We start from the raw sequence: 144,179 nt of genomic DNA, 5'->3' as shown, positions 1-144,179 counted from the left end.
TGGAATTATTATGATAAATGTCAAAGATTCTCAAACATATACCTAAGAACTTGAAGATTCGTCTTTATGGGGTATTTTTGAAGTGGTTCTGACAGTGAATAAAGTCATGTATATGATGTAATTGGATAAGTTAGACATAAGGACGGTCTGAAGATGGACATGTAGCATCTGTCCCTCTTTTTGCTAGCATGTGAACATGAAATTGGTTTGGTATGATTATATAAATCTAACGTCATTTTTCAACACAGGATATTCCGTACATAGAGGCCAGGATATTTGGATGACGAAGAAAACGGGAAAACCCCAGGAAGAACCCCCACAGGACACACTGGAAACTACTTGTGAGCCTTCTCACATACCTAGGTTGGCCGAGCCGAGATTCGAACCCACGTGGACAGGGGTGAGGTATCGGTGATCTGTGTTCTACTCGGCCGTCCGGAGCTCCAGACATGAATTTAAATTATATCAGTCCTTTGTACTTGTAAATATCTACAATGAAGAGAAATCTGTGATAAACTATTTGGTGTAAAGAATTGTGTTTAATCTTTGTAACCATTTACCAGACATTCATTAGATTACACTGTGCTAAAATGTCTCACATACATACATACATACATACATACATACATACATAACTAAAAAGAAAAGGAGCAACAGCCAATCAAAATAAAGAGTAAAAATTGGTAAATGTCAGGTAATAGCAAATATAATTAAATTTTTTGAGGCAAGTCCGAGACAGTCCAAAAACATATTGGGATGGGGACTAGATAAAAATGAGAAAGAGAGTTTAGTGACTGAGTCATGAAATGCATATTGTACATAATCTGGAAATTGGAAAATATACGTTTACCTGAATGCCGAGGGGGCACGATAGGCCATCACCTGTAAACCTCCTCAGGTGATACTTTTTATGTCTGTATTGACAACTAAGGGGCACCGCTGACAAGAGTCCTGTAAATGGACAAATGTTTTCGTTATTTGTTTTCAGAAATAACCTTACAGCAAAAGAATAGCTTCCGAGCATACATGATTATACGCGAATGTAGTTCGAGTCAGATTGCATCACTGCATGTGACAGACAATATGTCAGTCGGTCATCACTGCAGCGGAGAAACACGTGTCATCTGTCATCTCACTCTGAAGTACAATGAGATTATTCAAGATCGAGGTTTTGTTTTACATATTCGTTCTTCCATTCGTCTATTCATATTTCTTATAATGCTTTTTTAAAAGACAAAATAAATCATAATACCACAGTGGATGGTACACGCAAAACATCCATCAATCTATTAATTCATTGATGTATTAAAACACCCACCCCCATCTCTCCAACCATCGGTTTATTCATGTACATGTTCATTACTCCACCAAATAATGCATCCCTTTCCCCCTCCATCAATATGTCTATCGATTTATCTATTTATCATCATTACCCTACCAATCGACCATTCCAGAAACCCATTTTCCTTCCAAACTGCATAAATAGCTATATATCATTTCGTTAACACACACACATACATGTATGTATGTATGTATGTATGCATGTATGTATGTATGTATGCATGTACTCAGGTTGTATGTTTGAAGGAAATTACATGCCACGGTATTCTATATCGATATACTGTATTCGTATCCCAAGGATGAGTGCCCAATTATATATATTAAGTTATAGAAAAGATTGAGAAACATCAAGCTTTGTAAAATTCAACATACGGTATTGCGAATTAAATCCTATATAATCTTACAATTTCTAACACAAGTCCTAATAATTAAAGTTCTGAACAAATATTAGTGTTATTCCAAATAAATCCTACGCTGGAAGTGTTGATGTGACTGTGATGCCTTGTGTCATAGTGATCTGCCAACAGTCTTTGACTGAATCACAATAATACAATCCAAGAATATATCTTTATCTGAATTTCACTATAAATCCAAATCTCTATTTCTGAGAATGCTAGTTTCTAGCACTTTGTATTTCTAGAGAAGAATACCCTGAACTAATTAATTTGAATAATAAATTCCAGCCATAATTAAATGCTGGACACATTAATTCTACAACTAATTCTACTTAGATTTTACAGCACGAATTAGTAATTTCTACATAACCAAGATTATACTGTCTCTCTACTTGACGTCAGTCACAATAAGCATTTTCTAACAAACACTTATTACCTAATAAAAAAATTTATTCTCGAAGATTCCCAAAGTTCACAAGATAAAAGCATAGTTATAATTAGAAAGTATGTTAATATAAAATTATAATATTAAATGTGGCAAACATTAGGTACACCCGGCATTTCATCGAGGATTTCCAATAATCTGGACTCAGATTGAGTTAAATATTTTGTTTACAAAACCAAAAGCAATGAATCAGGTCATTTAGAAAATAAACTTGATTTTGGACAAGGTCAAATGGAAAATACAATGGATAAAAAACAAACGAACAAGAATTGCAAATTAAATATACATAACAGCCGTATGTATGTATGTATGTATGTATGTATGTATGTATGTGTGTGTGTATATGTGTGTGTATGTGTGTGTGTGTATGTATGTATGTATGTATAGCTCTTTGATTGCAGATTATATTCTAAATATGTTTAGTGTATATGTTAGCAATCTAGAGTTTTGATGTAATGCTTTCATTTTAATTTAGTGCTTTGCAAAATACAGTACTCTGAATACAGTTCACTTTTCATTTAGTGCTTTGCAAAATACAGTACTCTAAACACAGTTCACTTTTCATTTAGTGCTTTGCAAAATACAGTACTCTAAACACAGTTCACTTTTCATTTAGTGCTTTGCAAACATAAACTACTATAAGGTACATACTCTTCCTTGTCAGGTAATAAATAGGTAATAGCAACAATATTTTAGGATGTGGCAACAGATTTTTAGATTAACCACAAAAATATGAACAATCAGTTTATTTCACAATACAATTTCCTGGCATGAGAATTGATTAAGCTTTCCTTTCTTATGATACATGTGATATAGCATCTATGAATTATGTCAACACATCCATGCGTCGGTTAATTTATAGAAGAAAAAAAAACAACTTTCATTCAACTGGAAATCAGTAATGTACCCATACTTGAGGTAATTATACTTTAAAAGTATTTGGTTACAACATTACTTTCAACGTATAATATACTTACCTGAAAAACTTACATCATGATGATGCGAACGCACTAAGAGGAATAGATTTTGTACATAGTACAATTTAAAACAGTCTTGAATTAACATACTTATTTTGTGATGCCGTCAGATTTTTTGCATATCGCGCAGAGAACCAGAATGTTATATATATATATATATATATATATATATATATATATATATATATACGCTCGCTAGTCTGTGATTTTTCCGGGTTCTTCCTCCACCAGACAAACTTGCCGCCATGTATAGCTTGTCGTGTGCTGACAAATGACCTTAAGTTTACATTATCAACAACAACAACACCACCCTCAGCTCCATTCAATGAACTATATTGCCTTGAAAGTGTATCGCTTTTGACCTAATAATGAACCTGCCTCTTTGCAAGTTCAACCGTAATCGTTAAATGCAATTTTCAAACTAACCAATATGTACTTAAATTTATGTACTCGTACAAAACGCGTAGTGTATTACTGTTTTTAATTTTGTAAGTATCGATTGAATTTATTATTATTGTTGCAATTACTGCCCAACCTCTGCGTAGTCTTGCCTTCGAAAATGGTGATAACCGTCTTAAAGTTCCCTTATATCATGAATGCGCATTGCCTTAAAAGAAGTTAAAGTTTCAAGGTCTTATTTTATTCACTCAAGGTTATATTTTATCGGCTTTCGTTTCGCATATTTAATTATTCTTCGATGTCATTTGCACATGAAATCAGCTGGCATGGATGAGGTTTGACATCTTTACATTTACACAGAAATTTTTGCATAAAATAGCTCTTTGCCCCCGATAAGGTTATAACGATGAACTGTTGGCCTGCCTTTAGTATCGTGTGCATGATTTAGTGCGCCGCCTGTCTGTAAATCAACTTTTAGCCTTTTCTACCTGACTTGACCAATCTATTCAAGCATATAACGATGTGAGATACAATGGTCAGATTGAAGACATACACCGTTTTATTCCGATTAGACAGCTATATCCTCAATGTCAACATTTGCTCTGGTGTATAATAATAATCGCATCCATAACCAATGAAATAAACATTTATGGATATGTCATCTACAGGTGTTGAGAGGGTTCTGAAGAACTACATATAGCCAACATTTGAGAGATGTTGATGCATGTGGGTGATTTCAGAATGACTAAATGATAATAAACAAGCACGTTGATTAAATCAGTCTTCACGAATCTTTCAGATGCGAGTATAAAATTTATAATTGCAAAGAATACAGCTTTCAATATTTTCATATAGTTGTTGAAATGATTTTGCTGTCCTTGTTAGGGATTAAAATTAAATTTGATGAATCCGTTATATAGAAAAATGATTAAAATTAAATTAAGGCAGCTCTGTTATTGGCTGTCAAAAAATTCCACCTTTTTTCTCTCTTTCTAGCTCTAAAGAACCCGTTTTAAAGAAAAAAACTTACAATTTAATTAATGCAGCTCTGTTGTTGGTTGTTTATAACATTTCACATCCATTTCTCTCTTTCTCTTAGAAATTTACCTATTTAGAAGCCATTTTCTACCTGACCATTTTTGGAGTAAGATCAAATTCTAAAGGGCAAATTCCATTCTCCAGTCAGCTCATCATGCCTATGGCAAGCTGACTTTTATTAAATTTGTAAATCCGTGTGTGTGAGAGTGGGACTCTGTGAGTGTGTATATATATATATATATATATATATATATATATATATATATATATATATATATATATATATATGAAACGTTGCTTCATAACGATTTCTTTCAACTCCATGGTAAATTACAAGCATTTTTTTCGAGAATGCACGCAAAAATTTTGGTATGACTCATATCTGCATTTTCTCTTCGTATGAGGACCTAAGCATAAAGTTCGAATATGTCTAATACCTTTCCTTAACATTAGGCCATGACAAGGGTTTATAAGTATGAAGGTGTGGAGCTTTGCTACGTCAGGAATAAGAAAAATATATATCCATCAATGTAGGGGTTTCCTTATGTGGATTTACGAATCTAAATGCGTGCATGAGTCATAACTCTTTTTGTGCCCAAGAATATCATCCAGGAATCGTCTCATAGATCTGAGGAAAATTTTATATTTCTATATACGTAAAACATACTAGCATGAAATATATGAAAATATTAATCTTCTTTCGCTTTAACCCGTTATATGGGTGATTTTGTTTGTTTGACTATCTTAGGTAGACGCGAGTTTTAATTTGAGCTGGATAAAATCGAACAAAATTAAAAACCTCTAAGCATGGATAACCTGTTCGTCTCAATCAGCAGTTTTGTTTAGTCGTGTATTATTTCTACATAAATCTTTTCCATTTGTCATTAATAATAATAATAATAATAATAATAAAATCAAGAGATATTACATTCAAGTCCTGGTTTAAGCTAGAAAGGGCATGCTATTGTGGGAACAATTTGAAAGTTCTGAGAGAAAATAAAGCCCAAGGATAGTTATGCGTTGTTACACAAGATTATTGTAATTAAAATGGATGATTAGACATAATATATTCATAATCCTAATTAGGAATTTAAACTTTTAACTAAATCCGACGTTCAGTTGACTATCAATCTAAGTCTCACTCACCAGCTACTTTCTGCACAAATGTTCAAAGGAGCAGTGTGAATGGCGAGTTGATTTTAATATTATCTGTTTGGACTAACATAACAGAAAATTAATTAAAACTACTCGCAAGGCTATTTTGAAATTGGCACATGCTTAAGACAATGAATGTATAAGGCGATCTAGCATTCAATAAACTAACATAAGTCACATGTCATTTCTAAGTAGCTAAAGCATTCAATAAAATAATCTAAGTTTCAGATGTTTTGTCATTTCTAAGACGATACAGTATTGAGTAAAATAGTTTAATTCACGTGCATCGTGCGCTGGTTTTTTTTTTCTTTCTAGGGCGATACAGAACTAAAAAATTAATATAAGCCATAGATGTTTTGTCACTTCTAAGCAATAAAACAGTAGGAAACTAATATAAACCATATGTGTGTTGACATTTTTTCAGGTGATACAACATTAAAAAAATTAATCTAAGCCACTCACGGGTGTATTGCCATTTCTAAGGCGATACAGTATTATAAGTTACTCTGAGCCACATGTGTGTTGCCATTTCTAAGGCGATACAGTATTATAAGCTACTCTGAGGCACATGTGTGTTGCCATTTCTAAGACGATACAATATTAAATAAGCTACTCTGAGCCACATGTGTATTGCCATTTCTAAGACGATACAATATTAAATAAGCTACTCTGAGCCACATGTGTATTGCCATTTCTAAGACGATACAGTATTATAAGCTACTCTGAGCCACATGTGTGTTGCCATTTCTAAGACGATACAATATTAAATAAGCTACTCTGAGGCACATGTGTGTTGCCATTTCTAAGGAGATACACCATTAATCAACTAATTTAAGCCACGGGTGTGTTATCGTTTCAATGGCGATAAAGCATTACATAAACTAAGGAAAGCCACAGGTGTGTTGCCATCTCTAAGCTTATGCAGTTTAAGTTAAGTAATCTAAGTCAATGGTGTGTTGTCATTTCTAAGGCGATACAACATCAAACACACTCATCTAAAATGCAGGTGTGTTGTCATTTCTATGGCGACGAAGCATTAATAAACTATTCTAAGTCACAGGGGTATTGTCAGTTGCACGTATACCTCAACTGATAGAAGTTGCACAGGAAATGTATCCAATCCAGCTATTAATCACACAAGATTTTCCACAAAAATAAACAAAATTCGGAAAAGGCTAATGTCGATATAGGTTTATTAATCGTCAGCCACACGTTTCTTCACTGACGAAAAGACTTCCCATCCACCATACCATCCTCAAAGTGAAACGTTTCCACGTTTTAAATATTTGCTTGTTTCCGCTTTCCAAATCGGAACACTTTTTCAAGTGGTCATAGCATGGACAAATGCTGTTGTTTTTTTTTTTTTTTTCTTTCCCCTTTTTCCTGGCATGATATTTAACGCAGTATGTCTAAAAATGCATTCTGGGACATGGTTTTCTATATACAAGAGAGCAAACCGTATCCAAAGACAGCAACCGAGAACTAAGTAGCAATCAGTAATCAAGATACGTTTATTATTAAGAAATAAACTTAGGATATTTGAGTCTCAGTGCCAATGCAGTTAGCTATAGGCCGCTTCGAGAAACAGAATTATTTTGTTGTTGTTGTTGTTCATTTTAATTTCTGTATATTTCAGGTGTTTCTTTGTTTGACTGAGACTGTCTTTATCCGCTTGACCGAGACTGTCTTTAACCGTTTGACTGAGGCTGTATTTAACCGTTGACAATAATCACATTTAAGACCTAAGTTTGCAATGCAGACCATGTCATGCGTCAGACTCCTGTGCTTAACAATTAAAACGTATACAAATGTCTTCCATTCCAAAATATATATGTATCAACATAAATTATAATAGAAACTGTTATGTAATCAAAAGTCGTTTCGATTCACGTAGTCTTTACAAAACGTATGATTCGTTCTGTATTCTAGTAGTTAGATTTCTGCTTCATAATGAATTATTAATTCACGTGGGTAATGTACATGACGTCTGTCAAACACGATCACCATACCGTCATCAGTTATATTTTATCGGTCATATCAAGTAAAACAAAAGCAACGTCGCCCCTTTGTCAATACTCGTGAACCATACATTTACAGCACATACATGTCGAACTGATCATACATATACGTGTAAGGAAAACTAGCCCCATATAAGCAGATGCATATAACTGGTGACAGCGGGCACCATGGTGTACACCTATGCAGTACTAGATTCATTATACAACTTCGCATATAAATCATGTGGACAGGCACCAGTCAAATTATCTTTATTATTGCATGGGATTTTGATGCTATTTCATGTCCAAAGATGATACGTGCGCGTGCGTTGAATATTGAATGTAATCATTGTCATGCAATTTATGGAATTCTTGTCAAGTGTCCAAATTAACGTCAATATTCCTAAAGGAACTGGAATTGATGTACACTTACATATTCTTTATTATTCCTTCAAGATAGAGATAGTTTTGTTTTTTATATATAAAAAATGAAATATATGTCCATAGAGCATAACAATCTCTTAACAAGAGCCCAGCAGATATATATATATATATATATATATATATATATATATATATATATATATATATATATATATATATATATACACATGTGTGTGCGTGTGTGTGTATATATGTGTGTGTGTCACAAAGTTCACTACACTTTGAACATAGCATTTATTTCACTCGGTATACATGTTAGACACTCTTGGAAGACATTATAAAATGGTTTGTTTCTAAAAAAAGATATTATATTGTACTGTATAAAAGATGTTATATTGTACTGTATAAAAGATATTATAGTGTACTGTATAAAAGATGGTATCTTGTACTGTATAAAAATTGTTATATTGTACTGTATAAAAGATATTATATTGTACTGTATAAAAGATGTTATCTTGTACTATATAAAATACATTATATTGTGATCTATAAAAGATATTATAAGATATTATGTTGTACTGTATAAAATATATTTTATTGTGATGCATGAAAGATAGCATGTTCTACTGTATAAAAGATATTATATTGTACTGAATAAAATATATTATTATGTACTATATAAAAGATATTATATTGTGATGTATAAAAGATATTATATTGTGATATATAACATATATTACAGTGTGATGTATAAAAGATATTATATTGTGATGTATAAAAAAATGAGAAAGGTGACATAAGATTATATTGCAATTGTTCTCGACATAGTCATCACTATTAGCACATACAACCCCACAATAATTTCACACAGATATTTAATTAAAATATAAAAGGAAAAGAAATTACATAGTTGTCTTAGATGATTAAATATACAATTGTAATTAGTAAATGGGGATACCCTACGTACAATGGGAATTAGCATTACAAACCACCCTGGGACACTCTACGTACAATGGGAATTTAACATGGCGAAAAATCGTGGGACACTCTACGTACAAGGGGAATTTAACATGGCGAAAAATCGTGTGGCACTCTACGTACAAGGGGAATTTAACATGGGGAATAGATCGTGGGACTGTCTAGGGACAATGGGAAATTTAACATTACGGAAACACCTGGGGGATATAGCCTCAAGGGAATTTAACATATGGAAATTGAACATGGTGGATCTGTATAGAGTCAAGGGGAATTGAACATGGTGGGACTATCTAGGGACAATGATGGTAGAGGGTCAAACACAACAGAGACAGAAACATACATACACTACTACAAGCGTGGGATTTATATATAAAGCATTATGAAGACCTGAAATCTTGCTGGGGTGTTCAAAAATTTGCATAATTGTAATGATGCTATAAATAGCTATAATCAAGGAAATGCTCAACGACAAAATGGATGTGACTAAAAGTAACGTTCAAATGACGAAATTGTCCCAGAATTTAAAGGAAAATAAACATATCCCCGAAAATTAAGTTACAATGGTTTAGACTAAAATGGATAAAATTAGTAACTACTTACAATATCAACTTCTGTGACGATCGTGGATAAATACCTATGTATCTATAATCAGCTGAAATTCCTATGAAATCCCACTATCTATTTATAGCTCCAACTTGTGGGTTTTTCCTTTGGAAAATCCCACTATCTTTTTATAGCCTCAGCTTGAGTGACGTTCCTGTTTATGAATTCTAGTATATATGTATAGCTACAAAATGTGGAAATCCCCAAGTCGATATTTATAGTCTCAAAATTTCCAGCGTCAGTGACGTCACTGTACTGAACACTAGGGGATAAATGGCAACAGTGTTGCAAGTGGCTGACCTGAATACGCGCTACTGTAGGTAGGTAGGTAGAGTGTATCTGATAGGGATAAAGTGAGTTTTATAGGGACAAACAGAGACCAATACACACACACACACACAATATACGCGCGCAGACACACACACACACACACACACACACACACACACACAGGGAAGAGGAAAAAACAAGCCCCAAAATATACTATCCACACTCGGGAGGAAGAAAACTAAAACAACCAAATAAACAATCTACACAACGTACGCGAACAAACACACACACACACACACACAACATACGCGCGCAGACTCACATACACACACACACACACACAGAGGGAAGAGGAAAAAACAAACCCCAAATATACTATCCACACTCGGGAGGAAGAAAAAAAACAACCAGATATACGATCTACACAACGTACGAGAACAAACAAACACACACACACACACACACACACACACACACACACACACAACATACGCGCGCAGACTCACACACACACACACACAAACACAGAGGGAAGAGGAAAAAACAAACCCCAAATATACTATCCACACTCGGGAGGAAGAAAAAAAAACCAACCAAATATACGATCTACACAACGTACGCGAACACACACACATACACACACACACACACACACACACACACACACAGAGGGAAGAGGAAAAAACAAACCCCAAATATACTATCAACACAGAAGGGAGATAATACAAACCCCAAATAAACTATCCACACAAACGTACGCGAACGCATACAAACCCGAAATATACTATCAACACAGAAGGGAGATAATACAAACCCCAAATAAACTATCCACACAAACGTACGCGAACGCATACAAACCCCAAATATACTATCAACACAGAAGGAGATAATACAAACCCCAAATAAACTATCCACACAAACGTACGCGAACGCATACAAACCCAAAATATACTATCCACACAACGTTGCTAACGCATACAAACTCCAAATATGCTATCCACACTCGGGAGGAAGAAGAAAAAACAACCAAATATACGATCTACACAACGTACGCGAACACACACACACACACACACACACACACACACACAGAGGGAAGAGGAAAAAACAAATCCCAAATATACTATCAACACAGAAGGGAGATAATACAAACCCCAAATAAACTATCCACACAAACGTACGCGAACGCATACAAACCCCAAATACACTATCAACACAGAAGGGAGATAATACAAACCCCAAATAAACTATCCACACAAACGTACGCGAAAGCATACAAACCCCAAATATACTATCCACACAACGTCGCTAACGCATACAAACCGCAAATATACTATCCACACTCGGGAGGAAGAAGAAGAAAAACAACCAAATATGCGATCTACACAACGTACGCGAACACACACACACACACACACACACACACACACACACACACGCACACCACAGAGGGAAGAAAAAGAAAACCATTATACACTATCCACACGCAGTGAAGAAATAACCCTTTATATATATACTATCAACAGAGAGTGAAGAAAATAACCCATTATATTCCATCAACACAGAGTGAAGAAGAAAGTTTTTTGAAAGCACCTAAGCCCTCACCTGCAATGACCAACTCTGCCAAACACCTACACCCCACCCACCCCCACTCCCAACACTACAAAACCCATTTAACCCGTTATTTTATGGCATCAGTGTGTGATTTAGGAAACATCAAGACACAAAATGATGGACGAATAGACTTACTATTGTTTACGGACTTGCATGCCTAAAGAGCGTGCGTGAAGGAAAACATCCTTCCATTTCAATTCTAACTAAAACATGATCCAGAGAGATAGAGAGAGGTGAAAGAGCACAATTTCATAAAGTGTGAGTAAAAACAAAACACGCCATCCTTATTATACAATGTCAAGACCAAGAGACACTTACGTTTTCTTTCTGGTCTATTCTCTTTTAGAAGGTAGTATGAAATTTCACATCAGGGCCAACACATCGGCTCACATTGTCAATTTTTCCATTTCCGTGTTTTTACTGGCACAAGTTCTTCATCATCTTCAATTTCTTCTTCTTCTGAATCCCTCTTCTCTGTTTCGTCTTGTTTTTGTTTCTTCTCTTTTCTCGTAGGGCACTCTGAATTCCAGTGTCCTTTCTCCTGACAACGATATTAGGTATCTTGACTTTTGTCTCTCTTTCTTAGACGAAGCAGGTATTCTGGAGACAAATACCCATTTACCTTTGCAGATATAGCAAACTTCATTAGCACTTACACACTTTCGTATGACTCTCATCAAATCAACGACCAGAAGAGTAAGTTTTGTTGCCACTTTCGCATGTGAATTATGCTTTCGTATGACTTTTAGCAAATATTTGACCAGCAGGTCGATCTGTGCTGACTCTTCCATCTTCTTGATCGTTTGAGAGCGGAATGAATACTCTGACGCTAAGACACTCTCCTTATATACAGGGACCTGCTGCGTATGAAACCTAGTCAAATGTAATTTTGCAATAAGATGAAACGATTTCATTGAGGAAGTAAAAAGCAATGATGTACCGTATCGCCTCACACAAAACCTGAAGTTTTAGTTCAAATCCGTGTCAGCGATTTCGAAGACGACATAACTGAGCTTTAATCAATGCTCTCCAATTATGCCACAAAACCACGAGTCCTGATTCACGCCAAAAGAAATTTCGTTCGGTCCATAAAAAATAGTATCACATTTGAGAAACGCAAAAACGAACTTCCAGAAAACTGAGAACGACGGCTTAGACCTACAACGTAAATGTGTGAGTTCAAGTAGTGCGTAAAACTTAGTCAAATTAGATTTTTATAGTCAAGACGAAACGATCTCTTTTCGAACAAGAAAGCAGACACCAAGCGACAATGGCGATCCGTGTCACACAACGCTTTTCAAAATGTATATTATCAGAGGTTTGTTCTAGCGATCTGCACGGTTAAATTAAATGTTGATGTATTTTGCAATAAGACGGACACAATTTCCATGGGATCGCCCATGGTACGATTGTTCGTGCATTAGTTTAATTTTTAAAAATATTTTTTTTTATATAAATCGCCTATAGGATAGACCCAGTAAAGCATGGCCATTCTCGTCACTGTATGAATAGCTACTCAAGTCAATTCGAAGCGAACGCGGTAAGAAAATAAGTATAGTCAATGAAATGGCTTACAAAGGGTGATGCATTGTTTTGTTCTAGGGCTGTGTGGCATAATAATCCCTATGTTCTTGCGTTGTTACCATTACAGTGCAGACAGACTGAAATGTGAACTTACAAGCCCTCTTTGTGTGTGTTGTACCATTTCCTCTTACCACATCAAAATACTGAGTGTCACAGTATTGGTTCGCGTTTTCAAGCTGACCATTTTTTATATCTCACTTAAACATTTTGACATAAACACTCACATCGGTAGAGTCAGAACAGACGTGTTACAGTATTGAGGGGCATGTTATCTTTTCTTTTTCAAACTAATAAATTTGGGGCTTGTATGAAGTAAAGAACCGAAAGTACAGTGAAACTCAAGGATGATGACCCAATCTGTCTGTCTATTGATGCGTGTATTTACTGAAGAAGAAATATGACCTCTAAAACACAAAGAGATACGGCAAGCATGATTAGATTAAACACAACGATGTTTTCCTTCACGCCCGTGTAATTTAGAGTTTCAATCGTCTTTGAAGACAAACTTGGTCTCCTTTTGTAGGGCTTGAAATAATAAAAAAACTGAAAAATCTTAAGCACTTTGCTATAGATAATTTCATCAACAGACCAAACAACATAAATACCGTTACAACAATAGAAAGCCTTAAATCTTCTATCAAAACGAAATGCATGAAAAAAATTAAAGATTAACGATAACTAACCAATGAAACCGAATTTAACAAAGGCAATGACATGTGAAGAAATGCCTCTCACTTTGGAAAGGTAGGCGAATGTACTCTGTCATGCACCGTCAACTTGAAAAAAATTATAAACAGAGAGAAACCTGAATTCAAAATTCAGTTGTTTCTTTTTCTTCAAAATTATTTCGTTTCTTTTTTCTTTTTTTTTGGGAACAAATCTAAGCACTAATATAGAGTGGAAAAGGGAAAATGCACATACAAGCTTTGATATTTCTGAAAAAAGGAGGGGATATTCCTAACGTTCATAACCACCTATATATGCTTGGACTTGTCTGTGACTTATCCACAAAACAAGATATACATATTTCTAGTCAAGCTGCAAGTGTGTGCGTGTTTTTGAAAATGGTAAAAATTGGATATACAATTTTCTCGTGACATTTATAAAGTGAAGAGTCTGTGCAAGTGTCAAAAGCCAAAGTCATATAAGTTTTGTATTTTGTACGGCTTGTAAAGATTTCTACTTTAGAAAATGTGAAGTATCACAAGTTGTTATCACAAACAGAAGTGGAACATAGGGGCTTGCAAGAAAGAAAATAACCCAGACAGTTGGTGTCATCAAGAGTGCTAGAGACGGTACCCGAAATTGCTTGCCTGCTTACTTGAATTAAAGTGATTTTCGCTCTAATGGAGCATGTATCACTGGTTTAATAACGCACCGCGTGATTTTTAATTACTCCTGGGGAAGGAAAGAGAGCCTCATTCCCCAGGCTTTTATGTACTCACAGACTATTTTTAAATTTAGCCACTCAGGTGTAGGACTAACTAGTCCTTAACAACCTGACTGAAAGACTTTAAACATGAGTGGGAATTGTCTCACCACACACTCATTTTTCTGTCCGAGCGTGGTAAAGGAGGAAAAAGGTGCTCAGCAAGACAGCCATGGATGTTAAGTACTCACCAAAACGCTAGCCCGTACTTATTTCAAATCAAGTCCCGTTTTTGCTAATGGACAATAAAAGGTACCAATAATGTGTTAACCACCTGTGCAATTAGTTCAAATCTAACGAGTCTGTTAAATTTCCTACTTCCTAACATATCTGTCTAATATTAGTACTTAGTGTACATAAAAATAGCCATACTGATCTTATTTTAAATTATTATGTCTAAGCGACATATACCAGTTTGGTCACTGTTAGGTTTAAAAAGTTAAGTTTGTTGTGGTGTTCCAATGGGTCAAGTTTGTTTCGAGAATAGTTTAGTCAAGGAGGGATACCAAGCCAAATATGGTTCCCTATTTAATAAAAAGCAATCTTTTGGAGCCCTAAAAAAAAGTCTGTTTTTCTGTTAGAAGGTAACACGTCTCTCTTTTGCTTTCACGTTCTTTCCCGCACTCCTAGTCTCATGATTCTTGATATCAGGAAATGCGTAGCCATGATGGGCGGTAATGTAAGCAGTGGTTTCTACCAGTTGACTGAGGGGGTATCCAGTGTAGGCTCGTCTGTAGAATTGGGGAAGAACTCTGACCCCTAATCCCCATTGAGAAGGTCTTGGTTTAAAGGTGTCTAGAGATTTGTAGGCAACGTATTGTATGGCTGTAATAAACTGCCCTGCTATGTTGACGTCATACAATGCTTGATCTAGCCCCATTTCGGTGTACTTCTCAACGAGGGTCAGCGTCCCCCTCCTCCTCAACCGCCTCAATTTCCTCTTCTGGTTCTGATACTAATTCTTCAGTTGAGGTAGATAGTTTCAAATCCGCTGCTATGGTGTCTGTCGCTGTTATTGTTGTTGTGGTTGTTCTTTCAGCTGAGATTGCCTGTAGTATCGGAGTGAGAAAAGAACGTAGTGCCTCCGATAATTACATTTGAGTTTGCCATACCGTTTGTGTAACATAATTGGACCTTTGTTTTGCCACCACTCTTTCCGGGACGGGTTGTTTGTTAGGTATAGTCGGCTGTTGACTAGCTGTTATTTGTGTTCTCGAGGTGGGTGGAGTGCTAACTGGCTAGGTCTGCATTTCTTGCTCCCGCTGCTGTTGCGTATATTTCTTCCCTCCACACCGAGTTCTGGACCTAATTCTTTAAATTTCGTTGTACCCGAACTTACATTATCCATATTATCACCAACAAAAGAAAACAAAACGCACAGACCTAAAAGAAACACTCATTCACTTTTTACAGAACATTACTATTTTTAAAATTTTGATAAGCGACGGAAACGAACAACTTAGAGTCACACTTTCTAACCAAGATAAAGAAATCATGTGCTGATAGACTCACTTCTGTATTTTTTCTTCTAACTGACTAACGTATCATAGGCAATGGAATGTGATTTCTTTTCGAGAGTATGGGGTAGCCCTGAAATTTTTTTGGGAAGTTGAAGCTATGGCGATCGCTTAGGTTATAAGATGACGGCCTCCTCTGACGACAGGCTTTCTCACAGGATAAGGTCTGCTTCTTCGGAAAGAGAAGAAGAACTCTTTGGTGTCGATAAAACTGTTAACAAAGCCTCTGCCAGGTTCATGCTGCTGCTGCTGTTGCTGCTCTCTCTGCTGTTTATGAAGTCTGTACTTCTCCGTCCATTCTTCTTTCTCCTTCTTGAATTCCTCCTTGAAGAGCTCTTCTTTCAGGTCTTCAGTGACTTTCAACATTATGATATTGTCAATCTCTTCAGGTCTCGGTATCAGACTTGTCATGACCCTATGCAAATTCACATAGGCTTCGTTCAACTTGGCTTATCTTGAGCACATCTTCGTAGGAAGATGAGTCGACAATGGATGGACAGACTGGAGACACAACACAACACAACAATTTTGAATAGTTTGGGGTTTGTATTATCTCCCTTCTGTGTTGATAGTATATTTCGGGTTTGTATGCGTTCGCGTACGTTTGTGTGGATAGTTTATTTGGGGTTTGTATTATCTCCCTTCTGTGTTGATAGTATATTTGGGGTTTGTATGCGTTCGCGTACGTTTGTGTGGATAGTTTATTTGGGGTTTGTATTATCTCCCTTCTGTGTTGATAGTATATTTGGGGTTTGGTTTTTCCTCTTCCCTCTGTGTGTGTGTGTGTGTGTGTGTGTGTGTTCGCGTACGTTGTGTAGATCGTATATTTGGTTGGCTTTTTTTTTCTTCCTCCCGAGTGTGGATAGTATATTTGGGGTTTGTTTTTTCCTCTTCCCTCTGTGTGTGTGTGTGTGTGTGTGTGTGTGTGTGTGTGTGTGTGTGTGAGTCTGCGCGCGTATGTTGTGTGTGTGTGTGTGTGTGTGTGTGTGTGTGTGTTTGTTCGCGTACGTTGTGTAGATCGTATATTTGGTTGTTTTTATTCTTCCTCCCGAGTGTGGATAGTATATTTGGGGTTTGTTTTTTCCTCTTCCCTCTGTGTGTGTGTGTGTGTGTGTGTGTGTGTGTGTGTGTGTGTGTGTGTGTGTGTGTGTGTGTATGTGAGTCTGCGCGCGTATGTTGTGTGTGTGTGTGTGTGTGTGTGTTTGTTCGCGTACGTTGTGTAGATCGTATATTTGGTTGTTTTAGTTTTCTGCCTCCCGAGTGTGGATAGTATATTTTGGGGCTTGTTTTTTCCTCTTCCCTCTGTGTGTGTGTGTGTGTGTGTGTGTGTGTGTGTGTGTGTCTGCGCGCGTATATTGTGTGTGTGTGTGTGTGTGTATTGGTCTCTGTTTGTCCCTATAAAACTCACTTTATCCCTATCAGATACACTCTACCTACCTACCTACAGTAGCGCGTATTCAGGTCAGCCACTTGCAACACTGTTGCCATTTATCCCCTAGTGTTCAGTACAGTGACGTCACTGACGCTGGAAATTTTGAGACTATAAATATCGACTTGGGGATTTCCACATTTTGTAGCTATACATATATACTAGAATTCATAAACAGGAACGTCACTCAAGCTGAGGCTATAAAAAGATAGTGGGATTTTCCAAAGGAAAAACCCACAAGTTGGAGCTATAAATAGATAGTGGGATTTCATAGGAATTTCAGCTGATTATAGATACATAGGTATTTATCCACGATCGTCACAGAAGTTGATATTGTAAGTAGTTACTAATTTTATCCATTTTAGTCTAAACCATTGTAACTTAATTTTCGGGGATATGTTTATTTTCCTTTAAATTCTGGGACAATTTCGTCATTTGAACGTTACTTTTAGTCACATCCATTTTGTCGTTGAGCATTTCCTTGATTATAGCTATTTATAGCATCATTACAATTATGCAAATTTTTGAACACCCCAGCAAGATTTCAGGTCTTCATAATGCTTTATATATAAATCCCACGCTTGTAGTAGTGTATGTATGTTTCTGTCTCTGTTGTGTTTGACCCTCTACCATCATTGTCCCTAGATAGTCCCACCATGTTCAATTCCCCTTGACGCTATACAGATCCACCATGTTCAATTTCCATATGTTAAATTCCCTTGAGGCTATATCCCCCAGGGGTTTCCGTAATGTTAAATTTCCCATTGTCCCTAGACAGTCCCACGATCTATTCCCCATGTTAAATTCCCCTTGTACGTAGAGTGCCACACGATTTTTCGCCATGTTAAATTCCCCTTGTACGTAGAGTGTCCCACGATTTTTCGCCATGTTAAATTCCCATTGTACGTAGAGTGTCCCAGGGTGGTTTGTAATGCTAATTCCCATTGTACGTAGGGTATCCCCATTTACTACTATTGTAATTGGGACTATACTTCGAGAAAGCATCTCTCTCTCTCTCTCTCTCTCTCTCTCTCTCTTAAGTTTATTATTTGTTTTATCATTTGACTTAAGCAGGTGTGGAATTATTTTAATGTGGGATGTTTCCTTCTGACTCTTGTTCCTGTAATTTAATCCAGTTTTGACTTGTCCGTAACATTTTAATTTTTGTGAGACAGCATTGACAGCTGTTTGGAAATGAAAGGTACTAAATACTAACGATTAACCACCAGGATTTCATTGAAAGCGCGACAAGAAACTGAAAATATAACACCCAATGCAGTGCATGTTATATTATGTTTCTGAGGTAAATAACATATGCCGATACGTAAATTTACTGCTCGGCAAACAATTATATGGACAAAAGTAAGTGATGTCAATCTTAAAATTCGGCTTATCAAATAGTTTGATGCAGGTGGAAGATTTCAAATTATTAAATAATAATAATAGTGAAGTTGGTTGATGAAATCAGTGTTCACAAGTCGTTTAAATGCGAGTATAAAATTGATCATTACAAAGAGTCCAACTTTCATTATAGTAGTAAATGGGGCCACCCTAGGGACAATGGGAATTAGCATTAAAAACACCCCTGGGCCACTCTAGGGACAATGGAAATTTAACATGGAGAAAAACGCTGGGCCACTCTAGGGACAATGGGAATTTAACATAGAGTTTGGGCTTGTCTAGGGACAAGGGGAATTGAACATGGGAATAGAGTTTGGGTTTGTCTAGGGACAAGGGGAATTGAATATGGGATTTTTTTTTTTTTAAAGTTTTTTTAAATTTAAATTTAAATTTAAATTTAAAAAAGGGTAGGCAATGGAAAGGCTATCTCTTTTCGAGAAATATGGCTGGCCCTGAAAAGGGCCTTTGGGTTTATGTTAATGTATCCATTAACATAAAGGGTACCGCATTGGTCTTCTTCTTGTCCTTAGGCTACGTTTCACTGTAGGACCGTAAATCAGGACTCTTTTCAGGCATCCTTGTCTTTCAACGTAGATCCTACGTATCCACAGACTGGTGTTTGTCCTGTGGACAACGGTCCACTTGGATCGGACATACATGGGTATGTCCGTCCGGAACATCATGGAAGACACAAGCGTAGAAGATTGCACATCGGTCCACATCTTGAAGCGACGAGAACAGGTGAATCAATGCACTGAACTGCGCTTATTTATAGGTAGAGGTAGGATTGAAACGGATTGAGTTCATTCTCCAATCCAAACACGCGTTACAAAATTCAGTCAGCCCGCATCCAATCCGAAGAGATTAGTCTGTGACGTCAGTTGGTCTATATAGATTCGCTAGCGCTTGTGTGCAGTCAATCTATGCGACAGTGATTCAACATGACGGAAATTCAGAAAACGATCCATTGGGGTGCACCAGCAGGGGAGACTGCCCAAGGGAACCCGGACTTACTTTCAGAAGAGGTACATTGGGATTTTGTGGATTTTCTTACCTCGCAAGAATTTGTTCCGGAACCTTCGTCATTACCGCAAGTGGAGAATTTTAGACAGAGACAGAAAGAAGAATTGGAGAAATTTATGCAACGACAAAAGGAAGCGGAACAAGCTTTTCTCCTACAGCAACAGCAACAGCAACAAGAAGAGGTAAGAAAAAAACAACAGTAACAACAGCAAGAAGAAGTAGCAGCAAAGAAACAAGAGGGTGAAAATCAAACGGTCACGGTACTGTTGGACATTTTAGCGGAGTTAAGAAGTCTGAAACAAATGTATCAGACTTCTTTATCACGACCGAAGAGAATACGACCTTCCCGAGCTAAACACGCCAACCCTGTGACTAAGCCTGTCGTACCACCCTTAGTGATTTCAACCCAATCATCAGAAGTAGGCCTTGGCCGTGGCAAAGGCTTAAGGCAGTTAAAGTTGATTGGTTAAACTCACTCCTACACCATAAAGAAAAAAGGCCCTTTTCAGGGCCACCCACATTTCTCGAAAAGAAATACAATTTCAATTTGCCAATAACTCAAAAAAAAAAAAAAAAAAAACCACCCATTTTACCCTTATAGTACGTGTCTGTGTATGAGTGCGTGAGTGTAGCTTCTTATTTTAAAATCAAAACTCAAAGACACTTACCTTATATCATTCATGTATTCTTTTATCCATTTTTTACAATCCAATTCACAATTCACCACAGAACACTTTAAAAAGTTCGTACACTTCTTCTTTCTCATTATTTAGTCTCTCTGTTTTTTGAAAATCTTCACCGTTTTTTCCTCATTTTCTTCCCTTCTTCTTTTCTTCTCCTGTTTCTTTGCCTCTTTTAAATAGAATTGTCTTCTTTCTTCCTCTTCTTCCTCTGAAGAATCCCTCTCTTCTTTCGAAGAATCCCTCTCTTCTTCCGAAGAATCCCTCTCTTCTTCTGAAGAATCCTTCTTTTCTTCTGACTCCTCTTGGTTCTTTTTTGGGCAATCTGGAGACCAATGTCCTTTTTCTTTACAATAATAACAGGTATCTTGACTTTTGTCTTTTTTAGCCCCTGTTTTTTTTCTTTTTTGACGGTCTGGACACTCTGAAGACCAATGCCCTTTCTTCTGACAGATATAGCAAGTATCCTGACTTTTATCTCGAAAGGAAGGAGAGTAGTCCGTAGGCTGGTCTGAAGAGAATTTTCTAATGACCCCTCGCAAAGCTCTGACGAAACGTTCCATCTGGGTAGTCTCTTCCATCGTTGTGCTCGGTTTGAGAGTGAAATGAATAGTGAAAGGACAAGACACACACCCTTTTATATACGCTGGTTTGTCATGACTATAAATTAGTCTATGGTGTTTAAACTTGAGTAATTTGACGTTTTGCACTCAAGATGAAACGATCCTATTCATTCGAGAAGAAAGAAGAAGAAGAAGAAAGTAAGAGGCAGAAACGTGATCTATCGCATCGTACCAGGGATGAAATCTTGGCACAAATTCATGCCAGTGATTTTGAAGAGGACATGAGTGAACCAGAATCCGAACCCTCTAAACAAAATTCACCACCCTTAGTCAACCCTGAAAAGTACTATTGAATTCGAGAGACGGAAAAGCGCTCCTCTAGAAAATTTAGAACCACGGCTTACACCTACACGGTGAAGTTTAAAGATTTCAATGCCGACGTACCCTTGGAGAAAGCAGAAGGGTTTATCACCGAGATGTGGGATTCTTTGCTCACCTCACTCAAGCGACAATGTCAACCCAAAGAAGACGATCGCTTGACACTATCCATAGATCACGACGGTTTGAAATCCCCTGTTTGGATCGAGTTTAGCAGACCCGCAGAACTAACCCCTTCCAAAGTCATGGACAAGATTCAACACGTACAACAATCTAATGACCAGTTTGACATCACCGATGGTAAAGCCACACTGAAAATGGCTCACGTCTCTCTTCCTCAAGGGACAGGACGCAAAAAGATGTTATTGGTGGACGACCTTCGCAACACCAAAACAAGTCTCGTCCGAATTAACAACCCTCAAGACCAGATGTGCTTAGCCCGTGCCATCGTGGTGGGACGAACCTATGCCAACAAGAACGACACGGTAGAATGGAAAAGAACCTGGGAGAACATTCGAAAATCGAACCGAACCAAACAACGAAACGAAGCAGAACTCCTGTTGCAACAAGCTGGCCTGTCCAAAGACACACCCTGTGGCATTCCTGAGATGCAAAAATTGCAAGATGCCCTAGCTCCACGCTACACCTTGAAAGCGCACCCTCAAGAAATGCGCGGACCTCTGTTGTTTCGAGGCCAAGACTTTAAGGACGGAAAATACATTCATGTTTATCATCACGATGACCATTTCGATACCATTACCAGTATCACCGGATTCCTGTGATACAGATATTACTGTGAGAAATGTGACTATGGTTATAATAATCGAGAGCAACACAAGCATTGTGGATGGAAATGCCCAGGATGTTTGGCCTCTCCACCCTGTCTGAGCGAAGAACCAGTGCCTTGTTCGACTTGTCTGCGCACGTTTGTCAGCCCTACCTGTTACCAACAACATTTGAAAACACAAGGTTCACAGAAGAAATGTGCTTGTCAACTCCTGAGATTGTGCCCTACGTGTAGACAAGGCATACGTACCAACAGTACCAAGGCACACGTATGTCGAGGAAAGAAAAAATGTCACATTTGTCACCACATCGTGGACTTAGAACACGAATACTACGTGCAAAAATACCAACTCCCACCAGAGAAAGAGGACGGTCACAAGAAGAAAGGCAATTTCATCTTTTTCGATTTCGAATGCATGCAAGAGACCGGCATTCACATTCCTAATTTCTGCGTGGCTCATCGAGCGTGCGAGAAGTGCATTCAAGAACCTATCTTCAGTCATTGCCCTCACTGCAGCAAGATTCCTGGAGGACGTGAAAAAATCTTTCGGGGACCGAACACGTTAGCCGATTTTGCCCAATGGGTCTTAGACCCCATCGACAAGACGTGGAGCCAAGAGGACATCGAACGTTACGGAGATTGTCATCGTCATGCCACAGTGATGGCTCACAATTTCTCCGGATACGATGGACAGTTTCTTTTGAGATACTATACGGAACAAGGCACCGAACGTCCTAAAGTGACTTTGAACGGAGCCAAAATCATTTTCATGCAAGTGGGACAAGTACAGTTTAAAGATTCGATGAGCTACTTGGCCATGCCTTTGAGCCGAATGCCTAAAACGTTTGGAATGACAGAAATGGCTAAAGGGTACTTTCCACACTTTTTCAATACGGAAGCCAATCAACACGCCGTTCTACCCCATTTGCCTGAGGCTCACTATTACGACCCCGACAACATGCGTACCGAACAACGAGAAGCTTTCTACGCTTGGTACCAGGCTCACGCCTCGGACCCTTTCGACTTTCAGGAAGAAATGCTAAACTATTGTCGTTCCGACGTGGACATTTTACGGCGTTGCTGTGGAAAATTTCGAGAACTGTTCATGGAACACGGAGGGGTCGATCCTTTGAAAGAAGCTTGCACCATTGCCAAAGCGTGTTCCTTAGTGTATCGACAACGATTCATGCCTGAAAACACCGTAGCTGTCATCAGCCCTCAAACGACCCACTATGTCAAGCGTCAATACTCGGTCAAAGCCCTACGCTGGTTACATTACTTGTGCGACAAGGAAGACAAATGGATTCAGCATGCCCGCAACGGAGGGGGTGAAAAGACCATCGGAACGTATTCGGTCGATGGCTGGGACTTAGAAAACCCCAAGATCGTGTACGAGTTTAACGGTTGCTTATTTCACGGATGTCCCGTCTGTTACCATGACCGTAGCACTAAAAATCAGTTTTTACAATGAACCATGGAAGACTTGTACCAGGACACTTGTCAGCGGCGCCTAAAGTTAGAACAGCAAGGATACCAAGTGGTGGAAATGTGGGAACACGAGTACGATCACCGTATGAAAACCGATCCCGAGTTTAAACGCCTCGTGGAAAGTTACCAGTTCATGGACCCGTTGAACCCGAGGGATAGTTTGTACGGAGGAAGGACCAATGCCACCTGTTTGCTGTACCAAGCCGACGAAGAGAAAGGAGAAGAAATCAAATACTTGGATGTGTGTTCGCTGTATCCCTACGTGTGCAAATATTGTCGCTTTCCTGTAGGGCACCCGCGATTGCTGACGGAACACATCGACCTGAAAAACATTCGACAATACGAAGGCTTGATCAAGTGTAAAGTTTTGCCTCCCACGAACCTATACCATCTCGTCTTACCTCACCATTGTCAAGGCAAACTGATGTTTCCCTTGTGCCGTACTTGTGCCGAAACGTGCAACCAGGACCAACCTTGCCATCACAGCCAGGAAGAACGTGCCTTGACGGGAACCTGGGTCAGAGTGGAATTGTTCAAAGCTCTGGACATGGGATACCAACTGTTAGAAGTGTACGAAATTTGCCACTTTCCCAAGAAACAACAGTACCACAAGGGTGACCCTACTCAGAAAGGCATTTTCGCCGACTACGTGGATGCCTTTTTGAAACTGAAACAAGAAGCCAGCGGCTATCCTTCCTGGTGTCACACTCCCGAAGACCAAATACAATTCAAAGAGAAATACTACGAACAAGAATGCATCTCTTTAGACCACATCGAAAAAAGCGAAGGCAGGCGATCGTTTGCCAAAGTGATGTTAAATTGCTTGTGGGGTAAAATGGCACAACGACCGTGTTTACCCAAGACGGAATATTTGACAGAACCTTCCCGCTACTTCCAGATGATTCACGATAAAACCAAATACATGAAACACGTGGACGTCGTTCGAGAGGATTTGATCTTGGTCAATTACGAAGAAGATCTGGACTTTGTACAAGACGACCCTTTTGGAAATGTCATCATTGCGGCTTACGTGACAGCTCATGCTCGCTTAAAATTGTACGAAGCTTTAGAACTGTTAGAAGAACGCGTCCTGTACTTTGACACGGACAGTTGCATTTACATCCATCACCCGATTCAACATCACCCTGACATCGAAGAAGACCGTTTAGGAGCCTGGACAGACGAGCATCCCGACGACAAGATTCTAAGTTTCGTCAGTGGCGGCCCCAAAAATTACGGCTATGAATACCGGGACAAACAAGGAGAAGTGCACACGACGTGCAAAGTGAAAGGACTGACTCTGAATCATCGTACCATTCGAGTGGTCAACTTTGGGGTATTGAAAGAAGCCTTGCAATCGGGAGAGGATGGAAACTTTAAAGTGACCACCTATCAACCGAACAAGATTGTACGTTTACCCACTCACCACATCGTCAGTCGACCCTTGGAAAAAATCTATCAAATTGTATACCAGAAGCGAGTGCGACTTCCCAATCACTTTACGTTGCCGTACGGTCACGTCGGTATTGGTCTGTATATAAAAAGTAACCCTAGGCAAGATCGATAGTTCATTGTTCATTGAAGTAACTTACCATGTCGTTGACGAAGAAGAAACCAGATTGGTTAGGAGTCAAATGTTGGACATCACCGAGACCAGGGTTTTGAGGCTTGGACACAAGAGGTGGCCCAGTATGCACGAGAGTTATTCAAGGAAAAAAGTTACTTTTCAACCCGTGTTAGTGACGGTGCCAGAAGAACCCGTCACCCAGGACAGGACTGTCGTGGACAGGCCTGAAAGACCCTTTCGGGAGGACACTTGTGTGACCTTACCCCCTACTATAGAACTGGTTAGAACTTTACCCAAAACATGTGGTTGTTGTACAGACACTTGTTTTTATTCCACGTTCATGGTTATCATGTGCCTTTTATTCTTGTACTTAAGCCTTTGGCTTTTATGTATTTTTGTCTTTCGTATTCATGTTTGAAACATTCAATAAACGTGTTCTGAAAAAGTATATAAACTCTTGTCTTGTTTGTTTTCGTGTCACAAGTGACATTTCTCACACCATGGCTACCTCTGCTGTCTCTGCTCCCTCTTCCTCTACTGTCAAAGTCATCGACGAACACTTAGATCGTGCCAGTTGGGAGGCTTTGTATCTTCGCCATCCCTTTAACATGCTCATTGCTGGACCTAGCGGTTCAGGCAAAACCGAATTCGTCAAACGTTTGATCGAACATAAACATCATTTGATCGATCGGCCACCTCAACGGATCGTGTGGTGTTACAAAGAGTGGCAATCGGCGTACAGCCTCTTGCGAGAAAGTCAAGGCGATTCCATCGTGTTTGTGGAAGGCATTCCTAAAGAAGACGACGGTATCGTCTCTGACTCCCGTCAAACCCATTTGGTCATTTTTGACGACATGTTAGGAGAAGACGAAGAAGAAATTAAACTGTGGTTTACGCGCAAAGGGCATCACCGTAATGCCAGTGTCGTTTACATCACCCAAAATTTGTTTCAACAAAGTAAAGCCCATCGCACCATCAGTCTCAATGCGCATTACGTGGTCTTGTTTAAAAGCCCTCGAGATAAATCGCAAGTGCAAGTCTTAGCCAAACAGTTAGGAACGCCTTGGCTGACTTAGGCGTACGACGATGCCACTCAAACGCCACACGCCTATTTACTCGTCGATTTGAAACCTACGACTCCCGAGGATTTGCGATTTCGTACCCACTTGTTTCACCACTGGTGCCAAGACGGAGGGCCTGTCCCGTACACGTCTCCGTCCTCGACTTCATTTCACTCCCCATAAAAAATCTATAAAAAACCTCAGACCCTTTTCGTCTGTCTCACACAGTGTGAACATGACGTCCCTTCAGTCGCATCTTCCCGTCAAATTGATTCATGCCTTGTATGGCATCAGTCGAGAAAAAGATCCACAAACACGAGCTCGTGTCTTAGAAGCTAGTCTCAAAGAAGTCTTACGATGGTTCACGGTGACGGCACGTCAATTACTCCAAGGAATCATTCAGATTATTCATCAAACCAAACGCTTTTTTGATCGAAACAAAGTCGCTTTGGTCCAACTGGCCGATCCCCGCATCGACACTCAAGCCAAAAAACAAATCATTTTGAAACCTGGAGGGAGCGGTACTCTAGGAGGGGTCATCATTCGCTCTCTCTTAAGATGGGATCCTAATGCCCCCAAAGTTATCCCCAAGACAAAAGTCCAACGAAGCCCCAAGAAGAAAAAGACCAGGTCCCCAAGGAGAACTTCTCCAGTGGCAGGACCCTCCTCTGACCAGACACCACCACCCCGGAAAAAGAAAAGAAGCCCCCAGAAAAAGAAACAGAGAAAAAGTTCCCAGAAAAAGAAAAGTCCACAGAAGAAAACTAGTCGCAAGAGAGGCACTTCGGCCAGGACGCAACCTTACACTCGCAAACCACGATCTGCCACGGCAGTGACTGCGTCTCCGGCATCCTCACGTTTATCCACTTCTCCGTTGATGACACCAGGAACTGAAGAGTACTTGGAGACGTTGATCACACCAAAAACTTCTCCGTTAATGACCCCCAAAAGAACTTCCCCAGTGGCAGGACCCTCCAATTTAGTGGCAGTGGCTGCTGCTCACAAAGTACCATCTCCCAAAATCAAAGTCCATGAAAGATCGGGCATGTTACAAAGTTTACTGGATTTGTCCAAGCAAGAACTGGCTCGATTTAGTCCGTTGCGTACCCCTGCACGACGTGTCATGCCTGTCCTCAAACTGATACGACGTAAAGACAATCAGTGGCGACGCGTTCCAGTATAAAAAAGACCTGTGACCAAGTAGGGTATCAGTGTTTTTTTGGTGCTCCTGAAGACTCAAAGATGTCACCCTCCAGAAAACCCCAAGGAAAGAAAAGGAAAGGACTGCCACCACGTTTAGCCAAACATGGGGACATGTTATCTGTCCTGTCCAAAGCTTCTCCACCCCTACGAAAAAAACTCATTCAATCAGCCTCCAAAGAGATCATCGATACCGTGTGCGAATGTTGTTTGAACGTTTTGAAAGGCACGATCCCTTTGTCCAAACATCAGAAACAATGCTTAAGCAAGCATCGTCACGTTCTTCGCCAAATGGTTCGAAAGAAAATTCCCATTCGTCAAAAAAAGAAGATGTTGGTCCAACGTGGAGGCATTTTGCCTCTCTTGTTAGGTCCCATACTGAATGGAGTCTTGGGAACCATGTTGGGAGGACTGGTGGGAGCAAGATAAAAAGGCCTCGGAAGTCCCAAGATCTCAGAATCGACCCCTGACAACCCCATGGAAGGACGAAAACTAGCTTTAGTGCCTTACAAACGATGGATGGAATACCATCGGTGGCAAGAACAACGCACCCCGCATTTACCTCCCAATCCCAATTTGAGCGAGATGTCCCAGTTACAACACGAATTGCAGTCCTTGATGGATCGCCAAGATTTGTCCGAAACAGAAAAATCGCAAAAGTACGGTCAACTCTTGCAACGACTGCAACTCTTTCACCAGAAAGCTTTAGACGAAACAGCTCTACCCACTCTGAAAGATTTTAAGACCTTGATGAAAAGTCCAGCACCATCACCAGTACCAGTACCAGTACCACCAGTACCAGTGACCAAGACAGAAAAAGGAGAAGAAGAAGAGGAAGGGTTTCAAACTCCACCAGAAAAAGTACGCAAGTTAACAACACCACCTATCTCCAGAATTGGATGGATTAAAAAGATGATGGCCACCCCTTCTTCATCACAAAAGAAAAGAAAGTGAAGACAGAAGTGAAGACAGAAGTGAAACAAGAACCGATATCCCCCGCTCAGACATCCTTCTCTTCGACACCTATTGCCGGCCGCACACGCAAAGCATTGCAATCCAAGAAAGTACCCCAAGAGAAAAAGAGTATCATCCTCCAAGAGTGGGTGTCTTATTAACACAAAAAATAAAAATGGAAAAAGTCTTAGCCAGCATTTACTACGATCCCTCCCATCCTGCAGGTTACGCAGGAGTTCAAAAATTGTATCGTGCTGCCAAAACTCGACTGAAAAGTCTCCGTTTACCTCAAGTGCAACGATGGTTACAAGAACAAACTACCTACACTTTACACAAACCCATTCGACGCAAGTTTGCCAGAAGTCGCACCCGAGTGGAAGGCATCGATCATCAATGGCAAGCCGATTTAGCCGATGTCTCTCATTTCGCCAGCTACAATCGTGGCTACAAATATTTGTTTTGTGTCATCGACGTCTTTTCCAAATTTGCCTGGGTCGTGCCCTTGACTTCCAAATCGAGCAGCGAGTTAGTGCGAGCCCTGCAACGGGTGTTGAAACAAAGCGGTCGTCACCCTCTTCGATGGCAAACGGACAAAGGTACCGAATTTCTGAACCAAGCTTTCCAAAAAGAATTAAAGAAACGTGACATTCATTTTTTTACCACAGAGAATCCCGAAACCAAAGCCAGCATCGTGGAACGTTTTCAACGCACTTTGAAAGAACGCATGTGGAAATATTTTACGCATCACCACACTCTGAAGTACATCGACATCTTACCGCACCTGGTGCAAGCGTACAACCAATCTTACCATCGAAGCGTCGGACGTTCCCCGCAAGACGTGACTCCCGACAACGAAGTGTTGGTGTTTGAGCGTCTGTTTGGTACGTCCCCGACGAGGGCTGTCCCCGAGAAAAGTGGAATGTTGGCCGTAGGAGATTGGGTGCGCATTGGCAAAACCAAACGCACTTTCGACAAAGGTTACTTACCTAACTGGACGACCGAATTGTTTCGCGTCACTGGACGAGTGCATGGCCGTCATCCTGCCGTTTATAAATTGGAAGACATGAACGGAGAAGTGCTCAAAGGAACGTTTTATTTGCCCGAGTTACAACGTGTCACCAGAAAGGAAGACGACGTGTACGACATCGAAAGCATTCTCGAACGCAGAACCCGTAAAGTGGGCAAACGACGTGTCAAAGAAGTCAAAGTACGTTGGAAAGGATATCCACCCAGTTTTGATTCTTGGATCGACGCTTCGCAAGTCATCGACTATAAAAAGAAGTGACCATCATGCCCTTTCACACAGCAGACGCAGCTACGTCGACCACTCCTCCTTCACCTAGTTCTTCTGTGCAAGATTTACAAAAACAACCCTTGTGGGTGTGGTGTGGAGAACGTGTGCCTAAAACGCAAATCGTCTTTTTCTGCCAAATCTTCGTGGTGTATTGTGTCATCGGGGCAGCCATCGCCAATTTGAGTTTGCAACAAGGAGACAAACAATTGTGGACCATTTTATTGAGCAGTTGCATCGGTTACCTGCTTCCTAATCCCTCCCTGAAATTCACCTCGAACGGGAACCCCGGGAACCTTGTGTCCAGTGCCAGTGCCAGTCACCACTTCAACCACAACCAGAACCCCATTTTAGACGGAGACACGCCTCTGACGTTCAGTAAACCCTCGGACAGCCACAGAACTCTGGAATTATGAGTCACCAAAACCAATTTTACTTAACTTTACCCAGTGACAGTTCCATGGAGGTGTTTCCCAAGAACACGTTGTGCTGTTACACGGCCAAATTACCTCAGGCCATCCAGTTAGATCACGAAGCCCATTGGGAAGTGGCTTTAGTAGAAATGATTCACCCGACCCAAGTCCTCAATGTCCTTCCCAATCAAATTTTTTTTGATGTGGAAGTTCATGACGAGCAAATGCAACAGTGGATGGATAGCAATGTCAAATATGACAAGAAAACCCGTACACAAAATCAAAAGTACACCACCTATCACTTGTTCATTCCCCCAGGCTATTATTTTAGTGGTCAACATTTGGTCAGCACCATAGCCTCCAGGTTTAATGTCGTGTTTCTGAAAGCTTTGGAGCATGTCAACAAAAGTGTCACCATGGAGTACCACAAAGCAGCTCGTCGCTTCTTGATGAAATTTGAACGAAGTAAAATCGTGTCCATTTTATTTTGTCCTGAATTGTTTGACATGTTGGGCGGAGACATGGACATGAGAAAGGCCATGCTCAAGAAAAACGAATTACCCATCGTTTACGACAACGAGTCTTTTAGCAAGTTATTTCGTGCCCCGGTAGAACTGAACCAAGGACTGAATTTGATGTTCGTGTATTCCGATGTGGTGGAGTACAATGTGGTGGGACACACCTCCGTACCGTTACTGCGTGTCATTCCTTTCAAAGTAGATTCTGCCACGGGCGCTGACGAGGAAGGTGGAAACACTTACCACGTCCACCGCGAATTTGTCCATCCTCACTATTTGCCTGTCAGCAAGTCGTATTTGGACACGGTCAACATTGCTATAAAAGGAGATCTGGGACAAAATATTCCATTCACCAAAGGAAAAGTCACGGTGAAACTCCATTTTCGAAAACGGTTCTCTCACGACTCGTAAGTAAGTCATGTATCCAGTGTACCGAGGGGTTGCTCGACAGCGAGGACACGGCTTAGGAGACATGTTAAAATCGGCCTTTCGTTCGGTGGCCCCAGTGTTGAAACCGATGGTGACACGCGGATTGCACGCCTTTTAAAGATGCGGCACTGACGCAAGGCAAAGAATTTCTCCAAAATGTCATCATCGACAAACAAAACCCTAAAGAAGCCTCCATGAGGGCAGGCAAAAATGTCTTGCTGCAAACGGGCAAAGACATTTTAGGCCAACGAGAAACACCTATAAATGCCCTGCACGCTACCGAGTCAGGCATTCAGCAAGGACAAGGCAGAAAGAGACGACGAAGAAAACACCCTTTCACCAGACTTCAAGCGAGAAAGGCCAAGAAAAGAAGAACCGTTCGAGACTTAGACGTTTTCGATTATTGAGAAAAGAGACAAAAAAATGATGCACCGAGAATCTTGCGCTTGTTCCAAGACGGAACTGGATCTGTTTGTCATGCCCCCCACGATGATGACGATGCAAGAATCCCAGTGGGTGGAATTTCACCCCGTCTCCTCACTGACCGATTCCGCTCCCATCGAGTTTGAAGTCAAAGGACAGCCCGAAGATTACATCGATCTGAATAGCAGTTACTTGTACCTGAAAGTCAAAATTCTAGATAAGACTGGAGGTGCTATAGACGATGAAGCAGTAGCTCCCGTCAACAAGTTCATGCATTCCTTGTTCAGTGGAGTGGACTTGTACTTGAATAACAAACTGGTCAGTAGCAGCATGGATACTTACCCTTATCGTGCCTACCTGGAAAATCTCTTGACGTACGGAATAGATGCCAAGAACACTCATCTCAATGCCTGTGTGGTATGGGAAGTTGACGAACCTACCAAGTTTGAAATATTGGAAACTGATGAAAAGAAAGACAACAATGATGGATTTCTAGAACGAAGAAAGAGAATCACGGGAGCCGACACAAGTTTAGAACTGATGGATCGTTTGCATTTGGACATGTGGTTGCAAGAAAAGTATTTGCTGAACGGGGTGGATGTCCGCCTGAGACTGAATCGTAGCAGTGCCGCTTTCCATTTGATGGCTGATAGTGACGGTTACAAAACCAAAATCCTAGAAGCCAGACTCTACGTACGCCGTGTGGAAGTGTTACCTAAAGTGGGAAACGACATCAGTCAGACGTTGAGCAGAACGACCGCCAAGTATCCCATACGACGCGTGGAAGTGAAAACCTTCACCATTCCCAAGGGACAGCGATCCATGATCGAAGATCATCTGTTCCAAGGACAGTTACCCAAACGTTTGATCGTTGGTATCGTCGAGAATACAGCCTTCAACGGAGCTGCCGAAAAAAATCCTTTCTACTTTCAACACTTTGGCGAGGCCAAAATCGAAGTCAGTCGCGATGGCAAGACCTTGTGTACCCGACCTTTCGAACCTGACTTTACCAAGAAGAATTACTTGAGATCGTACTTGTCCCTGTACGAAGCCACCGGACAGTTAGGAACCAATACCAGTCACGGTATTACGTACGAGGATTATGCAGGAGGCTACGCTTTGTGGGCTTTCGATTTCACTCCAGACCAAGGCAGCGACGAGGGACATTTCCACCCTATAAAATCCGGCCAGATTCGTGTGGAAATTCAGTTTAAAGACCGAGACCCTGATGAAACGGTGAACGTCATCCTGTATGCAGAATTCGATAATACCATAGAAATCAACAGTTTGAGAGAAGTCATCCTAGATTACTAGAAACCATGGAAGACTGTTATCCCTCTTTACCTAGTGGAGAAACTTTTAGCGTTGGATTAATGTTAAAAAATGTTAGAGTTGTTGTTGTTTAGTGTTAAGTGATTTTTGAATAAAAAATGTTGTGTTTTGAAAAAATTGTTTGATGTTATATTGTTGGATTATTGTTAAAAATGTTAGAGTTGTTGTTTAGTGTTAAGTGATTTTTGAATAAAAAATGTTGTGTTTTGAAAAAAATGCCTTTGTCTTTTGTTTAGCTATAAGAATGTTGGATTGATGCTCTTTCATTTCTTACTATCCCTCTCATGACACTCACTAAACGTTGCGACTCAAAAACCGTGTGGGGGATGTTTTCCTTCACGTCCGCGCTTTAACTTTAAGAACCGGGTTGTTTCCAGTCTAACCATCCATTGTCGACTCATCCTCCTAAGAAGATGTGTTCCAAACTAGCTAAGCTCAACGAAGCCTACGTGAATTTGCATAGGGTCAGACACAGTCTGATACCGAAGCCAGAAGAAATAGAGAATGTGAGAATGTTAAAAATCACTGAAGACCTGATAGAAGAGCTTTTCAGAGAAGAAATGAACAGGGAAAAAGAAGAATGGACATAGAAGTACAGACTTCAGAGACAGCAGCAACAGCAGCAACAACAACAACAGCAGCAACAAGAACCTGAAGCTGACAGAGGCTTTGTCGATTGTCGTATCGACACCAAAGAGTTCTTCTTCTCTTTCCGAAGAAGCAGACCTATCGCCAGAAAGTCTATCCTCAGAGGACATCGCATTCTTAGAAACTAAAAGATTGCCATAGCAAACAAAAAAACAGCCCTTTTCAGGGCTACCCAATACTCTAGAAAAGAAATAACAATCCATTTGCCAATGTGTGTAGGTAGAGTAGTGTGAAAATAAACACTAACTCTTTTTTTAAAAAATGTGAGGGTATGTGTTTGTGTTTGTAAGTGGTTAAGTAAGTTGGTATGGATAGTAGATTAAAATGATGTCTTTTTTTGGTGTTTGAGGTGTAAATTTGGGGTTAGATTGGATTGCTTTGCGTATGTGGATAGTCTATTGAAGTGATTTATAAAAAAATTTTTAAAATAGTGATGGGTAGCATAAAAAAGTGAGTGAGTGTTTCTTTTAGGTCCGCGCGTTGTTGTTTTTTGGTCATGATCTAGGTAAGATCAATTTTATGTTTTAGGGGGATGTTTTCCATCACGTCCGCGCTTTCACTATAAATTGAAACTCGCTGGGCAGTCTAGCTACCCTTGTTGATTGATCAACACAAGAATGAATAGCAGAATAAGCAAACTTCTTGAACTCCAGATATATCTGGAATATGTCAGGCGCCTGTTAAATGAACTGGCCGCGGAGGCTATAGTAGAAGAGGAAAGAATGAAGAACGAAGAGGAGTAGAGAAGACAGAGGGAAGAGGAGGAAAAGAAACTAGAAGAGAGGATGTCGTACAATATTCCCGAGACAGAGGATTGGGGTGTTGAAGCGAATCATCCTCCCTCTGCGCTCCCCAGAAGAAAGGTGAAAGGAGACTGGGGAAGAAGATGCGTGTGTGGCGCCAGGCCAGGAAGGTGCAACCATTAGATAGGTGCATCTGGAGTTCAAAAAAAACCAGCCCTTTTAAGGGCTACCCAATACTCTAGAAAAGAAATAACTATCGATTTGCCAATGTGTGTGTGTGTGTGTGTGTGTAGGTAGAGTAGTGTGATTATAAACACTAACTCTTTTTTCATAGTGCGAGGGTATGTGTTTGTGTGTTTGTGTTTGTAACTGCTCACGTACTATTGTGTGGATAGTAGATTATGGATTTTGTTTATTGTTTCTTAGCGTATGTGGAGAGTATAGTTTGGGTTTTGTAACCGCTCACGTACGATTGTGTGGATAGTAGATTATGGATTTTGTTTATTGTTTCTTAGCGTATGTGGAGAGTATAGTTTGGGTTTTGTAACAGATCACGTACGATTGTGTGGATAGTAGATTATGGATTTTGTTTATTGTTTCTTAGCGTATGTGGAGAGTATAGTTTGGGTTTTGTAACCGCTCACGTACGATTGTGTGGATAGTAGATTATGGATTTTGTTTATTGTTTCTTAGCGTATGTGGAGAGTATAGTTTGGGTTTTGTAACAGATCACGTACGATTGTGTGGATAGTAGATTATGGATTTTGTTTATTGTTTCTTAGCGTATGTGGAGAGTATAGTTTGGGTTTTGTAACAGATCACGTACGATTGTGTGGATAGTAGATTATGGATTTTGTTTATTGTTTCTTAGCGTATGTGGAGAGTATAGTTTGGGTTTTGTAACCGATCACGTACGATTGTGTGGATAGTAGATTATGGATTTTGTTTATTGTTTCTTAGCGTATGTGGAGAGTATAGTTTGGGTTTTGTAACCGATCACGTACGATTGTGTGGATAGTAGATTATGGATTTTGTTTATTGTTTCTTAGCGTATGTGGAGAGTATAATTTGGGTTTTGTAACCGATCACGTACGATTGTGTGGATAGTAGATTATGGATTTTGTTTATTGTTTCTTAGCGTATGTGGAGAGTATAGTTTGGGTTTTATTATATGAAATGAGAAAAGTAGGGGGATGTTTTCCTTCACGTCCGCGCTTTCACTATAAGAACCCATAGTATTCGTCGTTCAAACCATTCTACAAAGAAGATGGCTTCTAACCAAATGGACAAAATACAAACATTGCAAGACGTTTTAGACAACTTAGGAATGATGGAACAGATGTTAATAAGACTCGTTGAAGACCATTATTCCTATAGTCCCCATCGTGTAAAGATGGAAATTAATAACTTGAGAAAGGTAAAGGACAAGATAATGAAAGAGATAAAGGAGGAGAAGGAGGATGAAGAGGAAAGGATAAGGATGAGAGCATGGAATGAAAAAATTGAAAAAGAAGAAGAAAATGAAAAGAGGAAGAAAGAAGAGGAGGAAGAGAAGAAGAAAGAAGAGGAGGAGAAAAAAAAGAAAGAAAAGAAGAGAAAGAGAGTTGGAGATAAAATAAGAAGTTGGTGGAGAAAAAGAAGAAATTAGAATCAGAAGAAGAAGAAAACCCAAAGGCCCTTTTCAGGGCCAGCCATATTTCTCGAAAAGAGATAGCCTTTCCATTGCCTACCCTTTTTTAAATTTAAATTTAAATTTAAATTTAAAAAAACTTTTTTAAAAAAGAAAAAAACAAAATCCCATATTCAATTCCCCTTGTCCCTAGACAAACCCAAACTCTATTCCCATGTTCAATTCCCCTTGTCCCTAGACAAGCCCAAACTCTATGTTAAATTCCCATTGTCCCTAGAGTAGCCCAGCGTTTTTCTCCATGTTAAATTTCCATTGTCCCTAGAGTGGCCCAGGGGTGTTTTTAATGCAAATTCCCATTGTCCCTAGGGTGGCCCCATTTACTACTCATTATGTTGATGTAGTTGATGAAATGACTCTGCTATTATTTTTAGCCAAGAAAATGAAACCTAACAAAATTTCTCGCTCAAATGAACCGTTTTAGATAAAAAATCATTAAAATTGAATTAATGCAGCTCTGTTATTGGTTGTTTAAAAATGTTCCCCTGTTTATCTCTTTCTCTAAGAAATATAGCTATTTTGAAGACATTTTTGGACTTATTATTTTTGGAGTAATTCAAGTTCTCAAGGTATGCTCTATTTTCCAGTCAGCTCAGTTTGCCAGCGGCAAGCTGATTGTTATAAAATGTGTAAATCCGTGTGTGTGTGTGTGTGTGTGTGTGTGTGTACACACACACACACACACACACAGATTAGACAGAGAGATTAGAAAACGTCATTATTCGGAATCCCCAGGTGACAGTCAAGTAGAATTACTAACTGATGAATGATATCACTAAGATCTGTGCAGTTTTTTGGTTGGTTTACTTTGTCAATTTTGCTCCGAATCATCGGTCATTTATAATTGCGTTTGAAGTTAATTGTTCCTTATTTGGCCATTACTGAGTTTCGGATTTAGATTTCAATCTGGACAAAAGCATATCCATTCCGTATCTTAGTGGGAAAGACGCTTGTTATGATCTATGACCATTTGTACGCGTTTTGTCGATTGTGTACGTCCGCGAACATTTAAACAGTGTGATAGAAAGTTACGTGAAATGATGGATGCTTTAAATTTAAACGTGTTAAAGGAATATATGCCTTCTGCAGTGGTGACACTGTTATTCCTTGGTCTGGTACCATGGGGTAGATCGGCTTGGCTTAAAGCTGAGTTGGCTATAACCGTTTTATTTGCAGGTGTTTGCATTTTCATTCCTGACACGTTTCTGAAAATTCAGGTGCGCAGATACATTTAATGTTGGTTATTGTCAACAAAATTTGCATGCATGTACCTATTGCTTCGTGATATATTAATTACTTCTCTAATTTGATTTCTTGTTTTCTCTAGAGAACTTTTCATTAGTTAGGGATAACGGGACATATTTAAAATGTTATCTCGGGTTCATCAGTATCGTATTTTTGTGAAGGTCAGATAATCAGAAATAATAAATTAGCAAATGAATTGTACTCCTTTTCATGGTTTTTGCTCATAACAAGTGCAAACAACTTATTTTGTTGCCTGCCCAAAATTTTGTACCAATATATATATATATATAGTAAGTTTCGTTTGACATGTCTATAAAGTAGTGTAGGGGTTAGTGCGGGCTTTGTCGCCAAATATATTTTTTAAACCATTAAGACAAAAACGCCAGATTAAAGCAAAATATTTCCCTAATTTTGAAAGTATAAACATTGTAGAAAAACTAGTAGAAAGTAATAGTAGATGTTTTGTAGTTGAGCAGTGTAGAACAGAACAATTTCCCTGAGTGGTCTAAAGCACTCACCGTTCTGGATCACTGCCATATCACCTCTGTCTGCATGTGTTCGAGTCCAAGGTTCGGCTAGCGTGGGTATGTGGGAAAGCCTGTCAGTAGCTTCTCGTGGGTCGGTGGTTCTTCCCTGGGTTTTCCAGGGTTCTTCCTCCACCAGTCATACTGGCTGCCATGCTGTGTGTGCTGAAAAATGGCATTAAACCCTAGAACAACAACAACATAACAATTTAGAAATTCTTTCTTCATAAAAACAATTGTGGACTGGAATCATCTGAGTGGCTGTTGTGTGTGTGCAATGAGTGAAAAGCTTCAAGACAGCTCTTGAACAGTACTATTAACTTTCTAGCTGGCTCTCTCTTCCAGTGCAAATTTGTGCCTTAACTGGCCATGCACTGTACAGATTCAGGTTTAGTCCTACAATGTAAGACATAGATCATGTTTTTGTTTTAGGGCAATGTCTTACTAGCCAAATAATGGCCTTGTATAGCGTGTTCCGATGTTGGTTGATATCCAATATAGTCAAAGTTTCAGGAATATGTCACACACTTGGCAGCCTATATTGAGACACTTCCACTAATTTATGTGTAATTAATATGCTTACTGTGCTGTCTTTATCCTGGTGTAATGAAAATATGACACTAGCAGATGGATGCATTTTCATGTTCTGTTGACATGCATTTTAATGCGTAAGTAGGTTCATGTGGGGGATATGTTTCTTGAACGAATTATTGCTTACAGTTCCAGTAGTTATAATATATTTTTATTAATTTGGTTAAAGAATAATATTTGACTTAACCCGATTTCAGCTTTCCCGGCTTTTTTTGCTTTCCAACCAACTGAAATGTAGGCCAATGAAACTTGAAAACAGGTCCATTTCTTTTGTGAAAATTTGAATTTATTAGATCTGACAAAAACATTATAACTTTACTTTGTAGAAAAGTGTCGTTATTGGTTGCCAATTGTGTGTGATATTCCTGAAAATGTGACTTCTGTTACACTGTTAGTTGATATCAAAACATGCTACACAACGCTGTTGGACAGTAAGACCCATCACCCCCCAGAACAAAAATATCGGGTGATGTGTCTTATGTTGTAGGACTAATGCAGATTCAGAAAGTGAGCATTTTTTGTACAGTGTAAATATTAAATACAAATCCAGTAATGGGATGTTTTTGGGGTTAATTCTTGAAACAGTCACTGGAAAATATAACCAGACAGTTCTTGAGGTGTAATTTACAAATGTTTGTGGTATATAAAAGAATTTTTTAAAAATCTGTTGGCCAATCTACAATTTGTAGTTTTTAATTGCTCAAAATTTGCAATTATGAATATATCCAATCCAAAAATTAAATTATTTGAAATGCTATGATTTATTCATTTTTTATTCACTTGAAAGTGAAAAACAAAAGGGAATGGTAACATCTACCTCCTTGCTTTTCAAATAAATCTATAAGGACAATGTAATAGGACAATCCAGGTATTTATTCCTTACCAATGCCTACCTGTATGATACATTTTTTAAGACTAATTCATCTAAAACTTGTTTTTATGAATGCAGGTTTACATAAAATATATATTTTTCTGTAATATTTCCTATGAAAAGTTAAATACAGTACTGTATACACCTTTTTTTTTTTGCTTTCTTGTATTATGCTGATATTTTTTGTCATAATATTAACTTATATTTTAAACTGTATAATAATGATAAAATCACAGACAAATGAAGATGGTTATGCAAGGGGGATGGATGTTACAACAGCCTGAGATGTGAGAAGCCTTAAAAACTGTAAAAGTTTTTTAAAACATTACAGGGGGAGGGGGTCTTATTCTTTTAACAGAAAATGATCACATCTGCAGAAGATATGAAAAAAAATTACATTAATCGTTTTAACTACTAAAAATAATTTCATGCCCAAATGTATCAAGCAAGTTTGATACTGTATTGTAGCAGTAATAATAAAACTGTGCTGGTTACTGGTAGCAATAGCAACGTTATTTATATTCCTTATATTATATTTTTATAGTTGCTACCAAAGGAGTCTGATGTTTTATCACTAAAGTAGTTTATGATAAGTCACCTTTTCTGAACTATAAATATAGGTATATTTATTGTACTGAAAAGGTGGTTTTATATTTTCATGGATTTCATTGTACTTTATCAATAAAACTTCAGACTGTGGTTGCTACCTCTACCAGCTGCTCAAGGGAGAGAACTGACATATATTTCCAGTTAAAGATGAGACGAGGGGTGTATTTTATAATAGCTCTATTCCCACGAAATGAAGATAAGTACTAAAAAGTTTTGAACACATTCCATATTCAGATACATAAATAAAGCCTCTCCTGCATGAAACCCTCATTGATCCACACATTTTGTGGATTTTTCAGGAAATTTTTATCTGAGCCATATAAAATTATTACCTTTGCGCAGGTTATGACATAACATTTTCCAGCTATTCATGAAATTATCCAATTAGAGTTAAAAGAACGGGAGCGTCATAAGAAGGGTACCCTCTCTGTAAAAAAATATTAACATGGTGGCACTCGGCTCAACTGAAGACCCTCCAAGTTATCTTGTTATCACTACATCAGTTTGGGTACTGTCATTGATGGATGATTTACCTCTTGTGGCGCTTGAATGTAACTTGTATTGCTCAGCGATACAAGGAAACTTATAATTCTAAATTGCATGAAAATCAGATAACGCCTTCAGTAAAGTTTGTTCTAAGTACTCATCCCTTTATTTAGACCAAGTAGATCTCCAGTTTCTTTTCTGACATTATTGGTAGCAGAAAGACCAAATGGGCCAGGCTGTATTTCATACAGAAGCTTTTACCCTTCAGTTAGTTCTGCTGGATGCTCTCAGTAGTAATTAATACATTTTTTTCAAGTGACCTTTGTATGCAGATGGTAAGTAAATCTCTCTTCTTTCTACCCATATCATTAAATCCTTAAGAACAATCATATTTATTTTAATTATTTCTGTCAGAACACTACACCAGTGAATCCGTCATTTACTAACCTTTTCTTAAATTGCTGATGCATGCATGGAAAACAGCATCACCCCAAGGCAAGAGTAATGCTTATAACTTTCTAGTGAGGACTATACAAACTAATAGCTGAGTCCAAGGCTCGGCTAGCGTGGGTACGTGGGAAAGCCTGCCAGTAGCTTCTCGTGGGTCAGTGGTTCTTCCCTGGGTTTTTCAGGGTTCTTCCTCCACCATTAATACTGGCCGCCATGTATAGCCTATCGTGTCCTGAAAAATGGCGTTAAACACTACAACAACAACAAAACTAATAGCTGAGTAATGCTTGCAAAAGAACTGCAGTTAAGTCCATTACTCTTACCTAGGTGCTGATGTTGCCTTCTACACATGCATCAGAAATTTTAAAAAAAGGTCAGTAAATGATGTGTAAACAGGTGTTCTGTTCCAACAGGGATTGATACTGAAAAGTTAGTGCTCTAAAGGATTTAATTTCTTGGGTCAGTAGAAGAGGGATTTTACTTACCATCCATATACAAAGGTCAGATATTAAAATAAATTTATTACTTGCTTGCAAGGATTTGATTGAATTTATTTGAGGGTGAAATCATTCATTATGAAATATGGCCTGGCCCAGTTGGTCTCCACTACCATTAATGTTAGAAAGAAAACAAAAGCGGAGATCTACTTGTTGTTCTATATTTAGCCTACAGTGTAGGATGCCAACCCTGATATTTATGTTGTTTGGGTCTGCCTAAGCAAATGGACTCGTGTAGTGTGTTCCCCGGTCAACTAACAGAGGAATGAAAGGCCAAATTTTCAGGAATTTATCACACACTTGGCAGCCCATGTCAGCACTTTTCCACAAATTAATGTCTATTCCCTTCTGTTGGACTATGCTTATTCTGATGTCATTTTCTTGATGGATTAAAATTTAGACAGAAGCAAATGCCCTTTCAAGTACTGTTGACATATATTTCAGTTGACTGGAATGCCGTGGAAATGGGAATGCCAAAATTGGTTCAAACGATGATAAGTATCTTTAGTGAAACAAAGCTATCTAATCACATTCATCAATATTACAGAGGTCTCACTAGGATTTTAAAACTAGGAGTCCAGGACTCCTGTTTTGGGAAAAATAAGAGTCCCACCAGCAAATGTTGCAGTCCCCTTCCAGAAGCATATTGGGCATACCTGAAGTGGCTAAATTTCCAGACAAGAAGAACACGGTGATTGCCATTGAATTTAATTTTCTAAATTATTTACACCACTGACATATAGCTCTTGTTTGTCCATTAGAGTGAAACTGAATAATGTCAGGCCAAGGAAAGAACCTATTCCATGCACTAAGCTAGGCATCACATACTTTCTTATATCTGGCTACTGTTCCATGCGAAGTATTGGTTCTAGCAACTTTAGCACTCTCTGAATCTCATTACAGTCTTCATCAATTTGTTGTTTAACCCCAAAATACTTAATAATATCCATATTTGCAATGGCATTTTGTCTAAGTCTCAATGTATCTTGATTTCTACACTGACAACATGTATATCTAGGGATCTTTCAGCCACTCATTTCTCTCATTGTAAATATCAGTACAGCTAAAATGATCAATTGATCAACATAATTTCTGACTCAGCAGGTGGTTGAAGCAGAACTGGCAATTCTTTGAATTTGCTGTCCAGCTATTGCATGCATACAGAGGACTCTTGCATACGTGATTTCTGCATCCCCGTCCAAATACGTGTGATTAAGCATTTCCGAGACCTCTATATTAGTATATTTTTTATTTGTTTCATTAAAGAAACATACTTATATTATGGTTTTTAGATAATAAAATGTTAGATAAGCCAACAGAAAATATCCTGTGAAGAATAGTAATGCTGTTTACTCCCTTTTTTGCAGTGACATTTGGCATTACTAGTATTAAATAAGAAGACTAATTGATTTGTTGAAGGATATGCATTATCTTCAAACATTCTGACAATATGCTGAAAAGCACTAGGTGTGAATCTCACCAGGTTGCTTCAGTGATACATATAAAAACATTTTAGCACCCAGTCCACAGACTCTTCCTACCAGTATTATTGCACCCCATGTGAGCTTGATACTAAAGCAAGCTGAAGCACAAGCCATGAAATTATATTCTGAAAGAATATGGCATGTTTAAAACCCTTTTATGACCTAACCCTTTAGATAAATATAAGATTTGTGACTTTAGAAGTTGTAGTTTTACACCTAATAAAAAATTATATACACTTTTTAGTGATATAAATATCATTATAATGTGAAGAAGTTTTGCTTTTCAGCTAGCTTTCGTGCAGCTTATAAATTATGTATGTGGTAAGTTAAGAGTCAGGATCTTGCTCTTTTTTGTCTGGGCAAATTGTGTTAACAGGGAATTACAAATTCTATACAAAAATTGGCTTGTCCTGGAAAATTGAACTTGTTTTTAGGAAATATGAACTTGCCCCAAACATAATTCCTAGCATAATTAAAAAAAACAATACAATTTGGGATATTTTAAGGAAATTGTTATATTTTTATTAAGATGTTAACTTTTGTTTCTTTTATTTTTGTTGGCTCCTTAAAACCATAAAATGGTAGTTATTGTTATAAAAATATATATGTAAATAATCCATGTGTAAATAATTAATACATATGAGGATGAGAAATTGTTAGAATGCATACATAGTTTAAAGAACAAAACAGACACTTTACGTATATATAGTGTTACAACTCAATGGTCTTAAACAAAGAAAAAGATGAAAACCAAAAAGTTTAGTAGAATTTAAAAAAATGTTTTCCCCTGAGTACAAATTGAAAATTTGAAAGCAACTTGCAGTATTGTGAATTAGATCTCAGATAGTCGCAAAAGTTCTACCACAAGCCCAAAACAATAGAATATTCTGAATGAATTCTAGTGGTGTTCTGAATGAATTCCAATCTTGAATGTGCCGATGTGCCAGTAACCTTAAATGTGCTAATGTGCCAAGAGTCTTGAAATTTTAGTGGCATAATCCAGAATGTCCTTTAAATGAATTCACAATATTTGCAGGAGTTATTTAGTCCTAAATTCAGTCAGCAATGTGTACTTTCAGTGAATAATTTAAATAAATCTTCTAAAATTATACCTTGACATAAATAAAAAGAATGGTTCCACTAGACAGATGTTAAAATAGGAATGAATAAACCTAATACACAATAAAAGGACCAGGATGAGGGTCAAAAGTTTGTTTCCAGAACATTCTAAGTTGTAAACAAAGTCAGGCTTGGTACTTACAAGTACATGTATATAGACAGATTAAAGGATTATTATTAAAATGGCACAGTATATCTCCAGTAATACGTGGACCAACACATAACCAGCCAAATGGTTTTTGGGCTGAATCTTCCTAGGTCAGACTGGTTCTTGGTCAAAATGACTTTGGGAGTTAGCAAAGGATTTTTGCATTGTCAGTTCATTTAAATTACCCGTTTATTCCAACTTGAAACCATCATGTTAAAAATATCATATCTTATTTTATTCATTAATTGACATTTCTCCAGAATTACATATTTATTACAACTTGCATTGTATGACCTGATCACAGACAGTGTGTGAAGGGAGATAACACCAGGATTGGTATTTGTGTAACAGACTGACCAGTACTGCAGATACATGAATGCATTAAGCCATTGATTTAGACAATGATGGCTTGCAGCTGCTGCAGTATTTAACCACATTTTATTAAGTGTTATGTTAGGAAGGCATTCATGTAATTTATTGTAGGTATGTGATGCTAAAAAGTAGTCAGGACTTAATAAAAGTTAAATGGGGTCTTTGCTCCCAACATTAGTGTGTGTGTTTGTGTGCATATATATGTATGTGTGCACATTTCTAGTAGGACTTGTTCAATGAAAAAATAGCAATATTCTCTTATTCAATAAAGAGAAATGCTGTTCTGCACTGATTCCAGTCAGTGATTGCAATTTTTTGTTGTTGATTACCATTGTTGCCAGTTGCCATCTTGAGTTGGCAAGTTACTTTTCAACCCCTTATATTGAACATGTAGATCAGTGTTTTGCAAATTTATAATATTTGCAAACCCCTTTTGGGATGTGGGTCTTATTGGCACACCCCTTATCCCAGCGCCAGTGTTTTTTCATGTATAAATTTTGGAGATTTATTTTCTGCCATGTATCCCCTGAAACAGTTTTGCATACCTCTGAGGGTATGAATACCACTTTCAGAAACAATGATGTAGATGAAACTACATGTATATGGAGAAATGATAAATGAAATTCTGAAATCTGACAGAAAAATTTATTTATTAATGTAACCAAGTGCTGCTAAGAAAAATATGTACAGTTTTAACATTCATTGTTTGATTAAAATGAAATGTTGGAACTGTGGTGCCTAAAGACTTGACCTAGCATAGTAGTCAGTAGTCTATGACCCAGGGACCTAGCATAGTAGTCAGTAGTCTTTGACCCAGGGACCTAGAATAGTAGTCAGTAGTCTTTGACCTAGCATAGTCTATAACACAGGGATCAGAAATAAAATACTGAGCGATTGATTGTACCTTAGGAGTGATTCATTGCTTTACCTAGGAGTAATAATGTGCCATAGATAGACAGCTGAGGTAAATGGTATACATTTGCTTTTAATCAGGTGCTTGTATTAGCACAATATAAAAAGGACTAGTTTTTGCAATTCAGCATGTGAAACTGCTGTAACTAGGGATTCATGACAGGCAGTTTAGTTTGGTATGTGATCAGAGAATTCTGGAATGACTCATCATGGGGCTTTTAACGGTTTATGAAAAGCTCCACAAGTAAAGATTAGTGTACAGATGCAGTGGCAAAAAGTCTTAATAGTGACAGATCCTGTTAGCAGCTGGGCAAAGAAAGTTTATTTGAAAAAAAAGAAAAACACAAAAATGAATCTTCCACTAGAAAGAAAAATGGCCCTCAATTGAATATGACTTGGAAAAATATTAGATGTTCTTTAAATTTTGTTGAAAGTTTCCTCACCCGACTGATTACCTGTTTCCTTTAATACTTAAAATTTCAGAGTCAGTTTGAAGGACCATCAACTGTCTTGTTTGAAAACAAATAAATCGTTCAACTATCTCAGATGAATTAAGTGAGGATATGACTGAACATTTGTCGAAAGATTCACGTCTTTGATGGGATGAGACTTTTCCTAAGTTTGGTATTTAAATGAAAGGTATCTGCACTTGATCTCAATAAAGTAAAATTTATCCCATTTTCCGGATTGTTCAGTTACAATACTTTTACCTGCACAAGTCAAAATACACATTTCAGAACATGCATAAATAACACCAATTACATGCTGGTACTTACACCTTCATTTAAAAAAGTTACCTGGACCCACTCAGCCACACTGAGGTCAGAACCAGCCATAATTTCATCCCGAAATCCCAGGACCATGACAATAGACAAAATGCACGCACACCTGTGTGTGTGTGTGTATATTTTATATATATATATATATATATATATATATATATATATATATATATATATATATATATATATATATACAAACACACACAAAAACAATGCCAAATGTAAAACACTTAAGCATTGACCCTGAGTCTTGGGAAGATCTCGTACAGGATCACATCACCTGGTTGAGTACAGGAGCTACAGATTTTAGTGGAGGAGAACTACAGAGGCATTGCAAATGTGTGAGCAGCATTAATCTCAGAAAAGCAGCACATCCTTTATTGATCAAGAAAACCTTAGTGACATCTGTCAAGCTTGCCACATACAGTTCAGAGCACAAATTGGCATGATCAGGCTACTCAGGTACTTACAGAAACCAAGCCAGTCAGAGATGCCATGGCCATCTTTGAACTAGAAGGATGAACTATAAATAAAACCTTTCTTGAGAGATCACCCTTTTCTGTGCCAAAAATGTAGTCCTTCATGACAGGTGGTCCCCTATAACAGGTCTTTGCAAGGACTAGTTTTCAGTGTGAAAATTCAGCTGGTTAAAGTGGGAGGAGAATACTCATGATTACTTCATAGTCCTGATTAAAATATTACATGCATGGAGTTCAATATAATTCTAAGTAGGAATAGAGAAATACATCTATCATACACTATTATCATTTATAACTGAAGTTTAATTTTGCATTTGAATTGCAAAATTTAATCAAGGTACCAATGAATTAAAAAGTTAACTATTATAACAATTACTCATCTCATTATATCAACTGCTAAGTTATTCATGATAAAAACTTGTTTGTACTTTCCATAAATTTCAAGGTTATTTTACATGTACATGTATATTGGAATATCAATTGCAAAGTTAGCACTTTTAGTATACTAACATATTCTGATCAATACTTGAATAAATATATAAAATAAGATAAATTTATTTAGAGACAAAAGCCACTATGGTTGCAACATTAGCCAAACTTTTTAAATATGTAGTACACATTATTCGATTACTGAAATGATGACATTCTTCATTCGGCATGTTCAGCATTAAGCTTACATCTGACAGCTATGTATATGTAAAACATTGGCAATGTGCATGCAACACCTTGTCCAACATATATTTTTCCTATTACATGTATTATCATACAATTCAATCTGTATTGTTGTTGAATGTATCTGACCATTTGGGTAATAACATCCTTTGGATGATCTTAATTACATTTTGTACTTCCACATGTATCTATTAATCAATAACACAGTGATATTCATTGCCTGAACAGATCTACAATGACTAAGAAACACTGCATTTGCTAATGGCTTAAAATGTAGTTTTAAAACATTTTTTTTAGCATCATCAGCAAAGTTTTTGTTTTTAGCTTTATCAGCAAACCTAATCTATCCTATATGGCAACGTTTCCCAAAGTGTTGTAGTCGTACCGCCATTGGTACACAAAACTGTTTAAGCAGGTACACAGCAGAAAAATAAATCCCTAAAATTTGCACGTGAAAAAACACTGACACTGGGAGGAGGGGTGTGCTGATAAGACTAATGCCCCAAAAGGGATATGCAGATTTATATGTTTGGGAAACACTGCTGTATGGTACAACAAATTCTCATCCAATTGTGCCACTTTTGACATAAAAATCAATAATACTTGAAGCAGAAGATGAATTATTAAAAAAATTGTACTGAAAAGTCCTTTTAAGCAGAAATGCGGAAGTATAATTTCATTTTGTTGGAAAGTTCTTTCGTCTCTGACAGCCACTGAACCCTGTTATAATGCCATTTTGATATCGTGAATTTGGCTATGATACTGTGGCAACATGGATGATTCGTTGTCTTAGACGTTCCTTTTTTCCTGGCACTACTCCAAGCATCAATCAAGCTGACAAACAGATACAAACAATTTGGTTAAATCTGCCACTGCATAATAACAAGATTTTTGCTGTCAGTTTTATGTGTGCAATAACATTTTTATCTTTATATTATGATCAACTTGTTTCTTTTCAGATATGGGGTGAACTGGATGCTGTCCACATTCACATGTACAGGTGTTTTGGGATTCTTCTTCTGGGATCCAGCCTGAATTTTCTCTTTACGTTCAGGTCGCCTGATCCTGGCGTCACCACCACATACCTCTGGGCCAGAGTTATTGTAAGAATAAGAATACCGAACTTTAAAAATATCGAAATAAGCCTCCAGCAGTATACAAAATATTTTAATACTCTGTTATAAAGTCCTATAGTCTTCTTGCAAAAACTGGACATTTTTGTTCATTTCTGCTGTGAATTAACATGTAAAAGTCAGCATTTGTCCATCCATGCACAAACTTGAAAACACTAGCATCTTCACTTCTTTTTTTTTTTCTGTTATTCAGGTTTGCTGTGAAGTTTTGTTGGACTTGTAGTCAGATTGGTTAAATGATAAGCACATTTGGGTCATAATTCTAATTACAGGTGTTGCTCTTAATCAGCCTAGAATAAGAATGATTATGGCTTGTGAACATTGGAGCATGCTTGTTTTATTTTTGATTCCGAACAGATTTTCAGTGATATTTCTTATTAACACTTTCAGCTAAATAGGGTCTTCAGTAAGTTCAATGATGATGATATTTTATTATCCTTGAATAACTTAAAATAGGCATGCCACTGACTTGTGAACAATTTGTTAGAACAGTCATCTTATTTAATTCATTTTAGGCTGAAATTCTCATCAGCATCTTTGATGAATTCATGGATGACTGGCTTTTAATATTATAATCTTTTATGGAGTTATGGCCTCTGATGGCATTTCATTGATTCTGAACATCAGCATGCTCATATTTTTCTTTATTTTGATCAAATTTCCTTAAAACCATCACCACAGCTATTTCATTGATGAATTTAATGCTGCAGTTTCTTTAAAACTACTACCTCAACCAGATCTTTGACAAATTTGATGCACTTTTCATCTTGTGCATATTTTACACTATTATAGCCCTTGATTTTACCTAAAATATCTTATTGGTGTATAAATCTCTAGCATTGTCATTTTTTATTTTAGTCATATTTGCTTTGATGTAACATGTTAGCAAGAACTTGGACCCATAATGTTTGTCTCCAGGACACTTCTTACTCCCAATCCCCAACTTATCCTACTTTTTGCAAAGGTTCATTTCTCTCTGTGCAGTTCAGACCAGTCTGCCTTAGACCACAGGCCAAAAAGTCTAAAATCTGGACACAAAACCAGATTCTGACAATGGGCAAATTTTTGGTATAAAAAAATCGGGTCGCAAAAACTAGGTTTCTCCCTCTGCATTTTGTAAAGCAAGTAGAGCTACATCTGTCTGCTTTTCTTTAATACCACCCAATTTCATATATCTAAAATGACCTTGATGCTACAGAGCTCAAAAGTAGGGTACAACCTCATCACACCTACAGGCAGGATTGGGGTTGAATGAATTAATTGATGCAGTGCATTTTCATAATGTACCCAGTTCTGAATAAATTGTGTGGCAGGGTAAAGTTGCTATGTAAGTAATGACTTTTGATATAGACAGTATCTCACTAAGAAATGTGTATGTAGAAATAAAAGGTATGTATGTAGATAAGAATTTAATCAGCAGCCATGGTAGCTTGGCTGATAGCGCTTCAGATTCAATACAGATATCCTCGATTTGATACCTGCCCAAGTCAGCTCCAAATTATCTACCTCCAAATGTTCTTGGTAAAGATACCTTTTGCCATTTTCTCAGCATGATACAGGCAGTGATGTTTTAAAAGTACCATTAAAACAAATAAGAATTTAATTAATTAAGCTATAGTTTGAGGTAATTAAAATAAATGATTTCTTAAGATTTATTCAGTTGCAGGAATACAATTAAAAGTTGATCATTGAAATGTCATTAATTTCAGCAGCTATTGTTTTCAAAGGATTTATTCTTCACTTGTCTAGCTGGTTGTTCATCCATCAAGTATCAAGTTAGGAAGTATCACTTGATTACCTTTGAGGTTCTCTCTGAGTTGAAGGCCTGTGTAATCTTTATCCATCTGGCGGAGAAGGGCTCTATAATCTTTATCAATCTGATGGAGAAGGCTCAATAATCTCTATCCATCTGATGGAGAAGGGCTCTATAATCTTTATCCATCTGATGGAGAAGGGCTCTATAATTTGTATCTGCTGATGGAGAAGGGCTGTGTAATCTTTATCCATCTGATGGAGAAGGGCTCTATAATTTGTATCCACCTGATGGAGACGGGCTCTATAATCTGTATCACCTGATGGAGAAGGGCTGTATAATCTTTATCCATCTGATGGAGAAAGGGCTCTATAATCTGTATCCACCTGATGGAGAAGGGCTCTATAATCTGTATCCACCTGATGGAGAAGGGCTCTATAATCTTTATCCATCTGATTGAGAAATAGCTCTGTATCCACCTGATGGAGAAGAGCTCTATAATCTTTATCCACTTGATGGAGAAGGGCTCTATAATCTTTATCCACCTGATGGAGAAAGGGCTCTATAATCTGTATCCACCTGATGGAGAATGGCTCTATAATCTTTATCCATCTGACGGAGAAGGGCTCTATAATCTTTATCCATCTAATGGAGAAAGGGCTGTATAATCTTTATCCATCTGATGGAGAAGGGCTCTATAATCTGTATCCACCTTATGGAGAAAGGGCTCTATAATCTGTATCCACCTGATGGAGAATGGCTCTATAATCTTTATCCATCTGATGGAGAAAGGGCTCTATAATCTTTATCCATCTGATGGAGAAGGGCTCTATAATCTGTATCCACCTGATGGAGAAGGGCTCTATAATCTTTATCCACCTGATGGAGAAGGGCTCTATAATCTTTATCCATCTGATGGAGAAGGGCTCTATAATCTTTATCCACAGAAGGGTTGCGTAATCTCTACTCACGTGATGTTGAAGGTTTGTATAATATTTATTCACATGATGGGAAAGGATTACATATTTTTCCACTTGAAGGAGAAGGGTTGATAGTCTTTATCCACCAAATACAGAAGGGTTGTATAATCTTTACACACCTGATGTCGAAAGATTATATATACTTCATCCACCTGATGGAGAAGGGTTGTATTATCATTACCTGATGGAGAGGGGTTGTATAACCTTTACCTGATGGAGAAGGGTTGTATAACCTTTACCTGATGGAGAAGGGTTGTATAATCTTCACATGATGGAGAAGGCATGTATAATCTTTACCTGATGTAGAAGGTTTGAATAATCTTTACCTGATGGAGAAAGGTTGTATAATCTTTACCAGCTGGATAAGGGTTGTATAATCTTTACCAGATGGATAAGGGTTGTATAATCTTTACCAGCTGGATAAGGGTTGTATAATCTTTACCAGATGGATAAGGGTTGTATAATCTTTACCAGATGCATAAGGGTTGTGTAATCTTACCAGATGCATAAGGGTTGTATAATCTTTACCTGAGGAGAAGGGTTGTATAATCTTTACCTGAGGAGAAGGTTGTATAAGATTTAACAAATGGTGAAGGGTTGTATAACCTTTACGTGATGAAGAAGGGTTGTATAATCTTCACCAGGTAGAGGAGGGTTGTATAAATCACCAAATACAGAAGGGTTGTATAATCTTTACACACCTGACGTCAAAAGATTATATATACTTCATCCACCTGATGGAGAAGGGTTGTATTATCATTACCTGATGGAGACGGGTTGTATAATCTTTACCAGTTAGAGAAGGGTTATATTATCTTTACCTGGTGGAGAAAGTTTGTATAATCTTTACCTCATGGGAAGGGTTATTATATAGTAATTGTTGAATATGAATGGGCACAAAAATAGTAAAGGTAAACAAGAAAAAATTGATGCCATTCTGCAGATTTCTAATATTCGTTTGTTTTGATTCTTTCAGGTATTGTCGTCCTATGTGATGAGTAGATGCTACACATACAATTATTTTTCAAAGTCACTTCCCATATGGAATGATCAGGTGATTATTACAGTGAAAGAATCTGTAATCCAAATGATTGAACCAGTGTTTGTTTACATTATAGTTTGTTTTATGTGTTGTCAGTTGTTTGTCTCTATTTGTTCAGCATTCCCTAAATTTTCAAAGTTTTAAGATTTAAAAGACATGATGGAATCTGAGTTGATGTTAATATGCACTGTTGTACCCAATCTGCACTGCTTTAAATCCATGTTAATTGTTTTTATATAAAGGTTAAACATGTCAAGTCTGACTTTTATATCCAGCTATTAATCTAGGGCTTTGAATATAATTTTATTTCTTGAAATATATATGATCTTATCATGTATTCTTATTTGCATGCCATGTGTTGCAATTTCAACTTCTTGTTTAATTTGTTGATTATATATTTTCAGAGTCTTTACTTTGGGATCTATGGAGACTGTTTGTGGTTGTTAGGCAACCTAATTTATGCACTAAAGAGTACAGATTGGGGAGGAGAGACAGAAAAGAGTTCTGTAACCACTCTTTTTCTACGTTTGGATTTCCTAGCAGTCCTGACATTTGGAATTCTCTGGTATTGTCTGCCAGAATGGCTTTTGCTGTTTCAGGTAAATGATCAATTTTAGTTTATCACATTCATAAGCCGAATAAGTCCCAGGTCAACAGGTCAGGGTCTTAGTGATAGGTCTTGCTGTTGTATATTTACTATACTCGTGTTTTAACATTTTTTTTAAAAGTACTGTATCTTCCATATCATCATTTGCTGAAATTCTGGTGGTGTAATCGGAGTATAATATTAAAGCTTGTGTGTCTACTGCAGAAATATATGTCATAATAATGTCATTCAAAGACAGACCCCCAAATTCCATGGAACTCTTGTTAGCTCACCTTGTTGTAATGCCAAGTAGTGCACCTGTGGAATGGCTCTGTACCTATTGTCTGTTGTCCAGCTGCCTCATTGTGGCCTTGGGATAGGCACCATTGCCTCAGTATTTTGTAGGCAACAGTTTTAAAAGTGCTATTAAAACCAACTATGTCTAAAATTTAAACATTTGACATAATTTGCTTACTACTACTCTAGAGGACATGTTTTGAACCAGTTATTGGTCAGACTTTGTTCATATTATCAGCATCTTGGACTAGTTCAACAAACGCAAGATCTATGTGTAACAAATAAGATTTTAGATGCATACAGTTATGAACAGGACTTATGTGTATTAACTCAAAACTTTGACATGGATACAATTATGAGCAAAAAGTATGTGTATTAACTCATAAAGCTTTTCCATGGATACAGTTATGAGCAAGGTCTATGTGTGTTAACTCATGAAGCTTTTACATGGATACAGTTATGAGCAAGGTCTATGTGTATTAACTCATAAAGCTTTTACATGGATACAGTTATGAGCAAGGTCTATGTGTATTAACTCATAAAGCTTTTAGATGGATACAATTATTAGCAAGGTCTGTGTGTATTAGGTCATAAAGCTTTTAGATGGATACAATTATGAGCAAGGTCTGTGTGTATTAAGTCATAAAGCTTTTAGATGGATACAATTATTAGCAAGGTCTATGTGTATTAACTCATAAAGCTTTTAGATGGATACAATTATTAGCAAGGTCTATGTGTATTAGGTCATAAAGCTTTTAGATGGATACAATTATTAGCAAGGTCTGTGTGTATTAGGTCATAAAGCTTTTAGATGGACACAATTATGAGCAAAAACTATGTGTATTAACTCATAAAGCTTTTCCATGGATACGGTTATGAGCAAGGTCTATGTGTATTAACTCATGAAGCTTTTACATGGATACAATTATGAGCAAGGTCTATGTGTATTAACTCATAAAGCTTTTAGATGGATACAATTATTAGCAAGGTCTGTGTGTATTAGGTCATAAAGCTTTTAGATGGATACAATTATGAGCAAGGTCTGTGTGTATTAAGTCATAAAGCTTTTAGATGGATACAATTATTAGCAAGGTCTATGTGTATTAACTCATAAAGCTTTTAGATGGATACAATTATTAGCAAGGTCTATGTGTATTAGGTCATAAAGCTTTTAGATGGATACAATTATTAGCAAGGTCTATGTGTATTAAGTCATAAAGCTTTTAGATGGATACAATTATTAGCAAGGTCTATGTGTATTAAGTCATAAAGCTTTTAGATGGATACAGTTATTAGCAAGGTCTATGTTATTAACTCTTAAAGCCTTTAGATGGATACAATTATGAACTGGATCTATTTGTATTAACATTTGTATTAAGTCATAAAGCTTTTAGACGAGCAAGATCCAAGCATATTGATGAGTTGATTAGTGATTGTTTCTGATCAGATTTTGAACAAATTTAGTATCTTGGTTTATATCTTGAATATATCCAGCATATTTTTTATGAACAAAATCTATGCAAATTAATGAAATTCTATAAATGTATAAATAGTTCTCAGTTCATATGCTATAAAATCAATTAGTTGTCCTCTTTTAAATAACCTTTGCTCTCAATGAGGAAAGAAAGGAGAGTAACTTATATCATATTTGGGGGCAGTTGGAATGTCCTCAGCATTTTTCATTTGCATTATAGCAGATAATCTCAGGTATAAATAATATACATTTTGAACTGCCTTGAAGCCCATGGTTGTTGTTACATCATAATAATTTCAATTTTTATGAATTGACCGTATTTTCTACAGTTTGATTGGATGTAAACTGTCACATGATACTGATTTAGAATTTTTTACACATTGATAAATTCTGTGGACTACGTTTGGTTCCCTGTTTCCAGGTCATTTTATGTGAAGTTTTATCTATATCAATGCCTGACAATTAATAATTAATAATAACAACAACAAGCCCCCATCCACCCACCCCTGTGATTTCCAATCAAAGTTTATAAACTGCAGATTAAAATCATCCATTATAAGTTAAAACAATGTGATTGCACAGACACTCCAACAGTCACCCCTTTTGCTGAAAAATGCATATGGCAGGCTTTACATGCCAGTGTTCATAAATTATTGCATTTCACTTAAACATTTTCCAGCTGCTGTTTTTAAAGGTCAGGGTCATTTGACGAGCAAGGGATCTCATTAAAAATGGACACAAGTTTGCTTTTGAAAGATTGAAATGTGCAGAAAGCAAGAACAACAAATGCTGTAACAATGCAAGCATAATGTTAAAACAGGAATAACCTGGTTTAAACAGCATCAACCATTTTCTGTTAAATTGAAAAAAGTGATCCATAACAAGCTGATTATATAACTGGCATGACCTGCTCAAACAATCTACCCTATATTACTAAATAAAAATCAGCCACTCTTGGCTTACAAAGATGGGGCTTTGTATTCTATCGCAGTAAAGAGGCTAATGAAAGAAAACTTTGAGCTACTTAAAAATAAATGTTTTGTTAATGAAATCTGCCGATATGATGACAGAAAGAAAGTAAATTGGAATTATATGGATTAAATGATCATGGTTGGGTATTTATCGATGTGTAAATTACCTAATCGCTCACAATAGTTAAGGTAAAGTCCTTTGGACTTTATTGACTTTGTGAATGATTATGTAAAACTGACGCATCGATAAATACCCAACCATGACCATTTAATCCTATAATAACTTCATAACATCACAATGAATAGATGTCAGATCATCACTAACAGCAATGCAAGCAGTAGATTGCAGACAGCTTTGAAACCAGATGACTTCTACAGTTTTTTTCAATACATAGTTATATGAATAATATAAAAAATTAAATCTGCAGGTATATCGTTGGTTGTTGAAATATCAAGTGTTGTTTTCATTACCTGTCCTTCTTTAAGACTCTATTCTTCGAATATCTAGCTGGATGTTGCTCTGATAAAAACTCAAAATGGAAAGAGATGGTAACATTTTAAATGAAGTTAGGGGATACAAAGAGTACTTCCCCTTGGATAAATGCACACCAGATGATATTAAAATGACATTTTTAAATACAAGATGCATATATTACAATAGAACATTTGATAAAAAATAACAAATAATACACCAAAGAAATTCAAATGCATAGTTTGTCATTTTTTAACAGAAGTAATACAATAAAAGATAAAATAATTGGCTATAAATTGAGTTGGTAGATCTATTGAATGATTACAGGCATGTTTTCTATATTAATCCAGTCTTAGCATCCAAATGATAGGTATATAACTGTTGCTCTACTGATTTTACCTGTATAGGTCATCGCTTGGCATTTCCAGTAGGTATTATATCATTCACATCATAAGTATCAATACTGATGCTTCGATACATTTTTATGTACATGTATGGCACATACTATAGAAAATGATATTGCTGTATAATTTCTGCCATGGTTGGATATGTCTACATAAGTTTTCTATATTTAGTATAGTCATTGTGTCTACATTATAGTTACTATAAGTGATGCTTCTAATATTTTACTTGTATAGGCAGTAAATTTGCCTTTCCTACAGGTAATCTTTATTACAATCAATATTTAAACATCGATTTCATAAGTATTAATAGCAATGCTCCAATTCTCTACCTGTATGGGCAGCCACATGTGCCCTTTTACAGGTAATTGTCATAGTATGTAGCTCTGTATGTACTCTGAAGTTCACACAATACACATGCCGCACTACACTTGTATATATTGTCTGCTCTGTTTCGTTTTCGGATTTAGACTATGAGTAAGGCCAAACTGACAGCCACTCTACATGTGTAGCTTACTATGGTTGTCAATCAACAAATACTTATCAGACTTGCACATTATGGACAGAGGTCTATGGGTGGCAGTAATTGGGGGTGCTAAAAGGGAAGGCACAGAAGTACACCTTGATGGATGAGGAATTCATCAGTTTGCATGCTAGAGTTCGACACCACATCACTTACTGGGGAGTGACAGAGTTAGCAAACAACAGTCTGTTTCCTCTTTAATGGTTTGGTTGATGAAAATCTGCAAACAAGCCACCAAGAACAACAATTTCCCTCCCTCACAGTCTCAGCTATAGTGGAGTTATTTTCAAGGCAATCAACAAAAAAGATCATGGGGATACCCCTAGGACACAAGCCACTGGGAAGCAGTCATACTGAATCTATAACCAGTGAAAACCACAGTTAAAATCTCGAACAAAAATAGACACATAGAGAGGGCAATTGTACCTATCTAAAAAAAATGCCATCATCTTCATGTCACCATTGATAAAGATCCCACCAGGGGGAAGGCTCCAATTCTTCATTTCCAAATGGGGCATGATATGCCACAACAACTGATGGACCCAACAAATGGTTGGTGAGGGATGCGGTATCACTTTCAGCACACTTCCTTCTTTGTCCAGTGTTTACTCAGCCACAAACTCTGCAGTCTTTGCCCTGTCATAGACCTCATTGCACACAGTCAGTTCAGTTCATTTCCCCCACCCCACCCTGTCATGATGCAGACACCATGCATGACCAGTTCTAAATGTATTGGCATGGAAGGTGCATAACTTCACATCCCCATTCACTCGACTTCCAGTTCAAATGATCCAGTCGCCAGAAATCACAGTCACACTAGTACAACCTCCAGAAATCACAATCTGTAGAATGCGAGCATAGTTGTTTGTGGGGGCACATCCTACTTCCATCATTCCAGGAAGCCAGAGGAATGTGACCTCCTCAGGATCATCATTTACATATCAGTACATCAGTACTCTCCAGATGAAAGCCATTTCAAAAGCTTTTCATTGATGGCAGAATGATCAACCTGGGAAGAGAGTTCTCTTTCTCTCAGACAACTCCACTGTGGTGACTTATCTCAAACAGCAAGGTGGAACAAAGTCCACAAACATTTGGGTTCTTGGTTTGGGATTTCTAAAGTGGCATCCTCAATGACACACCCATTCCTGAGTTTATCATATTCCAGTCAGACTAAATGTATTGGCTGACTCATTGTCCTGGAAGAATCAGCTTCAGTACAAACAGAACGGTTTTTTCATCCCTTGGTTTTCACTCATTATTTGCTTGATGGGATCGACCAAAAGTGGACCTACTTCCAACAAGGTGGAATGCCAGATTTTGTCTCACCACTCCCAGCAGTCAGTGTCCTTTCTCTAGATTGGAACAGTTGGGATGCGTACACTTACCCTCTTTCACCTGCGATTCTATACAAATCAAAAGAATCTGAGTGTCGTCTCATCCTGATTGTTCCACTCAGAAATGGAAAAACGATTGGATCAATAATCTCATCAATATTGCAATGGAAATCCCATGGAAAATCAAAATATTCCCTCATATGCTCGAGCTACCATTACAGCAGGTATTATATCCCAACCTAGAGTTGATGAACCTACATGTCTGGATGATATTAAACAATCCTCAGGAACAAATAGTTCCAAAACCAGAGGGGGGAGAAATTGCTAAAGTGAGATGGCATTCCACATTAAAAGTGTACAAAGGAAAATCTTAAATATTTACAAAGAGGTGTGCCTAAGAAAATATACCACTGCAGGCATCAATACATCAGATAGCTAACTTCCTACTATGAGTCTTTACTGAGAAACAGTTAGCGCTAATCAGACAAAACAAAAACCTATATGATCTACTGTGCAATTTTAGTTGCACATGCCCAAAGCTGTTGGCATTGTGCCCAAGTGTAATCTATCATGGGTGCTAACCTAATTAAACAAGACACCATTTTGAACCACTTTCAGGAGTCTCATCGGTTCACCTCTCATATAAGTCTTTTCTCCTAACTGCATTAGCAGATGGCAGGCAGAATCAACAAGATTTGTCAGTGCAGCTGAACTACATTCATCAGTTCCGACAAAATGAGTCGGTATCACTCATGGCAGCTCCTGCTTGCATTGCCAAGAACGGCAACAATACCTACCCAATCGTAATACCTTAGGAGAACTACTACTGCCTTGCAAAGCCTGCTTTCACAGGCTAAGGCTTATCTGCCTAACTAGATGACAGTTCGATAGTGATCTCCGCTTGATACAGGAATTGGCGCCAGATCCCATGAATACTTCAGCTGCTTCTTGAACTTAATACACGCTTTATAGATGGATGTAACTATGGAGAGGCTGGCAGGGTGTATGTGTATTATGAATGTTTAGGTATTATTGAAAAATCTTATTTTATTGGAAAAAATTGGTTTATTTATGAAAATTATGCTGAAAAATATTTGGCCACTAATTTAATATATTATTTCTGTTTTTACATGTGTTCATCATTGATTGTCAACAATATTGAGTCATTGGATTGTATTTGTTACACTTTAGATTTTACATGCATTTGCTAATAGTTGTAGACGAAACCGTGTTATAAGCAACCAGGTCAGTTAGCTGAAGAAAATGATGCATGTATTCCCCAAAAATTGCATTTGTGAGTGGGTAGGTAATAAATGCAGGCAGTAAAATACGTGCTTCATCGGCACAGTTGCCATCTTAAATCGATGCATATTAAATGAGAAATACACCCGTAGTGAAAACAGAGAAGGCATATATAATAGTTTACTTTATTTAGAGAACCACAAATTGGTATATATACGTGAATACTATTTATATGTACATATATAATGTATAGCATGAGTAGAGTATCAACACCGTGCACCCACCTGCGAATCTTATCAGATACATTGAATCCACAAAACAAGTGATTCCATTGAAAATATGCACACACAGATTTAAAACATTCAGTAATTTTGTCACAGGTCATATTGGTCTGAATTCAGTGGAAAAACATAGCACAATGATGTAACGAATGACGAAGCACATTTACTTTTCAGTACTTCCCAAGTCAGGAGAAGTTAGTTAGCATTTAAAGCCACTGTTGTTAGTGTTTGTAAGCATAAACTTTTTACCTGCAAAAAGGAAACTTTCGCGACACAGTTAACTTGTTCCAGTCACATTGGAAAATGCAAAAATCAATCAGATTCCATTACTTATATTTAAGTTCGGTATTGGCTTCCTTTGAAGAAAAGTTCTTTGTTTTTATTGAAAATTGTAGTCTGCTTTCATTTATGAAGGGTGCATGCGTTATTGAAGTCAGATTTGGAGAACAAAAACAAATGCCCATTTCATATTGTGGCAGCAATATCAAATAATCGTATTGCATGATTGCAACTTTTTTTTTCTCCATTTGCTGAGTATGTTTTCATTACAATCGATGCTTCAAAGATAATCTGTTTCCCTTGAAATTTCTGAAAACTATTTGATCTGGGTACATTTTTAAAAAGGAAATGGACATTGTTTGGTCTATTCTAGTCACTGTTCTTCCCTGCCTTTTGAATAAACCAACAAGTGCGGGTTTTTGGGTTTTTTTTTTTTTTACATTTTGTGGTAGCAACATGATGCTGCCTTAAAGCATGTGTCAGAAATTTAACAAAGGGGTGTTCTGAAGGATTTAATTCTGACTGAAAAGAAGAGGAATTTTACTTACCATCCACATACAATGTCAGTCTTTATAAATATATTAATTACTATCGATTGGCTGAAAATCCAATGAAAGATAGATTACGAGATAATGCCACGTCCGGTTGATCTCCATTACCTGAAATGTCAACAACAGAAAAGCAAATATCTCACAACATACAGTACTCATGCTGGATGTCAGGATAAGCAGATTATGATATAACAATGCACTGTTTAGATGGTTTGTCAATATGGACAGAGAATTTGTTTATGTAACAATAGATAAATTTCAGTGTATTTTATATCCAGTTTGCAGCTTCCTTTTATGGGGAGCACACTGTACTTAAATATGAATTTTAAAATGTTAATGTGACTTTTATACAGACTGCATAATTGTGGAATGTTTGGCATTTAATATGAAAAGTATTTGGTTAAAAATTTTCTATACTCTGCATATGGAACATTTTTATGAATCAGAGAAATTTTCACTTCTATTTCATCTCCTATTAATTTAATTTTAGCCATTATAGCAGCATGTATTTTGCATGGCGTATACAGTATATACCACGGATTTCTATTGTATTGTATAATTGACTCATTTGCCACTTATTGTTATGAATTGTAACCTGGCAACTAGCAATTGTACAAGCAGTTTTCATATAACATATTTATGGCATCATTGGCAACTGTGTTTATAGCATGTGATCACGTCTACTAACTTGCCTTATTTCTTGATATAAATTCTGTAAGTCATAGAGGTCTTGTTGCAGTTCAGCACAGAATATTTCTGAATCAGCTATTGGTGTAATTTTTTTACATTATGATTACACATACCCTTAAATGGAAATTATGCACTTTATTTTGCTCCATGTTGATACATTTGCCTTCGATGTTCATTATATAAATGCCCCAAGAAATAGTTACAACAGAATCAAACTTTAGGCTTGTTAACATTCGTGCATGATGCCAAGCAAGAGATGTAATCCAATATCCATACATTGACTGGAAAAATATGTAGCAACACTTAATTACAACCCAAAACACAACAAAACATGCAAGTATGGTCATTCACGTACATGATATATGGTGGACAGGAGAAATAACAAAGCAATAAAAAAGAGCAATAAAAAAAATGCTCAAGGACCCTTTATGTAACAAAGAACAAGAGAAAAAAACATTTAATAATAATACACTGTGTGAAAAGGAAATATGAGCAGAATTATTCCAATAGAGAATAAATATGACAAGTAAACACGCACAACTTACACCATACAGCTGACACCAATGAAAAAGATGTACAATAAACTAACGGTACATATATATATTCAAACCTGTCCTAATGGTCACCTGGTCACAATGGCCATTCTAATTCCCCCAACCAGGCAGATTTTCTATATAAATGTCATGTAATCAGAAGTCATCTGTTTGGTCAGTGGCCCTCTGTTCTTAACCAAGCAGTGGTTTCACTTTGCTTTCTGTGGTCACTGGAGCAAATCAGCAGTGACTGCTCCAAGTATACAATTTAAAGTTTAGTTTATTGTGCAAGGCATGGTATATATGTAAAGGTATATGAATTTATAGCTGCGGGAAGCAGTCTTTCAGTCCCTACTCATCAAAGTCTCTCATAAAAGCCAATTGTCTATTGATCTTGGTGAGTTTAGGTGGCGCTATACAGTTTCGCATTTTGCATAGGGTTAGGATTTTAAAGAAAAAGAATTTCCCCGGCTCTCCTCACTGGTTTGACTGGCTATTTAAAAAAGACTTTGTATATCTTAGGTATAATGCAAAGAACCTTTAATTCCCTTTATTTTGGTGTATGGTTGATGGGTGTACTATGGGTTATAGAGTATACAGCTTGGCCTTACTTCAAATGTGCACCTTTCAAAAAAGTGCTAGCTCTACTTGGTCATTTTCACTTCCTGAACTTCAGAGGTCAATTGTATAAAAAAGAGCCGATAACTTTTTTTTACATTTTATATATTTGGTAATTCATTCATTGTACTTTCAGAAGCTGGTATTGTCTAGTCTGGCAAAATTCATTTTCCCTATTTTAATAGCTGCTATGTATAGTGCACTTTAGACTAATTCAGACTGATTTTTTAACACAAGGGAGCAGTCATTTTAGTTAGCAGTGTACTTCAATCATGTAAAATTTCCAAAAGTACAATATCCAAAAGAAATATCATCCACATTACATTAATGTAGCATAGAGATATGCCAACATTCTCTCCACTGTGCATGTTTTAAATGCGAACTACTTCACCTTACATACGTCACTCTCTCAAAAGTACATATTATCTGGTGAGCGCCACCATAAAGAAGATATAGGTATTATTTTTGTATGATTTAATTATGTTTATATGGCTGAAACATTTAAGTCGCAAGCATCAAAACAATCCTTTGGAATAATTCTCCTGCCTTTCCCCCCACAGAACAGTATTTATGAGTGTCAGAGTCTCTAACAAGTCCAGCCTCCCCCCCACCATGATAAAAGTGAGCTATTTTAAGAATGCACATTACATTTTGTAAACATAGCAACCAATGTTATGCTGAATGACAGGAACATGAAACTAGCCATAATTATTTCAGAGAGATCAACAAAGAATTTTACAATTAGAAAAGGGAGGTAACTCATCAGGTTCATAAAGGTCAAAGGTCAAAGTGTAAAATATTTGCCTATTGTTTAATATGGAAGAAGCGAATTCACTTTCTCTTCATTTATTTTTTTATTTCATTGCAAATAAATGAAAAGAAACATTTTCACCATATATTTCTGTCACTTATTGCAACAGTTTTAAATTTAAGTTGACTCTATTCCTATATTCTAAGACTTCTAATTTCCCCATAATTAAGGTCACTACTCACACAAACATACTCATGGCAAATTATGTAAGCAAGAGAAAAATGATCATAATTAGCTTATTTTCATGCTTAACATCAATATGAATGTACCATTTTATTCAGAACATCATACATAATTATATGAAAATAAAAAAAATAATTGCAAACATTTTTATATTTTCTTTAAGGTGGCGCTATACAGTTTCGCATTTTGCATAGGGTTAGGATTTTAAAGAAAAAGAATTTCCCCGGCTCTCCTCACTGGTTTGACTGGCTATTTAAAAAAGACTTTGTATATCTTAGGTATAATGCAAAGAACCTTTAATTCCCTTTATTTTGGTGTATGGTTGATGGGTGTACTATGGGTTATAGAGTATACAGCTTGGCCTTACTTCAAATGTGCACCTTTCAAAAAAGTGCTAGCTCTACTTGGTCATTTTCACTTCCTGAACTTCAGAGGTCAATTGTATAAAAAAGAGCCGATAACTTTTTTTACATTTTATATATTTGGTAATTCATTCATTGTACTTTCAGAAGCTGGTATTGTCTAGTCTGGCAAAATTCATTTTCCCTATTTTAATAGCTGCTATGTATAGTGCACTTTAGACTAATTCAGACTGATTTTTTAACACAAGGGAGCACTCATTTTAGTTAGCAGTGTACTTCAATCATGTAAAATTTCCAAAAGTACAATATCCAAAAGAAATATCATCCACATTACATTAGTGTAGCATAGAGATATGCCAACATTCTCTCCACTGTGCATGTTTTAAATGCGAACTACTTCACCTTACATACGTCACTCTCTCAAAAGTACATATTATCTGGTGAGCGCCACCTTAAGCAACAGCTTAATCCATCAATTGTTTGAAGTGCGAATACCTGTTTTCATGACTAATTGCACTAGCTGGCTTACTAAAGGTCAGTCCTATGTTTCCCAATCACAGGCAAAGTTTTGATGTGAATTAAAAGAACTGCTAAAAATTGATAAGAACTTTGGCACACGTGACAGTGACAGGAGAATCATTGATGATGTAATAATGTACATAAGGGATTAGAGTGAGGATACAGTAATCTTGTGTGGAACTTTCTAACTACACTAAATACATGTATCTTGATAGCATACTACTACTGCTAATAATATTACATGCATAATATTAATAATAATGGTACTACTACTATTACTACTAATATATGCACCAGATATAATGATATTACTACTACCAATAATGCTAATGATATTTTGTGCTAATGATACCTTTGTCATGAACCAAGTTTGAGTGCTGAACCTGCCTTCAGAGTTCACTGGTCCACAAAGGCCACTTTGGCCTTTTCCCATTCCCATGGGTGGTCGCTGTTGACAGGTTTCACTGTATATATGGATATGTATGTATGTGTGTGTGTGTGTGTATATATATATATATATATATATATATATATATATATATATATATATATATATATATATATATATATATATGTATATATATATATATATATAAAGAATACAAATCATATGATGAATAACAATCCTTTCAAGTGCACTGGATCCAGCAAGCGATCACGTTTGTCAGGGATTGATTAAGATAAATGCAATAAACTGACAACTAACAGTGTCAAACTAGTATCTAGCTAGCATGAGCACTTACATGGCTTTTCCTAGATATAACACTTATTGCAATTGCTCACAACCCCAACTGGAGTCTCCAAACTAGGAAAGAAAATGAATCTTACTGGATACGCTGTCTTAGAACATTGAAACCAAGCGATTTGAACCAAGAAGACTAGAGCAAGACAACCATGCACAAATAAAAAATTATCTTTTGCTGCTGACACATTTTCTTTTAAATAATTCTCTCAATTTGCTTAATAGTCTATGACTACTATAACAATGAAATATCTGGAATATAATTTTCGCATACATAAAGTTACATAAAATAACAGATGTCATTATGGCTCATCAATTTCTAGGTCAATACAAATATTTTCAAGTATCAGCAACAAGCTGAAATAAGCTAGTTGAAACATAATAAAGTTAAAAGGTTGAATTCCTGTAGAAACATCCATGTAAAGTTTCGCAAACATAACCGTTTTTCTGTTTTATTTGTTTGTCTTGTCTATGTCTATGAAAAAGACTCATTAAAGAGTTGAAAGCACTCAAGCTACCTAGATACTAGTTTTGCACTTTTTGTTGTCAGTTTATTGCATATATATATATATATATATATATATATATATATATATATATATATATATATATATAATCATAGACACAAGATGGAAGTATACAATGAAATATTTAAACTATAAACAGAATAAGCAGTTCTGATTTAAAGGAGGTAATCGCCAAAGTTACACATTATGTGCATTTATGCATGGACAACCATGTATTCTTATTGATAAATGGCACATGTTCAGAACTCCAACTTGAATTAGAATCTGAGAAGTTATAATAGCCTAAACATCACAATTATGTAAGTATTCAGCTCTTATATGTACTGATATATGTATGGGTACAGTTTGTGCATTAGTTTAAATGCAAGTGCAGACAGAAAGGAAGGCAACAAAAAAAATGTGATGATACATATGATGGCTTCACAGAGAAGAAAAAGTACAGCCAGATAGCCAGTGTGTGGCTGTGGGTCTGTTATATTACTTCCACTTGGGGAAAGAACTGTCCTTGCTTGCTATGCTGTCTCTTACCCTGACATGTGTGTGCGTGTACATTTGTATTTGGTTTAAACCAAGGACATTCACGAGATTATGTACCAACGTACCTAGGACACACCTCCAACCAAGTACGTCCTTGGTTGGAAAATGGTAAAATCATGATTTATAGGAAGGTCCCCATTTACACACTTGGTACTTGTTCACGATTTTGGAGTGTATCTTTCTTCCAAAGCTGGAGATACACAAGCCAGAAACCATGTCCTCGATTGCCTGATGGAAATCTTGTAGAGAGATCTCTACTATCAAATTACACATTGCAAAAACATATTATCTCCATTTAGATGGAAGCATCAAATACCAACTACTTAGCTAAATTATAATCAGATAAGTTGGTGCATATAACAGTTCTTGGTATTCTTTTATTAATATTTCATGCATGTGAGACAATAGTGTTGGGAAACTCACGATAAATTCATACTATATACGCCCAATACAGGCAAATAAATTTACGACATGTACAAAAAATTGCTACTGGAAATATGCATAAATTCATTGTAGAGTTGTACTGAAATTGCTGATTATTCGACCCATCTGGAAAGTTAAAACATCCTGTTTGTGGCGAGATTTTACATGCATAATGATATAAAAAAGACATCCTTGATATGCAAAATTTATTTTATGATTATTAAATGAGCTATATCCACACCTATTTCATCATATGCCCACTTAGTATTCAAACAGGAGAGAACAGATGTGAATCAAGTGAAAAATCCCGTCAAGGTGAGATCAAATTATCACTAACCGAATTTGGATGTTATATGCACATAACTTCAATAATATATAGAAAGATAAATATATTATACAGAGGTCAAACAATTCTCATCAAGATGATCAGTCCCAAAATGAAAAATTTAATTACGGCAATATGTTTTTAATTATCATGCTCTTAAGACCTGCAAATACACGAGCAAGCAATCATAAACTGTTGAATGTATTCAATGTTCTTTGAAATTTTTATACTTGCTTCAGTTGGTGATCTGATGACTTTGCTGAACATATGAATTATGTTTGTGTCCATAGTTCTGTTGTAAACGGAGGCTTATTAAAACAACACACAACATGTAAAAACAAGGCATCAATCTATATTGCTTTCCCAAATTTAAAGAGGTTTTTAACAATAGCCAAAATGCTCAGGATGTTATGCTTGTATTTATAACTAAACAGAACATTTATTTCGAGCTGCATTAGACTGTAATATTCTTACTCATTTGGTCTTTTTTTCAGTATGTTTTATTAAGAAGGCGATGTAGGAAAAAAAACTGTTTAAAACTTCCAATCAGCAATAGGAAACACCTTTACTTGGTACCTTGAATTAGCAAATGTATAAAACTAAGTGATTTGGAAGGTGAACCAAGAGAGTGTTGTACCATGAAAGTATATTTCTTGTTCATTCATGGCTCAAACACAATAAAACAAATAAACTGTTTGTAAAAAGGTATTATAAAATTATGCCCATCCACTAACTCTATACATACATGTATTCTCATAGAAATCTGTTCTTCACATCTGCAATTACTGAACTTTAAAGTTATTTAGGAGGTTTCAATTCAGTTTACATAGATAAGTTGTTGTTGTTGTTATCAATGTTTTAGTCTATCATTATTCTTTGTGCTGAGGTTGAGATAAAACACTATACAGATTACAACAGAAATAATGTTGTATGCATCATCGATTTATTCAGCCAAAGTGACTTGAAAAATACAAAGTCTCCATGAAATACACAATATGGGTAACACAAACATTCGTTCTTATTTTCAACATTTCATCTGCACATGTGTGTGTGAGAGAGACAGAGAGAGAGGAAAGATTCGTACGCGTATATGCGACAAAGATATTACTCTATTTTGTCAGAAAGCGAATAGTCATTGCCGATAAGGCGAGTTTCATGCCATGAATGATCAAATCCAGCCAAATAGTATTGTTACAAGCCAGGGGTATTTGCTTGACCAAGCGGTGTCAAACCCTGGCACAATTCCGCTAAAAGTCAAAGTTTACCCCAAATTTCCAAAGACTTCTATATAACTTCAGTTGTAAATTAGAAAGCCTGATGTGTCCATTCTATACATAAATTTTTCGCTAATCAATGCAAGACCACAGATCTCAAAACTTGCCAAATATCTATCAATCACACATCAACATGGTTTCTCTTCACCAACTTTCTGTACCATGACAGCAGTTCACATCGTAGAAACTATACAACTATCCTTAACACAGGGAACTATTTTTACTGCGCCACCTTAGGCCAATTAATTCATGATTTCAAGGCACATTTCACCAGTAACACTGCATCACATTTGCCACCATGGCGACATAAACAGTATCTGCCGAGTCCCTTCTTGTTTATTCCTTTGTGTAATTTACTGGTCTCCTACCATAAATACTGCCACTGCAGTCACACCACCAATGTATACCATTAGGTTTTAATAGGAACTATATTACTCCAGGGACACTCATGTGGCTTGGACATGAATTCACTTAGAGTCAACCATGGCATCATGGAAACTCACTAACACTTCACTCCGTGATATTTGCTCCTACTAATTGGCTAATTATTTCGGGCTAAGGAATATTTCCATTGCACTGAGTTCCAATAATCAAACAAGTAATCACACACAGCTAAGAATTCCTTAAAACGGGGTGCAATAAACAAATGCGCATGCTCCAAATTTATTACAGTAGGATCTCCAAATCAGTGGATTAGTTCGAAGCGGGTTATGTCGTACTAAAGTCTAATTGCAGGACAATCAGTCAATCAATAAATTCATCAGTCAGTCAATAACAACAAGATATATATTAAAATAGTAATGTAATTGCCCGAAAGATCAGTTGTAGATGAAACCCTTATGGATGTTACAGTTACTTAATACTAGTATGTGATTTGGATTTGATTTTAACGTAGCTTTAACAATCTTTCAGTCATATTGCTATGATGTCTGCAGTGTGGCAGTTTACAGTGATTTTGAGCATGGGGGCATTACACCGCAGACATGTAGCATGATGTCCCATGCAGTCACATTAGTTTGACACCAGGCCGACTAATCACAACACTAACCTTTTAATGCTGAATGCCTAACGAGGGAGCTGTTAGTACCATTTTCATGTCTATGTTATGACTCGGCCTTGGTTTGAACCCACAACCTTCCACATCTGAGGTGGATGCTCTAACCACTAGGCCACCTGAGCGTTCGCATTGATTGTTAAGACTGGACTAGATATGCAAACATGTCCTTGTTGGTCAAAATTTACCAATGTCCATGGTCTCCATGATTTTGTCAAATAGCATGTCCTTAGTTTGCATGGATAATACAGAATATTTGTGTAAATGTGTGCGTCCTCGCTTGCATTGCTAAATTTCAGATTCCTTAGAATTGATAATACAGTTCCCTCCTTGATACATCACCATTTGCTATTAATTTACTGCTTCAGACAGTATTTCTTTTAGCTCTAACGTCTGCATAACAAATGTCCTCGGTATGCGGTTCCTTACGCAAGTCCTCAATATCCGCCAAATACAAGAATGTGTGTGTGTGTGTGTAAGGAGAGGAAAAGCAAGGAAACTCATGCTATGGGATTTTTTAAAATTATGCCTGAAGGTACTGGGGAAGCATACATGTTGAAACCCACATTGGAAAAACTTTTGAAGCCTTTGATAGAGAAGAACATGATTTAACTTATCTAAGTTCATCGTCAAAATTGAGATAAATACAAATCTCATTAAAAATTCTGTTTTAAAAGTTCAGTTTTGTTTTTAATGGAAAATACCCAATGTATCAAAAGTTTGGGAGGACAGGATATAAAAGTCTGGTATTTAGAAATTTAGGGGAACTCAAAGGCTCAAACCATAAATGAAGCAGATAAAGTAATAATAACTAATTAGTGCAATAGCTCAGTTGTTAACATTTTGGATTCTTATGTAGGAGTCCTGGGTTTGATTCCCAGACTGGGCCAGGTCACCTGCTGCATTTTGCCCTTAGGCAAGACACTCTACTTTCATTGACCCCAAAACTAAAACCACCAGGTAAACACTGTAAAGCAGGCTTAGCCCAACCAAACCATAAACGTGCTTCTGATGCATGCCACTTGTAGAGGCATGGTACATAACTCAGTGCTTAACAGGTTGGATTTCTATGCAGGAGTACTAGGGTCAATTTGCAGGTCAGATTGGTTGCTTTGTTGTGTCCTTAGGCAAGAGACTTTAATTGGCCAATCAAATTAACTATCACAACTAAGTATAACACCTTAAAAAGTGAGCTTTGCCCAGCCAATCCAGAAATGTTATTCTTCGTCTCTGATGCACACCAAAAGATATATAAGAGGTTGCAACTGATCATGTTAGACCTTATCAGTACCTTTAAGCCAAAGAACTTAAAGTGATCTTGCCTCAGAAACCAAATCAAAATATTGTTGTGTGTCTTTGATGCTCAACTATAAAGAAAAGATGGTAATTGTGGAAGCATTTGATTAGATGCATTATTATAAAGAGACAATTGCAGACTAGTATGAACTATATTCACTGTTGTAATTAAGGATCGATATTTCTTTACACGATTTTAGATGCGTCTTTTAAGTAATTAAGTTCTTTTTTTTTTGCTCCATTAGGAAAATATTTCTTATAAAAACATGTCTAACTTTATACACTTATTTGCAGAAAATTATTTCTTTAATTTTAAGATTTTAAAAATTTTGGAAGCAAGTTTGATATGTTTCTTGAAATAGTTTAACAATTGCATGTATTGCCTGGTTAAAGTGCCAGAAAAAATTGAACATATATATGTTATCATATCTATTGTGCATTCTTTCAATGCATTTCATGTAGTCAGTGCTGTTACATGTACTCATAAATTTTAATTTATGTTTTGTATTTTGAACTTTTGATTTAAAGAAATGAATGCCCCAATGTGCTTTTCTCCAGAAACACTTTCAAAATTAACTTCAAAATTACTTTGATTATGAAAAGAAACTGCATATTGATTATACATTTATTTTTGTTAGACTTGAGTAAAATAGGTAAAATGGACATGACAAGGGTTGTATTCTTATAATGCTACCAAAATCATCTTAGTAAAACTGTAGACTGTTAATTGATGCAAACCAGATGAGTAATGACATGCCAAAATGAGCCTCTTGTTAGCATTTTTCAATCACAGCGTCCTTGTCTGTGGTGCAGGTCAAATAATTTTGACACCCTGAAAAAGACTGGTGGGAGGAGGTAATTGTAGTCATCTTTTCCAAATTGGTAAAATCTTTTGCTGACAGATATCTGGTAATATATATATATATGAAGAATAGAGTTACATAATAAATGCTAGGTATTCACAAAATAATTTGACAGCATGTTGTCAGTAAATGTCCTACAGCCTTTTCAAATTAAGAATGAAACAAATGAAGAAGTAATTCAGTTTCCATTGTCTCAAGGTATTCCATGCATTGCCACTTGTGATGATACATCATTGAGTCATTGTTACATCAGTAAAGTTATTATGACAAGATGGTGTCCATGGGCTAATAATAACTATGGTTCAAAATAGCTACTGTTGACTTGTTTAAAGAATGTGACAGAAAGAACAAGGGCATTCCAATTCATTATTTAGAAGTCAAGCTACAGTTCACATACCATGCTGTCCGTCATCATTGTATCAAAATGACAAGAATGATAAAGCGATTACTCGATGGCAGCCTTTTGCATCACTTGACAAAAACCCTTAAAAATTTGAGGCATCCGTTATCAATATTCTTTCTTTCACCCATTTCAGACTAACTTAAAGAAGCTGAATTATGTCCACTTATCAATAACACGTGGTTTTGGAGCCATGTTGATTGGTCAAGGGATTGTGTCAGGAAGGGCTGTTAACTTCTCACGGGAACAAGACAAGCTTATGATATTCATTTCCAGAATCCTGGTAAGAATCGTTAGGATTATGAAAGATGATGGATCCATTGTTATCTAAATGTATCTAGTTAGACAAAAAGACAGATACAGATGGACATCACAATATTTCAAGTAATTTTTCATACACAATTTGTTTAAATATTTCTTTGAGAATATGAAATATGTGTACAAAAACTAATGATTATTTTGGTGAAGAGATATTATTCAAAAATGGAAGGACCCAGCATCGAGGAAGACTGTCTACATGATTGTCAATATTAAATTGACGTAAATCAGACAAAATGGTGGTCTGAGATATGGAACCAGAAAAAGCATCAGGAGCTTGTACACTATGTTGTTTGAATTGGCTTTCATATATGTGCATTGGAATAAACAAATAAACAAAGAGATGATTATGATGCAGACAGAGGTATTCCACCATCACATGCCATGATCCAGATAAAGTATGCCCCAATATGAGACACATTACAGCCATTTTGCTCAATGTGCCTTACCTTGGATGCCCCTGTTAAAATGAAGCTTTTATCCATGTAGAAACAGTAATAGTAAATAATAATAATAATAATGAGGACTTTGTATAGCGCCTAATCTTTAGAAGCTCTAAGCGCTTTACAACTTTAGACAACACCTATAAGATAAGAAACATAATAATATTATTATAAACACAAACAACATGAAATTAGAAAAACATTTTGAAAAATAAAATAAAAAACATGCTGAGAATATTTCAATTAGGAAATATTATTAGGTCTTTAAGTTTGTTCTTGCTGTCGAAATAAGTGAGTTTTGAGAGCACTCTTGAATGTGATCACTGTGTCTTTGTATCTAGGGTTCAGTGGGCAATTCATTCCACGTTGCTGGGCCCTGGTATGCAAAAGAACGATGTCCATGTGACTTTGTTTTCATACTTGGAATAATGAGTATACATATGTCAGAAGAGGAGCGTAAGTATCTTGCTGGTGTCTACACACGGGTGAGGTCAGATAGGTATGTTGGACTAGAATCTGACAGTGAAACATAGCACAGAGAACAAATTTTATGTTTGATTCTGGATCAAATGGATAGCCAGTGTAGGGTACAGAGCAGCGGGGAGGTGTGCTCTGATTGTGGTACTCTAAGTATGATCCGAGCAGCTGTGTTTTGAACTTTTTGAAGTTTCTGGAGTAGTTATTGAGATGAACCAGAGAGAATTGAGTTACAATAGTCCAGTCTTGAAAGTACTAATGAACACACAAGTGTTTTAGTGGCATCAACTGAAAGATATTTGCGAATTGAGCTGATGCATCTCAGCTCAAGATATGCAGCCTTGCATATGTTCATGACATGTTGGTGCAATGTGAGAGTACTGTCCAGAGTAACACCTAGGTTTCATACTGATTGTGTGAATTTAATATTGGTGTTACTGATATTTATTGTTTTAGGCAAAGGATGTGAATGAGAAAGTATTTGTGTTGTGATCAGAATGGCCTCAGTTTTATCATTCATCTGCAGCTTGTTACATGTGATCCATGATTTCACATCAGAAATGCACCTCTCGACACCTTGGATGGTAGCATCAACTTCAGTTGGGTGGCTAGATTTGTATATTTGTGTGTCATCAGCATACAATTGATGAGACACTGGATGATAATCTAAGACACTTGAGAGCGACTGAGTGTACAGAATGAAGAGAACAGGTCCAACAACAGACCCCTGTGGAACACCACAACATAGATCAACTGGATTGGAGTGTATTCCATTTGCAGATACAAGTTGTGCCCTGTTGACCAAGTAGGACTTGAACCACAGTAAGGCTGTATCATGAATGCCAAATACATGCTGGAAACGGTGAAGTAATATATCATGGTCTATTGTGTCAAATGCTGCAGACAAATCAAGGAGGGTGAGGACTGTAATCTTTCCGCTATCCAAAGCAGAGAGAATGTCATTAACTACTTTTAGAAGAGTAGTTTCAGTACTGTGGCAAGGGCAATATGCAGATTGTACATTGCTAAAAAGACTGTTTGAATTAAGATATGATACAAGCTGGGATAGAACAACCTTTTCTAAGATTTTTGAAATGAATGGGAGCTTAGAAACTGGGCGGTAGTTCTTTAAATCGTTATGGCCTAGTGTTGGTTTTTTCTGCAGAGGCTTTACAATGGCAGTTTTGAAAAACGATGGGAATTCCCCAGATGAGAGAGAGGTATTAATAACATCAGTTAGTGAAGGCAATACTGGATCTAAGCACTCAAGCAGCAGTGATGTTGGAATTGGATCAAGTTCACATGACTTTGGTGCACTCTTCATCAGGACTGTACGTACAAAATCCATAGAGACAGGTTCAGATGCTGCTAATGGTTGCCGCTCAAATTCTGTATCCCAGCTGTATGGTGATGATGAGGCAATTGAAATTGTGGTGTCAGGCTTATCTCTAATGGTTTGTACTTTGTCACGGAAAAAATTTGCAAACATGTCTGGAAGGTCGACTGGAGAGAAGGTAGTTGGAAGTGGTGTTGATTTGTTCCTTGACATTAGTTTGTTAGTAATCTCGAAGAGCTCTTTGCAGCTGGAACTTTCCATGATCTTAGTAGAGTAATGTGCTGATTTCGCTGCATGGACTATATTTGTGACATTCTTCTTAGTGGCTTCATAGATTTGCTTATGAATAGTGAGTCTGGTGAAAGCCAGAGCCTCTCAGCTTTACGGCGGTCTCTTTTAGAAGTGCGAAGCTGGTCCCTAACACTGCTATACCATGGAGAACACTTTTTAATTGATACTCTGCACTTGGTAGCTGGGGCATGTTTGGCAAGTAATGAACGCAGACAGTTATCGAGTTGTTCCGCGGTAGGAGGTAAGCAAGTTGTTAGGTTAGCTTGGATGTTGTGCATTAATTTGGTTCTATTTATCATACGGAGATTTCTTTTAGTAGCAGATAAAGGTGGAGGGCTAGGGACTGATACTTCAAGATGGCATATAATGCAGAGGTGATCTGATGCAAAGTCATGGGATACCAGGGAGGACCATAGAATATCATCAGGTCTATGAAGAATCCAGTCTAAAATGTGACCATGTTTATGGGTGGTTGGTTAACTGACTGTTTGAGGTTGAAAATATTAATGGAATCTATGAGTTTTGATGTGTTTGAGTTTCCAGGACAGTCAGAGTGAAAGTTGAAATCTCCAAGAATAATCAGGTTGCCACCTATCGAATTTCCATAGTCCAGGAGATTCGGAAACTGCTCCAAAAAGAGAGAGTCAGCCAGCTTGTTCTTTCTACTAGGAGGAGGGCTGTGTAGGCAGAAAAAATGGACTGACCTTTGCTCCAGAGTGAGTGTGGTTTGGACTAGTTCAAACGATGTGTGGTCGAAATTGAATGTTGTGGTGTAGTTCAGACGTTTTATCATGGAGTTCTTTGTGATGACAGCAATTCCACCTCCACAAGAATTACGGGGGAACGACGTGATGGAGTAACCAGTGGGTGTTAGATCCGCACACTTGGGCTCATCACCTGATGTTTTTAGCCATGTTTCTGTCAAGAATAATATGTCAACATTTTCGTCGTTGATAAAATTAGCTATTTCTGTGCACTTTTCCGGTGGTCCTACTGACAGGGCATTGAATAATGCAGTGCGCAGAGGTATTTCTTGAATAGTTGACATAAAGGTTGACGAATTAATTGAGATTTGAATTAGGTTATCTAAATTAACGGTCAAAATTTTTTTAAAATGGTTGTACCAAAATAAGGGAGATAACTGGAATTCTTCCTGTTCTATGCCGGCCAGCTTTGAAACAACGTTTCTTTTTTTGCTTCTGTTTACATTTAGGTAATGATGAATGTAGTCCCAGTTCATTTAGTCTAGAGCACAATGTAGTGTGGAAAGCCAAGGAGTGAACATTTAAAGCAATTATCACGTGATGGCGGTTTGTTCAGAAACAGTGGAGCAAGACAGCTGAGAAAAAGTCTAATTATTCTTGTTTCCAAAACAAGGAGATGAAGAAACACATACGAATTTAACAGCCAATACATAATGAACACAATAACGAAGATGAAAACAGGCAATAAGCACAAAAATCGTGAAAACGGCACTTAAAAACAGAACAGCTGCATCAAGCCAGTTAAGCGATAGCAACCATCTTGTATATGAATGTAAAGAAAATTTTAAAATAGAATAATTCCAATTGTTATGAATGAAACAGATTTTCTGCAATATGATTGGATGTTAATGGTCATGTGATACTCATCTGGAATTTTTTACACGTCAATAAATTCTGAGACTACTTTTGGTTTACAGTATAAATAAAGATTGTAGACAATACAACCTTAATGGTTCTCTACAAGTTAGATAATGGCCTTTTACCAGTTCTGCTTGTATTGTTTAAATCATGGAGCAGGCGATTGGTACACATTGTGTTTGGCATGAATTTATGATTTAAAAGTACAAAAAGAGGTATTGAAACTGATATAATATGAATGGGATTTGATCACTTATTTAAATTTGTACATGGATAGGAAATCAATGATAATGTTTACAGTTTACTTGAATAGAGTTATTATTCACATCGAAAACTGTTGTGGTCTGAGATATGGAACCAGATGAATTCCAATGTAGACCTGCCATTTTTTCTAGTCTGTAGTCCAGTTAATTTGAGGCAAAATATCTTAGGAATATGCATTTTTTGTATTTAGACATTATCTGTCACAGCATTATGAATTTATTATCTGCATGGCCATGACAAGTGTAATGGACTGGATTTCCTGAAGAAAGCCTTTTCCTATCCATGTTCATCAGTTAATGAATTAGTTTAGGACTATGGCATTCATGAGGACTCCATCCATTAATTGTATGGCTTAGACTTTCAGAGGTCTGATAAAGTGATCACTATTCAACAGCATCATGTGTTGAATGAATGCACCATTGACCAGTTCTAAAACAGCACTTAAACACATCACAGGATTGTGATATTTGAATAAAGGTCTGCTATAATTTTCTAACATGGCTCAATTGACACCAAGCAGTCACAGAAACATAAGATAGCAGGTGAATGACTCATGAATCTATTCAAGTTTGGTCCTTCCAAATCTATAGTTAACCAACTACTGACAGTAAATAACAGAACTGCATTGAAAAACTGAGGTATGGTAAAAGGTCATGATTGCAGTAACAATGACAAAGGTTTAGAATCAACATTATTTGAACAAATCATGGTGACTAATGGGGTCCCCGAGTGACAGAGTGGTCTAAAGCACTCTCAGTTATGGATCACTGCCATCTCACCTCTGTCTGTGCCGGTTCGAGTCTCGGATTCAGCCAGTGTGGGTATGTGAGAAAGCTTGCCAGTAGCTTCTTGTGGGTCGGTGGTTCTTTCCAGGGTTTTCCTGGGTTCTTCCTCCACCATTAATACTGGCCGCCATGCATAGCCTATTGTGTGCTGAAAAATGGCGTTAAACCCAACAACAACAACAGCATGATGCATAATGAAATGTAGATGCACATTACTTAGTAGATAAATGCAGCTTTATAACAACTCATTATAGTTTTAGGATGTGCAACAATAAATCCATGGCTTGCTTCTAAGCAGGAACCACTAGTCCAGGACTTGCCATTAACCAAACACAACTGGTCCTGGACTTGCTGCTAACCACAAACCACTGCTCATTCACTGGAGTTCTTCTATGACTTGAAAAAGTTGTTTTCGTGGGTTGAATGCCATTTTTCAGCACATGATAGGCTATACATAGTGGCCAGTACATCTAGTGGAAGAACACTGACCTACGAGAAGCTACTGCCGTGCTTTCTCATGCACTCACATAGGCCGAGTCTGAGACTCAAACCCATGCAGACAGAGGTGAGATGTCAGTGATCTATGGAGGAAAGTGGCCTAGACCACTCGGTCACTTGGGATCCCTATCTTGGATAAGACCAAGCTATTGCGATTGCCCAGTAATATTGTATCTTTAACCTCACAGGCTATTTTGATATTACATTTTGGGGGGAAAGACTTTCTTTCAGGACTTTTACTGAACTTTAAGGTAAATAAAAAGAAAATAATGCTTTAAGTATTTTTCTTTCAGCAAAACAGTCTGATCCTGACAGCTCAAATTTATACACAGTTTACCTCCCCTGACTGGTCAGTTTGGCATGCCTGCTTTGGAATGATGGGAACTTCACTGTGGTCAATAATTGCGGCACTTGCAATCTATTCCAACAAGAAGAGAACCAAGCAAGAGTAAAAATACTGACGGATGTTCAAAACTGAACTTGTAAACAAGATAAACATGTATTTAAAGAAAGGATGTATATGAACAAAATGAAGAAGAAAAAATACTACCATGTACAAAGCAATGGTCAGGCAGGGTTTCCATTATTTTTATAAGTTTGGAAGTCACCAGGACTTAGTGCATTGGAGATTTTGAAGTACTGTTTCAGGTCCCCATTGTCATGTTCATTGTTTTATGTATACTTTGTGTACAGTTTTATTCAGTGATGATGCCAGTTTTGCTCTGTATCATCGGTTGTGGAAAAAGAAAAGATATAAGAATGGACAAGTAATAGATAGATATAGTGAAATCGAGAAGTACAGAAGAGGGTTTCTATTTGCATTATTGATTCTTCAGTCTAGACAGATCTGGTGACCATTATGCCCTTAGTAATACAGCTAATTCTTGAAAATGCAATAGAACCAATGCTGATATTTTTTGTTATGTCTATATTAGTGCCTGGCATAAGCATGGTTGTTTAGAAGCATCATAACCCAATGGATACACTGATTTTCATAAAAAGCGTGGATGTATGAATATGTGAGAAACTTAGTATATTGCTACCTTACAGAACAGAAAGAAAGTACAAGCAGTTGTTTTTTTATAGATCTGTACAGTTTTTACTGTCAAAAATTATATGGAATATACCTGCTAAGTGTCTGAATTCTTATGATGACATACTAGTATGCAACCAGAGTTATTTTGATGGCATAGTAGGCAGCCTGGATCCCTATGATGACAAACTATTATACACATAGAGTTTTGAGACAGCCTGGATTCTTATGGTTGTTTAGTTAACAGCATGAATTCTTATGATGGTATAGTCAACAGCCTGAATTCTTTTGATAGCATAGTAGACAGAATGAATTGTTATGATTGTATAGTTGACAGTTTGAAATCTGATGGTGTAGTCAACAACCTGAATTCTTTTGATGGTATAGTAGACAATGAATTGTTATGATTGTATAGTTGACAGTTTGAATTTTTATGATGGTGTAGTCAACAACCTGAATTCTATTGATGGTATCCTGGAAAGCCTGAATTCTTATGATTGTATAGTTGACATTTAGTTCACAGCCTGAATTATTTTGATGGCTTCTTAGACAGCATGAATTATTATGATTATATAGTTGACAATTTGAATTCTTATGATGGGATAGTCAACAACATGAATTCTTTTGATGGTATAGTAGACAGCGTGAATTATTATGATTGTATAATTGACCGTTTGAATTCTTACACTGGTATAGTCAACAGCCTGAATTCTTTTGATGGCATAGTAGACGTCCTGAATTCTTATGATTGTATAGTTGACAATTTGAATTTTTGTGATGGCATAGTCAATGACCTGGATTCTTTTGATGGCATTGTAGACAGCATGAATTGTTACGATTGTATAGTTGACAATTTGAATTCTTATACTGGTATAGTCAACAGCCAGAATTCTTTTGATGGCATAGTAGACGTCCTGAATTCTTATGATTGTATAGTTGACAATTTGAATTCTTCTGATGGCATAGTCAATGACCTGGATTCTTTTGATGGCATTGTAGACAGCATGAATTGTTATGATTGTATAGTTGACAGTTTGAATTCTTATGATGGGATAGTCAACAGCCTGAATTCTTTTGATGGTATAGTAGACAGTGTGAATTATTATGATTGTATAATGAACAGTTTGAATTCTTGTGATGGGATAGTCAACAGCCTGAATTCTTGTGATGGCATAGTAGACAGCTTGCAACAATAGACGGATGTTTTAAGCATTATAAAAAGCAGAGATCAAAACATGTACAATAGGGAATAATACGTTCTGGTCAGTTTTAGTCATTTATGTATGCCATTGTATGAGGGGTATTTGAAAAGTTAAGAATATTTTGTAACTGCTTTTTTGTTTTATTGAACCTGTGAATAAATTAATACTGATCAAGAGACAAAACAGTGATATATAAATTTATCTGCAGCTGCCTGTGCATCATGCTGGACGCCTGCCGATATATGCATGTGACATAACTTAGGTAAATCACAATGACTTAAAATTGTTGGGAAAGGCGAATGATTATGCTGCTGTGCAAAGAGCACACTGTAAAATCTGGACACTCTTAAGGTACTCTCCAACTGACATCATGACTCACTTGATAAAATTTCTCTAAGCAATTCTCTGTGATATCTTAAAATTTTGAGGTGGTGTCATTGTTTAAAAAAAAGATGACTCACGTTCTGGAAAGACCATTGTCTATGATTGGGGAGCAGGAAGTGGCTGATATGAAGCGGGTAGTTGATGAAGGTACATGATTCAAATGTCTTTCTACTGTCATGGACCATTCAGCTGCTTTCAGGGTATTTAGAATGATTTGAAGCGTAAAAATGTGTGTGTAAGATGGATCCCATATAATGCTAGCAGATGTGCAAAAACAGATTTTGTTCGAAATTACCAAACACACACTATCCAAAAATGAAAAGAGTAGCCATATAGGTTTGAATGAGATTGTCACAGGTGACGAAACCTGGATTTCGGATTTACTTTTTTAAACCCATTTGAAAAGAAAATAAAGTTTGGATCTGAGAAATCTAGCAGAGACCACAAATTGCTTGATGTAGTTACTTGACATTTTTATGAGACAAAAGTGTTGTGAAAAGTTTTAGAATACTGCTGAACCACCTGTATGTCTGAAGTATCCATCGTCTCCATGACAGTGCAATGGCACATGAAATAAATCTTGTGACAGACTTCCTGAAGGAGCACAGCTTCCAGATTTTGTCAGATCCATAAAGCCTTGATTGTGCTCCAAGTACTTTTTGGCTAAATCCAGTTTTCACAGATTGGTTGAGTTGACAGATGGTTTAAAAGCTGCTGTGGAGTTGCAGTATGTTTTTCCAGTGTATGAACAACATAACAAAATGTGAATACAAATTGCATTTTCAGCTTTCCGGTGTATGAACAACACACCTAAATGTGAATACAAATTGCATTTTCAGCTTTCAGTGTATGAACAACACATGAAAAAGTAAATATAAAATTGCATTTACAGTTTTCCATTGTACAAACTTCATACAAAAAAAGCAAATACAAAATTGCATTTAATTTGGTTAATCATGCTGATTATGAGTGTAAATGTGCATGGTGAGGACTTTGAATGGCAACTGCTTTGATGGCCTAGTGGTTATAGCATCTGCCTCGGATGCAGGAGGTCATGGGTTTGAACCCCAGCCAAGTCATACCAAAGACTTATAAAAATGGTACTAACAGCTGCCTCGCTTTGCACTCAGCATTAAGAGGTTAGTGTTAGGACTGGTCAGTCTGGTGTCAGGATAATGTGACTGGATGAGACATGATGGTACATGGTTGTGGCATGATGACATCACTACAAATCACCACACTGCAGACATCATAGCGATATGACAATTTTTTTTAAAGCTACATTAAAATTCCTAAACACCCACACACACACACACAGTACTTTGAACGAATACTCTGATGATGTACTGTCACTAACAATAAACATTGTTATAAAGTGCACTTATACTCAGAACTTTCTATAAAACAAACTGCTATAGTGAAGGATGTCATATTTTTATACACATAGTAACTTTTTATGAAATTTTTTATACTTGTAATAATTTGCAATCATCACATATACATTAATATTTAAACTAGTCTGTTTGCTTTTTGCACAATATTATGCTTATATGTTACTCAAGGACCTTCTTCCTATTTGGAATTCTGTAACCCAGATGGAAGAAGATGAGGATTGTATCATGATTATTTAGTATCTTAAGCGTAACCTAGATGGAATAGAATGATGGGGTCTTTATTATCATATAATGACCACCTTATGTCTTAAGTGTAACCCAGATGGAATAGAATGATGGGGTCTTTTTAAGTGTAACCCAGATGGAATAGAATGATGGGGTCTTTTTAAGTGTAACCCAGATGGAATAGAATGATAGGGTCTTTTTATGTGGAACCCAGATAGAAGAGAATGATTGGGACTTTTTAAGCATATAATGACCTGTCAATGACTCATGTTTAACGCAGATGGAAGAGGGTGGTCGGATCTTTATTACCATATTATGAATACGTAATGTCTTAAGTGCAACCCAGATGGATAACAATACCTTATAATAATTACGTTATATTACAAGTCTATTACAGATGTAAGAGAATAATGTGTCCTTTATTACCATTAGTGATTGTACTGTAAATTCATTTATTTTTAGTTTTCACAAGTGTGCCAAATAATGACATTTTTCGTGGTACTTAAAGTTTTGGATCTTGGGAAAGGGTAATATTGTTTCGATTGTGGTATTTAATATTGTTTGGAATTTTGAGAAGGGATCCTGATATTTCTTGGAAAGGATGCCATTTTTAAGGGTCTTGAAATTCTTGTTTTTAATTTAGCAAGCATGAGATCTACGAAAATTAATACCTCAGATATAAGTGAATTTGTAGTACTTATTTCCTCTGAAGTAACATCCATTGGAATTATACATTAATTTTTGCCCATCATTCATTTACTTTCTCACCAAACATCATTGTCTTTGCTTTGTCAATGAAACAGCAATATTTAAAAATGCATCAAAATTTGTGGCACAGTCTCATCACTAAAATCCTATATAGTTAAAAAAAACAAAACATTTTTATCTGTACAATGGTCTACTGTAATAATAATGGAATTAAATTCCAGGAAAAATATTGATTATAGCAAGCTTCTCTTTTAATAATATGCATCCTTATTCTTGTAGTATTGGATTTGATAGTGGGCCTTCCCTTTACATTGTAATCTGTAGTAGCAAAGTGCATTATATATATTAATCAGAGATACCAAGATATCAGTGTACTGGTCAGAAATCAGAGATACCAAGATATCAGTGTACTGGTCAGAAATCAAAATCTAGATTTTCTTAATTCTGGGCCATTTTTCAGGAATCATTACATTATCATGGAAAAGAAATAAAAAATATTCAGCTTTTTTTATTCATCATAAACAACTGTAGACTTCAAATAAAGATTCACAGTAAGCCCTACTGCAACTTCTGCATTGTGAATCAAATCAGATTATAGTATTTGGAAAATTAAATGCAGTTTTATTTATACACCAAGCCACATGTTTTGTTTGAAGTCAGTGGAAAGGATGAGTTTGATATGGCACAGAGATACATCCAGGTTGTCAGATTGAGACAGATTCATATGGCACATAGATATGCCCAGGTCAGCAGGCCAGGACATATTATCATGGCATAGAGATACGTCCAGGTCATCAGGCCAGGACATATTATCATAGCATAGAGATACGTCCAGGTCATCAGGCCAGGACATATTATCATGGTATAGAGATACATCCAGGTCATCAGGCCAGGACATATTCATATGGCATAGAGATATGTCCAGATCATCAGGCCAGGATATATTATCATGGCATAGAGATACGTCCAGGTCATCAGGCCAGAACATATTATCATGGCATAGAGATACGTCCAGGTCATCAGGCCAGGACATATTATCATGGTATAGAGACACATCCAGGTCATCAGGCCAGGACATATTCATATGGCATAGAGATATGTCCAGATCATCAGGCCAGGATATATTATCATGGCATAGAGATACGTCCAGGTCATCAGGCCAGGACATATTATCATGGCATAGAGATACATCCAGGTCATCAGGCCAGGACATATTCATATGGCACATAGATATGTCCAGGTCATCAGGCCAGGACATATTATCATGGCATAGATATATGTCCAGGTCATCAGGCCAGGACATATTATCATGGCATAGATATATGTCCAGGTCATCAGGCCAGGACATTATCATGGGATAGAGATATGTCCAGGTCATCAGGTCAGGACATATTATCATGGCATAGAGATACATCCAGGTCATCAGGCCAGGACATGTTCATATGGCACATAGATATGCCCAGGTCATCAGGCCAGGACATATTATCATGGCATAGATATATGTCCAGGTCATCAGGCCAGGACGTATTATCATGGCATAGAGATACATCCAGGTCATCAGGCTAGGACATATTATCATGGCATAGAGATACGTCCAGGTCATCAGGCCAGGACATTGTCATGGCATAGAGATACATCCAGGTCATCAGGCCAGGACATATTCATATGGCACATAGATATGCCCAGGTCATCAGACCAGGACATATTATCATGGCATAGAGATACGTCCAGGTCATCATGCCAGGACATATTATCATGGTATAGAGATACATCCAGGTCATCAGGCCAGGACATATTCATATGGCACATAGATATGCCCAGGTCATCAGGCCAGGACATATTATCATGGCATAGATATATGTCCAGGTCATCAGGCCAGGACATATTATCATGGCATAGATATATGTCCAGGTCATCAGGCCAGGACATTATCATGGGATAGAGATATGTCCAGGTCATCAGGTCAGGACATATTATTATGGCATAGAGATACATCCAGGTCATCAGGCCAGGACATATTCATATGGCACATAGATATGCCCAGGTCATCAGGCCAGGACATATTATCATGGCATAGATATATGTCCAGGTCATCAGGCCAGGACGTATTATCATGGCATAGAGATACATCCAGGTCATCAGGCTAGGACATATTATCATGGCATAGAGATACGTCCAGGTCATCAGGCCAGGACATTGTCATGGCATAGAGATACAGCCAGGTCATCAGGCCAGGACATATTCATATGGCACATAGATATGCCCAGGTCATCAGACCAGGACATATTATCATGGCATAGAGATACGTCCAGGTCATCAGGCCAGGACATATTATCATGGTATAGAGATACATCCAGGTCATCAGGCCAGGACATATTCATATGGCATAGAGATACATCCAGATCATCAGGCCAGAACATATTATCATGGCATAGAGATACGTCCAGGTCATCAGGCCAGGACATATTATCATGGCATAGAGATACATCCAGGTCATCAGACCAGGACATATTATCATGGCATAGAGATACGTCCAGGTCATCAGGCCAGGACATATTATCATGGCATAGAGATACGTCCAGGTCATCAGGCCAGGACATTATCATGGCATAGAGATACAACCAGGTCATCAGGCCAGGATATATTATTATGGTATAGAGATACATCCAGGTCATCAGGTCAGGACATATTCATATGGCATAGAGATACGTCCAGATCATCAGGCCAGGACATATTATCATGGCATAGACATACGTCCAGGTCATCAGGCCAGGACATATTATCATGGCATAGAGATACATCCAGGTCATCAGGCCAGGACATATTCATATGGCACATAGATATGCCCAGGTCATCAGGCCAGGACATATTATCATGGCATAGATATATGTCCAGGTCATCAGGCCAGGACATATTATCATGGCATAGAGATACATCCAGGTCATCAGGTCAGGACATTATCATGGGATAGAGATACGTCCAGGTCATCAGGTCAGGACATATTATCATGGCATAGAGATACATCCAGGTCATCAGGCCAGGACATATTCATATGGCACATAGATATGCCCAGGTCATCAGGCCAGGACATATTATCATGGCATAGAGATACATCCAGGTCATCAGGCCAGGACATATTATCATGGCATAGAGATACGTCCAGTTCATCAGGCCAGGACATTATCATGGCATAGAGATACATCCAGGTCATCAGGCCAGGACATATTCATATGGCACATAGATATGCCCAGGTCATCAGACCAGGACATATTATCATGGCATAGAGATATGTCCAGGTCATCAGGCCAGGACATATTATCATGGCATAGAGATACAACCAGGTCATCAGGCCAGGATATATTATTATGGTATAGAGATACATCCAGGTCATCAGGCCAGGACATATTCATATGGCATAGAGATACGTCCAGATCATCAGGCCAGGACATATTATCATGGCATAGAGATACGTCCAGGTCATCAGGCCAGGACATATTATCATGGCATAGAGATACATCCAGGTCATCAGGTCAGGACATATTCATATGGCACATAGATATGCCCAGGTCATCAGGCCAGGACATTATCATGGGATAGAGATATGTCCAGGTCATCAGGTCAGGACATATTATCATGGCATAGAGATACATCCAGGTCATCAGGCCAGGACATATTCATATGGCACATAGATATGCCCAGGTCATCAGGCCAGGACATATTATCATGGCATAGAGATACATCCAGGTCATCAGGCCAGGACATATTATCATGGCATAGAGATACGTCCAGGTCATCAGGCCAGGACATTATCATGGCATAGAGATACGTCCAGGTCATCAGGCCAGGACATATTCATATGGCACATAGATATGCCCAGGTCATCAGACCAGGACATATTATCATGGCATAGAGATACGTCCAGGTCGTCAGGCCAGGACATATTATCATGGTATAGAGATACATCCAGGTCATCAGGCCAGGACATATTCATATGGCATAGAGATACGTCCAGATCATCAGGCCAGGACATATTATCATGGCATAGAGATACGTCCAGGTCATCAGGCCAGGACATATTATCATGGCATAGAGATACATCCAGGTCATCAGACCAGGACATATTATCATGGCATAGAGATACGTCCAGGTCATCAGGCCAGGACATATTATCATGGCATAGAGATACGTCCAGGTCATCAGGCCAGGACATTATCATGGCATAGAGATACAACCAGGTCATCAGGCCAGGATATATTCACATGACACATAGATATGTCCAGGTAATTAGGCCAGGACATATTATTATGGCATAGAGATACGTCCAGGTCAACAGGCCAGGACATATAAGTATGGAACATTGATATGTCCAGGTCATCAGGCCAGGACGTATTTATATGGCATAGAGATACATCCAGGTCATCAGTATTTACTAAGTCAAATATTGGAATGGCATTCCAGATGAACGGGCAATATAATTTTGTCAGTGGATTTTGGATGTTGATATCATAACACAGTGGCAAGAAGATGAGTGTTGTAAAGTTGGCAAACATGATCATGGTGGCTATGGTGGGTGTTGATTTGCAGAGAGCTTACTGAAAAATTGGGATTTTAAGTGTCTTATTATGATATGAAAGAAAGAAGATTCTGTTATGTTATTATATTGAAGATTATATAATACTGTATTGTTCTTTTGTATGAATATGCTACTTAACTGTTATAGCCATATACATTCCAATCAAAAGATTGAAAAACTAAGCACTTTGTGAATGCTGCCAAATATATATACACACACATTTTCTATTTGTATTGTAAAGGTGCTTTGTATTCAGTATCACTTATATATTCATATATTCACAACTCATTTTGTCACCTTATGTATATTATTGACTCCTTTCACATGCTACCCATGTGTCGCCCAACATTTAAATTTTAAAAAATAGATGTTTTCTTTTCTCTTGTTCTACAGTCTCCACAGCTGTAGTCATTATGCATGCATGCCAACCATTATAATATTGGTTTAATCATTACGCAGTGTTTCACTAAATTACATCTTTTTCTCACCTTTTATTTGGATTACAGTTTTTCAATATATCCACCTTCCAGAGAAAATAAATCAATAAAAAATTGTTTTCTCATTTTTATTAACATTTCATTGATCCCACAGATCATATTCTAGAAAAGACGGTTTTGACAGAGCTATGGCACAAGATTACTCTTATCCGTGTGCTTTTATGACACTATTAATATGTTTTATTTATCTGTCTCCACAAGATAAGATTAGTACCAAAAGCAATAGTTGCCATGAAGCATACATGATCTTCTCATTCTTGTAACTAGCAAAGTGGATATTAAGATTTCACAGAGAGACAATCTTTTCACTGTTTTGGAAGAATCAAAGTGTGAGATGGTTTTTAAAAAAAACTGAATGATCCAGTTACAAAGCTTCATTGCTTGTTTTTGAAGAGTCCCACTCCGTTGTTTGAAGCAGCAAATATTGTCTTACAGCAAGAAGAACCTAGCATTCATAGTATGCACGAGCTTCCATCAGACCAGTTGTCAGATTTGCTAATAAGGCTTAATAAGCCATAAATTATTACATCAGCTTTTAACTGATATAGACTTTAATGATGACATTGTAAACCAGAAACATAATGAAATCTAATTATTGGTGCAGAAACAAGAGAATTCCAAGAACAAAATTATACTCTTGCTGTGAAAGTGTTCTATGATAATGTTAGAGATTAATGTATTATGTTACAGCCTGTGATTACATGTTCCCAAAAGTCCCATTTGGAGATGCTTTTAAATGCTTCAATTGCTGATGAAAATAAGAGTTGAAAAGGTTTAAAAGTGTCAGATTCTTTGTCAAGAGATATCCCTTTCTGTTTCCACCCTCATCTACCTTGGACCATCTGGAAGGAGAATTCTACCTGACAAGGTACACTTCATACAGAGTTGATGAGCAGTTGCATGTTATTTTGCAGCTAACAGAACCAAGCACTGGAAGATGTAAATCTCCTCTTCTTTGTCCAGTTATGAAAGGAATATTGATTCTATACCGTTCTTTTGCTGACTGTGAGAGATTTTTCAGCATTCTCAGCAAAAATGAAACTGAGTTTAGATCCAGGCTAAGTAATCCAGTACTTAATGCTCCACTGGTGTGCAATACATTTATGGTTACAACTGGTACGAAGTGTTTTGAATTGCAGCATAGCATTCTGGTGTTTTCGAAAGCTTTAAATGCAACATATGAAAGCTTGAAGCAAAAGACTAGAGGATTAAATGCACTGTTTTTGTACATAATTATATTCATTGAATTTATAGCTTGTCATATGTAGATTAAACTTTTTCTGCTCGGATTAAAGTGATCCCATTTAGTCTAAGGATAATGATAAAAGTTTCAAAGCTACTACAAGTGATAAGAAATTTAAACAAACTGAGAAGCCCCACTTTTATCACTCTCCCTTGATTTGACAGGGACCATTTTATTGCTATCCTTTGACTGGGACCAGTTATTTTTTTAGAAACTTCTTAAAGCTGCTTAACAAGATCTGATCAAATCTGACAGCTTCCAAGCTTGAATGCCTTTCAGATTTAAACAAATGATGATGTTTGGCCATCAGATTTGCCTGCAGTAAAAGTAGAAAAAACATTTGCCAAATTTTATGCATGAAGAAAGCAGCTAAATAGAACTGACCAACATTGACACAAAGCATCCAGGCCAAATATTTCAGATTTGAACAAATATACAAAGGTTTGAGAAGCCTTTAGACAACTGTATTCATTCAATGGTAGAACTGCTGACCCAGATTTATTGGTCCACTGCTTTAATTTAGACCAATTTACATATGTCACGCAGGTGAGTGATTACATGTCCAATTGGGCCTCTTGCTACAATAAATGTCACAAGTCCAAAATAATCAGTTTTTATTATTCACTTTACTTGTGAAATAGCTGTCAAACTGCAGACATTGTAGCAATATGACATAAAAATTGTTAAAGCTACGTTAAAAATCTATATCACACACACATGTGGAATAGTCAATTCTCCTGAGCACATGGGCCCTAATATGAAAACAGCACTCCACTGGTAGTGACAAAATGCATATTTGCCAGGAATACTTACCCAAACACCAAAACGTCTCATGACTTAATGATGACATTTTTTGATGTGGACAATAAGGTCTTGTCCAACAAAATAAGGAGGATACTTCTATAACCTTCACAAAAATTACAATGGTGTAATATTAAAGTATGATAGGATGGAATCATTAACAGCTGAAGGAGTGAACAATTTATGATCAGTAGACATCCTTTTCTATAAAAGTGTAAATTTTCTATTGACTTGTATAAGAGCTTGATGATATTCTTTAAAAAGACATCAAACACTTTGAAAATGAGCTTGAAATAATCTACGTATGTTGTTGTTTTTGTTGTTGTAGGGTTTAACGCCATTTTTCAGCACACGATAGGCTATACATGGTGCCAGTATTAATGGTGGAGGAAGAACCCGGGAAAACCCCAGAAAGAACCACCGACCCACGAGAAGCCACTGGCAAGCTTTCTCACATACCCACATTGGCTGAATCCGAGACTTGAACCCATGCAGACAGAGGTGAGATGGCAGTGATCCGTAACGGAGAGCGCTTTAGACCACTCGGGGCCCCAATCTACATATGGTTCTGTTCTTTATTTCAAATATACAAACTATTGTCTACACTGCTTTTGTGAAAAAAATACAGATTACTTTAAAAAATTTAAAATATTTGAATTCTGCTTTAATTGGAACTAAATATATGCTATGGAACAAGACAAATAGTGATAGAAAGTGTAGGACATATGTGCTTATGATAAAAGTGATCACTTCAAGGGATTGGGGAGGTGGGATGTTTTTTTAAAGTTAATGAAGGCATGAACATGGTTTGCTGTATAATTATTTGCTCAGCAAGTTTTTTATTCTGAATAAGGGTGTATTTTCACACACACACAGAGAACTAGAATTGTATTTCAGCCATGTAAATAAAAAATTAATGGTGTTGAATTGACAACATTGGTCTCACAGTCTCTATACATGGGCTATGCAGGTCAGTGGTACTGACCAACTACAAAACTCGTCAAGACAATGCATTATGTCCCACCCAGTTCCATTATCCTGACACCAGGCCAACCAGTCCTAGCACTAACCTCTTAACGCCGAGTGTGACATAGCCTTTAACAGGTGGATATTTATTGAAATATGTATTAAAGTGAAAGCTAAATTAACATTAACTAAATGATCACACACACAATTCCACTGTATAAGACAAGACAGGGCCAACATTTTAAACTATATTCAATCTAGATGCACAACACTCCCAAATAGGTAACAGACATCACTGAAAATGAAAATGCATAAAGGAAGATGTAAAAATGGTTCCAGAATTTATCATTAATCTCCTTCCATGCAGACTAAACACTTTAAAGGAGAAAACTTTGTTGATGCACCCCTTGGAGTCCACTGAATGACAGAAATTATGTATCATTTGGAAACCAATGCTTTGTCCTAAAGATGATAAATTCGTAATAGCTTGAAGAAATTTTAAACACTGTGCATCGATCCAATGTATCATTTATAACTGATATGTCTGAATATATTATGATAATTGCTCCTTTGTTTTATATTGTCACTACCTTTATATACTGCATTTGCATATCAGTATGTAGATATAGCAGTGATATTTCCTTAGATAAACAAACATTACTTACACTTTACATGGTACCCATTCTTGGAATATTTATATATTTTGTGGTATTTAGTGGACAAACTATCTTATCATTGTACAGGTTACAGAATTATAGTTCATCCCCAATTTAGAGAATATTCCCAAACTTTGATGGACTTCAAAATTAACACATAGCAGACCCATTTGCTTGCAAACAAATAATTAACATCACTCAAAATAGTCATTCGTATGATAGAAATATATGTCTATAAGGATTACTTATTTCCTGTTTAAAGCATTAAAGCAAACCAAGTTGTATAATTTCCGAATTTTGTATGCAGACAGTTTAGTTCATAATCTTTCAAAATTTCTATGAAATAAAGAAAAAGTATAAAATTAAATCTTATTGTATCCTCTAGTGGTTTAAAATAAAATCTTATTGTATCCTCTGGTGGTATTGATTTAATACTGTTTTCTTAATACCTTTTCCCAGGTTTCATTTACGTATTGATTTAATAGTTTTCTTCATACCTTTTTCCAGGTTTCATTCATGTATTAATACCGTTTTCTTCATACCATTTTCCAGGTTTCATTCATGTATTGATTTAATACTGTTTTCTTCATACCTTTTTTCTAGGTTTCATTCATGTATCGATCTAATATTGTTTTCTTCATACGTTTTTCCAGGTTTCATTCATGTATTGATTTAATACCATTTTCTTCATACCTTTTTCCAGGTTTCATTCATGTATCGATTTAATACTGTTTTCTTCATACATGTTTCTGGGTTTAATTCATGTATTGATATTATACTGTTTTCTTAATACCTTTTTCCAGGTTTCATTCAGGTATTGATTTAATACTGTTTTCTAAATACCTTTTCCCAGGTTTCATTCAGGTATTAATACTGTTTTCTGAATACTTTTTTCCAGGTTTCATTCATGTATTGATTTAATATTGTTTTCTTAATACCTTTTTTCCAGGTTTCATTCATGTATTGATTTAATACTGTTTTCTTCATACCTTTTTCCAGGCTTCATTCATGTATTGATTTAATACTGTTTTCTAAATACCTTTTTCCAGGTTTCATTCATGTATTGATTTAATACCATTTTCTTCATACCTTTTTCCAGGTTTCATTCAGGTATTGATTTAATATTGTTTTCTGAATACTTTTTTCCAGGTTTCATTCATGTATTGATTTAATACCATTTTCTTCATACTTTTTTCCATATTTCATTCATGTATTGATTTAATACTGTTTTCTTCATACCTTTTTCCAGGTTTCATTCAGGTATTGATTTAATACTGTTTTTTTAATACGTTTTTCCAGGTTTCATTCAGGTATTGATTTAATACTGTTTTCTTCATACCTTTTTCCAGGTTTCATTCAGGTATTGATTTAATACTGTTTTCTTAATACCTTTTTCCAGGTTTCATTCAGGTATTGATTTAATACTGTTTTCTTAATACCTTTTCCAGGTTTCATTCATGTATTGATTTAATACTGTTTTCTTCATACCTTTTTCTAGGTTTCATTCATGTATTGATTTGATACTGTATTGATTATTCTCAAGGTCCTGACCCTGATGATTTACCAGCTGTACTCATAAGTCAAGTCCAACTGCAAACAACATAGACCTTGATTTTCTCTTGCATAATGCAGATCAGGGTCTATGTTGTTTGTTTTGTTGATTACCCCTAAGAAACTGTACAGAGCCACATCTGCCAGCACATTATGTGACAGGAAATTTGGGTCTCTGCAGTGTTTAGATGGATTTGACTTTCAAGCAAGTATGTATGATACCAGTCCTTTTTTATAAAGTCTTGTATATCATAAAATTGCCACAAATATTTTCTTTCAAAATATTTTTTTATATAAACAAATTTTAAAAGATTAAAATTTGTTTTGTTGGCAAAACAATTTTGGAAAATCTTGTCTGGTTATATTGAAAGTATTAAATTATTATGAACATATAATAATTACACACAGGTTTACTCTAATGAATATCAGGCAATCTGCATTGGTGCAATAATGGAACAACTGTTTTAGGCACTAGAATAATGTGTGTGTTTGGATTTTTAATGTAGCTTTATCAACTTTGCAGTCATGTTGCTACAATGCCTGCAGTGTGGCAGTTTATAGTGATGTCTAGCACTGGGGCATCATGCCACTTGCATGTTACATGATGTCCCACCTAGTCCCAATATCTTGACACCAGGCTGACCAGGGCCCCGAGTGGCCAAGTGGTCTAAAGCGCTCTCCATTACGGATCACTGCCATCTCACCTCTGTCTTTGTGGGTTCAAGTCTAGGATTCGGCCAATGTGGGTATGTGAGAAAGCTTGCCAGTAGCTTCTCGTGGGTCAGTGGTTCATCCTCCACCATTAATACAGGCTGCCATGCATAGCCTATCGTGTGCTGAAAAATGGCGTTAAACCCCATAACAACAACAACCAGGCTGACCACTCCTAACACTAACCTCTTAATGCGGAGTGCTTAGTGAGACAGCTGTAAGTACCACTGTTCATAAGTCTTTGGTATGACTTGTCCGGGGTTTGAACCCATGATCTCTCGCATCTGAGGCAGATGCTCAAACCACTAGGCCACTGGAGCAATCTGGGCACTAGGATAAAGCATGTTACTGCTTACTGTACTCTCCAGGTTTATGAATAAGAACTGCAGTAAAATTGTATTAAAAAACGTAAATTCCCATGAATTATTGAAGAATTATAAGTGTTATGTATATCTGTATTTTTCGTAACTTTTGATACAGTATTGTATCTTTATTATGTGTTTTAAAAAAATCCTGAGTGTAAATTGTATTGATCATCTATAGTCAAGATATTAAGAGTGTAGATTGTATAGGATCTATAAATAGTTGTTAACATTGGTGTTACCAATCATTAAAAAAAAATTAATAATAAAATCTGTTGAAAATTTTGGGGTAATTTCTCATTGGCTGGTGGGGTCAGATGGGTTCTTATAAGAATTATTTTCCATTGGATAGGCTCTATCAGGTGAGTTCTTTTATGATCTGGGATATTTGCAAAGTGTTATATGGCTAGCAGGATAAAAATGTTTTCACCCCTTGTAAACAGGTATGTGGAGCTGAACAATTTGTTTCATTCATATTTCTAATGTTCTTGTTATAACATCAGTCCTCGGACATATTTAATTTTGTGTTAGATATTATTTGAGAGGAAACATTTGCTTAGATTATTCACTGGAACTGATAAGTGCACACTGGACTAAAATATTATGGGACTATTGTGGACTATCTAGAGGAGTTCTGGATAATGCCCTTTTGATACATCAGGACTGTTGATATTAGATTTGCACCATTTTTATTTAGGACTAAATAGACATCATAAGAAGTCTTTTAGTGAAAATCCCATATCAATTTGACCATCTGTTTTGCAGTAGTAGGAATGGAACTATAACAAGATTTTCAAAATGACTGGTATGGTGGCCATGTTGGATGTGTGAGTTGCACTTTCATTTAGAATCAACTAGAGCTAGGGATGAATGTGTCTCTGCACTTTGGTGGCCATTCTTCCAGTTGCTAAGAGTAACAAGCAAACTTCTGCTAACAGACTCCAGACAAAGGCCATCACAAAACTCTTCTGGTCGATGACCAGTAGAGCTGAAAAAAATAAAAATAAAACGGTTTCTTCAAAATATTTATTTTCTAAGATTTAAAAAGATAAATGTGACTAGCACCTTGCAGATGAATACAAAGTTCTAAATGTGACTGAGGTTATATAAAGAGCATATGAACATGGCAGAATAACTATGAATAAATGAGTACATATGAATTAGGAATGAAATCCTGTATTTTATTTCAATTATTACAACAGTCCGTTCATTATGAGGCACATAAGCATGCATTGTTATAAGTAAGGTAACCTTATAACTGGACACATTGCATGCAAGCTACAGTTTACTCAGTAGAATAATATGCATGATAAAACTTGTGTTATAGTCATAAACAATTTATACAGTGGTTCCTTATAGTGAGGTACCATTCTATCAAAAACTAATCGTCTACAAACCTAATACTATGTCTAGGTTTTTTAAGAGTACAAAATTACAAAAATAGACAGGATCAAGAATTTGAAATACCACTGACAGCTTTCAACTTTCATGCTGAAATCAATATGTCATTATGATTGCTAGGCCTTTTCCCTGATCATATTAAAAAATATATTTAATATTAAAATATTTCACACATGAAACTGTTAAATGATCTGATGGAATACTGGCATTTTAATATCAATTTATTGCACATTTTTTTCTTGCTAAAAAGAGATTATGATTTTTCAGTCCAAATCAAACTTAATGCCTAGAAGAATTGCATTTTCTTCCCTCGTGTTGAAATATCAAATGCTGCTTTTCCCCACCAGGATTGAGACTTGCAACAATTTTATTATGATTCTCTGGTGTACAATCTAGGGAAGGGAAGTTCCTTTGTTGGTTGTAACCTGAAAATTGATGAACAAAAAATTTCACTAAATGCTAATAAATGAATCAAATTACAATAAAATATATTAGTGATAATTAATCAAATATTAGCAATAAATTATATCTGCACAAAAAAATGACAAGAATGAGGAACAAATAAATGATTACATGTGCAAGTTCTTTGATTTTAGATAAGAGGTTAAAAAATAAACAGATTTAATGTATAAAACAAAGCTTGATCATGTCAGTATGTATTTTGAATTTTATACATGTATTTGTTTTAAACAAAATCCTGCTTCAAATGCTGGTAACTGATCTCTACCCAATGTATAGATGTTCTACTTAATTTGCAGATGGTCACATGCTTTTTATCTGAAATTTGATATTGATTGCATATGGTTATCTAAAGCATACAGCTCTTCCTCATTAGGGGCCCCCGAGTGGTCTAAAGTGCTCTCCGTTACGGATCACTGCCATCTAACCTATATCTGTGTGGGTTCGAATCTCAGATTCGGCCAATGTGGGTATGTGAGAAAGCTTGCCAGTAGCTTCTTGTGGGTCGGTGTTTCTTTCCGCGATTTCCTGGGTTCTTCCTCTACCATTAATACTGGCTGCCATGCATAGCCTATTGTGTGCTGAAAAATGGCGTTAAACCATACAACAACAAAATCTTCCTCATTATAATGCAATTCTAGATATAAAACTACTGATATGACCTGTGACCAAAATTAAACCATTTCACTTGAATTGGTCTACCAAATGCACGACAGTATGAAAAAATGAAGACAATTAGCATCATGTTTTTATTTCCTTTTCAAGTGCACAAATATTATGATGTGAAAATATATATCTGATTTACATAAGCTGAATTAGTAAAGGTTTCACTGCAGATTTGTTTATTCCCCACCCCTGTCCACTCGGAACATATACATGTTCACAATGAAGTCCAAAAACATAGATTACGGCATCAGCAAGAGTTCCAGTTACTGAGGCACCTCTACAAAATTAAACAAGGGATGGACATCAACAGTGAGAAGAGAATTGGGGTGCCTTTGTGTAACTTTTCTATGTAAAAATTGTTAATTGTCCAAGGAAATTAAATGCACATCACATATTCCTGCAAAAATGTGTTTTCCATCGAGACTTTTTTTTGCCTGCAAAACGTGGATCTGGTTTTTTCCAAAAAGATGGGAGTTTATTTTGAAAAACAAAAGTGTTCAAATTCATTTTTTTTATCTGTTGAATCAGTAAAATACTGATGCTGTGCATTTATTGCAAGTAATTATTAAATTATGGAATTTTAAGTTCAAGATAAACTCTGGAACTCGCTACCCATGAAGAACCTAAACTATGAGATCAAACATTTCATGAAATGAGTATGTCTTTAGCTTGGTTCCTTTCATGACATTTGCAATGAGCAATGAGCCACTGTTTAATGCTAAATACATTCATTATGTTAGATAATAATTTTTAAAATGAATTAGTCACATGAAATGAGTTGACAAATGACTGCTTTATGCTGATAGGATTTACATGCCCTTAACATTTTTTGTATCAGTCCCCTTTAATTGCTGTGATAAAAATGGCATAACTAAAGTGATAATGCAAAGCAGGTTGGCTTTTAATTGATTGTAACAATGCAACAAACACTTCCGGAAATTACAGATCAAAACACAGATGGCACTAAACTAGGTTCTCACGGAAACAAAGGCATTGTCTGACAGCTGGCTGATACTTTTCATGTTCAAATAAAAAATGGTGTATCATATTCAAGATGACTAAACTGAAAACAAATTAAATCTGAAATATGAATTTCACTTGACAAGAATGATTTAATTTGTATTGATGAGCAGTTCTGGACCCAAATGCTGTATTATAGGAGCCTAGGTTACCTTAGAGATACCGGCAACATAAATAGAAACATTGGCAGTACTAAAAAGAAGAAAACAGGATACCAATTTTCTTTGCTGTATTTTGTCCCATGCTGATCAAAAGTATGGAATGTATAGATATGCCTTGACCGTGTCGATGAATTCCTCTCACTTTTGTGTACAACCTCACCATGAATGACGACCAGTCCACCTGGAGAAAAATAAAAATAAATGCATTAATGTACTCTCTCTCACACATACACACACAAGTAAGGCTAAAATTTATGTGCAAAGTGGTATGTCGATACGCAGGCAGTGACAATGATCTTTACCAAGTTTCATGGTGATCTATCAAAAACCAGGAAACCAGTTGTACTAAAGCCATCCACAAAGTTTTGTAAAGTATAGATGATGGACAAACATAACAATGATGATATGCCCCATCTTATGGTGTACATCACAAATTGAACCAACAAAGTGACTGGTCTACATGACAGATGATGACCATAACATTTATCCAATTTCCAATTTCATAGCAATCCATTAAAAAAGCAAAGTATTTAGTAAATAATGTTTCCATTAAAATACATACCCAGTCACAATAATGTTAGAAATACACGCTTCACTAATCCAGAAATTTCAGAAAGACGAGCAAATTTCTTCTCTCTACATACCAAACAGACATAGGAAAGAAACTCATACCAATTACCTCCTTTTGCCACACAAGGTGGAAAAGTAGAAAACTAGTTTATGCTGAGCAATATACCAACAAGGAAGCTTGCAAATAGAGGGAGGTGAGGGAGATTTACTAGTAATATAATTTAACGAGTATTCTCAGAAAAAAAACAATTTGCTGAAACATTTGCTTTCCCCATCCAATACATGTGCAAACTGTGCTAACCTCCAAGGTCTAGTGGCCATGTAAGCTGCAAACACTGGACCCAATTCATCTTTCTGCAATGTTAGATCTCAGAGATAAAAACTTGAGAAGGTTCACTATGCATGCCAACCTATAGCTTCTATTATGTCTTGGATCACAATGTTGCATTCTATTGTGAGACCTGCTGAGCTGCTCTTATTTCATGATGTCTATTTGATAATGTGATAATTCATAATATGCTAAACATATTACCCATTTCAGCCAGGGCTTGAGGAGTTATATTGTCTTTTCCAGTCATGATGGAAAGAAAATGATTTTTTTTTGGACTCACAGCATTTCACATCAAGTTTTAGAGTGTGGGCTGGGACATGCTTAGCTGCTTCTCTCAACATGTCAATAGGAAAGAGCATGGATGACAACCTTTAGATTGTCAAGTCTAACAGGTCCTTGTGACCTATCTTCACTCTACCATTATATCCAAAATCATGCAGCAATATCCCCTGATAGTAACCAGAGCTAAATTGTTCTCCACAAAAGGCATAGAAAAATGTTAGCCATCTGAGAGATCAAGACATATATGTGGACAATGTTATCTTGGCACCAGTCCCTGAATATCCACCATTTCAAATCAGATGGTCTTCTAGTTCATGAGAATCTCTGAGTGAAGGTTGAAAATCCTTTCAATACAAGCTTGTCCTGACAAGAGCCAGGTGTGAAAATAGCCTGTCCTGGCATTGATCCAACACTTGTGAGCATGGATGTTTCAGAAGATTTAATTTTGATAGGATCTTCTGGGGGACATATTGCTACTTTGAGCATTCACTCATCTGAGCAGGGCTACAAGAGTGACATTGCAATTTTGGCCCCTGATTTTTTGTACGACCCCTGGAATCAAAATAGTTGGAGGAAAGGCACAGCACCATATCCTGACTGACTGCCAGAGCTTCCAGAGCCCAAGCTTCTGGGTTATCCTATTCGCAGCGATAATCAGCCACTACAGAACTGTCTGACATTATATGAGAATCACTTTCCTCCACAAGTTCTCTCACCATGAATAAAAGGCAATCATTATAGCCTTCATTTCCAAGAGGTTCAAACAAAGAGTTTTATTCTGTGGGCTCCAGGTGCCTCTTACTGTGGTAAAGTAAGGCAAATGGTGACCCATCCAGCTAGATGAACTGGCATCCATACACACTGTAATGTCTGGTTTGGATTTCTTCAGCTAAATCCCAGCTGAGAGCCAATTCTTAACTCGCCACGGATGCAGAAAATGTTTTAAGACAGTCGAGATCAAGATATGCTGATCTAGATGACTGAAAAAAGAGTGTCAGTAAGCAAGTAGTGCCATCTGCTGAGGATGCATCTAGAGGTGGCCAAGAAGAAATAAATCTGCTACCACATTTTGTAAACTGAAAAGTTGCAGAAACTCCTCAAAAGAAACAGACTTCCCTTTCGAAACGGACCTTGAGAGCTTAATAATTTGTGTAATCTCATGTTTGTGAGAGACAGATGAGATTGAGATGGGCCAGAAATTCCATTTCCAGATGGACCATGTTCTGAGAGGGGAATAAGATCTAACTTTTTACAATTCACTAGAAAGCTCAGGTGGATCAAAAGTGAGATAAAAGCTGTTAATTTCCTGTACCCAGACAGTACTTACCACAGGTCTCTGAAGGATGTTGTCCAGGTATGATGATATTGCTGTCAATGAGGTGATCCTAAACAAGGAAACAACACTGATGACTATTTCTGTAAATGCCTATAGGATGAGACCTAATCCAAAAGTCAGAACATGAAATTGATCAACTGTTCCTTGGAGTAAATATCAAAGAAAATTGTATGATGATCGATTGATAGGGACATGAAAATATGCATTGGTCATATCTAGGCCAGTCGCTTACTTGTTCCTTTTGACAGGAAGGCATACTGTTTGAAGTGTTTCCGTTTTGAATTTTGGTGCTAATAAGAATTTGTTAAACTATCTGAGGTTTATCACCTGCCCGAAATAGCCAATGACTTTTGGTACCAGGAAAATCAGAGAATAAATCCTGGTGAGTCTGGCTTGTGACCTCTCTCCACTGCCTGTTTGGAGAGTATCAATGTGATTTACTCTTGAGTGGACTGGATGAACAAAATCACCAGTCCCTCCTAAAGAACTCTGATGACCCATTCATTGTTTAGAAAAAGGCTGATAAAAACTTTAGTGAAATGGAGCAGTCTGGCATTGACCAGCAGAATGTCCATAGGCTGTGAGGTCAATAGGTCACTACTGAATTGCCTCCTAGGCTAAAGATCTGCTCACTGAAGCCTGAATGTGGCTGAGTTTTGTTATGCTGAGCTGGAAAGGCAACCCGTATGCTGCTTGCTTTGGTATATCCTCTATACAACCCCTGAACAAACAGTAGGGAGCCAAAGGGCAATGCTTCTAAAGCCAAAGACTGATGCAACCTCTGTGACAATGAATGCACAAAAGTGTCATGTTTTACCAAATCATGATTTGATGAGGTCAAAAAAGGGTTTGCCATGGAGTGGAGTATCCTGCTTTTCCAGTCGGGTGAAAATCACCCAAGATGCTACATCTATGACTGATGATGCTGTCTCCCTATTCCTCACCAGTTTTGAAATCACCTCAAATACACTGCGATCAACTTTATGGAACAGCGAATTGGACATCTGTACTGCTGTTATGTTCTTATCAGCAACGAAAACATCAGTGCTGTACATGTCTGAGTGTGTGCAGTACCAGCAAGTGTTTCATGACAGAGGCAATAGAAGAAGGCTCATGAATTCCCTGGGTTACATAATTTTTCCAAAAGGCTGAAATTCTAAAATTTTCAGACTGTGGAAGGGGATGAAATGCTTGAATTAATCCTCAACTGCAAATGAAGCTCGGACATTGTAGCTGTGGTTTGTAGATGGAGGAAGTGGGCAATCCAAATCAGTTCAGATTCTATAAACTTCTTCCACTGCAGTCTGAAAACTAGAGTCTGCCCTTTCAGTGATGGGATCAGCACAAATCATCAGATATGGGTTTGCCATTCCACTGCTTGTGAAGGTTGTCCTCATCTGGCAATGCTTCCAAATCTGCATACAACATGCCATGTGCAATGGAAAAGTTGTATCACTGCCTTTAAAAAGGACGAATACTTCCCTGTGAGATAAGCCAATAAATGTCAGGCCTGATGTCTGTACTGATGTAGGGCAACTAATAATGCATGTTTCGCCTAACCAGGAATGCTGTATGGAAAGTATGAAGGATGGCTGGATGTCAGACTGAAAGGAAGGCTAACTGGAAAGTCAGCTTGTCAGTGAATGAGACCTGTTCCCCATAAGGCGGTCTGCCAAACATCATTAAGGCAGTCTCCTAGCAAATGAAAAGCATAAGTAGATAACTGTGACAAAGTGGGGGCAACAATTTCCCATATAAAGCAATTGTGTGATTGTTCCCTTGATTAATCGCCTAATCTGTGAAGTTCTTGTCTGGTGTAATTTTGATGCATTAGGGGACAGTGCATTATCCCTGTCTGGATGACCAGATATGACAGTATCTCTGGCAGTGTGTGTACGTGTGTATGCCAAGAAAGCATCCCCATGATGAAAGGGGAAGATGATTCTGGGTGAAGAAAGACTCCAAATGTTACACTCAGAAAAATCATATCATGCTTTACTATTGTCTTCCTCTTTTATGCTTGGGCACTTTTTCTAAGGACAGAAGACCACATCCCCCATGACCAAAATTTGCAAACGTTAAACAGTTTTATAGAAGAAAATTTCATACATGCAAGGCAAGACTCATGAATATCCTAAATGACCTGGTAAATCTGACACTTAATAAATTTGGTCACCACTTCATTTGAATAAAATAGAAAATAATGATGAGAACTTGGAATTAACAACCCAAAATATGAAAATTCAACAACACCTGTAATATCACAAAATATCAAATTTGCAACTAAAAACTACAGCACATATGTATGTGACACTATCAAGTGTAATTTTACCCAATATTTTAAAAAACCCAGAAAAACCCCACGAAGTCTACAAATGTATATATACATATATATATATATATATATACAGACACATGAACACATACAATTTCACCATAATTACAGATGTATGGTTCAAAGTCGGGAAGATTCTTGAAGGATTCAATGAGGCAATGGGGCATGATATTACTTGTACTAAGCAAAGGCTTAACTAGTGGGGGCTGAAGGGGATGTAATGAGTAAGAGTTTCTTCCCTTTGTCTACATGTCAACTTTTTTTGGGGGGGGGGGATTGCTTGAATAGAGAGGTAGCGAATCTGATCACAGAACACATTCAGTGGAGAAATGACAACTCACCAAGTAACTTATTGAATGGAGTACTCATCAATGCATCCTCACACTAAATGACAAACTTGTTGATACAATATCTCAATGATCAACACACTTGCTGATTGATAAACTGACTTTCAATTCACCAACTGTGAGAGTGACACCTCACCAAAACCTTTTTCCAAGGCTAAGAACCAATTATTAAGATGATATATTAACATCATATGTCAGTTTGATAAATTTAAATCATCTGAGGTTAAAAACTAACCACTGTATGTCATGTTTGTTACATGTTTATCTTCCTGTGGTCTTTTGCTTACATACAAATCTTTACCCTTGATAACCTCTAAATGGAAATAAAATGATCTTATTTTTCGTAGTCTGTAAGGTGACATTGTCCTTTTTATGACATAGCCATAATAAAATTGAATAGGGATGTTATAAGTATTATTCTTCCCTAATATTTTATACCTGAATGATATTTTTCTTTCTTCTGAATTGGAATATTGATTAATAGAATTCATATCAAGACTAGCATGAATCCATAATTGGCTGCAATAAGTCCTTTCCTTTTTATTTTTTTAAAATCATTTTTGATAATTTTTGTTGGCATGTTTTTCAACTTTAATTGCTATCTTTTGACAAGTTATATCGTTAGGTTTGTCAGCTTGCAAGAGGTCACATTAGTCTGTCAATGAAAATGAAAGGAGTGCTTGCCAGTACAGTTATCCAAATCTATCGGGACAAATGATGCTGATCTACGTTGATTTTGCCAAGTTTAGTTCATAAATAAGATTTACACAGATTCATATTTTATTACTGGGACACTTCTACATTGGGGGAAAAAAAAAACTGGAAACATTTTGTAGAGGTGGCCAAGAAAGTGAGGCTCAAATAGCCTTATTGGGACCACAACAGTTTTACACTGTACAGAAGGGTCTGGTTTAAGAAAGCGTAAGTGTATTATGTCCTTGTATAGTGAAACCTGTGTCCACAATCAGGAGACTGTAGGTGTTTGTCCTTTATGGACAATTATACTTTATACAGAGGTTCTGTCTTAAAAAAAGTGCTGATAAATAATGTTATGTAATGAGCAGGTGTTATTTACACTGAACTTAAATCTCATAGTATTGATAAATAATGTCCTTTATAAACAGGTGCCCCTTATACAGAAATTAAATTTGTAAGACAAAGTTTTGATAAATAATGTCACTTATAAACAGGTACCCTTTATATAGAGATTAAATCTGTAACAAAAAGTGTTGATAAATAATGTAATGTGTGAGTAGGTGGTCTTTATATACTGGTTCAATCTGTTGCTTGGTTGTTATGGGTTTTCAGCAAAAGATAGGTTATACATGGTGGCCAGTATATTTGGTGGAAGAAGAACATGGGGATACCCTGTGAAGAACTACTGATCCAATGGAAGCTACTGAAAAGCTTTCTCTCCTACCCAAGTTGGGCAAGCCCAAGAGTTGAACACACATGGACATATGTGAGATGTCAGTGAACTGTAAATGTGAATGCCTTACATCAGTCTGTAAAATAAAGTGTTCATAAATAATGTCTTTTATGAGCTGGTGCCATTTGTAAGTACATTTCTGCAAATGGCAGGCCTCTATTAATAACTACCATCCTTTTTATTTGATCTACCTGAGAATATGCTCACTGTCATGAATGATGGTTCAAAATGACAAAACAATATAGTGATGTAGATTAATTTTCATCAACAAGAATTCAGCTGAATGCTCTGGTCTTTCTTTACCTGATCACTGGTATCTTATGGAATTATCTATAAGCCTTGCAAAATGTCCAGAGCAAGAAAAGTATGTCAGTTTTGCCCAAGGTGAGAAGTACCCTCCATAATGAATCCACACATCAAATTTCTTGAACCCTCCATAATGAATCCACACATCAAGTTTCTTGAACCCTCCATAATGAATCCACACATCAAGTTTCATGACTGTGCTAAATACAAAACTTGATGATGCTTTTGCCAACAACAAAAACAAATGCTCTTGAAAAAGTGAATTCTATGTCTAGCCTATGCTTAGCAGTTGCGGCAAAAAAAATACATATTACAAAGATCCATTCTGTATATGAACAAAAGTTTTACAAAACATCACACACATACACATGCACACACACACTGATTGTTTCTGACTCAAGGTGGTGATCCTGCAGTTGCAAGTACACTGTTCTTACCTTTCTTTACTTCCACAGGGATAAACTTGCTATCATCAAATTTGAATGGATCTGCCGTAAAAATTGTACAGCCATCTTTTTCTGAGTTCTGATTTGGATTTCGGATCATCCTTCTGTTGTTATAGAGGCCGGCTACATTTGAAAAATACAATATTCAACATCTGTTACCAGATCGCAGGTTTCTTGTGTGGGATTTTGGAGTATTTGCCAAATTTGTGAACATGACCAATTTAAGTTCTGCATAATGCTCTGCTGCTTCATTTGAAATACAAAATCTAAAATCTTACCAGTTAATCAGTAATCTTCCCCGATATAGACTTTGTCACATGAATAACTCTCATGGTTTTTAAGACCAGGTGAATATCATATTCCTCCAACGATAAGCCCATCATGAATAAATTAGATTTAAAATGAGACATGTATTTTAATAATAATAATAATAATAATAATAATAATGAGGACTTTGTATAGCGCCTAATCTTTAAAGCCCTAAGCGCTTTACAACATTAGACAACACCTATAAGATAAAAAACAAAATAATATTAAAAAACAAACACCATGAAATTAGAAGAAGAAAAAACATTAAAAAATTAAAAAAACATACTGAGAATATTTCAGGTAGGAAACATTATTAGGTCTTTAAGGATTGTATACACTGATACTGGTAACCTCACATGGCCAAAATCTCTCCCAACAATAACCAATTTTCTGTCCTTAAAACCAAAATTACATTTTGATGTTTTTTCATTTACCACTGTTCCATTTTCACGGGTTTCTTGTTTATCAGAATTCCGTCTTAATGGGCTTTTTGTTACGAATGTGCTATGGGTTTTCAGTTTACAAAATTTTTGTTTCCTCCTGAAAATGAGATGTAATCAGGTGTCTTCTCACATAATATGTAAATGTTTGGTCAAAACATCAATAACCAGTCAAATTTTGAAATAAGTATCCATATCAATTATGTTTCACTGCATCTGTATGGGTTTCATTATCTGGATTTTACTAACTCTGCATGGCTTTAGGCTGTTCAAATGTTTAAATGGTCATGGTTTTAGGGTGTTCATTTAGTGGAAAATTGACCTTTGGGACCAAAAATTAATTTTGGTTTTTAAGAGTATAACGGTTTTAGTTTACAGACTTAAAGCTTCTTGAAACTTAAGAAGAAATAACTGGGACGTTTTCTGTCTTTTAGTACGGCTGGATTTGCAAGGTAGCAGGCTAATGTACCTAACATAACATGACTGGCGAACATATTTAAAGAAAAAATAATTGGGACCACAAATATGATTAAGTTTCAAGGGCATTTTGGTTTGCAGAGGTTAACTTTCTAAAGTTTCACTGTAAGACTGCCTCTAGAACACATTTTCTCGATAGATGATACTTTCACAACTTTAGCACGGCTGTTAAACATCAACATATCTTTGTTGACAATAAACTGTTACTCCTTTACACTGTTAAATTAGAAAACAGCCAAATATAAACATATCCACATGTTCAATCCATGCAAAAAATAATGGTATCCCACAATCCATCAACATAAATCTAGTATCGCACAATCCAACAAAATAACCTTGGTATCCCATAATCCAACAAAATTACAACATTACTGCCTGCAGTTGTGGTTCAAATTACTATTCAAATGTGCTATGTTTGAAGGCTACTAATATAACCATACTAATATATATATATATATATATATATATATATATATATATATATATATATATATATATATATATATATATATATATATATATTAAAAACAATATACTACAAACATTCAGTATACTTATGTTACAGAGGTGATGTCTATTATACTCTATACACCTGTGCAATATGTGGTGTTAAATTATAATGAAGATGGATTCATATCATTTACTCAATTTTAAGCCCATCATAGCTTTCTCTCCAGCAGGGGCTGAAAATAACCATTGTGTCTAGGTTAGTGACAAGTCCAATGTTTATTGTTATGGGTCTTAAAACTATACTGTCTTCTAACTGTCTTATCTGTTTTCAGAAATGTGTAAAGAGTGAATGTACTGATCTTAAACATGATGTATTATGATTTATTCAAATAATGGGGATTCTAATATATAAATAAAAAGAATCCCTCAAAAAGATTGATGCTCTAAAGTAATAAAAGAATTTCCAGGAATTCAAATGAGACCATTTCTAATTGTTTACTGCTTAAGAGTGACAAAACCATCGCTGATATTCTTCAGCAATAAGATTTTGAAATTAGCAGCTGTAGCAGCTATATCTGATGTAAGATTGGCACCATTTTTACTAAGGCAAACCAGACACTATTTGAAAAGTTCTGGTACAAATGTAAGAAACAGTGACAAACTTTTCAATATGCTCAATCTGGCAGCCATATTTGAGGTCCGATGTGCTCAATTTACATTCAGGACCAATTAGTCACCATAATTAGTCATCCTGTGAAAACCCCATGCTGATATGACTTTCTGTATAGAAGGTATAGCAATAACAAGATTTTAAAGATGGCTACCATGGTGGCCATACTGGATGTCAGACTGGCACCATTTTCATTCAGTACAAACATCATAAAAAGTCTTCTGGTGGAAACCCATGTTATGACTTTCCATCAAGAGGAGTAGTGACAAGATTGTCAAGACAGTTGCTTTGGTGGTCATACTGGATATCAGATTGGCAGAATTTTTATTTGAGACCACCTAGATATCATAATAAGTCTTCCAGTGAAAGCACCTTGTTGATATAACTTTCCATCCAGGAGTAATAGCAATAATAAGTATTTTGAGATAGCTGTTGTTTTGGCCATACTTAAAGGCAGATTGGCCCTACTTTCATTTTTAGAACTAACTAGACATCATAAGAAGCATTTTAATGAAAACCCCATGTTGATATTATCCTCCATTTAGATGGAGTAGTGACAACATCTTCAAAAATGGCACTGCCATGGCCACGTTAGATGTCGGGGAAGCACCATTTCCATTCAAGACCAATTCGGCATCATAAAAATTCTTTTGGTTTCAACTACATATCGAAATGACTTTCCATTAAATATAAGAAGTCATAACAAGATTTTTCAAGATGGCTGCCACTGCAGCCACATTGTGCATCATCAGATCAACTGCTCCGAGGTTAGTGTTAGGAATGGTCCACCTGGTGTCAGGAAATTGTGACTGGGTGGGATATGATGCTGGTTATCTGCATGCCACAGTGCTAGACATCATGATAAACTGTCACACTGCAGACATCGTTGTTGTTGTAGGGTTTAACGCCATTTTTCAGCACTTGATAGGCTATACATGGCGGCCAATATTAATGGTAGAGGAAGAACCCGGGAAAACCCCTGGAAAGAACCACCGACCCACGAGAAGCTACTGGCAGGCTTTCTCAAATACCCACATTGGCCAAATTTGAGACTCGAACCCACGCAGACAGAGGTGAGATGACAGTGATCAGTAACGGAGAGTACTTTAGACCACTCAGCACCCCTGCATACATCGTAGGGATACAACTAAAACTGTTAAAGCTATGTTAAAAATCATACACACACACAAAAACACACATCAGATCAGCATAATTTTCATTTATGAAGAACTAGACATCATATAAAATCTTTTTGTAAAACTCCAGGCTGATGTGACCATCCATTCAGAAGTAATGATAAAAAATGTGGTGGCATAGTGGAAACCCAAGTGGAACCATTTTCATTTGGGACCAAAATGAAATCATCAGAAGTCTTTTGGTCAAAACCCCACGCTGATATGACTTTCTGTCAGGAGTAGTAGTGATAATAAGATTCTCATGATGGCTGCTATGGTGGCCATACCAAATATTAGATCAGAAGCATTTTTACTTAGGACCAACTAGACTTCTTAAGAAATCTTCTAAAAACCCGATGTTGATATGAGAATCCTATCAGGAAGAGAGGCAATAACCAGATTTTCAAAATGTCAGAGTAGCACCATTGTCCGTTAGAACCACTTTTACCTTAGGGAACGTGTGTGAAAAGTTTCAAGTCAGTTCTCCAAGTCATTTCAGTGATAAAAATATTTGCTAACCGATGGATGGACATAGTATGATGAATCAACAGAAAAGAGACCATCCCATAAGGTCTTTAACCATTAGAGCTAAACAATGAACACTAATTTAAATTTGTGATTTGTTACTGTAAATTAATTTGAGATGTGGAAAAACTGAACTTGAATAAATTCATTCATTGAATAATCATTCATCTGGCGACCTATGAGTCATTCACCTGGTGACCAGTCGCTGTAGTGTCTTGCTGCATGTCAGGTCACACAAGGCAATTAGAGCTTACTCAAATATTACAGTTTTATATATCTGTTCAAGTGTTCTATTTATTAACTGTTCTATATCACATTCATTAAATATGTGATAGTGTACATGCTGTTGCAATACTAATCAGTTTATAAAAAAATCTAAAAGTCTAATTTTGGATTAGGGATATATCTGATGATATTTTAGTACAAAGTTTCAAACCAAGCTGGTCTGATGGACTACAGACTAGAAAATTCAACAGGTCCAAGCTGAAAGTTGCCTGGCTTCAGGCATTATACCGTCATCATTTCCATGCCCTGGTGAAGAAAAAAAATAATCAAACATTCAGACAAAAGAATAAAAGAAGCTGCCTTTACATTTGTGGGATCCTGGGTAGAACCATAAACATCCATTCTCAACATCTGCATCTTCCAGCGCCATCCAGAATCCAATCAGTTTCATTGGGTCAGTGTAGAGGAACGTTGAATCTTGATGTGGCACCACTGTAAATGACAAATAGGTACGATCTGCATTTTTTGTAAAACTAAAATATTTTACTGTACAACAAAATTCTGCTGCAAAAATACTAACTCATTTAGCTAAAAGACACAGCCATATTCTGATTTGCGAATGAACTTTTACATAATAAAAGGAACATCAACAATATTTGTTTCATTTTTCTGAAATGTAACAGGAATTATATAGTTTTCAAGATTCATGTAACTGGCTTACCCAACATAAACTTAACTCTTAATTCGATCAACCATGCTGTGAAACTTATATTAGTCTTCTTTCACTGGTTTAGCATGTTTTCGTTGTTACAATTATGGTATAAAGTCTAAGTTCAAAAGCCAGCTTCTGCACACAGTTGATATTTGCTTCTCTGCTTGCCACCATGGGACCTTCACTACCTTTCTGATTTGTAATTCCTTCATGTTTTGTAAAGCACTTTCTAACTGACTTGTGTAGGAGGTGTCAATTCTACATAAACAGATGAGCATAAAATCCACACTAGCAGTCAATCTGGTCAGTTTGCTCAATGAAGGCGAGTCTCTCTTTGCTTGAGCAGCCCTTTCCAAGGGTGTGGGATTATTTCGTCATCATTTCCCTGGTTTTAGGCTCAAACACCAATAAAGGGGTGGGGATGGAGCTGGAGTAGGCATGGCCTGGAATTTCTTCTTTAGGAATTATTTCTGTATTAATATTTTGGGTGGTTCATTAGCCCTTTTTTACCCTATGTCTCATGTTGCTGCTTATTTAGGTATGAAAATAAGAAAAAATGTTACTGAACAGTTTTTTTTAAATACATAGCCACAATGTTAAAATTTGTAAAAATTAGAGGATTCTTTCATGGGCTGTTGACAGCTAAAAAGACTGATTTTTTTATTTTTACAATATCAATTTTCTTCCATAAACAAAAGTAAAACAGGCAATAGCTGTGACTGCATGCTTTTCAAGCATGGAAGTCATGGACTTCCATAAATTTTAAATTAAAAGAACTATTTGGACAGAAATGGTGGTGTACAGTAGAAAGGAGAAGTCACTTAATGCACAGGAATTTCATATCATGATCTTACCCTCTCCTCCAATGCCAGGTTGCTGCAATGAGCAACAACAAAACAAATAAGCATTAAGATGACAATACACAATACATAATACAAATCTGAAAATGTAGTCTTCCAAATTAGTTACTAGTTTACCCACTACCAGTCTTCTAAACTGTTTCCCCAAGTGCCTCATTACCCCTACCCGACTTAAAATTTGAGGTCTCTATCATAAGCGATACTGGAGCTGGTATGTAACACTATATACTCAGGGCTAGGCATGTGCAACTAACTATATATGAGGCTTAGGAAGCTCATGGCAATTCTACATTACATTGTGACTTTTTCTACATCTTTTACAAATTTGTACAAATATTTCTCAAGGAGAATAATTATTAATGACGCTAAACAAATGGAAGCTAAAAAATTTGCAATTAAAGTTTCTTTTGTAATATGAGTCAGGCTATGTTGCTGTCCAGTTTGCAAAATTGAATTACCGTCTGATTTTGAAACTGTATCAACCGTATAATAATGGCAACAATGAATCTGACATCTGTAGTATTCTCCTTGGCTTATTTATTATTTGAAATTACTTAAGAATGCTCAGTACCATTATTTTCTACTCATTATAGAAATTTATAACTTGTAGATTTTACAACAGGTAATAAACATATGTCAAAATATGTATTGCTTCAAAACAACACATTTCTAAAATCAACTGAACAAAGTACATTTTATTTTATTTATTAAGAAACTGGCTTGTAGCAGATATGAAATGAAGTTCAGAACATGAGTTATTTCCCTTACCTTGAAGATGTACATGCTCTGGCAGACAACAGGGTCCTCCATTTTCAAACTTTTAGCTATACCCTGTAACAACAGCAACAACAATGATAATAATTGTTATCTCCACTACAACAACCACTAATGTTGGTTATAACAGTACGAACACCACCATGACCAATATCAACACTGACATCTCCCAACAAAATCACTGCGGGATAGTAATTATTCCTGAAATCGGGGAATAACGATTGCTCTAAGATATATTTTATGCAACTTATTGATTAAAAATAATTTTTTAAAAATTTACTTTGTTGTATCACATATTTAAAATATTTTTTCTTTCCCCTAAACATCAGAGATGATCCCAGCTCTTTTTGTGATATGCAATGATACCATCATTACCCACTTTTACCTTTTGCTGCTTGAGGACTTTATGAAACTCTTAAAAGACAGCTGATGAGTTTGGTGGAAGATACAGAATACGATTTTACATTTTGTCCCTGGCCCATTCTTTGGAAACTTTAAATGTGATTGTCAGGAAATCTCCCACACTGCTTGGAGTATATGATAGATGCTTTGCATGTGAGATATATTTTGGTGCTTATGTTCAATAAGACTGAGCATTTTCTTTGACTAAATTATGGGGACATTTTTTAATTTTGTTGAAAAAGGGCATTAGGGGAATATAGTTCATCATCGTGTCTGCTTTCTCACTACTTGGGGGGGGGGGGGGTAGATTTTATTGAAACTCTGAAGGCAACATTATGTGGTTAGTGCAGATATGCTGCAATGTTTTTTCTTTTTCCCCCAAGCCCATTTAGTGAGGAAAAATTGAAATGGGAGGGGGGGGGAGGCGGTATTTAGGGAAAAAAGTTCATCATAATTTCTTCCTGATTACATGGAGAATTTTTCAGAACTGGTGTGCACTAAATATGTGGTTGGTGAAGATGCACATTAAGGTTTACATCTTTCCTTGTGCCCATTTTTGGGTCATATTTTTATATATTTTAAGATGAAAGATATTTTTGAAAGGAAGTTAATCATCATTTTTTCTCCCCCACAGTTTGTAAAATTTTATTAAAATTGTGTAAGCTGTATATCAGGTTGGCACAGATGGACAAAAAGGTTTTACTTTATTCTTCTAATAAATGGTGAAATTTCTTGATCATTATCAAAAAAAAAAGATATCCTATTTTCTTGAAGGATTTTGCTGAAGCTTTAAGCAGGCTGATTTAGATTAATCATTAAGGTTTTACTTTTTTTCACATGCCTTAAGTGTGGTGATTATGCATGTCTATGACTGCACTGAAATTAGCTGAAGTTATGTGATTCACAATACACAAAAACAGGATAACAGTACAGCTGCATTATCGCTCACCAGATGAAATTGGTACAATAAAGTTGCCTCTATGGTGCATGTAGTATGCATAATAAAGCCACCCCTCCCAATAAATCATTACTATATTTGATTTTAAACTGAATCAAGTATACCCAAGCATTGGGTAGATGAGAAGATGCTGCAGTGGATTAGAGTGTTTTATCGTAAGTACACACTTGTTCTCAAGTACACACTTTAATATTTTTTTTAAAAAAAATTTTAAGACTGAGAGCATTTTCTGACATGTAATTTTCAAATGATTTAAAAGGTGTCCCACAACTTACGACTTAAAAAATGGCACATCACTGAAAATATTGTGCACAAAAGAATTACTTTAAATCTAAATGTATAGTGTCCTAACAAATAGTGTCCCAATATATATGGTAAATATGGTAGTTGTTTTTAAACTGAATCAAGTACACACCAAGCTAACTAGCTAACTGAATCAAGTGCACTGCTTACCAAAGAAGCACAAGATGATCAGTTTCTCAAGCATGAGGAATTCAACACCTAGAATGGAAGGTATGTAGGCAAGGCTGACAATAAAATGTTTTAGAATTTTCTTGAAGTCTGACACAGGGCAGGATGATAATGTTATGTGTTAGAATTTTTGGATTAAGGATAGTTACAACTCCTGCTCTATTTATCATGACTCCACTTTTTAAACCTGGATCAATTATTTAAATTTCTGAATTGATCACTGTTACTTATTTGCAAAACAACATGCTCTTGCACATTAGTTAGTTTTGAGTACCTAAAATGATTTACAGTAATGAAGATTATAACAATGTTAAAACATCTATTAGAACAATGATAAACGTCTTTCAGAACAATTTTAGAACATTTATTAGAACAATGTTAAAACATCTAATATTAATTAGGTTTAGATAGAACATCATGCATGCAGTCTTTCTGGATTATGCTAGCAAAATCATTCTGCCTCACTTTGAATGCAAGGTTATTTGAGTAGATAATGGGTGTTGTTGTTGTTGTAGCGTTTAACGAAATTTTTCAGCACACAATAGGCTATACATGGAGGCCAGTATTAATGGTGGAGGAAGAACCAGGGAAAACCCTAGAAAGAACCACCGACCCACGAGAAGCTACAGGCAAGCATTCTCACATACCGACATTGGCTGAATCCGAGACTCGAACACAAGCAGGCAGAGGTGAGGGTAATGGGTGTAGTCCAAGCAATAAATATATATGCAGTGTGCATATGCTGTTCCTGGTTTTGGGATTCAGATAATTCTCCACACTCCAAGTGCATGAAGTTTTGAATGCATCTGACCCTTTTTGAACATTCATTACAAAGTCAATATGACGGGTCATTTTAGTTGGCCTCTATTTATGTATTTATCTGCTGGCATGTGAAAAGCTGGACTGAATACAAATTAATGTAAACAACAGTAACATAAATATCTCCCCAGTTTTTCATATATTAAATTTCTTAAACATTTTGCATGTACTCAGCCTTAAACATGTAAGAGAACAAGAAAATTTAAACATTACTTGTGTAAAAAAAGTTCAGCTTATGCCCTTCTAATTATTTTTTATGTTTATTCTTAGTAGTAAACTGTTTCAAAAAAACATTAAGAAGTAAGCATGTCATCGTTTTATTCCAGGTCTAACCAAAATACAAATTTAACCATGGCATGCAAATGGATGGACCAAGTTAATTAAACATTGTCCTTTTCACATACATGGCATTAAACAAAGAACAGGAATGTCTAGTCAACACCCATTATGTACAACCCTGTAGTCAAACATGAATGAGAAACTTATTTAAATGCAAAACTTAACCAAAGTCACTGAGGGCTCTTCCATTAAAACATACATGGAAACCAGGGAAGGCACTTTTAAAATGGGGTACTCACCCACAGATGCAGTTTAGAATTTTCTAATCATTTTAATATGAACTCTGTAAAATCAAAGTACCCTGGCATATATGTTTAAAAAACTGCCTTCCCTGGGTATCATGTATGTTTAAATAGAACAGCCCTGAATTGAGAGACATGGGTCTAAATAGCCAAATTTTGCTGAGGTGTCAGCATACTGACCAAGACAAATTCCAAAAAAAAAGCTGCATGACCAATAATGCATGAGAAACTAACCTACATGCAAAACATAACTTATATGACTTAAGTGGAATATGTTGGTCACAATTAACTATATTCAGTAAGATAGTGTTGCCTTTACCAAGGCACAGTATCATGCTGAGCTGCATGATTCTGTAGTCAATAATGCCTGAGATAAACGCAAAACTTAAAGTCAATACAAAATTGAGCTCACAGTGACCTAATTTTTGTAAGGTGGCAATGTACTTTCCAAGATACTAAACTGAACCAAAGTCATTAAAGTGCAAAATATAGGTCAGTCACCAAATCTTGGTACTGCAGCCATGCACTCAACAAGACACATCTCCATTCTAAGATGCATCTTTCTGGCTCAAAAATGCCAGGGAAACTGTCCTAAATTCAAAACTTAACCATGGTGTGATGGATATACAGACAAATGGATAACTATATATATTACTTACACATGAATGTGCCATGAATGGCAGGGAATTTTATGAAAAAGAAAAGCAACCATTGGGATTACCTGAATTTTTTCACTGAAGGTAACTTTCTTGAAAGGTGGACTAAGATCATGAAGGGCTGAAAATGCAACAGATACTATTACGAAGAACTTTCTATGAACATGATGGCATTTAATTACTGTATAACATCATTACACCGAATCACTGTATAACATCACTGCACCATATCACTGTATAACATGATTGCATCAAATTACTGTACAACATGATTACACCAAATTACTGTGTAACATTACACCAATTATTCCATAACATGATTGCACTGAATTAGTGTATAGCATGATTACACCAAACTACTGTAGAATGATTGCACCAAAATTACTGTATAACATGATCACATCAAATGACTGTTACAACATAGTTGTACTGTATTTCTGTATAACATGATTGTAACGAATTACTGTATAACATAAGCGCACTGAATTACAGTACATTTTTCAGAGTAATGAAGAGTAGACAATTTGCCAAAGCTCTTAGGGATCCCTCCATACAAATTATTGAGTAATGTAAAGTAGACAATATGCCAAAGGCTCTTTAGGATTCCTCCATACAAAAAGTATTATAACATAAAATTTGAACAAAATTAGAGCAATGATATTTAGTTACATAAGCTCAAATATACCATACACTTCCTACAGTTTAATGAAAATGTAACCATATTGCATAGCATGATGCAATCTATAACCCCATGTCTCAACCGACTGCCTCACACTGGTAAGCATCAGAGGAGGAAACAGAGCCAGACTTTCATTCCTTGAAACTTAGGAGTCAGTGGAAGCAGAAAAATAAGCAAATAAATGAGAGCACAAAGATTACACATAAAACTTTCAAAACGTATACAAACTTTAATAATCAACATAAAATCCAAATTAAAATCAGACAAACTTTAAATAAAATCTGAGGAATTACTATTTATTTCAACCACTTGTGTTTACAACTTTTAGTCATGGAAGACATGGGTTGGGGGACAGTTGGTTATATCTGTATCCATGTGAGACAGGTGCATATAACATGCAGACTCAGGTGACCTTTGCACTCAAGGTGAATAAATTAGGAATATTATATTGTGTCCCTTGACATGTATGGAGTGCATTAGTATAGCTGACAGGGGATGGGCTACATAATAACCGACTGACAGAATTTCAGTCATTTTACAGATATGAATTTGGAACACTCATTACTGAATTACCACCTGATTATTTTGTTGTGGAATTAAAAACACAAGTTTCAAACACAAGCAAACAAAAAAAATATGCTACAGGACATATTGCTTTCTCCACACATAAGCTTGCATCAAGGATGGGTCTATATGGACAAAACACCCACATGAAAACAGAAGTTTGTCAATGTCAGTGAAGTGAGAGTTGTTTGAACAGCTGCACATGACCAACTAACTGTATATAAGATCAAACTGTTTCTGTTTAATCAGTAGATTGAAAAAAATATTGCAAAAGATGCCTGAAGCCTTCATGCCAAAATTCTAGAAATACTGATTTCTTTATTTGAATTTATTCAGTTGCAGTCCAAATTTATGGTCTGCTATCATGCATGCAACCATTTTTGTGCCGAATGGATAGCCAATTATTGCTCGCACTGATATTAACCATTGATAAAGTGGCATGTAGAGGGCATCAAGTACTGAAGTTAGCTCTCTAACTTAGACCTGAAGGAGATGCAGATTTCATTGACAAAGACAAGACCACTATTATGGTCTTACGTGATCAAGCCATATATAAACTTATTAAAATCATTAATTAGAATGGGATGAAAATCTGCAAATGTCAGAGGGGTGTATAGGTAAATGTTATGCAAATTTGTTTAATATACTTATGATTGGGTACACTTAATGTGCTCTTTTTGTAAAACATTTTATGATTTCAATAGAGCACCAACAATGTTGACTTACACAGGACAGGTTTAAATGATTTTCAACCCTAAAATATTCATGCAATGCATGTCACTGTTGTTTCATTGTCAAATATGCTACTCTCTATTAATTTTTTGCATTTTCTCAGTGCAAAATATAACTGATCTTATTTAGTAGGTGTGAAAGTTTGGGTCAAAAATAACATTACCAACCATCAACAGTCTGAAAATTTAAGGTGCATTTTAAAAAATAATGAAAAATATTAAGGGCACCCAGAAAGACTGGGCAAAGATGATAAACTCTAAAGTGTATATATAAGACAATTTATGGATAAGAAACTGAATATAACAAATAAAACAAATCCTTTCATGGTCATAATGAAGTTTTGGAATGCACTGAATATTTTGTTGTTTACACATAAAGTAGTATTTATATTCAGGTGAAATATCTTCATTTTAAAGCTATGAATAAATCTTACAGTGAAATTAAGAATATATATGGTGGAAGTACTATATGAGAACCTCTTACCATGTCCTATCTTGTTCAGTGACAGCTGCTTGTCGACTTTTAATTTTCCTGCAAATAAAGAAAGTATCAAAAGATTCCACAACAAGTAGTGCTCTCAAAAATTATATATAAACTTAAGGTGCTTCAGGTCAACAATGGCAATAAAAATATGTTTCAACATATCTATTTTAATAAAATAATATTTAGTGATAGAAAATGGGTTATGGGTTTAAGCAACTGTTTGCAGAATTTTGCTTTGAAGTCACTGACATCTGCTAGTGTAATGAACTTCTGAGTTTGTACAAATTATGTGAAGGAAATATTTTCAAAACACAGGAACACACAGAAATGCATAATTAATCTCTTCACAGTATCAATGGATCATTTATGAATAAATCCTGAAGTAAGAAATGCCAGTATAAACGTGTACCTAAAAACTCAAAACAACAAGAAGTTGATATTAAATAAAAAACAAGCCTCCACATGGATCCGATCATAAAAATTGTACCTGATCTATTTCTAATCTGTATTTAGTGTAACCTATTGCCAAAACATTTCATAAACTCTCACAAATGATCCAAGTTTAAAGGCAAAACTCCTGATTAAATGTAATACAGTAAAACCTGTCTTGAAAGACCACTGCTATGTGAGACCACCTGTCCTGAGAGACCATATTCTCTATACATAAATTTATTGATTTTATAGCATTGTGACCTGTTATGAGAGATGACCTGTCTTCAGAGACCATAATTTTTTGGCACAAGAGGTATTCTTTCAAGACAGGTTCTACTGTACTAAATTTTCATTAAATAGCCATTTTAAATCTCTTCAGATTCATATGCCATGTCTGTAAACATTAGAGAAACTGGTCATAAATAAGAGTTGATCGTAAACCAAAAATCAAATGATTATCAAAATTTGGGCAAAGTATCTGTTACAGAACTAGAATGCCAACATTTCAAGGTCACAGGATTCATGTGTGAATGCTGAAAATAATATGTAAACCATGAAAGATAAACTAAAACATCCTTAAAATCTGAAGTCGTAGATGACATGCTACTGATCTTTTGTAACAAGAATGCAAGAGGTTCTAAACCTCAGTTATACCAATATAAATTGTAAATACAGTAATTTAGATTACTGATATATATATAAAATGTAAATACAGCAATGCTGAATATTAGTGTCATAAATAAAATAAAAATTAAATCTAAACTCAAAGTAAAAACATCTTTGACTTTCTATAAAAAAATACCCTGGTCCATCATCATATATGCCCGATTTCAATATACCAATAAAAGCATTGTCAGATGATGTGGTGGTATAGCTTTAAATTTAGATCTGAAAAAATTTAAGAATATGGGCTATATGTTCTCAAAGGAATTTTAGTATATGGACCCATGTTTTGGTCAAGCTGAGTGTTAGTACAATTACACCAGAGTTTGCATCCAAACTTTCCATATTTATATGATTTGCACTGGCATTTTCATTTTGACAGAAGGAATGTGGTCCAATTTTTTAAAGCAATTTTTATTCAAAATTAAATGCATTGCCAAAATTGTGCTTGCAGAAATGTAAACTGTCTAAAATGATGTATTTAACAGGAAATAAATATTTCTGTTTTGTCAATTAATATCATCTTAAAACTTTTACAACAATTCAAAATAAAAATTAAATCCCATTTGTGTGCATTCAAGATCAAACCTGTGTTACAATTGTGTGCATTAGTTCCAAGAGTTTTACTTTTCAAGTGGTTAAAGTTCGATGTTCCAAAATGGAAAGTAGTTAGTACCACATTAGTTCCGTAACTTTTTGCCAACAAAACACATTTACCCAAAGGGCAGGAAGAAAAATAACTTTTTATCGTAGTTTTATTTTTCTTTCAGTTTCATTTTACAAATGTACCAAGACTACTGTGTCTTATGCAGTTCTTAAATTGCGGGCCCCGAGTAGTCTAAAGCGCTCTCCGTTACAGATCACTGCCATATCACCTCTGTGTGCGTGGGTTCGAGTCTCAGATTCGGCCAATGTGGGTATGTGAGAAAGCTTGCCAGTAGCTTCTCAAGGGTTGGTGGTTCTTTCGAAGGAATTTCCCGGGTTCTTCCTCCACCATTAATACTGGCCACCATGTATAGGATATCGTGTGCTTAAAAATGGCATTAAATCCTACAACAACAACAGCAGTTCTTAAATCGCTGGAACCAACAGAATGTCTAATATTAAGCATAGATATTCAATGCCTTTTGGCAAGTAGGAGGAATCTCATATTTATTTGTCACTGATACAACTCAATCTACTGTCAAAGAGTTTGTATCTCTGTCACAACCCAAAATATGAACCTGTATGCACCCTTCTCAGATCTTCACTAGTATATAGTAAAAACAAATATCTAGCTTTAAATATTGAATGCTGATATAATTTTGTGGAGTCATGTAGCACTAGTGAAACCATTGACAGTTACAGGACTGAACTGCTTGTATGTTGAACACACCTTCAAACATTTATTTTCAGAACTCTATAAAGTGTGCAAACATTAAGGTCAGAAGCTCAAGTCTCATGCTCAAAATGTTTTGAAAATACAAATAACAGATATTGCCAATTTGACTGAAACCTCCTTATAAAAATTTTAAAAAAACAATTACAAGAGGATATAATTACAACCCAATTTTCATTTTCAACTTTTCTGTAAAGTACACATGTCCATAAAGGACATAAATATTTAGTCACTGAAGTGTCCTTTCCACACAGGTTTCACTGTTCCTATAACTAATACTCTTGCACCATTTTAACCAATACACATGGTAAGAAGGTACTGAAGAATACTTTATGGCAAATGATTTTACGGTTACATGTGGTATGAAAGTGTTGAAGAATACAATATAACAAGTGGACCCACTGGTAGCTGAGTGGTACAAGACATCTCACCTCTGTCCATGTGGGTTCGAGTCTTAGGCTCAGTCAATGTGGGTACGTGAGAAAGCTTCATGTGGGTCAGTAGTTCTTCCCGAGGTTTTCCCGTTTTCCTCTACTAGATACACTGGCTGCCATGTACAGCCTATTATGTGCTGATTAACAAACAACAACCACCAAACTGCAATTAATTTTAACATTACATATAGAAACAAAGTATTTTAGTAGTGAAGAAATTTTAGCAATCTAAAAACCTCAACCAGATTATGAAAATAAATTCTAGCAAAGTTATCAACAATTATATGATAACCTCCCTTGATCTAAAATTGGTAAAATATAACTTGCCAATATTTTCGATTTGTCACTTATTAAACCCACTATACAATAATCACAAACCAATTTCATCTTTGGCCCCATCTTCAAAAAAGAAGCGGATCTTGTCACCACTGGTCATAAAGTATTCGTCTGAAGTCTGAAATTAAGAAGTTTTAATTTTATCCTTTCAACATCTGGAACATCTGTCTTTTCCTGCAAAGAGAAAAGACTCGCATCTCTGAACGTACTTATGATCACTTGAAGAGATTAGAGCATTTTCCAACTGCACTGAGAATGCCACTGAATGATTCAACCATCCTTTTAGGCGACATATTTCTGACTATGGTACTTGTGTTTTGTTCAAATGTGGAAGTGATGTTTCCCTCCACATGACTAATTAAAATATGGATTTTTAATATCAATAGTAACAGCAAAAGAAACTATGTTTGTATTAGCATTTGCCAAAATCAAGAATGGAAATTAAAATTCACAAAAAGGTATCATTTATTTCAAAGCCACATGTCTATGTTGTATTTTCACAAAAATGAGTAAACTCATTACAGCATCTCAAATTTCACAACATAGCATTCCTGTATATTTCTAACCAGCATAATTGCATTTTAATGCTAAATCTTTAATAATTTAATATTTAGACCCTGCTTTCAATGAATTGTATATTTTCCTGAACATATCTGCCCAATAGTTTATGAAAAGAGACAATCTAATAAAACGGTATTTCCCAGAACAGTGATGTCTGCCATTATTTCCCCATGACCGGTTCACTTACAGTTCCAAACTGATTTTTATGAAGAAAATAATGTACATGTGGCAGTTATATATTCATGTTACTGATTCTATTTTTAAAACACAAATTGCTATTTACATAAGTTTAGGTTTCAAAACAAAGGGGTTTTTTTCTCTTTCATCAAACGATAATTTGTGGCAATCGGGCAGTAATAGTTGCTAACTTACTTAGGAAATGGTTGATGGTCAATCAGCTATCAAACACGTCTGTGAATGTGCAAGAGTTAGTTTGTCAATGTAACTGATATCAAGACAAACTATCTGATGATTCGAAGCCTAAATTTTGCCTTGAGCTTTATATAACATAACACTAACCTGGCCAAGGCGAGGGAGCATCTCAAAAAGGACAATCATTCAATGATCCTCTAAAAATTCACAAGGCAAAGTTGTTTTCCCTTTCCTAACAGAAGAAGGCGAAGTTTACATTTTTTAACTGACTTGGTTGCCCACTTTGCCTGGTAGCATGACCTCTGCACGTTTGATTACCACAAAGATTAAGTCATATGTTAATGTCTCACATTATATTAGCTACAGTTTTAATCCGGATATCAAGACCATACTGAATTCAATTTGGTATGTTTTGTAATTGCTGTCTTTTTGATCCTCTCAAAATTAATTCGATTTTTTTTTATATCCCAACAGAAATACAGTGTGACCAGATGAAATGGGGTGGGTGGTAAAATTACATCAAATTACTCTCTGGTACCCCCAAATTTTAGAAGTCTTCATTAATTTCCAACAATATAGGAGATAGAAAACGAGCCCATGTTTTATTTATAAGCTTTGTGAGGAAAATTAAAGTTATTTAATCATTACCCGCTTCATCTCTAGGGTCGTGAAAACTGTATTGTGCTCCTCTGGATTCATGTCTTCGACGAGACGATGACATTCTTCCTGCAGAGCATTGACGTCTTCACTGCTCAAAAAATTCTCAATCAGCAGATACCCATCTTCATGGAACTGAAATGACATCCATAAATTATGTGTTGTACCTGCATGAAATAAAAACAGATACACGCAATAACCTATCCTGTCTCTGATTCAACCCATTCGTGGTTTTGTGTGGATGCACCAAAATGCCATACAACACATTCCCATTCTTTGAAACATGCCTCCAGACTTTAGGAAACTAGTGGAAATAGTTGGTGAATCCATACAAATGTTAAAGATTTTAACTCATAATATTTCCAATGAAAACAATGGAATGCTGTCAAGTCAAGATTCCTTGTCATACTAAAATATGACTCCAGTGGAACTAAGGATTTATGGGGTAATCCAAGGTTTAAACATGTTTTTGTTTTACTTATATACATGTAATGTGTTTGTATGTATTACTCTATATGTATTATTTTAACTGTTATACCACAATATATGCCTTTTATACTTTTTGATGTATGTTTTATGTCTTTTATCATATTTTGTTCAGTGTTTTAACATTAGAATCAAGAGGGAAATCTCAAGTGGGGGCTTAAAACAGTGAAAAGAGAATCTCAAGGGGGAACTTAAAAACATGGGAAAGTGGGAAATCTCAAATGGGGAATTAAAACACTGGGAAAGACAGAAGTCTCAAGGAGGGACTTAAAACACTGGGAAAGAGGGAAATCTCAAATGGGGAATTAAAACAATGGGAAAACAATTTATCATTTAAATAAAATGGTGTGTGTTCCCAGTACAATGTTCACCATGCATAGGTACGATGTTATTACCCATGATAGATTCCACTTGGGCAAGTAGCCAACATCATTTTAATTGTGCAATCAAAACTGGACAAAAGATTGGATAAGCCTCAGTTTTGTTCTATATCTTCTCTTGCATGATGCAAGGTGCCAGTGACCATGGATTGGAAGCCTTTAACTGTGATTGGTGCTAACTGTTACTTGTCAAAAGCCACAGTAGAAAGTTAGCTACTGAGGAACTGATGCCTGCAGTTATATGAAGTGTTCTTGTGCACACATTGTGTGAAGATATTCCATATGCCTTCATTAAAAGTTGAGGGCATCAAGCTTGGGTGATTTTCCACCACTTGCAATGAGAACTGTTGTTTCTGAGGACTTGTTTAATGAGACCCAGATGTGCAGGTTCAGCAACCCTGGCTTGGGATGAAACACCTGCTGTAGTGCTTGGATGCATGAGGTGATATGGGAATATCTCAATTTCTTGGAGATTCTGTAATTCTAGATTCATCAATTCTAGACTGATGAGGTCACTGATACAAGATTTTCTCATCTGAATGGAGCAATCAGGATGAGGCAACACTACAGTTCTCTTGCTTCCTGTATCACCTTTTAAACCAGAGATGCTGACAGGCAGGCATATATGTTCAGACCATTCCAACTGATAGAAAAAGCATCAACTACCCATGACTTCAGATCCAGGACTGGTGAGACATTCTACCTTGTCACAAATAGGTTCATCATTGGTCAATCCCACTGGGCACAAATTAAGTGAAAACCAGGGGATGCAGACACCATTATGTTTTGTATTAGTTGATACTTCTGGGACAATGATTCCACAAATATATTTAGCTGGCCTGGAATATGATAATGTGAATTGGCACTGAAGACATTTCAGAAAATCTCAAACACGCATGCAAAATGGTTCCACCTTGCTGTTTGAGATAAGTCAACACAGTGGAGCTATTGGACAGAAAGAGAACTCCATTCTCAGATAGATTCTCCTGCTACTAATGAAAAGCTTTTGAAGAATGATGATAAGTAAATGATGATCCTGAGGGGGACACACTCCACTGGATTCCACGAATGATGCCTCAATGTCCTCTGTGTTCACAACTGTATAGATTGTGATTTCCTGAGGTTGTCTTTGCAGAGATAATGTATCTACTTGCTTACAAGTCAACCTTTATGCTGAAAATTTGATTCCATGCAAAGTAGGGGATATCTTATAAAAGAGACATATAAATGTTGGAGACTCTAGATGCTTGAATTACACAAAAATAGTGTCAGTTCAAATACTTTTACGTTTACATAAACTATTCCCATTCTGAAATATGTATACGGTATGCATTGAGTTCATCCGTTTTATGACATTACTCGTTAAACAACAATGGTATCTACAGTTATTTGGATTTTAATAATTTGAAAATATTATGGGTAAATTAAATACTACTCACTACAAAGTGAGGTGTCTGTCAGACTTGTTTACCATGGGTGTTTACTAGCAAGTATATTGCTTCCATTTTCTGGCAAGTCTGAACAACCCATATTTAAATTAATATTAGTGTTTTTTCTGTATATTAATCACTGTGCTTAATGCCACAAAAGTTTTAAGCTGTATTTTCATTTTCCTTAAGTTAAATTTAATTCCCAAAGTTTCTGCTTAAGCACATGGCCCAACAAGCCCTTGGCTTATAAAGGTAGCACTCACTTTGTTTTCAAGTTATAATCCTTTTGATCAAGCTATGAATATAGAACATGTACTTGTTCCATGCAGAGCAGCATTCCACATCTTTCAGTGAATGTTTGACTATAATCCTTTAGCTTGTAAAGGCAGCACCCTCTTTGTTTTCCCATCTGATGCAGACATTTATTTTCAAGATATTGGAAGAAGACAGGTATATTATTAATATTTATCCCATGTATGTCCCTTACTCCTTATGAAGATCATCCTTTTATCATATTTCTATTGAAAGTTGTAAACTTTGGCTACAAAGCAAAGTATGTGAACTATGAATGGGGAACAGATTGCCTGTGTTACTATAATCAGTGCTCATGTGGCTTTAACATGTGTTATTCTAAAATGCTGTTTGGATATTTATTTGCCAGAAACCAGCCAGAACCAGTGTATTGGGGACCAGAACTGTTCCAAGCAATTGTTGCAACCAGTGCAACAATGCATGGCCAAAAAATGCCAATAAAGCTAGCATATGTACATGACAAGCTGATAAGTGATTACTTTGTTGTTGTAGAGAGTTAAGTCCAAATGCATAATATTATTATGGCATTATAGGAAATAACGGGATCTCAGTGGTCATGTTAACTTTTGAGTCTTTGATTATAAAAATCGGCCAACCTTTGACATACTTCTCATAAAAAGGAAAAGACTGACTAAAATTGATTTTGGCAAAAAACTTCAGTAATTTTTCTGATTTGTTATTGGTCTTGTTTAATTGCTACTGCGTTGTTCAACATTTTTTAAGTTCAAGATTAATAATAATTCAGCTGTCCCATGCTCATGCTTACACTAATGAAATACTGGTAAAACAAATTAATTGGCATCTATGAACATCAAAAGTGGAAATAGAAACTGTATATAAATCAAGACATGCTTCCTATGCAATGAACATAATAATAAACTGGGTAATAAAACGGGCAACTGGGCACCACTTAAAAAGAAAAAAACAGTTCAAGGCTCATGTCACGTGACTATTGCAATTAAAAAACCAGTTCAAGGCTCAGGTCACATTACTATTGGCTGCAGTACATTTATGCACAGTCAGACGTCCATTTAACTTCCATTTTTGCTATTAATAGTAGCTGTACATGAAACACAAAGAAAACAAACGGGTTTCTTCAATGTAAAACTAAGTTACAGATTCATTATAATTTGATAGGCACATATTTGGCAGACCAGGCTAAATTGAAAACAAAATGGTGCCAAATGTCAATCGAAACAGGCTTTGTTGATGTAACTCATGGATGTTATATGAATGAAAAATGATAGAGAAGAATTTTGTTAAACTTAAAAACATTTCGCATCAGCGAAAGGATAAATCAATAGCACTTTAACAAACTTTGACAGAAGAATCTGAGTGATATAATACAACTTTAACCATTTTTGGACTTCACAACCATTCAGCGGAAAATAGACATCTAGACTGGATAAAGTGAGTGTTATGCATAAATAATTTATCAATTTGTTGTTTGCATACTCTCATAATAATCCAAATGGATTTATCCAATTTGTGACAAGAATTTTAACTGCAGATAAAGGTAAGTAGCAAAATAAAAGTATATTATTCATAGTTTTCTGTAATTATGGCATGTAATACATATATTGCTCTTTTTATGCTTAGATTAAGCTTTTAATTAGTAATAATTACACTTACACCTCTCTTGGGGTTACCATGTATGAACCTACATCAAAGCAGTTCGAATTCACATTTAATACATTTGATGGGGTACCTGGTTCATTAGGATCAACAGTTACCTAGGCTATATATACCGAATCTTTAGTCAGCCTAGTGGGAGACACTGTTACATATGGGAGAATGGAAGAAGCTGTGTTTCCTCCATAGTCTCTGGAGTTATGAGTGTTTCGTTTCGTACAACAAACAATGACAGAGTTGATTAGTTCTGGCCAAGTTTCTCTGTCCTTCCATCTTCCTCTGTTTGAGTCAAGAATTGAATCACTTTGGTGTGGTTGCCACCCAATTCTAGACAGCCCAAGTAGTGTAAGCACATGTCCAAGCATGGCCTTTGGGGCTGTAAGTGTAGGTGCAAGTGCTTTATAAATTATATTAATGAGTCATGTCATCTAGCCACAAACAAGTTTTCATCTATCTCAGCTGCCAACCTGTGTCCAGCCTTCCAGCCCTCATTCCATACCATCTAGCTGCCAACCACAACATCCAGCCCTCATTACATACTGTTCTGTGGCAGCATGGTTTCCATTAAATATCGTCCTATCTCTCATCAAGTTGAGCCACGCAACATTAACATTACAAGGGATCAGTCCACCTAACATCACATTACTCTTGCAGTACAGCCATCTACACAGTCGTCCATATATATGTTGTGTACTAAGCGCTTCAAGTACTGGGCTAAACCAGCCCAATTTGGTGCAAAAATCAATTTAAAGGGATTTGTTTGCAATTATTTAAACAAAATTTTAACTTAAAAAAATTAAACATTATATTGATCATAATGATTAGTATATGTAATGTACTAAGCACTTCATAACCTGGGCTAAACCAGCTCAATTTGATGCTCGTATCATTTTCTGGAATTCAGGGAAGGGGATTTTTAAAAAAAAATTGTTTACATTTTTTCTGTAATCTTTTAAACATTTTATATACCTTACCATGATTAGTATATATAATGTACTAAGCACGTCAAGTACTGGGATAAACCAGCAAAAATTAATGCACAAGTCAAGTTTGGGAATTTTTAAAAAATATTTTTAAAAAAAAATATATATAGATTATAATGATTAGTATATAAAATGCAATAATCACCTCAAGTACTGGGCTAAACTAGCTCAATAAGACGCATACAAAAGGGAATATGTTATGGAGTGGTGTATGTGTGTTAAATTCACACACTCAGTACAAAACCTAGGTGTTATTCTGGACAGTACTCTCACATTGCACCAACATGTCATGAACATATGCAAGGCTACGTATCTTGAGCTGAGATGGATCAGCTCAATTCGCAAATATCTTCTAGTTGATGCCACTAAAACACTTGTGTGTTCTTTAGTACTTTCAAGACTGGACTATTGTAACTCAATTCTGTCTGGTTCGTCTCAATATCTGCTCCAGAAACTTCAAAACACAGCTGCTCGGATCATACTTAGAGTACCACGATCAGAGCACACCTCCCCGCTGCTCTGTATCCTACACTGGTTATCCATTCGATCCAGAATCAAACACAAAATTTGTTCTCTGTGCTACATTTCACTGGCGGACTCTAGTCCAACATACCTATCCAACCTCACCGATGTGTACACACCAGCAAGATACTTATGCTCCTCTTCTGACAATCATATACTCATTATTCCCACTATGAAAACAAAGTCATATGGACAGTGTTCTTTTGCATACCAGGGCCCAGCAACGTGGAACGAATTGCCCACTGAACTTTGACACAAAGACACAGTGATCACATTCAAGAGGGCTCTCAAAACTCACTTATTTCGACAGCAAGAACAAACTTAAAAACCTAATAATGTTTCCTACCTTAAATATTCTCAGCACGATTTTTTGTTTTCTAATTTCATGGTGTTTGTTTTTGCAATCATATCATTATATGTTTGTTATCTTATGTGTTGTCTAATGTTGTAAATCGCTTTGAGCTTCTACAGTAAAGATTAGGCGCAAAGTCCTTATTATTATGTGCTATGGTCGGCAACAGAAAACTGGGATTGTTGGCCGACCAGAAATACATTTTTTTGTGGGCCTACGGAACCCTTTCGTGCTTAAATCCATATAGTGTGCATGCTTTTAAAATATAGACTAGTTTAAACAAAACGGCATTTAACGTTTAAACGATTTTTTTAAAATAACGTCTTTTTACACAAAAAAAACCTATCACAAAGTTTACGGACTTAAAAAACAAAACTTTTTGTACATGGTATATTCTTGCATTTGTGCAGATATTCTTTCTACTCTTAACATGGATATCTTTCCTATCGTCAAAATTCTGTGAGTTATCCGCCATTAATACACACATCACTTCTGGCCGAAAACTCGTGGGAGAAGCCTCAAATGACTTAAGCACCTAACTGAAGTTAAAATGAACTCTAATCTCACGTAACTCCAAATTTTGATGCAGGGTGTCAGTTAATCCTATATGTAAGACTTCGACGCTGATATTTATGTTTGGGCGCCAGGCACTAAAACAAAAATAGCGTGCTATGTCTTACATTGTAGGACTAGGTGTCAGTTTTCTTTGAACAGTCGGTACAAATGCTAAAACATTATTTCATCTGATACATTATAGAACATAGTACAATAAGAAATACAGTTTCAAATCTTTTCACAGGATTCTTACTTTCTTCACCTGCTCGTCAGACAGCGCCATTTCTGCTTGCACTTCGTCCTGACGTGACCCTAGCCTAGTTAATACAGAGATAAACAACCAACAATTGGCTCATGGTCATTCCGTACCCAAGTCGTTTCGTACCCAGTGGAAATTGGTCGTTTCATACCCACGGTGCTGGTCGCTTTTTACCCACGGTGCTAGTCGTTTCGTACCTGAGGTGCTGGTTGTTTAGTACCCAAGGCGGTTGTTGTTTCGTACCCATTAATTTACAAGGTCAAATATACGGTATGCAGAGAACTCGCCCCATGGAAAACTCGTCCAGGGAAAACTCGCCCCAACGTATGTGGAGAAGTCGCCCCAATTGGTTGGAGGAAGTAACCCCAAAACTTTTCACCCAAGAAACCTTTTTATAACAGAATTAGATCATCTTTTACGTGATTCATATTTAGATTTACACACACACACACACACACACACATATATATATATATATATATATATATATATATATATATATATATATATATAGGGCCGGCGCTACCATATAGGCAAACTAGGCAGCCGCCTAGGGCGCTGATTTCAGGGGGCGCATATTTTAAACAAAATATTGTTTATACATTTTGAAATTTATATTTTCGGGGGGGGGAGGGGGCGCCAGAATCTAACTTTGCCGAGATGATAGTAATATTTTTAAGGACGAAATTAAGTCTTTATATAATCTAATGAATGACGATACCATAGCGATTAAAAAGGATGATATGTCAAACACTATTATTATTATAAATCAAGATGATTATGTTAAAGAAGTTGAACGTCAACTAGAAATTAAATAAAAAATTTCAACATGCATTAATGAGATCGCTAAAAATAATAATTCCGTATATGAGGAATTTTATACTTACCCTCTTAACATACAACCTTTAATGAAATCACTTTCCTTCATACATTAAAGATACAACTACTTTCATTAAAATGTTGAAGTCTATTCCACAGCTATCTGATAATTTTAATCTAGGTATCATTAAATGTAACATCACTGTATACCAACATTCCGCATGCAGATGGTATTGAAGCGTGTAAGTATTTTCTTGATAACAATCCTAACAAGAGCACACTATTTAGTAAAGATGTTTGTAAAATAATAAAATTTATCTTGGAAAATAATTTTTTTTTCAATTTAATAATACGAATTACATACAAATAATGGGTACGTCAATAAGTATTGGCGTGGTTCCTTCATACTCTTCCCTTTCATCGGTACGTTAGAAAAGGATTTTCTCTCAAAACGAAAAGTTTAATCCATCTCTTTGGTTCAGATTTTTAGATGACATATTTATGATCTGGAAGCATTCAACTGAAGAACTGAACAAATGTATTGATCGCCTAAATAATTTTCACCCGACCATTAAATTTACTTATACTGCATCTAATATGCATGTTTCATTTTTAGATGTAAATATAATTAAAAAAATATTGATAACACTATCTCTACAAATATTCATATCAAGGAAACTAATATTCACCAATATGGACACGTCATCATGGTGTTTTTATATATAATAAAATAACCTAATCTTGTTTAGTTTGCATCGGTAATTTAGTAGTGAAATATTTTTTAAACATCTCGTTTAACTTGAAATAGTTTGCTGTTACTGAGAAATAATAAAATTACGAACACTGACAAAAACTAAGAAATAAACTAAATGATTGGCGTAGTACAAGTGATCTTTCAGAAACCGTCCGAATTCTGCGCATTAGCCATGATGATAAACTCGGTAACGACCGCATTTCCTGAGTAGGCGTCAATAATGCTTTTTAACGAGTTCAAGTATCATTCGTGAATGGCTAGCAAATCAGTAGTGAATGGGGTCACCCTAGGGACAATGGGAATTACCATTAAAAACACCCTTGGGTCACTCTGGGGACTGTAAATTTAACATTAACCACCCTGGGTCACTCTAGGGACAATGGAAATTTAACATGGGCAAAAAACCCTGGGTCACTCTGGGGACAAGGGAATTTAACATATGGAAATTGAACATGGTGAGTCTGTATAGCGTCAAGGGGAATTGAACATGGTGGGACTGTCTAGGGACAATGATGGTAGAGGGTCAAACACACTAGTACAAGCGTGAGATTTATATATAAAGCATTACCAAGACCTGAAATCTTGCTGGGGTGTTCAAAAATTTGCATATTTGTAATGATGCTATAAATAGCTATAATCAAGGAAATGTTCAACGACAAAATGGATGTGACTAAAAGTAACGCTAAAATGACGAAATTGTCCCAGAATTTAAAGGAAAATAAACATATCCCCGAAAATTAAGTTACAATGGTTTAGACTAAAATGGATAAAATTAGTAACTACTTACAATATCAACTTGTGTGACGATCGTGGATAAACACCCATGTATCTATTTATAGCTATAATCAGCTAAAATTCATATGAAATCCCACTATCTATTTATACTACAACTTGTGGGTTATTCCTTTGGAAAATCCCACTATCTTTTTATAGCCTCAGCTTGAGTGACGTTCCTGTTTATGAACTCTAGTACATATGTATAGCTACAACCTATGGAAATCCCCAAGTCCATATTTATAGTCTCGAAATTTCCAGCGTCAGTGACGTCACTGTACCGAACACTAGGGGATAAATGTCAACAGTGTTGCAAGTGGCTGACCTGAATACACGCTACTGCAGGTAGGTAGGTAGAGTGTATCTGATAGGGATAAAGTGAGTTTTTATAGGGACAAACAGAGACCAATACACACACACCCACACACACACAACGTACGCGCGCAGACATACGCACACACACACACACACACACATACACACACACACACACATACACACAGAGGGAAGAGGAAAAACAAACCCCAAATATACTATCAACACAGAAGGGAGATAATACAAACCCCAAATAAACTATCCACACAAACGTATTGAACGCATACAAACCCCAAATATACTATCCACACTCGGGAGGAAGAAGAAAAAAACAACCAAATATACGATCTACACAACGTACGCGAACACACACACACGCACACGCACACACAGAGGGAAGAGGAAAAAACAAACCCCAAATATACTATCAACACAGAAGGGAGATAATACAAACCCCAAATAAACTATCCACACAAACGTACGCGAACGCATACAAACCCCAAATATACTATCAACACAGAAGGGAGATAACACAAACCCCAAATAAACTATCCACACAAACGTACGCGAACGCATACAAACCCCAAATAAACTATCCACACAAACGTACGCGAACGCATACAAACCCCAAATATACTATGAACACAGAGTGAAGAAGAAAAAGTTTTTTGAAAGCACCTAAGCCCTCACCTGCAATGACCAACTCTGCCAAGCACCTACACCCCACCCCCCACTCCCAACACTACAAAACCCATTTAACCCGTTATTTTATGGCATCAGTGCGTGATTTAGGAAACATCAAGACACAGAATGATGGATGAATAGACTGACTATTGTTTACCGACTTGCATGCCTAAAGAGCGTGCGTGAAGGAAAACATCCTTCCATTTCAGTTCTAACTAAAACATGATCCAGAGGATAGAGAGAGGTGAAAGAGCACAATTTCATAAAGTGTGAGTAAAAACAAAACACGCCATCCTTATTATACAATGTCAAGACCAAGAGACACTTACGTTTTCTTTCTGGTCTATTCTCTTTTAGAAGGTAGTATGAAATTTCACATCAGGGCCAACACATCGGCTCACATTGTCAATTTTTCCATTTCCATGTCTTTACTGGTACAAGTTCTTCATCATCTCCAATTTCTTCTTCTTCTGAATCCCTCTTCTCTATTTCGTCTTGTTTTTGTTTCTTCTCTTTTCTCGTAGGGCACTCTGAATTCCAGTGTCCTTTCTCCTGACAACGGTATCTTGACTTTTGTCTCTCTTTCTTAGACGAAGCAGGTATTCTGGAGACAAATACCCATTTACCTTTGCAGATATAGCAAACTTCATTAGCACTTACACACTTTCGTATGACTCTCATCAAATCAACGACCAAAAGAGTAAGTTTTGTTGCCACTTCCGCATGTGAATTATGCTTTCGTATGACTTTTAGCAAATATTTGACCAGCAGGTCGATCTGTGCTGACTCTTCCATCTTCTTGATCGTTTGAGAGCGGAATGAATACTCTGACGCTAAGACACTCTCCTTATATACAGGGACCTGCTGCGTATGAAACCTAGTCAAATATAATTTTGCAATAAGATGAAACGATTTCATTGAGGAAGTAAAAAGCAATGATGTACCGTATCGCCTCACACAAAGCCTGAAGTGTTAGTTCAAATCCGTGTCAGCGATTTCGAAGACGACATAACTGAGCTTTAATCAATGCTCTCCAATTATGCACAAAACCACGAGTCCTGATTCACGCCAAAAGAAATTTCGTTCGGTCCATAAAAAATAGTATCACATCTGAGAAACGCAAAAACGAACTTCCAGAAAACTGAGAACGACGGCTTACACCTACAACGTAAATGTATGAGTTCAAGTAGTGCGTAAAACTTAGTCAAATTAAATTTTTATAGTCAAGACGAAACGATCTCTTTTCGAACAAGAAAGCAGACACCAAGCGACAATGGCGATCCGTGTCACACAACACTTTTCAAAATGTATATTATCAGAGGTTTGTTCTAGCGATCTGCACGGTTAAATTAAATGTTGATGTATTTTGCAATAAGACGGACACAATTTCCATGGGATCGCCCATGGTACGATTGTTCGTGCATTAGTTTAATTTTTAAAAATATTTTTTTTTTATATAAATCGCCTATAGGATAGACCCAGTAAAGCATGGCCATTCTCGTCACTGTTTGAATAGCTACTCAAGTCAATTCGAAGCGAACGCGGTAAGAAAATAAGTATAGCCAATGAAATGGCTTACAACGGGTGATGCATTGTTTTGTTCTAGGACTGTGTGGCATACTAATCCTTATGTTCTTGCGTTGTTACCATTACAGTGCAGACAGACTGAAATGTGAACTTACAAGCCCTCTTTGTGTGTGTTGTACCATTTCCTCTTACCACATCAAAATACTGAGTGTCACAGTATTGGTTCGCGTTTTCAAGCTGACCATTTTTTTATATCTCACTTAAACATTTCGACATAAACACTCACACTCACATCGGTAGAGTCAGAACAGACGTGTTACAGTATTGAGGGGCATGTTATCTTTTTTTTTCTTCAAACTAATAAATTTGGGGCTTGTATGAAGTAAAGAACCGAAAGTACAGTGAAACTCAAGGATGATGACCCAATCTGTCTGTCTATTGATGCGTGTATTTACTGAAGAAGAAATATGACCTCTGAAACACAAAGAGATACGGCAAGCATGATTAGATTAAACACAACGATGTTTTCCTTCACGCCCGTGTAATTTAGAGTTTCAATCGTCTTTGAAGACAAACTTGGTCTCCTTTTGTAGGGCTTGAAATAATAAAAAAAAATGAAAAATCGTAAGCACTTTGCTATAGATAATTTCATCAACAGACTAGACAACATAAATACCGTTACAACAATAGAAAGCCTTAAATCTTCTATCAAAAAGAAATGCATGAAAAAAATTAAAGATTAACGATAACTAACCAATGAAACCGAATTTAACAAAGGCAATGACATGTGAAGAAATGCCTCTCACTTTGGAAAGGTAGGCGAATGTACTCTGTCATGCACCATGAACTTGAAAAAAATTATAAACAGAGAGAAACCTGAATTCAAAATTCAGTTGTTTCTTTTTCTTCAAAATTGTTTCGTTTCTTTTTTCTTTTTTTTTGGAACAAATCTAAGCACTAATATAGAGTGGAAAAGGGAAAATGCACATACAAGCTTTGATATTTCTGAAAAAATGAGGGGATATTCCTAACGTTCATAACCACCTATATATGCTTGGACTTGTCTGTGACTTATCCACAAAACAAGATGTACATATTTCTGGTCAAGCTGCAAGTGTGTGCGTGTTTTTGAAAATGGTAAAAATGGGATATACAATTTTCTCGTGACACTTACAAAGTGAAGAGTCTGTGCAAGTGTCAAAAGCCAAAGTCATATAAGTTTTGTATTTTGTACGGCTTGTAAAGATTTCCACTTTAGAAAATGTGAAGTATCACAAGTTATTATCACAAACAGAAGTGGAACATAGGAGCTTGCAAGAAAGAAAATAACCCAGACAGTTGGTGTCATCAAGAGTGCTAGAGACGGTACCCGAACTTGCTTGCCTGCTTACTTGAATTCAAGTGATTTTCGCTCTAATGGAGCATATATCACTGGTTTAATAACGCACCGCGTGATTTTTAATTACTCCTGGGGAAGGAAAGAGAGCCTCATCTCCCAGGCTTTTATGTACTCACAGACTACTTTTAAATTTAGCCACTCAGGTGTAGGACTAACTAGTCCTTAACAACCTGACTGAAAGGCTTTAAACATGAGTGGGAATAGTCTCACCACACACTCAATTTTTCTGTCCGAGCGTGGTAAAGGAGGAAAAAGGTGCTCAAAAAAACAGCCATGGGTGTTAAGTACTCAACAAAACGCTAGCCCGTACTTATTTCAAATCAAGTCCCGTTTTTGCTAATGGACAGTAAAAAGTACCAATAATGTGTTAACCACTTGTGCAATTAGTTCAAATCTAACGAGTCTGTTAAATTTCCTACTTCCTAACATATCTATCTAATATTAGTACTTAGTGTACATAAAAATAGCCATACTGATCTTATTTAAATTAAACATATACCAGTTTGGTCACTGTTAGGTTTAAAAAGTTAAGTTTGTTGCGGTGTTCCAATGGGTCAAGTTTGTTTCGAGAATAGTTTAGTCAAGGAGGGATACCAAGCCAAATATGGTTCCCTATTTAATAAAAAGCAATCTTTTGGAGCCCTAAAAAAGGCTGTTTTTTCTGTTAGAAGGTAACACGTCTCTCTTTTGCTTTCACGTTTTTTCCCGCACTCCTAGTCTCATGATTCTTGATATTAGGAAATGCGTAGCCATGATGGGCGGCAATGTAAGCAGCGGCTTCTACCAGTTGACTGAGGGGGTATCCAGTGTAGGTTTGTCTGTAGAATTGGGGAAGAACTCTGACCCTAATCCCCATTGAGAAGGTCTTGGTTTAAAGGTGTCTAGAGATTTGTAGGCAACGTATTGTATGGCTCTAATAAACTGCCCTGCTTTGTTGACGTCATACAATGCTTGATCTAGCCCCATTTCGGTGTACTTCTCAACGAGGGTCAGCGTCCCCCTCCTCCTCCTCAACCGCCTCAATTTCCTCTTCTGGTTCTGATACTAATTCTTTAGTTGAGGTAGATAGATTCAAATCCGCTGCTATGGTGTCTGTCCCTGTTATTGTTGTTGTGGTTGTTCTTTCAGCTGAGATTGCCTGTAGTATCGGAGTGAGAAAAGAACGTTGTTGTTGTTGTAGGGTTTAACGCCATTTTTCAGCACGCGATAGGCTATACATGGCGGCCAGTATTAATGGTGGAGGAAGAACCCGGGAAAACCCCGGAAAGAACCACCGACCCACGAGAAGCTACTGGCAAGCTTTCTCACATACCCACATTAGCTGAATCCGAGACTCGAACCCACGCAGACAAAGGTGAGATGACAGTGATCCGTAACGGAGAGCGCTTTAGACCACTCGGCCACTCGGGGCCCCAGAAAAGAACGTAGTGCCTCCGATAATTACATTTGAGTTTGCCATACCATTTGTCTAACATAAGTGGCCCTTTGTTTTGCCACCACTCTTTCCGGGGCAGGTTGTTTGTTAGGTATAGTCGGCTGTTGACTAGATTTTATTTGTGTTCTCGACGTGGGTGGAGTGCTAACTGGCTAGGTCTGCATTTCTTGCTCCCGCTACTGTTGCGTATATTTCTTCCCTCCACACCGAGTTCTGGGCCTAATTCTTTTAATTTCGTTGTACCCGAACTTACATTATCCATATTATCACCAACAAAAAAAAATCGCACAGACCTAAAAGAAACACTCACTCACTTTTTTACAGAACATTGCTATTTTTAAAATTTTGATAAGCGACGGAAACGAAGGACTTAGAGTCGCACTTTCTAACCATGATAAAGAAATCATGTGCTGATAGACTCACTTCTGTATTTTTCTTCTAACTGACTAACATATCATAGGCAATGGAATGTTATTTCTTTTCGAGAGTATGGGGTAGCCCTGAAATTTTTTTTTTGGAACTTGAAGCTATGGCGATCGCTTAGGTTATAAGATGGCGGCCTCCTCTGACGACAGGCTTTCTCACAGGATAAGGTCTGCTTCTTCGGAAAAGAGAAGAAGAACTCTTTGGTGTCGATACAACTGTTGACAAAGCCTCTGTCAGGTTCATGCTGCTGCTGTTGCTGCTCTCTCTGCTGTTTATGAAGTCTGTACTTCTCCATCCATTCTTCTTTCTCCTTCTTGAATTCCTCCTTGAAGAGCTCTTCTTTCAGGTCTTCAGTGACTTTCAACATTATGATATTGTCTATCTCTTCAGGACTCGGTATCAGACTTGTCATGACCCTATGCAAATTCACATAGGCTTCGTTCAACTTGGCTAATCTTGAGCACATCTTCGTAGGAAGATAAGTTAACAATGGATGGTCAAAGCGCGGACGTGAAGGAAAACATTACTACACGGTTTTCGAGCCGAAACGTTCAAATAGTGTTATGGGAGGGATAGAGAGAAGTCAAAGAGCATGAATCAACATTCTTATACCAAACAAACCACAAAGGCATTTTTTTTTTCAAAACACAACATTTTTTATTCATACTAACAAACAACTCTAACATTTTTTAACAATAATCCAACAATATAACATCAAACATTTTTTTCAAATACCAAACATTTTTTTCAACTAACACATTATTTTGGACAGGGCTGACAAAGTTGTGAATGAAATTGTGATTTCCACTGTTGGAAGTCATTAGGCCATTGATGGACACTACGTTTCCTAGTTAGAGACAAAAGATAAGCATACTGGTCACAAAACCATCGATGTACTTTCACATCGTTTCTAGAAGAATGACGAGGATCAAAATGAGTCACTAAATGTTCTAAGGAATAGCCCAGGCTGCGATGATGCAGAAAATACACACAGTACTGTCCACACACCAAGGAATCTGTGCCTTGTTATTTCACATTATTGAATCGTGTGGTCTGAGCATTTCTTCTCATAAAGTCAATGATATCGTCTTCCAAAGGGGGCAGTCCATAGGAATCAAAATATTCCACACATCCTTCTTGAGGAAAGTAGACGGCTACCCAGTGGGTTCCTGGGAGATGACTATCGTCCGTGTTGATCACATAAGCTTGATGGTTTTGAGGTGTGCAATGAGGGAGTTCATCTTTAGCACAGACGACAGGATTCCAAGAAGCAGTATACGAACTGTGGTTCAAAAGGTAATAAAGTTCCCAGGTATCCATTTTTTGTTTTTTTTTTCTTCTTCACAGGTAATGATAAGTGATCAATTCGATCCTGACTTTTTGCTTGAAAATGTCTGACAAGTAACCGTTTCTTCGCCTTGTCTCCCAACTCTGATCCAACAGAGCTTCGATGCGATGGATCTCTTGAGTTGTTAATGGAGGACAATAATGTTCACGCAAGCCTTTATACCACTGTTGTAACATGTCTTCTTCCGAGATGAGACTCCAAGCTTCGTCCAGATATTCGTCCAATTTTTCTTCTTGACTCAGCATCAGGCATTTATCGTGTTGAATTTCACTGGGATGATCGTTATGACATCCATAGCAATCTTTCTTGATCAATTCCTTAATTTGTTTCTGTCAAGACTATAGCATAACAGGAAACTAAATGCGATTCTTGTTCTGGCCATCTAGACTTCATCATGATGACTTCTTCGTCTTTGTCTTGGGGTTCTCCTTCCTCAGGATCTTCACATTCCATGTCCAAAGAATCCCTACTATACAAACATTGATAAAAGTCTTCCATGACTTCTAATAGTGTAGAATGACTTCTCTCAAACTGTTGGTTTATATCGTATTGTCAAATTCAGCATAAAGGATGACGTTCACAGTATTATCTGCATGTAGATTTTCTGCAAACTGAAATTCCACACACATCTGGCCGGATTTTATAGGGTGAAAATGTCCCTCCTCGCTGTCTTGACTTACAATTCGTTAGAGAACCGTTTTCGAAAATGGAGTTTCACTGTAACTTTCCCTTTGGAGAATGGAATATTTTGTCCCAGATCTCCTTTTATAGCAATGTTGACAGTGTCTAAATACGACTTACTGACGGGCAAATAGTGAGGATGTACAAATTCACGGTGTACGTGATAGGTGTTTGCACCTTCCTGGTCATTGTTTGTGGTACTATCCATTTTGAAAGGAATGACACGCAGTAACGGAACAGAGGTGTGTCCCACCACGTTGTACTCCACCACATCGGAATACACAAAGATCAAATTAAGTCCTTGGTTCAGTTCTACCGGGTTTCCAAAAGCTCTGTAAAAATCCATATTACTTTTGATCTTGGGGCTCAAATTGTTTGCGACCATTTCTGCATGTCCACCCAAAATTTCAAACAAACTACCATTGAACCTGAGGGACAATGTGTCCGTATCTTGAAATTTGATCACGAGACGATGAGCCACTTTATGGTACTCAATCTTCACACTTTTTTTGGCTCTGTTCAGTGCTTTGCCAAAGGCTAAGTTGAACCTGTCCGCAATAGTGTCAACCAAATGTTCACCACTAAAATAATAACCTGAAGGAATGTTCAAGGTGTAGATAATGAAGGCTGGATTGCTGGCTGGTCTTGTGTCCCCTAAAAACCCGATTTTATTGATTTCTCCCTCCAATTGGGCATTCAGGATTTCCACCTCGAAAGTGTTTTGCTTTTCGGTGATGTTTTTGATTTGTGTTGGGTGAATGATTTCCACTAAAGCCACTTCCCAATGGGCTTCGTGATCTAACTGGATGGTCTGAGGTAATTTGACCGTGTAACAGCACAACGTGTTCTTGGGAAACACCTCCATGGAACTGTCACTGGGCAAGGTTAAGTAAAACTGGTTGTTATTGCTCATAATTCCAGAGTTTTGTGGCTCTCCGAGGCGATACTGGAAGTTAGAGGAGTGTCTCCGCCCAAAATGGGGTTGTTGTTGGAGTGGTGACTGGCACTGACACTGGACACAAGGTTCCCGTTGTTCCCGTTCGAGGAGAATTTCAGGGAGGGATTAGGAAGCAGGTAACCGATGTAACTGCTCAATACAATGGTCCACAAGTGTTTGTCTCCTTGTTGCAAACTCAAATTGGCAATGGCTGCACCGATGACACAATACACCACGAAGGTTTAGCAGAAAAAGACGATTTGCGTTTTAGGCACACGTTTTCCATACCACACCCACAAGGGTTGTGTTTGTAAATCTTGCAGAGAAGAATTGGGTGAAGGAGTGATCGCAGTAGCTGAATCTGTGTGAAAGGGCATGATGGTCACTTCTTTTTATAGTGCGAAGCGTCGATGCAAGAATGAAAACTGAGTGGATATCCTTTCCAACGTACTTTGACTTCTTTGACACGTCGTTTGCCCACTTTACGGTTTCTGCGTTTGACAATGCCTTTGATGTCGTACACGTCGTCTTTTTTGGTGACACGACTTGATTTGAAATAAGTACGGGCTAGCGTTTTGTTGAGTACTTAACACCCATGGCTGTTTTTTGAGCACCTTTTTCCTCCTTTACCACGCTCGGACAGAAAAATTGAGTGTGTGGTGAGACTATTCCCACTCATGTTTAAAGCCTTTCAGTCAGGTTGTTAAGGACTAGTTAGTCCTACACCTGAGTGGCTAAATTTAAAAGTAGTCTGTGAGTACATAAAAGCCTGGGAGATGAGGCTCTCTTTCCTTCCCCAGGAGTAATTAAAAATCACGCGGTGCGTTATTAAACCAGTGATATATGCTCCATTAGAGCGAAAATCACTTGAATTCAAGTAAGCAGGCAAGCAAGTTCGGGTACCGTCTCTAGCACTCTTGATGACACCAACTGTCTGGGTTATTTTCTTTCTTGCAAGCTCCTATGTTCCACTTCTGTTTGTGATAATAACTTGTGATACTTCACATTTTCTAAAGTGGAAATCTTTACAAGCCGTACAAAATACAAAACTTATATGACTTTGGCTTTTGACACTTGCACAGACTCTTCACTTTGTAAGTGTCACGAGAAAATTGTATATCCCATTTTTACCATTTTCAAAAACACGCACACACTTGCAGCTTGACCAGAAATATGTACATCTTGTTTTGTGGATAAGTCACAGACAAGTCCAAGCATATATAGGTGGTTATGAACGTTAGGAATATCCCCTCATTTTTTCAGAAATATCAAAGCTTGTATGTGCATTTTCCCTTTTCCACTCTATATTAGTGCTTAGATTTGTTCCAAAAAAAGAAAAAAGAAACGAAACAATTTTGAAGAAAAAGAAACAACTGAATTTTGAATTCAGGTTTCTCTCTGTTTATAATTTTTTTCAAGTTCATGGTGCATGACAGAGTACATTCGCCTACCTTTCCAAAGTGAGAGGCATTTCTTCACATGTCATTGCCTTTGTTAAATTCGGTTTCATTGGTTAGTTATCGTTAATCTTTATTTTTTTTCATGCATTTCTTTTTGATAGAAGATTTAAGGCTTTCTATTGTTGTAACGGTATTTATGTTGCTTAGTCTGTTGATGAAATTATCTATAGCAAAGTGCTTACGATTTTTCATTTTTTTTTTATTATTTCAAGCCCTACAAAAGGAGACCAAGTTTGTCTTCAAAGACGATTGAAACTCTAAATTACACGGGCGTGAAGGAAAACATCGTTGTGTTTAATCTAATCATGCTTGCCGTATCTCTTTGTGTTTCAGAGGTCATATTTCTTCTTCAGTAAATACACGCATCAATAGACAGACAGATTGGGTCATCATCCTTGAGTTTCACTGTACTTTCGGTTCTTTACTTCATACAAGCCCCAAATTTATTAGTTTGAAGAAAAAAAAAGATAACATGCCCCTCAATACTGTAACACGTCTGTTCTGACTCTACCGATGTGAGTGTGAGTGTTTATGTCGAAATGTTTAAGTGAGATATAAAAAAATGGTCAGCTTGAAAACGCGAACCAATACTGTGACACTCAGTATTTTGATGTGGTAAGAGGAAATGGTACAACACACACAAAGAGGGCTTGTAAGTTCACATTTCAGTCTGTCTGCACTGTAATGGTAACAACGCAAGAACATAGGGATTATTATGCCACACAGTCCTAGAACAAAACAATGCATCACCCGTTGTAAGCCATTTCATTGGCTATACTTATTTTCTTACCGCGTTCGCTACGAGTTGACTTGAGTAGCTATTCAGACAGTGACGAGAATGACCATGCTTTACTGGGTCTATCCTATAGGCGATTTATATTAAAAAATATTTTTAAAAATTAAACTAATGCACGAACAATCGTACCATGGGCGATCCCATGGAAATTGTGTCCGTCTTATTGCAAAATACATCAACATTTAATTTAACCGTGCAGATCGCTAGAACAAACCTCTGATAATATACATTTTGAAAAGTGTTGTGTGACACGGATCGCCATTGTCGCTTGGTGTCTGCTTTCTTGTTCGAAAAGAGATCGTTTCGTCTTGACTATAAAAATTTAATTTGACTAAGTTTTACGCACTACTTGAACTCATGCATTTACGTTGTAGGTGTAAGCCGTCGTTCTCAGTTTTCTGGAAGTTCGTTTTTGCGTTTCTCAGATGTGATACTATTTTTTATGGACCGAACGAAATTTCTTTTGGCGTGAATCAGGACTCGTGGTTTTGTGGCATAATTGGAGAGCATTGATTAAAGCTCAGTTACGTCGTCTTCGAAATCGCTGACACGGATTTGAACTAACACTTCAGGTTTTGTGTGAGGCGATACGGTACATCATTGCTTTTTACTTCCTCAATGAAATCGTTTCATCTTATTGCAAAATTACATATGACTAGGTTTCATACGCAGCAGGTCCCTGTATATAAGGAGAGTGTCTTAGCGTCAGAGTATTCATTCCGCTCTCAAACGATCAAGAAGATGGAAGAGTCAGCACAGATCGACCTGCTGGTCAAATATTTGCTAAAAGTCATACGAAAGCATAATTCACATGCGAAAGTGGCAACA

The 144,179-nt window shown here is 36.7% G+C and overlaps 2 protein-coding genes and 1 long non-coding RNA gene across 3 annotated transcripts; 1 reads left to right on the top strand and 2 right to left on the bottom strand.

Moving 5' to 3' along the window:
- Positions 1-47: 47 nt before the first annotated feature.
- Positions 48-1,052, bottom strand: LOC149778529 (uncharacterized). Its single transcript, XR_016415348.1, has 2 exons — positions 851-1,052; positions 48-489 (listed from the first exon to the last, which is right to left on the bottom strand). It is a non-coding gene; the product is annotated as an uncharacterized LOC149778529 (long non-coding RNA).
- A 36,094-nt stretch (positions 1,053-37,146) lies between these two features.
- Positions 37,147-87,967, top strand: LOC149778528 (uncharacterized). Its single transcript, XM_089939402.1, has 6 exons — positions 37,147-37,358; positions 48,342-48,485; positions 52,225-52,302; positions 52,695-52,889; positions 71,998-72,144; positions 78,189-87,967. The coding sequence occupies exons 1-6, from the start codon at positions 37,179-37,181 to the stop codon at positions 78,345-78,347; spliced, it is 903 nt and encodes a 300-aa protein (XP_089795528.1). The 5' UTR covers positions 37,147-37,178; the 3' UTR covers positions 78,348-87,967.
- A 7,246-nt stretch (positions 87,968-95,213) lies between these two features.
- On the bottom strand, positions 95,214-130,271 carry LOC149778527 (phytanoyl-CoA dioxygenase domain-containing protein 1-like). The gene is made up of 11 exons (XM_089939401.1): positions 129,991-130,271; positions 123,077-123,220; positions 121,538-121,613; positions 118,253-118,300; positions 115,860-115,915; positions 111,902-111,964; positions 111,128-111,149; positions 109,928-110,053; positions 105,282-105,413; positions 97,963-98,089; positions 95,214-96,027 (listed from the first exon to the last, which is right to left on the bottom strand). The coding sequence occupies exons 1-11, from the start codon at positions 130,018-130,020 to the stop codon at positions 95,973-95,975; spliced, it is 879 nt and encodes a 292-aa protein (XP_089795527.1). The 5' UTR covers positions 130,021-130,271; the 3' UTR covers positions 95,214-95,972.
- Between the last annotated feature and the right edge of the window lie 13,908 nt (positions 130,272-144,179).

This window comes from Sinohyriopsis cumingii, chromosome 17, assembly GCF_028554795.1.
Source record: "Sinohyriopsis cumingii isolate HCF-2022 chromosome 17, ASM2855479v2, whole genome shotgun sequence".
Taxonomy (NCBI): domain Eukaryota; kingdom Metazoa; phylum Mollusca; class Bivalvia; order Unionida; family Unionidae; genus Sinohyriopsis; species Sinohyriopsis cumingii.
Note: the sequence above shows the minus strand (reverse complement) of the source record. Positions and strands in the feature narration are given on the sequence as shown.

Excerpts from the sequence above, each read along its gene's own strand:
- LOC149778528 (XM_089939402.1), top strand. The coding sequence starts at position 37,179 with ATGATGGATGCTTTAAATTTAAACGTGTTAAAGGAATATATGCCTTCT. Across the intron at positions 37,359-48,341 it reads ACACGTTTCTGAAAATTCAG|ATATGGGGTGAACTGGATGC; the intron begins GTGCGCAGATAC and ends GTTTCTTTTCAG. Across the intron at positions 52,303-52,694 it reads TTCCCATATGGAATGATCAG|AGTCTTTACTTTGGGATCTA; the intron begins GTGATTATTACA and ends ATATATTTTCAG.
- LOC149778527 (XM_089939401.1), bottom strand. The coding sequence starts at position 130,020 with ATGGCGCTGTCTGACGAGCAGGTGAAGAAA. Across the intron at positions 121,614-123,076 it reads CGACCCTAGAGATGAAGCGG|ACTTCAGACGAATACTTTAT; the intron begins GTAATGATTAAA and ends TCTTAATTTCAG. Across the intron at positions 111,150-111,901 it reads AGAGCATGTACATCTTCAAG|CAACCTGGCATTGGAGGAGA; the intron begins GTAAGGGAAATA and ends TGCTCATTGCAG.